At 43.2% G+C, this 136,384-nt stretch overlaps 1 protein-coding gene across 1 annotated transcript; it reads left to right on the plus strand.

The window, feature by feature from the left end:
- Positions 1-9,818: 9,818 nt before the first annotated feature.
- Positions 9,819-118,568, plus strand: LOC106600544 (uncharacterized). The gene is made up of 9 exons (XM_014191972.3): positions 9,819-10,259; positions 74,181-74,348; positions 76,505-76,562; positions 77,198-77,285; positions 77,411-77,802; positions 78,007-78,132; positions 78,226-78,396; positions 106,668-106,799; positions 112,363-118,568. The coding sequence occupies exons 2-9, from the start codon at positions 74,233-74,235 to the stop codon at positions 112,939-112,941; spliced, it is 1,662 nt and encodes a 553-aa protein (XP_014047447.3). The 5' UTR covers positions 9,819-10,259; positions 74,181-74,232; the 3' UTR covers positions 112,942-118,568.
- The last annotated feature ends 17,816 nt before the right edge of the window (positions 118,569-136,384 follow it).

Below are 136,384 nucleotides of genomic sequence, written 5' to 3' on the forward strand. Positions count from 1 at the left end.
AGGCGATAGACAGATGGGTCAGGGGAGAAAGAGAGAAAGTCCACTTGGGAGAGATGAGGATTCCAGTAACACCACCCCGCTGGCCAGATGCTCTCGGGGTATGCGAGAACACGTGGGCAGACGAGGAGAGAGCAGTACGAGTAGCAGTCTTATCTGTGGTAATCCATGTTTCCGTCAGCGCCAAGAAGTCGAGGGACTGGAGGGTAGCATAGGCTGAGATGAACTCTGCCTTGTTGGCCGGAGACCTGGAACTCCACGTGGCTCGTGCGCGCTGGGACCACCAGGTTAGAGTGGCAGCAGCCACGCGGTGTGAAGCGTTTGTATGGCCTGTGCAGAGGGGAGAGAACAGGGATAGACAGACACATAGTTGACAGGCTACAGAAGAGGCTACGCTAATGCAAAGGAGATTGGAATGACAAGTGGACTACACGTCTCGAATGTTCAAAAAGTTAAGCTTCCGTTGCAAAAACCTTAGACTAAAATGACTAAAATGATACAGTACTGCTGGCTGGTGAAGTAGGCTAGCTAGCAGTGGCTGCGTTGTTGACTTTGTTTGAAAGTGTAGCTGGCTAGGTAACCTCGATAGTTTCAGTACTACACCTTTATCATGGTACAAAGGCAACTATGTAGCTAGCTAACATAACACTAATCAAGACGTTCCTTTGTAATGTAGTTAGAAAAACAACAAGTTGGATAAACACATTGAGATTGTAGATACTGCACTTTGCCTTTGCATTACCCATATAGTTCTTTAAGGCCATACAAAGGCAGAGTGCAGTATCTGCATTTTAAGGGTCATATCAGTGGTTATGGTTGATATGCACACAAAAAAAGTTAACACGCACAGCAAACTGCATTGCATAGCAGGGGTAAGAACATGGAAATGGTGTGAAAGAACAGAAAAAGAGAAATAATGAATAAACTATACATTAAATAACAGTGAATGTATAGAAATGGACTGTATAAATATAAAGAAACATGTTACCTGAACATGTAATATAACCCAGTAATAACATACAGAGAGTACTAAGAGAAGCTACTGCTAACAGTAATAGTAAACACACACACACACATCTCAGCCATAACAGGAATAACCACTACTCACTTAGACCCACACACTCCATGAACACACTGCTGTAAATCCACCTCTTATCTGCACTGAAGGCAACGGCCATCGGGAGTGCGTCCATTTATAGGGATGCAAGAGCATGCATCGAACCTTATTAGCCAGTGCAGGACCAGCTAGTTGCTCTTAGCCAATCAGCTCATGTACAGCGTGTGGGGCATGTGGGCACCAGCTGATTGACAGAGACCACAGGCTGTGAGCTGATCAATATCTCCTCATGTGAGTAGAGATAGACTCAGCGGAGACCCTGCATCCTCTTCCTCCTCCTCCTCCTTAACCCTGACCCTCAACCTTCCATTCTCAATCTATACCCCTGCTGTCCACTTCCTCCTCCTCCACCTTAACCCTGACCCTCAACCTTCCATTCTCAATCTATTGTCCAGCTGTCCTCTTCCTCCTCCTCCTCCTCATCCACCTTATCCCTGACCCGTATCCTTCCATTCTCAATCTATACCCCCTACTGTCCCCTTCCTCCAATCTCCACCTATACCCTGACCCTTATCCTTCAATTCTCAATCTGTACCCCTGCTGTCCTCCTCCTCCTCCTCTCTCCTCCTCCTCCTCCTCCTCCTCCTCCACCTTAACCCTTTTCCTTCCATTCTCAATCTACACCCCTGCTGTCCTCTTCCTCCTCCTCCACGTTAACCCTGACCCTTATCCTTCCATTTTCAATCTATACCCCCGATGTCCTCCTCTTCCTCCTCCTCCTCCTCCTCCTCCTCCTCCTCCTCCTCCCGTATCCTTCCATTCTCAATCTATACCCCTGCTGTCCTCTTCCTCCTCCTCCTCCTCCTCCTCCTCCTCCTCCACCTTAACCCTGACCATTATCCTTCCATTCTCAATCTATACCCCTGCTGTCCTCTTCCTCCTCCTCCTCCTCCATCTTAACCCTGACCCTTATCCTTCCATTCTCAATCTATACCCCTGCTGTCCTCTTCCTCCTCCTCCATCTTAACCCTGACCCTTATCCTTCCATTCTCAATCTATACCCCTGCTATCCTCTTCCTCCTCCTCCTCCTCCACCTTAACCCTGACCCTTATCCTTACATTCTCAATCTATACTCCGTGCCTCGTCCTCCTCCTCCCCTCCTCCTCCTCCTCCTCCTCCTCCTCCTCCTCCACCTTAACCCTGACCCTTATCCTTCCATTCTCAATCTATACTCCTGCTGTCCTCTTCCTCCTCCTCCTCCTCCTCCTCCTCCTTAACCCTGACCCTTATCCTTCCATTCTCAATCTATACCCCTGCTGTCCTCTTCCTCCTCCTCCTCCTCCATCTTAACCCTGACCCTTATCCTTCCATTCTCAATCTATACCCCTGCTGTCCTCTTCCTCCTCCTCCATCTTAACCCCGACCCTTATCCTTCCATTCTCAATCTATACACCTATTGTCCTCTTCCTCCTCCTCCTCCATCTTAACCCTGACCCTTCTCCTTCCATTCTCAATCTAAACACCTATTGTCCTCTTCCTCCTCCTCCTCCTTAACCCTGACCCTCAACCTTCCATTCTCAATCTATATCCCTGCTGTCCACTTCCTCCTCCTCCACCTTAACCCTGACCCTCTACCTTCCATTCTCAATCTATTGTCCAGCTGTCCTCTTCCTCCTCCTCCTCCTCATCCACCTATACCCTGACCCTTATCCTTCAATTCTCAATCTGTACCCCTGCTGTCCTCCTCTTCCTCCTCCTCCTCCTCCTCCTCCTCCACCTTAACCCTTTTCCTTCCATTCTCAATCTACACCCCTGCTGTCCTCTTCCTCCTCCTCCACGTTAACCCTGACCCTTATCCTTCCATTTTCAATCTATACCCCCGATGTCCTCCTCTTCCTCCTCCTCCTCCTCCTCCTCCTCCCTTATCCTTCCATTCTCAATCTATACCCCTGCTGTCCTCTTCCTCCTCCTCCTCCTCCCCTCCTCCTCCACCTTAACCCTGACCATTATCCTTCCATTCTCAATCTATACCCCTGCTGTCCTCTTCCTCCTCCTCCTCCTCCATCTTAACCCTGACCCTTATCCTTCCATTCTCAATCTATACTCCTGCTGTCCTCTTCCTCCTCCTCCTCCACCTTAACCCTGACCCTTACCCTTCCTTTCTCAATCTATACCCCTGCTATCCTCTTCCTCCTCCTCCTCCTCCATCTTAACCCTGACCCTTATCCTTCCATTCTCAATCTATACCCCTGCTGTCCTCTTCCTCCTCCTCCACCTTAAGCCTGAACCTTATCCTTCCATTCTCAATCTATACCCCTGCTGTCCTCTTCTTCCTCCACCTTAACCCTGACCCTTATCCTTACATTCTCAATCTATACTCCTGCTGTCCTCTTCCTCCTCCTCCTCCTCCTCCACCTTAACCCTGACCCTTATCCTTCCATTCTCAATCTATACTCATGCTGTCCTCTTCCTCCTCCTCCTCCTCTTCCTCCTCCTCCTCCTCCACCTTAACCCTGACCCTTATCCTTCCATTCTCAATCTATACCCCCTACTGTCCTCTTCCTCCTCCTCCTCCTCCTCCACCTTAACCCTGACCCTTATCCTTCCATTCTCAATCTATACTCCCTACTGTCCCTCTCCTCCTCCTCCTCCTCCTCCTCCTCCTGCTCCTCCTTAACCCTGACCCTTATCCTTCCATTCTCAATCTATACCCCCTACTGTCCTCTTCCTCCTCCTCCTCCTCCACCTTAACCCTGACCCTTATTCTTCCATTCTCAATCTATACTCCTGCTGTCCTCGTCCTCCTCCACCTTAACCCTGACCCTTATCGTTCTATTCTCAATCTATACTCCTGCTGTCCTCTTCCTCCTCCTCCTCCTGCTCCTTAACCCTGTGCCTTCTCCTTCCATTCTCAATCTATACACCTATTGTCCTCTTCCTCCTCCTCCTCCTCCTCCATCTTAACCCTGACCCTTCTCCTTCCATTCTCAATCTATACACCTGCTGTCCTCTTCATCTTCATCTTCCTCCACCTTAACCCTGACCCTCAACCTTCCATTCTCAATCTATTGTCCAACTGTCCTCTTCCTCCTCCTCCTCCTCCACCTTAACCCTGACCCTTATCCTTCCATTCTCAATCTATACCCATGCTGTCCTCTTCCTCCTCCTCCTCCTCCTCCACCTTAACCCTGACCCTTATCATTTCATTCTCAATCAATACCCCTGCTGTCCTCCTCCTCCTCCTCTACCTTGGCGTTCTGTCCTGCTCTGTCTGGTTGTGGTCTGATCCATAATATAAAATCTTTTAAGAGCAGTCTCTTTCAGAGGCCTTGCTGGCTGTTTCTGTATGCCATGGCAGGTTCCCACCTCGCCTCTGCACAAGCGTGATAAATATTTTACACCTCTGCCCACTGAGCGAGGGAACAATTCACTTCTCATTTCATCACACACTCATTCCCTCAAATCCTTAAAAGCTCTCTCTCTCTCTCTCTCTCTGTCAATTCCACAAAAAAAGTTAAATAAAAATACATATTTATACATACATAAAATATATATATATTTATATATAAATAAATGGTGGGACCAACAACAATACAACAGCAATACAACAATTCCAACAACAATGGTAGTAGACCAGTGTAACGCTTGGGCGTAGTGGGTGCAGAGTCAGGAAGCAGAGACTGCAGGGTAGTGTTTTTTAATAACACAAAACGGCAAAACACAAGCCGCCCCAACAGAGAACGAGTGCGCACACAAAACCAAAGTGCCCAAACACATGGGACAGAACAGGTCGGCGCAAAATACTCACTCGCACCTCAAAATACAAATGAGCGTGCAATCACAAGCTACACACAGATCAAATAATCCCGCACACAGAGCAGGCGGGCCTCCTGGCTAAAATAGCCCGGCTAATCAGCCCAAACCAAAAACAGGTGCACACAATAAACGGAAAGGGAATCGGTGCACACAATAAACGGAAAGGGAATCAGTGGCAGCCAGTAGGCCGGCGACGACGAGTGCCGAGCGCCACCCGAACAGGAGGGGGAGCCACCTTCGTTAGTAGTCGTGACAACCAGTGTCGACATGATCTCTCTCTCTCTCTCTCTCACTCTCTCTCTCTCTCTCTCTCTCTCTCTCTCTCTCTCTCTCTCTCTCTCTCTCTCTCTCTCGGCCCAGCAGCCTGCCTCTCTCTACAACAAATATATATGGTTGGTATTTTGGGGGCAGTGGGTGTTTTGTCTGTGTTTTCAGAATACTGAACAATACCAAAGATGGTCTATCTATCAATAAAATGAGTCAATACAATGACTACAAACATACATTACGATCCAGAACTCTGCTCATGTGCTAAACACATGTTTAGTTAAAAGCAAGGATGTGAAGCGTGTGTTTCTTTAGAAACCATGTTTCTTCAATAGCAGGCCTGTTGTGTGTGTGTGTGTGGTACTGGCTGCTGAGCCCAGCCTAGCATGGATAATTTCAGTGGCTGAGCTCTATTATGACATTAAAGGGGCAGTGCAGTTAAAAACGTGATTTCCTGTTGTTTTTTTCATGATATTTCCACACCATGAGGTCAAAATAACACTGAAATTGTGAAAATGAGGATTATGCCTTTTTGAGCAAGAGCTGTCTGAAAGAAATGCCTGGAATTTCAGCCTATTCAGGTGGGATGGAACTTTTGGCTCACCTGAATAGTTTACCTGTTCATATCACAGATGTGCTGTTGAGGTTACGACGCCGAGCGCAGGGTTATAAGCTCTTGTCTGTGTTGGGTGACTTTACCGAAAGGAAAAGTTTTTGCTTCGGGGAAGAATTTGCTTCACGCTTTTCTTGATTAATCTCCTGTTGTAGCTAGCTTCACACGGCTAGCTGCAGAGACTTGCCTATCTTAGCTGTGCGGCTTAGCTAACCTGGCTAGTTCGCCGCAAGGCAAGCTATCCAACTGTCTACTTTTTTCTACCTGGAAGGTTAGAATAACTAGTTCGCGCTCCCGTTTAGTTGAACCCTATACAGGCTTGACTAGACTGACCGGCCCCTGGTCATGCATCCATTGTGTTTTTCTTTGCTGCTAACACCCTCCACCAGAGAGTGCACAGAGTATCCCAAAGTGGTTTGTCTCCCATTCTTAAATCATGGGCTAACATCATGGATGGCTACCCGAGGCACAGCCTACGAAGACCTTGCTGTCCCATTCGGGCTAGCGCTAGCTCCTTGAACGTTCAGCAAGTGTGTTGTGGCAGCTCTCACATCTCTGAGAAACAAGGGGCTGAGAGGCTCCGCCAACATAGACGATTACCTGCTTTGCTCCCCATCCCAGGAGCAGCAAGCGGTAGGAGACACAGCTTCCCTTGTAACCCACCTCTCCGAGTTCAATCTCAATCAGAAAAAGAGCTGTTTGGTGCCAACACAGAAAATAGAATACCTAGGTGTAATGCTGGATTTTCTCTCTCTAATCAAGCAACACTTTTGGGAAGACTGCATCGCGCCGTTCTAACAGTGCCTCTCCCTGTTCCACCTGGCACGCTCGGTCAATTTCAAGACGTGCCTCCGAGTGCGGGGGTTGATGGCGTCCACCATCTCAGTAGTACCTCTCAGCCTACTGAGGATGAGAGACTTCCAGCACTGGATTTTTGCACAACGTCTGTGTACACGGCATCACCTTAATTGCCAGATATAGTTGACTTCCGCTTTCAATTGGGTCTCCGTCACTGGAAGATCCCCTCAATCTTTATTTCTGGCTCTAGGGATAGTGGCATCAAGGAAAAATGGTGACAACAGATGCGCCACTCACAGGCTGGGGCGCAGTTCACGAGGGAGATGCAATAAACGGAGCATGGGCTCCACAACTCTGCATTTCTCACATTAATTGCGTCAAACTGCTGACAGTGCTTCTTCCACTAAAACACTTTCTACCCTCCCTTTGGAATTGTCATAGCTTGATCAGAATGGACAATATGACTGTAGTGGCGTACATCAACCGCCAGGGTGGCACTCGCTTCCTGCTCTTACACCGACTATCTGTCAGGATTATTCTGTGGAGCAGAGAAAACCTACTGTCCCTACATGTACAACTCATGTCCCGGGGACGTTTTGAATGTAGGAGCTGACTTATCGTTCAGAGGGAATCCCCATCAAGGGGAAAGGAGACTCCTTCCCCAGGTGATGGAACAGATCATGGGTGTCACGTCCTGACCATAGTAAGATGTTATTTTCTATGGTAGAGTAGGTCAGGGCGTGACAGGGGGTGTTTTTCTATGTTTGTATTTCTATGTTCATGTTCTAGTTTTGTATTTCTATGTTGGTTTTGTTTGGGATGATCTCCAATTAGAGGCAGCTGGTCCTCGTTGTCTCTAATTGGAGATCATACTTAAGTAGGGGTTTTTTCCACCTGGGTTTGTGGGAAATTATTTTTGAGTCAGTGTATGTTTCACCTCTGCGTCACGATTTGTTGTTTTGTCATTTCAGTTTATTTGTATATTGCATTGTTTCACAGTGTTAATAAAATGTGGAACGACACACACGCTCTGCACTTTGGTCTGCTCATTCCTATGACAACCGTGACACTGGGAGATATACGGTCATTGCAAGAAAACGCGTACTGCCCGTTGTTCTTCATGCTAGCAGTAGAAGCACCACTGAGGGTTGACTCCCTTGCACACCCTTAGCCAAGGGTGTTGCTTTACGCTTTTCCTTCCCTCAGCCTCATACTCTCCACACTGGCCTCATCTTGGTAGCCCCTCCATGGCAAGGTAAGCTCTGGATATTGGAGATCATTCTTGCAAAATGATGTGTAATTCTTATTGGAATCCAGCCAAACAGTTGACATTTTTATTCACCATTCACCTGCAACCTGCATTCATATTGATTGCCAGGGTTAGTGACAGTGTGAGGAGACTACCTAAGCCATTTAAACTGGAACAACCATTTCAGTAATGGGTGCAAAAAATCTAACTAAATGATTGGATTCGTTTAGAAAAATGTTATGTTATTTATCTTTGTGTAGCATCAAATTAATCAATCACTCACTCAATGTACATGCAAAAATACGGATTTTAAAAACAATGAATTTGTTAGCATAACTTAAAACAATAGAGTTGGTGACATCTCATTTAGTTTTGAGTCGGTACCACAAACATTTGACATAATAATGACTTTTCATTGACTTTGAGTTCAACTTACTAGAAGTATTTGAGTTAAAAATGGCTTGGAGTTTACAGTGTACTGTCTTCAGTGTCAGGGCTTCTGAAGGTTGATATTGAGACGGCTTGGCTTCAGAGAGCATGTGCGATAAGGGAGTTGGACATATCCCACTGTGAGATGTCTAAACAAATAAGTGAAAGACAACTTAAGGTTACTTGCATAACCCCAGTTCTCTAACACCACAGAGTGTGAGGAAGTTTGGCATGCTTGGGAATGATCAGAGGGCAGGTGAGTGACTCTCTCATTCGCCACTCGACCCCTCTGTCTACTTCAAGCTACTTTGAGATTCTGGTGAATTCCACTGTGAGATGTCTCACTCATAATATCAGAGAACCGGGGTTACGGCTCTATCCGTTGACACCTTCTTGTAGCCACAGTATGCGTGTGTGTGTGACTGGCTGTTGTGTGTTCAGTATGGCCCTATGAGGGACTGTTGCTCCCACATCCCCACAGACACTAACAAAAAGTGACAGGCCAGTCAGGGCCATGGTGCTCTGAGGAGACCTGCATTGTAGCAGAAACCCAAGAGTCTGGTTCACAGCCAAAAACAACACAAAGAGCTCTGAAAAGCAGAATGGGATGAGGCTTTTCTCTCCTTAAGAGTTTCTCTCTCTCTCTCTCTCACACACACACACACAGGGACGCACACATTTACCTACACACACACACACACATACTCATACATGCATGCACAGATCACTGACAACCAATTCATCATGTGACTGTGAGGCCATTCAAGCTTTAAGAGCAGCATATATTTCCCCCATGTGTTAACAGTCTTCATCCATCAGGGTTTCCCAACCGTCCTCCACATCACTGTTTTGCCAATCAACAGTTATATTGAGCTATATTGTGTGCATATTTGTCCTTGTTGATGCATGCTTAAATTTTTTCATTTTTATTTGTTTTGTTTCACCTTTATTTAACCAGGTAGGCTAGTTGAGAACAAGTTCTCATTTACAACTGCGACCTGGCCAAGATAAAGCATAGCAGTGCGACACAAACAACAACACAGAGTTACACATGGAATGAATTGAGCCTTCAGATGAATTATTTATTTTTCATATAGGACAGCATGCAATACTCTTTCCCTCCCCTCTTACTTTAGATATCTGGTTTAACAGAGATAGGCATATGCTCTCTCTCTTCCTCTCTGTCCCTTCATCTCTATCTCTACCGCTCTCTCTATCTATCTTTCTCTATCTTTCTGTCACTGCACATCCCCCATAAAGGCCAAGTATAAAGGGAAACTACCAGTAACTTTCTGTGGGCTACAAGCAATGTGAATGGTTTCCTTATATAGACCTACGCTCATAAATGTTTCACATCATGCACTTTTATGTATTATGTAGCCCAGGCAGCAGTGCCTCTCTTGTGGCTATTACTCCAATGTTTTACAATTATAATATTCTAGACTGGATGAGGAATAAATACAGAGGCTATTATGATGAGTATATTAAGAATTTATGACATCATCTCGCAAGAAATACGTGTCCCCATATCCTCAATATTATTTATTCAGATCTCTTTTTGTTATTTCTTAGGCTGTCCGTTGGTGGGCGCTAAGTGGAGGAGGCCGTTCGGAGCGAATGGGTAGGACGCCTGCCTCCTGCCTCCATCACATGGTCCAGCTTAACCGAGAAACCTCGAGCACAGATGGAGCAGAACGGGAAACCGAGAGACGAGCCCCTCTGCTAGCGGCGAGAAGCATCCTCTGAAATAGAAACATAACCTACCCCTTCTGCAGCAGAAATGGAAAAACGGACGCAAGATAAAAAGCAACAACAAAACCGACAGTTTTGCACAGTGTCATGCTGCTTTCGCGTTTAATATCACGGAAGAGTCAGGGAAGGTTGTGAGTGAGTGAGTGAGGGGGTGGATCTTTGCAGAGAATGAAATCCAAGGCGCTTGTTGTCCCAAGTGAATCATTTGAAGAGCTTGCAGAGACACAGAGCGACCGGGATGCCGCGCAACATCGCGCCTCCTATTCAGCCGCGAGGTTAAGTGAGTATAATTGTTGGGGGGGAATATACTTTTACCGGTTGACACCTCTTTCATTTGTGGTCTACTTTTGATCAACATTGTCTGCGTTCCGTCAGGGATGTGACATGCCACTGTGAGAGCGGCCAGGTTATTCTAGGCGATTCCACCTGTCTGATCAATGATTCATACTCAGTAAAGTGCTCTAGCCAATCGGTCAGTGATGTGAGAAACTTGTTTCTTTCCTTTGGGAATTGCGCGCGTCCCCGATTATGGTCGAAATTGAATGTGTTAACACTTAATTAATTCCTACACAGTGCACAATAATTCTGATTTAGAGGTCAGGCCAGTGCAGTTTGAAGTTCTGAACATGTGTCGTAGGCTACTTAACAATGAAAACCATTATAATTGATGAATGAACAGATGCCCCCGGTCAGCTCTGAAGCACACCAGTAGTGGTCTGAAAGACAGCAGGGGAGAGAGGTGCAGATGAAGATGTTAATATCTGAGTCATGACCTCATCATCCTGTCCAGGCTTGATGCAGCCTGTCTGTTCTAGATGTAGATGTTGATGCTGAAGAGATGGCGCTATGTTTATTAGACTGCCTTGAAGAGGGAGTGAAGGGACTGGTTCTCCCTTTTAAAACATAATGGACAAATTATGCATATTTATAGTCATCAACTGGAGAGAATTGATTCCCAGCTATTCTCAGAGTAATGTTGTGTGTGTGTGTGTGTGTGTGTGTGTGTGTGTGTGTGTGTGTGTGTGTGTGTGTGTGTGTGTGTGTGTGTGTGTGTGTGTGTGTGTGTGTGTGTGTGTGTGTGTGTGTGTGTGTGTGTGTGTGTGTGTGTGTGTGTGTGTGTGTGTGTGTGTGTGTGTGTGTGTGTGTGTGTGTGTGTGTGTGTGTGTGTGTGTGTGTGTGTGTGGGAGGGAGGGAGCGAGCGAGCGAGGGAGCGAGGGATGCACAGCAGGTTCCACGGTGCATATCGATGAATGGATTCCTCTTACTATGCAGCAGGGGTTCCCAGCTTGTCAAGTGCGTGCGTGCATGCGTGTGTGTGTGCGCACTTCACCTCATTACACTCATTGTGTTGATTTAAGCAGGAGAGTCACCCCAGAGAGCTGTGCTCCTGTTTCTCTCATTATGAAGTGATGCCCAGAATCACATTTACACTGACAATCACACCAGGAGAAAGTTGGATGAGGCGTTGTCACCTATACACTCTGTTTCCAGTCCTTCCTGTAGAGTTTTCACTAAGACTTTATTTGAAGCAGCTACTGTTGAAGGGTTATGATATGAATATGAATAATGCCATATAGATGTAGCATTATTAGGGACATAATAAGGCTTTGATATTGTGAATATCATCTATATTATCTATATTATCTCAGAGAATGGGCCCCTCATCCCCTATTACTCTATTATACTGTTGCATAATGCTCTGTTACTGCATTAGTGATATGAATATCAAATCAAATTGTATTGGTCACATACAGATGTTAGCAGATGTTAATGCGAGTGTAGCGAAATGCTTGTGCTTTTAGTTTCGACCGTGCAGTAATATCTAACAAGTAATCTAACCTAACAATTTCACAACTACCTTATACACACAAGTGTAAAGGAATGAATAAGAATATGTACATAAAAATATATGAATGAGTGATGGTATAGAACGGCATAGGCAAGATGCAGTAGATGGTATAGAGTACAGTATATACATATGAGATGAGTAATGTAGAGTATGAAAACATTATATAAAGTAGCATTGTTTAAAGTGACTGGTGATACATTTATTACATCCAATTTTTCATTATTAAAGTGGCTAGAGATGAGTCAGTATGTTGGCAGCAGCCACTCAATGTTAGTGATGGCTGTTTAACAGTCTGATGGCCTTGAGATAGAAATATGGCAATTGACAAATGCAACAGAACACGACATCAAGTAAAGTATTTTTATGTACAGGCGGGCCACAATTCAGTTGTACTATGAAGCTAACAGAGCTATACTCAGCAAAATTACCAATACCAACCGAAACAAATGCAGTCTTCTTTCCAGACAGGAGGTTGTTTGATACCTTAGTGACATTGGTGCCTTGACTTGGATTACACTATTGGGGAGAGGGGGGGGGGGGGGGGGGGGTCAAATAATTAGTTACCTAGTCTGATGCATGAGGAGTCACAGAGACACTTAGACTTTATTTCAAAGTCCTAATTTGGTCTTAAATCCTGCATACAACACAGGTTTTATCCCCAGGCTATTATCTCCAACCACGTAATGACACGTGCCCCCCCCCCCCCCCCCCACACCACACACACACACACACACACACACACACACACACACACACACACACACACACACTAAAATGTACTGGTCTACTGCATACTTACACTGTAGCATTTCAAAGAACTGACAAAACTCTCTTGGTTCCATAGCATGTCTAGCAGCCCTTCTCCAGGTATGATATTTTAAAGATTAAGCCTTTCTCTCCTGCAGGCAATGGCTGAACTCCTCCAGGCAGAACAAAAGTCCCCTCTACGGGGTGACAGAACAGTCAGCCAGCCCCCACTGGGCCTGGGGACAATTTCTACTTAAACCATCAGAGACCGCAGAACATCTCTCTGTCTCTCTTTTTTTAGATTGGATTGGCACCCTGGCAAATTAAAGTGTGTGTGTGTGACAGGGCTCCAGACTAACATTTTCCCCCTTTTTCAATTGGTGGCACCAGCCCATGATTTGTTCGCACATTTGTAATCATTTTATATAGTCATTCACAGTGCTTTATTAGGAGGTGTAACTGAGATGGTATTCAATAAATCAGTTGTTTCCAGGCAGGAATGGATGATTCAAGATATTTTGATGGACAACCTAATCCAGTGATCGTCATAAACTTTGGCCAGATATTAGGCTATTGTTTTTATATTTTACTGTTCAAATAGGGCTCCAGAATTTTCAGAATTTGCTTTTGTTCAACAGAGATGAGTTTGTCAATTTATTTGGGAAAGATTCACCACCTGAGTAAGTGGAAACTCTAAACACAGCCACATCGCTAACTCAAAACATAATACCCACTGCTGGTAGCCATGTACAATATTCATCTAATAGTACATTCAATGTCCTATAAACATTTTGCAGTTGTGGCCTAGGCTACTACCCATTGAAGCCTGCACTCACAATGGCTGATGCAAATTTTGCATGCTTCATATCTTAAAGCCAAGAGTAGTTTTTTCCAAAGCATCCTTTTTCCCGCAATTGAATTTTGAAATATTATAGCCTAAAATCAAATGTAAAAATAATGATCCCGGAGGGGAAGAGTGAGTGGCTCGCTCATCACAGCAGTAGGGCCCAGCGAAACAGGCACAGGGACAGAGGGCAGAAACTTTAATAATGCGAATCATGAGGATAATGCACGTTACTGTTTCACAAAATCATGGTTTTAGTATGCATATTAGCAAAAATAAAAAACTATTGTTCGGAGTGAGGTGAGCATGTAGAGTGTGTTGCTCACACCGATGTGACCAATTAAAAATGTAACTCACAGATTCAAGGCAAAGGGTCGCAAAATGCGACTAAAAGTGACTCGTTTCAGGAGAGGCATTTGTAAACATGTATTTTTTTTATCAAAATGCGTTTTTTGGCAGAAATGCCTTCTGGAACATGTGAACTTTCATGTGCCTTAATAACAAACTTGTAAATACAAATACAATTGTTAAATTACGAGTCTAGTTGGTTTAGCCATGGAAAAAGTCAGGAATCTTCCCGCCAGCCATGATTGGCTGAGATAATAGATGGGCTGGACATGCCGAGAGATGAGTTTGGATTGGTCTGCCATATAGCACCTTCTGTCTATAACATGAGCTGGTCAGTATGTGTAGGTAGTTCAGATTGGTCTGCCATGTAGCACCTTCTGTCTATAGCATGAGATGGTCAGTATGTGTAGGTAGTTCAGATTGGTCTGCCATGTAGCACCTTCTGTCTATAACATGAGATGTTCAGTATGTGTAGGTAGTTCAGATTGGTCTGCCATGTAGTACCTTCTGTCTATAACATGAGATGGTCAGTATGTGTAGGTAATCCCTTCTAATGCGGCTTTTTTGAAAGATGCTCTCAACTTTCTGGAGGACCGAGTTTTGAAATCAATGGAATGTCCAGTGGAAGCAGAGTATACCTAAGGAGATGGAGAAAATTCTGCCACTTGATTGCAAATATGTGGAGGGAGTCAAAAAAGAGAACACACAGAAGGCTGCTTTATCAAATATCTGTCTCCGGATTACATCTTCAAATTAAGGGCAACTATGGCATCCGTAACAGAGAGGGGAAGGGTTCATCCATGTATTCAGGTAAGAGAGTCTAGCTATCTATATTTTCAGGAATTATAAGTTTATAATTTTGTCAGAAACTGTTTTGATTGTAAGTTAACGTGTACTTTTAGCTAGCTTGCTAACGTTAACTGGCTGTCTCACTAGCTAGCTAACGTTAAGTTAAGTGTATCTGTGTAGTAATATTATTTGTATCTCAGAGCTATTTGCATTGCTAGTTATAGCCTAATGTTAGCTAGCTAGCTAACATTGAACCTAGTTGATAGTTAGCTAGCGAACATTGAACCTGGTTGGTTAGTTCAGCTACCAGCAGATTCATGCAGGGTAGTAATTTAGGAGTTGGGATTATGTTTAGTGCTTGCTAGCTAGCTACTTGTCTAAACAAAAGACTCCACTATGCAAGTAACCATTTCACTGTACCATTTTTATTTAACTCGGCAAAAGGGTGTTTGATTTAGTATTTCCGGGTTTTTTGGTTTATGGTCTATGTTTATGTATTTCTATGTGTAGTCTAGTAAGTGTGTTTCTATGTGGAGTTAATTGGGGTGGACTTCCAATTGAAGGCAGCTGTGTGGTGTTGCCTTTGATTGGAAGTCCTATATTAGTTGGGTGTGTTTGTCTGTGTGTTTGTGGGAAATTGTTCTGTGTTTAGCCTTGTGCCTTGCCAGACTGTCAGTGGATCGTTCGTTCTCTTGTTTGTTGTTTTTGTGTTCGTTTTGATTTAATAAATGTTCAAAATGAACAAACACAGTCCTGCTGCATTTTGGTCCTCCTTCACCGACGATACCCGTGACAGACAGTGTCCAAGTTCTAAAATTCTCCAGTAGAATGCCCTGTTTTAATTCGTCACACTCACAACTGTACGCTATTTTGTGCTTGCCATTAACTTGTAAATAATGATCTTGTTGTGAGTTTATTGTCCTGTAATAATGAATACAAATTTGCTAAAGTTAAGACGTTGTCAGCTATATGATATGGCCATTATTTGTACTGGCTAGCCTGCTAACTTAATGTAAGCTAGCTAGCTAGCTAACAAGCTATAAAAAAACGAACCAAACAGTGTTTATTGGTGTTAAAATACACCAGTTATGTTATTTTGGATCTCCTGATGTCATGCAGCCTGTCGTTTTTTGTGTTTATTGTTTTTCATAACGACAACAACAAGTTTGATGCCAGACGACAATAGAATGTTCATGATGTCATTGCAACAACTGTCTACAGACAGTATAAACCAGCCTTTAGTTTTGACATTTTTTGGTTGTTTAGTACACTACCGTATTCACTCTGTTTAGCACATGGCCTCACATGTGAATCCTTAAAGAGATGGGTGGGGCTAAGGCTTAAGAGGGTGTGAATGATGCTGTATGGGTGTAGACAAAGAAGAGCTCTCCAGTTGGTGTACCAAAACATTCAAGGGCCATTTTCTCAAAAGTGGGGTTTACAAGTTTATCAACTTTCAAAGCAGAATTACATTCTCATTGTTCCTCAACTGCAGTGTATGATAAACCATTTTCTAGCTCTGAGTCTCTACTTTTATCCAATGTAAAAAAACACAATTTCACATTTTGCTACATAAGACCGAATGGAGCCGGTCGGTCACAAATGATTGGAGTCTGGAGCCCTGGACTGTGGTGCGTGTGTATGTGTGTGTGTGTGTCTGTCTATTTCGACATGCTTGTGTGTGTGTGTCTGTATGTGTGTCTGTGTGTCTCTGTGTGTCTCTGTGTGTCTGTGTGTGTCTGTGTGCTTGTGCGTGGATGAAGGGTCGGTGGGCATAGATTGGCCAGTTACCCAGACAAATTAGTCCTGGCCTGGGCAGAGAGACCAGGACCTCAGCCTGCCACCTGTCATTAGTACCACAGATCCATGACTGGGAGGTTCAGGGCACCAAAACCCACTGACTGTATAAATCCTCTTAAATGATTAATTCTGTGCATAGGGCAAGACAAGGTTCACAGGCCGAGAGGAGTAGAAGAGGAGAGGAAGAGAGGAGAGAGGGAAGAGGATGTATTAAGGCAGAAGCGATGATAGGGGAGATGACAGGATGAGATAAGAGGGGAGGAGAAGAAGGATGGAGAGTAGGGGAGATGACAGTTTGACTTATCCCCTGGGGCTATATACCATAGCAAAAGTAAGATTAAGGGATTGAAAATAAACTTCTAACTCCTGGAGACACATCTCGAAAGAAGCCTTGCAACTGATACATCGTTTGACAATGTAACATCTCCCTTCTACTGTATCCCCATCTATGTAACAGCACAGTGGGTGACACAGAGTGCGATTCACATTAATTGTCACCTATAACTTAGTGGAAGGTCACTTGCACACGCTGTCTTTTCATACATTTGTCATCATTATCACATGCTCTGGAGAAGATAGGAGCATGGTGCACTTAGGGGTGTTCCTCTGCTGCTAATCATATGATATGATAGCGTATGCATTAGACTAGAAGAACTAGGAGAACTAATCCATAACACTGTATTGATTCATGTCCAACATGGGAGAATCAGATCCTGATACTGGCATGGTAATGTCAGCCTTTTTATGATAGTGTAGTTGAGTAAAAGAGGAGAGGAACCCACAACTCATTAAGCACGTCTTTTAGATAGACATGGAAATGTGATGGTTTTCTATTCGACACGACAGACCTCCTAGTTGTGTCCATTCTTTCATAACATTTCTATAAGCGACGCTGTGAATATTAGCCAAAAATGCGAAACAGACTAGCATCCATGCTTCTGTACGTCGTGCCTCATTGAACATTATCATAGACTACCATTCATTCTGAGAGTGACTCACATTTCAGCAAGCAAGTAACTTTAATGTTAGAATGTAGAGTATTTAGTTGTTTATTACACTGCTAATTATCATGAAGGGTAAAAGGTTGAATTATTAGGTGTTAGTAAATTGTGTGGAAGGAAATATCCCTTTAATGGCCTATTTTGTGACACCCATAATCTGGATTTAATCAATGTTTTAATCTGTTGAGATTGGGTTAATTTGGTAATAGGTTCAGAGATCCAGAGAGTGACATATTTACAGGTCTGGTGTCAGTCCCATGGCAGTCATAGGATTAGAAAATCTTTAATTTTGTGATTCAATGCTGTATGGAAACAATCTGACTTTGTTTGTGCATGTATATGGGGAGGCAGGTAGCCTAGTGGTTAGAGTGTTGGGCCAGTAACAGAAAGGTTGCTAGATCGAATCCCTGAGCTGACAAGGTACAAATCTTTCGTTCTACCCCTGAACAAGGCAGTTAACCCACTGTTCCTGGGCTATCATTGTAAATACAAATTTGTTCTTAACTGACTTGCCTGGTTAAATAAATATGGTTATGGATGTTTTAAATTGTATCATAATGTGTAAATACGAGGCCACACACTTGTGGGATCAACTTTGTTTCCACGTCATCTCATTGAAATTATGTTGAACTAACGTTGAATTGATGTCTGTGCCCAGTGGGCTATCACTATAACATACCCCCCCCCTCCCCCCCACATACACACACACAGACAGAGCGAGATGACAGGGAGTTATTCAGAGTGTGTGGGTGTTTATTTATTTATGAAAATGTTACTGTTCTCCCATCTTTTCTATTTGCTGGATATCATAAGGTTTGGGACAAAGCAATCATTGAAAGACATTAGTGAGGGGTATGGGTTGTTAGGGAGGGATATTTCCCTGTAGAATGGACCATTCTCCTCAGTAAATTTCATAAAAATAAAAATGGTAAAACATTCAAAAAGTGATACTTTTTAGATAAAACTATACTAAATATAATCATGTCAACAAGTAACTGATTAAAACACACTATTTTGCATAGAAGATCTACAGTAGCCTCAACAGCACCCTCTAGGGTAGCACCATGGTGTAGCCAGAGGACAGCTAGCTTCTGTCCTCCTGCATGCTCTTCAACCGATCGCTGCCCGCACCTGCCCGCCCGCTTAGCATCACTACTCTGGACGGTTCTGACTTAGAATATTTATTTATAAAAAATAAAAAAAAACACCTTTATTTAACCAGGTATGCTAGTTGAGAACAAGTTCTCATTTACAACTGCGACCTGGCCAAGATAAAGCATAGCAGTGCGACAGAAACAACAACACAGAGTTACATGGACTAAACAAGCGTACAGTCAACACAATGGTACGTACAACTTTCATTCATAGGCTAGGTTGTAGCAACCTCATGATGGGTATAGGGATAATTAGAGTATCATGTAGTAGTCTAAACCTATCGCTGTTACATTGAACTGGGTGAATGGAATATGAATGACAGTCATCCAATATGCTGTAATAGAAATAAGGACATGCTCATGAAGGACCTAACCAAAATAGAGAATAAAACCCTTGACTCTGGCGGCTCCGGACTGGGCACCGACTCGGGCGGCTCCGGACTGGAGGGCGACTCTGGTGGCTCCGGACTGGAGGGCGACTCTGGGTGCTCAGGACTGGAGGGCGACTCTGGCGGCTCCGGACTGGAGGCCGTCTCTGTCGGCTCCGGACTGTAGGCCGTCTCTGTCGGCTCCGGACTGTAGGCCGTCTCTGTCGGCTCCGGACTGTAGGCCGTCTCTGTCGGCTCCAGACTGTAAACTGTCGCCGGAAGCTCTGGACGGGGAACTGTCGCTGGAGGCTCTGGACGGGGAATGCGCACTGAAGGCCTGATGCGTGGGGCTGGCTTTGGAGGCGCCAGACTAGTAACACGCACCACAGGGCTAATGCGAGGAGCAGGAACAGGACTCACCAGGCCGGGGAGACCTACTGGAGGCCTGGTCCGTGGAGGAGGCACAGGATAGACCGGGCTGTGGGGGAGCACTGGAGATCTGGTGCGTAGGCTTGACACCACTCTTCCAGGCTCAATGCCCACTTTTCCCCGGAGACACAGTACGCAGAGCCGGCGCAGGATACCCTGGGCTGAAACGTCGCACTGGAGACCAGACGCACTGAGCTGGCACAATCCGCCCTGGCTGGATGCCCACTCTCGCATGGCACTTGCGGGGGGCTGGCATATAGCGCTCCGGGCTATGAGCGCGTACTTGAGACACTGTGCGCTTCACCGCATAACACGGTGCCTGACCAGTACCACGCTGCTTCTGGTAAGCACGGGGAGTTGGCTCAGGTCTATCGCCTGACTCCGCCAATCTCCCCGGGTGCCCCCCCCCCAAAAAAAAAATGTTTTTGGGGGCTGCTTACTCCATGTGTAACTCTGTGTTGTTATATGTGCCTCTCGGGCTTCCTTGCCAGCCGTGTTCTCGCATAACGTTCGCTCCCCTCTCCTGCTGCTTCCGTTCTCCTGGCTGCCTCCACCTGTTCCCATGGGAGGCGATCCCTTCCAGCCAGGATCTCCTCCCATGTGTCTAGAATCGGCTTCCTATTTCGCAACAAAGCATCCTTCACTCATGCTACCAAACATACCCTCGTAAAACTGACCATCCTACCGATCCTCGACTTCGGCGATGTCATCTACAAAATAGCCTCCAAAATAGCCTCCAGACTACATCCAGCAAACTGGATGTAGTCTATCACAGTGTCATCCGTTTTGTCACCAAAGCCCCATATACTACCCACCACTGCGACCTGTATGCTCTCATTGGCTGGCCCTCGCTTCATACTCGTCGCCAAACCAACTGGCTCCAGGTCATCTACAAGTCTTTGCTAGATAAAGCCCCACCTTATCTCAGCTCACTGGTCACCATAGCAGCACCCACCCGTAGCACGCGCTCCAGCAGGTATATCTCACTGGTCATCTCGAAAGCCAATTCCTCCTTTGGCCAACCTTTCCTTCCAGTTCTCTGCTGCCAAAGACTGGAACGAACTGCAAAAATCACTGAAGCTGGAGACTCATATCTCCCTCACTAGCTTTAAGCACCAGCTGTCAGAGCAGCTCACAGATCACTGCACCTGTACATAGCCCATCTGTAAATAGCCCATCCAACTACCTCATCCTGTCAGAAGGTGGGTGTAGCTGGTGCATGAAGTCAGGCGCAGGAGAGCAGAATGAGTGAGCAACGTACTTTACTCAAAATAAAGGCACAAGGTAACAATACACTTGACCAACAATAAACGGCAATCAATTACGCACGGGTGAAAACAGCACCCGTCGAAAACCAGCCATAATGTACCGAATGAACATAGAAACAATCACGCACAAATACATGGGGGAAACAGAGGGGTAAATACATTAACATGTAATTGGGGAATGAAACCAGGTGTGTAGAAAGCAAAGACAAAACAAATGGAAAATGAAAGGTAGATCGGCGATGGCTAGAAGACCGGTGACGTCGACCGCCGAACGCCGCCCGAACAAGGAGAGGGACCGACTTCGGCGGAAGTCGTGACACATCCCAATACTATATTTATTTATTTATTTATTTATCTTGCTCCTTATCAACCCCAGTATCTCTACTTGCACATTCATCTTCTGCACATCTATTCACTCCAGTGTTTAATTGGTATATTGTAATTACAACCATGGCCTATTTATTGCCTTACCTCCCTTATCTTACCTCATTTGCACACACTGTATATAGACTTTTTCTACTGTATTATTGACTCTGTTTGTTTTACTCCATGTGTAACTCTGTGTTGTTATATGTGTTGAACTGCTTTGCTTTATCTTGGCCAGGTCGCAGTTGTAAATGAGAACTTGTTCTCAACTAGTCTACCTGGTTAAATAAAGGTCAAATGAAAATAAAATGAAAAAAATAAAATAAAAATTGCCCCCTGTTACAATTGCCCCCAGTCTCCCCAGTTAAAGAATGGAAACACAGAGAGCGGGACTCAGTCTGAATATAAAGACAAGGAGAGAGGGAAAGAAAGAGAAAGACAGACAGGGAGAGAGTGGTATACTCTGAGGACTAGTGGGAGTCAGATGTAGTGTTGGTTGGTTGTATAAGTGAATCCTTTATAGTTTAGTTATACTTCTTAATAAGGTCTGTTTCACTAGAGGAGACAGGGAGAGAGTGGTATACTCTGAGGACTAGAGGGAGTCAGATGTAGTGTTGGTTGGTTGTATAAGTGAATCCTTTATAGTTTAGTTATACTTCTTAATAAGGTCTGTTTCACTAGAGGAGACAGGGAGAGAGTGGTATACTCTGAGGACTAGAGGGAGTCAGATGTAGTGTTGGTTGGTTGTATAAGTGAATCCTTTATAGTTTAGTTATACTTCTTAATAAGGTCTGTTTCACTAGAGGATTGGTTGTATAAGTGAACCCATTGTTGTTGCGTAAGTATTCTGCTCCCTGAGTCAATACATGTTAGAAACTCATTTGGCAGTGATTACAGCTGTGAGTCTTCTTGGGTAAGTTTCTACGAGCTTTACACACCTGGATTGTTATTATTTTCAGAATTATTCTCTGTCAAGATGTTGGGGATCATGGACAGTAATGAATAGCAATTTTCACGTCTTGCCATAGATTTTCAAGCAGATTTAAGTCAAAAGTTTAACTTGTCCACTCAGGAACATTCACTGTCTTCTTGGTAAGCAACTCCAGTGTAGATTGGGCCTTGTGTTTTAGGTTATTGTCCTGCTGAAAGGTGAATTCCTCTCCCAGTGTCTGGTGTAAAGCAGACTGAAACAGGTTTTCCTCTAGGATTTTGCCTGTGCTTAGCTCCATCCCGTTTCTTTTTATCTGGGAAAAATTCCCCAATATTTGCCGATATCAAGCATGCCCATACCATGATGCAGCCACCACCATGCTTTAAAATAAGGAGGCAGTTACTCAGTGATGTGTTGTGATGGATTTGCCCCAAACATAAGGCTTTGCATTTAGGCCAGAAAAGTGTATTCCTTTGATGTGTTATTTTTGCAGCATTACTTTAGTGCCTTGTTGCATACAAGATGCATGTTTTGGAATATTTGTATTTTGTATATTTGTGTTCTTCTTTTCGCTCTGCCATTTAAGTCATTATTGTGGAATCACTACAATGTTGTTGATCCATCCTCAGTTTTCTCCCATCACAGCCATCTAATGCTGTAACTGTTTTAAAATCACCAATGGCCTCATGGTAACATCCCTGAGCAGTTTCAAAGTAGAGTATACATAATCCACAGTATAATTATTAACTTGAACATGCTTAAAGAGATATTCAATGTCTGATTTGATATTGTTACCCATCTACCAATCAATGCCCTTCTTTATGAGTCTTTCGAAAGGCTCCCTGATCCTTGTTGTTGAATCTGTGGTTGAAATTCAATACTTGATTGAGGGACCTTACATATGTTGTATGTATGGGGAACAGAGGAAGGGTTAGTTATTTAATAATCATGCTAACCCCTAGTATTTCACACAGAGTCAGAATCTAACATATTATGTAATTTGTTAAGGCACATTTTATTCCTGAAGAAATTTAGGCTTCCCTAACCAAAGGGGCTGTAAAGTTATGCAATGACTATATTTTAGTTATCACATTTGTTTTAATAAAAAAATTAATTAATCATCTTCCACTTTGACGTTATAGTATTTTGAGTAAATTGTTAACAAAAAAATTACAATTTAATCAGTTTGAACCCCACTTTGTAACACAATAAAATGTGAAGAAATCCAAGCGGTAGGAATACTTTTGCAATGCACTGTATACTTGTATTGTACTTGATCACTCGCAGAGTTTCATAAAAAGTATAAATGATTCAACTTTAACCTCTTACATCTAGATGTTCTGCTAGCGGAACACCGCTCCAATATCCAATGATTGGGCGTGGCGCAAAATACAAACTCCTTGAAAATCCGAAAACTTCAATTTTTCAAACATATGACTATTTTACACCATTTTAAAGACAAGACTCTCCTTTATCTAACCACACTGTCCGATTTCAAAAAGGCTTTACAACGAAAGCAAAACATTAGATTATGTCAGGAGAGTACCCAGCCAGAAATAATCAGACACCCATTTTTCAAGCTAGCATATAATGTCACAAAAAACAAAACCACAGCTAAATGCAGCACTAACCTTTGATGATCTTCATTAGATGACACTCCTAGGACATTATGTTATACAATGCATGCATGTTTTGTTCAATCAAGTTCATATTTATATCAAAAAACAGCTTTTTACATTAGCATGTGACGTTCAGAACTAGCATTCCCACTGAACACTTCCGGTGAATTTACTAAATTACTCACGATAAACGTTCACAAAAAACATAACAATTATTTTAAGAATTATAGATACGGAACTCCTTTATGCAATCGCGGTGTCCGATTTTAAAATAGCTTTTCGGTGTAAGCACATTTTGCAATATTCTGAGTAGATAGCCCGGCCATCACAGGCTAGCTATTTTGACACCCACCAAGTTTGGTACTCACCAAACTCATATTTACTATTAGAAAAATTGGATTACCTTTGCTGTTCTTCGTCAGAATGCACTCCCAGGACTTCTACTTCAACAACAAATGTTGGTTTGGTTCCAAATAATCCATAGTTATATCCAAATAGCGGCGTTTTGTTCGTGCGTTCAAGACACTATCCGAAGGGTAACGGAGGGTGACGCGCGGATGCGTATCGTGACAAAAAAAATTCTAAATATTCCATTACCGTACTTCGAAGCATATCAAACACTGTTTAAAATCAATTTTTATGCGATTTTTCTCGTAAAATAGCGATAATATTCCGACCGGGAGTCGTTGTTTTCGTTCAAAGACTCAAAGAAGAAAATGGACTCTTCACGTCTCATTGTTCTCATTGTTCTCAGATCGATCACTATCCAAATGCGCTACTGTTTTTCAGCCAGAGACTGCAGAGTCATCTTCAACGTTCTGGCGTCTTCTGAGAGCCTATGGGAGCCTTAGAAAGTGTCACATTACAGCAGAGATCCTCTGTTTTGGATAGAGATGACTAAGAAGGCCAAGAAATGGTCAGACAGGGTACTTCCTGTACAGAATCTTCTCAGGTTTTGGCCTGCCATTTGAGTTCTGTTATACTCACAGACACCATTCAAACAGTTTTAGAAACTTTGGAGTGTTTTCTATCCAAAGCTACTAATTATATGCATATTCTAGTTTCTGAGCAGGAGTTATAACCAGATTAAATCAGGTACGTTTTTTATCCGGCCGTGAAAATACTGCCCCCTATTAATAACAAGTTAAAACAACTCCAAGTGTATTTTCAACAAAAATACAAAATTACAAAACATTTTTTGGGGGAAATTGAAGTACAGTTTTAGTATGTCTTTAAGTTTAATGATAGTGAACATATAATATACTTAAAGACTGCAAATCAAAGAATTTAAAGTACACTTTGTGTATTGAAGGTTGATGAGAGTATATTTATAGTATACTTAAGATATACTAGAAAAGTACATCTCGTATTTGAAGTACTGTATATTATGTATTTGTATATTTAAGTATACTTTAGCATGCTTAGGATTTTTGTGCTGGATGATAACCTTTCAGTTTCTAACATTTAAAGTCAAAGTAACGCCAACACATTCTGAATCCGGGAGATGTGGGAGACCAGGTTGTTTATTTTGCTTCATAGCTTCTTTTCAATTTCCATTTTGCTTTATCTCATTCCACTTTGTGTTTGTGCTTGCGTGCGTGTGTGTGTGTGTGTGTGATGCCATTTTTTATTTATTTTACTGACGTGTGTGCTCCTTGTAGCGAGTACCTGTCTATCTGGCTCTTAATCAATTCAAAAGCAGCAACTCTGAGAAACAGCTATTTCTGGAGCCAGGGTGTGAAATGCAGAGTAAAAAGGTGACATAACCAGAGTTGTGATTTAGCAGCATGGAAACACGACAGGAAATCATATTCAGTTGGACTCTTGTAGAGTTTATCCTCTGGAAATGTGCGTCCAATGCGGACTAGTGTTATTACCAGCAGTCGTCAGGGCTGTAAAAAAACTCTAGAGTTGATGTCTGTGCCCCACAGAAATCTAATTAACATAATAAAAAAATCCCCTTAAAAATCTATCTGTTTAAGCTAGAGATATGTTTTTTGCGTGGACTGCGTCTCAATCCACCGCATCCACCAATGGCGGCATTCCGCATCTGTGGTTAAAGGTGCCGAGCTTCAGCGGTGTTTATCAGACCATGAGACATACCGAAAGTCAGTCTTCTCAAGAAAATGTCTGCAGCATTCAAACGGGCTTGCAAACTAATATGACCACTATGGAAAGAAGAGACTCTCACAAACACGATGGTGTTCTCTGTTTTGCTTTAGGACCCCCACAAGTGTCACAGGACTCGTTTGAAGTCGGTACCGCCAACTTCTGTCTGTAGCGTTCGGACAGTTTGGTCTACACACTAGTATGACCCCTCTGTGGAAAAGTGAGACTCTCATGAACACGTACATGTTATTTTTCTCTATGGCCACAAGAGACCTTCCTAATATTGATTTTCACCCCTCCATTTTGCCCTTAGAACAGCCTTAATTCGTCGGGGCATGGACTCTACAAGGTGTCGAAAGTGTTCCACAGGGATGCTGGCCCATGTTGACTCCAATGCTTCCCACAGTTGTGTCAAGTTGGGTGGATGTCCTTTGGGTGGTGGTGGACCATTCTTGATACAGACGGGAAACTGTTGAGCATGAAAAACGCAGCAGTGTTAGACTTCTTGACACACTTAAACCGGTGTGTCTGGCACCTACTACCATACCCCTATCAAAGGCACTTAAATCTTTTGTCTTGCCCATTCACCCTCTGAATGGCACACATTCACAATCCATGTCTCAATTGTCTTAAGGCTTAAAAATCCTTCTTTAACCTGTCTCCTTCCCTTCATCTACACTAATTGAAGTAGATTTAACAAGTGACATCAATAAGGGATCATAGCTTTCACCTGGATTCACCTGGTCAGTCTACAGTATGTCATGGAAATACATTTGTATTTTTTGACTATGTTTTTCAATGTATGAATCTGTTATTCAATGCTTCTCCATGGGCTAATAGAAGAACGGCCAAATTCAATGTTTCAGCAAATAATTTGTTCTAAATATTGTTTAGAATCCTAAAGGAGTGGTTCAAAATCAAATAGCTAAATGATCCTTGGTACGACTATCTCAAAACAATTCCATATGTTGGCTTAGACTCTTAAGGATTAAGGACTGTGTTGTGATCCTGGATGTAGTCAGATGTACTGTGTATTTCTCACTCTCAGTATGAAAGTGAATCATTCTTGCAGTGGGTTCCATAAGCGCCAGCTGTCAGCCCTTACAGCTGACTACTAACCCTCATTTGGCCGACTACTTTTTTTACTTAAAGAGCGACTGCCTATAAAAAGCTAAGAATCCCTTTGAAAGCGGCCAATGTGGCATCGATATGAGTCAGAAACAGTTATTCTAACGTCAAAATTGACTACAACTTGTAAATAGGATCATTTTGATCATAAAGTCAGTCTCATCTAAAATGGAGTTTGGAACATCTGTGCGTCACAACGGGTAAATAAAGGTTGGGTTTTCATTTGACGATGTACATTTGCCCACTAACATAGGGTGAACAGCTGTGGTAATAGCTTTCTATACAATGGCATAGCCATAGACAGTGAGACAGATCTGGAGGCAGCAGCCCAACTTTGTTTATATAAGACAACAAGTCGCACATTTCTTTACTTGAGAAATACTGCACCAAATACCTTAATTAGAAGTAAAATTGCGCAGCTAAAAAATGATTTCACCAAAAGAATGTTACATTTACTTTAGTTACATATTTCTTGAGTTATCTGAGAATTATTCTGGGGATTTTGAGGAAGTGAAATTGGCTTCCGCGTCTACAGTGTCTCATAGGGGACCAACATCATTAACCAAACATGGAATCGATCAGGAAACACACCTCCAAGACTGAAATCTAGTTTTTCTAATGAGCAACAGAAAAACACATGTGCCAATCGGTGTGTTCAGTGGCTCTGTAAACAAATTGGGGTGCATCAGATTTTTTGTTGGCTACTTTTTATATTATGCTGGCTACTTACATTTCTGAGCTAAAACACGACTCATGTGCATCCACTGTCTGTCTCTGGTGTCTCTGATCACATAATAAGTAATTGAATCCATAAAGAAATTGGATCCTTGGAGAAAAAGGTTTACATAGATTGATAGCATTAACTGTTGTTTCCTCAACACATTTGTTGAAATGGGTAGTATCAACAGAGTTTATTGTCCTTTCCTCCCTGGTGTGGTGATGTTGTGTTGGGTCAAGTAGGTGTATCAGAAACCTGGGTGGAGTGTGTATAGTATGGAGGGATGGATGGAAAAAGTACCCAATTGTCATACTTGGGTAAAAGTAAAGATACATTCATAGAAAATGACTCAAGCAAAAGTTTCAAGCAAAAACATTACCCAGTAAAATATTACTTGAGTAAAAGTCTAAAAGTTTTTGGTTTTAAATATACTTAAGTATCAAAAGTAAATGTAATTGCTAAATATACTTAAGTATCGAAAGTAAAAGTATAAATCATTTCAAATTCCTTATATTAAGCAAACCAAACGACACCATTTTCTTAATTTTTCTTTATTTTCCCTTATAGATAGCCAGGGGCACACTCCAACACTCAGGCATAATTTACAAACAAAGCATGTGTGTGAGTCCACCAGATCAGAGGCAGTAGGGCTGACCAAGGAAGTTCTCTTGATAAGTGTGGGAATTGGTCCATTTTCCTGTCCTGCTAAGCAATCAAGATGTAACGAGTACTTTTGGGTGTCAGGGAAAATGTTTGGAGTAAAAAGTATCGAAAGTAAAAAGTATAAATCATTTCAAATTCCTTATATTAAGCAAACCAAACGACACCATTTTCTTAATTTTTCTTTATTTTTCCTTATAGATAGCCAGGGGCACACTCCCAACACTCAGGCATAATTTACAAACAAAGCATGTGTGTGAGTCCACCAGATCAGAGGCAGTAGGGCTGACCAAGGAAGTTCTCTTGATAAGTGTGGGAATTGGTCCATTTTCCTGTCCTGCTAAGCAATCAAGATGTAACGAGTACTTTTGGGTGTCAGGGAAAATGTTTGGAGTAAAAAGTACATTATTTTATTTAGGAACATAGTGAAGTAAATGTAAAAGTTTTCAAAAATATAAAAACTACTTAAGTAGTACATTAAAGGATTTTTACTTAAGTACTTTACACCACTGATAGTATGTAGGGATGGGCTGGGACTATTTTGGTCTCTTTTGGAGCAATTCATGCAGTTATTTATTTATGCATTCACCTCCAAATGAAAGAAAAACTGGGTCCCAGGCGGTGTTCTCATAGCAAAGAGAGACGGAAAACACAAGCACAACTCTTCATCTTTCTCCCTCCCTTCCTCTCGCCACTCTCTCTCTCTCATTTACTGCCATCTTTGATGCCTTGCTTGTCTACTTTCTGTCTCTCTCGTCCTTTCACTTATCTCCTGTCGTTTTCTCTTTTCCCCATCACTCTTAATTATTCCCTATTACTCTACTGTCGCTCCCCCCACTCTCTCTCCCTGTCTCTTTCTTTTACTGCCATCTTCAATGCCTTGCTCGTCTACTTTCTCTCTCCTCCTTTCACTTATCGTTTTCTCTTTCCATCACTCTTAATTATTCCCTATTGCGCCACTCTCTCTCGCCCGCTGTCCTTTCCCCCTCTCTTTCCCTCTCTGATGTGCTAGTTCCTGTGTAATCCGAGGCTGTGTATGTGTGTGTGTGTATTTAATGAAAGTACATGCTGTGTGCTCTCCATACATCCGTCTGATCGATAGAGCCAGAGGGTAGGAATCTCTGATAACCCAATTAACACTGTCCAACACAATGTCACGCCAAATCACACGACCCTGCAATGATCAATCTGGCCTACAGTGAAAACAAATAGTTTAGTTTGCCCTAACCTTCACCAACATAGACAACAGTTCATTTGCATGCATTTGTGGTTTACATCATGTATGGGATTTGCCATCCTTGTGGCATGATCTCGTCAAGCTCCTCAATGTCAGGGGCTATGTCAATAGTCTATGACCAGGCATAACAAGGCCTAACAGCTTATTACCCTTGTCTAATAAATGTGTAGGTGTAAAGCACATTGCCCTGAGCGCTTGTGTGTGTTTGTGTGTGTGTGTGTGTTTGTGCATGAGTCAGTATATATACTCCTATGAGAAACACCCACAAGGCATTCTCAACTCCATCTGTATTGCTGTTTCTACTTACTGTGGAGGAGAGAAAGAGAGAGAGAGAGAGAGAGAGCAGCTCTGTGTGCAGAATAGAATAAGGTTGGATAATAATGGCATCCTCCCCTGAACGTTAAGACTGTTGATGAGTTGATCTAGCTTTGCCCTTCCTGCACCAGGGCAGAGCGTATGCGCTCTCTGGTGTACGTGCAAGACGTAGGCCTGAAACCACAGTGACACCTGCTCCAGAGACTCTCACACACATCTGAGATGTTGGGTTGCTTATCAGGGCATCAGAGATTGCCTGCACCCTGCAGCTGCAGTGGGAGTGACTCACCCAAAACACAGGGTTGGAGGTCTGCTACAGAACCACTCCAGTCCCATCACACACAACCACTTAGAGGGAGCAGGGCTTACATAAACACATACACATGAACACTCACTAATATGAACACAAATATCTTTAATTTATACTGTAAATTACTGACCCATAGAGTGGATGCCATGGTCTGATTGAGTAGCAGCCCAATCCAGTGGAGCCCCAGAGGAGTGGTCTAAATCACACTAACACACACTGCCTGTCCTGCAGATTAAAATGGAAGCAACCCAAGGAGCACATAGCGTTCTGAGAATGTCTCTTAGAGCTTGGTTAGAGTATGGTTGTTCTATGGTTATTTTGCATACAACCTTCCATCAATGTTCTGGGAATGGTGCAGGATACCCAGCTAACACATGTTCTCAGAACATTAAGAAAACTTTCCATAAAAACCACAAGAAAACTTTAGTAACATTCAAAGAATGTTGTAAGAATGTTATTTAAAACCAAATACGTTCCTTTCTCAGCATCAATAAAACTCTCTCTATCCTCTATCTTGTTAAGTGTGTTCAGGTGTGTTGGCCACACCTGATCTTAATGAGTGCTTGTTTGCTTTGCATTACATTACATTTACATTTAAGTCATTTAGCAGACGCTCTTATCCAGAGCGACTTACAAAATGGAGCATTCACCTTATGATATCCAGTGGAACAACCACTTTACAATAGTGCATCTAAATCTTTTAAGGGGGGGGGGGGGGTTAGAAGGATTACTTTATCCTATCCTAGGTATTCCTTAAAGAGGTGGGGTTTCAGGTGTCTCCGGAAGGTGGTGATTGACTCCGCTGTCCTGGCGTCGTGAGGGAGCTTGTTCCACCATTGGGGTGCCAGAGCAGTGAACAGTTTTGACTGGGCTGAGCGGGAACTGTGCTTCCTCAGAGGTAGGGGGGCCAGCAGGCCAGTGGTGGATGAACGCAGTGCCCTTGTTTGGGTGTAGGGCCTGATCAGAGCCTGAAGGTATGGAGGTGCCGTTCCCTTCACAGCTCCGTAGGCAATCACCATGGTCTTGTAGCGGATGCGAGCTTCAATTGGAAGCCATTGGAGAGAGCGGAGGAGCGGGGTGACGTGAGAGAACTTGGGAAGGTTGAACACCAGACGGGCTGCGGCGTTCTGGATGAGTTGTAGGGGTTTAATGGCACAGGCAGGGAGCCCAGCCAACAGCGAGTTGCAGTAATCCAGACGGGAGATGACAAGTGCCTGGATTAGGACCTGCGCCGCTTCCTGTGTGAGGCAGGGTCGTACTCTGCGAATGTTGTAGAGCATGAACCTACAGGATCGGGTCACCGCCTTGATGTTAGTGGAGAACGACAGGGTGTTGTCCAGGATCACGCCAAGGTTCTTAGCACTCTGGGAGGAGGACACAAGGGAGTTGTCAACCGTGATGGCGAGATCATGGAACGGGCAGTCCTTCCCCGGGAGGAAGAGCAGCTCCGTCTTGCCGAGGTTCAGCTTGAGCTGGTGATCCGTCATCCACACTGATATGTCTGACAGACATGCAGAGATGCGATTCGCCGCCTGGTTATCAGAAGGGGGAAAGGAGAAGATTAATTGTGTGTCGTCTGCATAGCAATGATAGGAGAGACCATGTGAGGATATGACAGAGCCAAGTGACTTGGTGTATAGCGAGAATAGGAGAGGGCCTAGAACAGAGCCCTGGGGGACACCAGTGGTGAGAGCGCATGGTGCGGAGACAGATTCTCGCCACGCCACCTGGTAGGAGCGACCTGTCAGGTAGGACGCAATCCAAGCGTGGGCCGCGCCGGAGATGCCCAACTCGGAGAGGCTTTGCAATGGGGTCTGTTTGAATAGACTAAAATGAACAACTTTGTATTAAAAACTTTGAGTTAAAAAAACATAGCATGCTAACTTCATCCTGGTGGTGCAGTGGACTAATTCCATGGCTAGAAAGCAGTGCATCATAGGTTCAAATCTCACTGATGCCATAATAAAATAAGAAATGTGTTTGTATGATAAATGCCTAACCAAATTAATTTCCATGTGTCCTGTCTGTGCGTAGCGTTTGAAACAGTACATTTAACCTAGCAGTGTTATTGAAACATGTTCTCAGAACAGTAATAATCTTCAAATAACCTATAATTTCTGTTCTCAGAACATTTATGAAACCTCCCAGGAAAACATTCATGGACCCATAGTAAAACATTCTCAGAACATCCCTGCAACCTACACATTTACAGTTGAAGTCAGAAGTTTACATACACTTAGGTTGGAGTCATTAAAACTCGTTTTCAACCACTACACAAATTTCTTCTTAACAAACTATAGTTTTGGCAAGTCGGTTAGGACATCTACTTTGTGCATGACACAAGTAATTTTTCCAACAATTGTTTACAGATTATTTCACATATAATTCACTGTATCACAATTCCAGTGGGTCAAAAGTTTACATACACTAAGTTGACAGTGCCTCTAAACAGCTTGGAAAATTCCAGAAAATGATGTCATGGCTTTAGAAGCTTCTGATAGGCTAATTGACATCATTTGAGTCAATTGGAGGTCTACCTATGGATGTATTTCAAGGCCTACCTTCAAACTCAGTGCCTCTTTGCTTGACATCATGGGAAAATCAAAAGAAGTCAGCCAAGACCTCAGAAAAAATTTTATTGTAGACCTCCACAAGTCTGGTTCATCCTTGGGAGCAATTTCCAAATGCCTGAAGGTACCACATTCATCTGTACAAACAATAGTACGCAAGTATAAACACCATGGGACCACGTAGCTGTCATACCGCTCAGGAAGGAGACGCGATCTGTCTCCTAGAGATTAACGTACTTTGGTGCGAAAAGTGCCAATCAATCCCAGAACAACAGCAAAGGACCTTGTGAAGATGCTGGAGGAAACAGGTACAAAAGTGTCTATATCCACAGTAAAATGAGTCCTATATCGACATAACCTGAAAAGCCGCTCAGCAAGGAAGAAGCCACTGCTCCAAAACCGCCTTAAAAAAGCCAGACTACGGTTTGCAACTGCACATGGGGACAAAGATCGTACTTTTTCGAGAATTGTCCTCTGGTCTGATGAAACAAAAATAGAACTGTAAGGCCATAATGACCATCGTTATGTTTGGAGGAAAAAGGGGGATGCTTGCAAGCTGAAGAACACCATCCCAACCGTGAAGCACGGGGGTGGCAGCATCATGTTGTGGGGGTGCTTTGCTGCAGGAGGGGCTGGTGCACTTCACAAAATAGATGGCATCATGAGGTAGGAAAATTAGGTGGATATATTGAAGCAACATCTCAAGACATGAGTCAGGAAGTTAAGGTTTGGTCGCAAATGGGTCTTCCAAATGGACAATGACCCGAAGCATACTTCCAAAGTTGTGCAAAATGGCTTAAGGACAACAAAGTCAAGGTATTGGAGTGGCCATCACAAATCCCTGACCTCAATCCTATAGAACATTTGTGGGTAGAACTGAAATAGCGTGTGCGAGCAAGGAGGCCTACAAACATGACTCAGTTACTCCAGCTTTGTCAGGAGGAATGGGCCAAAATTCACCCAACTTATTGTGGGAAGCTTGTGGAAGGATTCCCAAAATGTTTGACCCAAGTTAAACAATTTAAAGGCAATGCTACCAAATACTAATTGAGTGTATGTAAACTTTTGACCCACTGTGAATGTGATGAAAGAAATAAAAGCTGAAATTAATCATTCTCTCTGCTATTATTCTGACATAAACACATTCTTAAAATAAAGTGGTGATCCTCGCTGACCTAAGACAGGGAATTTTTACTAGGATTAAATTAAAAGTTTAAATGTATTTGGTTAAGGTGTATGTAAACTTTTGACTTCAACTGTATGTTCCCAGAAAAGGCAAAATTGTCAGAACATTTAAAAAACGTTCCGTTTTACTGGCAGGACAAGTATGGCATTAGCATTAGCATCAGCATTACCGGAACCAATGGGAAACCAAAAACATACGTTCCTGCAACTTCCACGGAACCAAATGTGCTAGCCGGGAAGTGTTGGACCTGTAAGTGTGTGGTGTGTGTGTGTGTGTGTGTGTGTGTGTGTGTGTGTGTGTGTGTGTGTGTGTGTGTGTGTGTGTGTGTGTGTGTGTGTGTGTGTGTGTGTGTGTGTGTGTGTGTGTGTGTGTGAGGGAAAGGCTGATATGAAAAGAGCTGTTCTTGTGCTTGAGCAGTAAATGGAAGTGGAGGTGTTTCTGTTCCAGTCTCCTACGATAGCAGGAGCTCTCCTTAGGGAAATATGGTCACCGATACAATCATATCTCTTCTAGACATGTGTGTTCTGTATGTGTTGTATGTGTGTTGTGTGTGTGTGTGTGTTAACTTAGTCTATATGTCAGTGGGTGTGTCAAGGGTGATGGTGATAGATAGACTCTAAAGGCACCAATCTTTAGTGCAGGACACGTTGCTTTGGGGCGGCAGGTATCCTAGTGGTTAGAGTGTTGGTTAGAGTGAATCCCTGAGCTGACAAGGTAATAATCTGTCGTTCTGCCCCTGAACAAGGCAGTTAACCCACAGTTCCTAGGCCGTCATTGAAAATAAGAATTTGTTCTTAACTGACTTGCCTAGTTAAATAAAGGTTAAAAAAAATCACACAGGAAGTGTCTCAGAGGTGCAGTACAGTAGCCCTGTGGATGACAGGACTGTGTGTGACTCACCTGTGGTCCGAGGGGAGGGGGGCAGGCAGGTCAACACTAGGTCAGGGTCAGAGCCCATTAGACCCACACCTTGGTAGACCATGACAGCAGATATGTGGTCTCAATACAACCACCATGAGACAGAGCCTTGTTGCTGCTTGGAGGTGAGGGCAGACTTGAAGGCAGTACATAATGGCATTATGATATAAATGTTTCTGATGCTCTCTCACATACAGTGATTACTTACTACAAGTACATTTGTATATGACCCATAAGTCCAACTGTGTCAGATATTCAAATAAATATACCATTAAAGGATCAGCAGAACCAAAGTAGATCTTTGCTCCCAATGACAGAAGGCGATAGACAAGATGGAGGAAGCTATACGTGCCTCCTCTCCTTTCTGGTTCCTCTCTCCTGTTCTCCTTTATGCCTCCTCTCCTCTCCGGTGCCTCTCTCCTGTTCTCCTTTATGCCTCCTCTCCTTTCCGGTTCCTCTCGCCTGTTCTCCTTTATGCCTCCTCTCCTCTCCGGTGCCTCTCTCCTGTTCTCCTTTATGCCTCCTCTCCTTTCTGGTTCCTCTCTCCTGTTCTCCTTTATGCCTCCTCTCCTCTCCGGTGCCTCTCTCCTGTTCTCCTTTATGCCTCCTCTCCTTTCCGGTTCCTCTCTCCTGTTCTCCTTTATGCCTCCTCTCCTCTCTGGTGCCTCTCTCCTGTTCTCCTTTATGCCTCCTCTCCTCTCCGGTGCCTATCTCCTGTTCTCCTGTATGCCTCCTCTCCTATCCGGTTCCTCTCTCCTGTTCTCCTTTATGCCTCCTCTCCTCTCCGGTGCCTCTCTCCTGTTCTCCTTTATGCCTCCTCTCCTCTCCGGTGCCTCTCTCCTGTTCTCCTTTATGCCTCCACTCCTCTCCGGTGCCTTTCTCCTGTTCTCCTTTATGCCTCCTCTCCTCTCCGGTTCCTCTCTCCTGTTCTCCTTTATGCCTCCTCTCCTCTCTGGTTCCTCTCTCCTGTTCTCCTTTATGCCTCCTCTCCTCTCCGGTTCCTCTCTCCTGTTCTCCTGTATGCCTCCTCTCCTCTCCGGTTCCTCTCTCCTGTTCTCCTTTATGCCTCCTCTCCTCTCCGGTTCCTCTCTCCTGTTCTCCTTTATGCCTCCTCTCCTCTCCGGTGCCTCTCTCCTGTTCTCCTTTATCCCTCCTCTCCTTTCCGGTGCCTATCTCCTGTTCTCCTTTATGCCTCCACTCCTCTCCGGTGCCTTTCTCCTGTTCTCCTTTATGCCTCCTCTCCTCTCTGGTTCCTCTCTCCTGTTCTCCTGTATGCCTCCTCTCCTCTCCGGTTCCTCTCTCCTGTTCTCCTTTATGCCTCCTCTCCTCTCTGGTTCCTCTCTCCTGTTCTCCTTTATCCCTCCTCTCCTCTCCGGTTCCTCTCTCCTGTTCTCCTGTATGCCTCCTCTCCTCTCCGGTTCCTCACTCCTATTCTCCTTTATGCCTCCTCTCCTCTCCGGTGCCTCTCTCCTGTTCTCCTTTATTCCTCCTCTCCTCCTCTCCTTCCCTCCACGTAAAGCCACGTGCCAGCAGCTCTTTCCTGATCTTAGAGGTCCATGCCCATACTCACTCACTCACTCACTCACTCACACACTCACTCACACACTCACACACACACTCACACACACACTCACACACTCACACACTCACACACACACACACACACACACACACACACACACACACACACACACACACACACACACACACACACACACACACACACACACACACACAGCTCTTAGAGATCCTGTGAGTGCAGCAGGCACAGGCAGCCATTATGAATTATTGAGTCATCTGGCTTCAAGCAGAAATAGACATCTCCCTGCATAAGTGTGAAAACATCACTCACCACCTGAGACCTGGGATATGGCACTGCCATGCATGCATGTGTGTGTGTGTGTGTGTGTGTGTGTGTTTGTGTGTGTGTGTGTGTGTGTGTGTGTGTGTGTGTGTGTGTGTGTGTGTGTGTGTGTGTGTGTGTGTGTGTGTGTGTGTGTGTGTGTGTGTAAGTGTGTGTGTGCATACATGCATACTTGCATGTGTATACCACATGACTGTGTTTGTCATTGTGTCCTATAATTTATCCCAAAATCCTTTCAGAACACTTGACTCGGTCAACTTGCCCATAGTGAAAGCTAACAGGCAGGATCATGGGGACCTGTAGGATTTATCATCCAGTTCATATTAGTGATAAATGAGGTTCTCCCAACAAGGAAAACCACCCCATTGACTTTGCACGAGAAAGCTGGAAATAACAGAAATACAGAAAACTGACCAACAAGGTCAAACCTGACAGCTGATTGCTTGGAGCAGCTTCACAGTTTGAAATAGAGAGGAATTAATGCCCGTTCCTTTCACAACATGCTCATTCAGGGGACATTGTTTACATTTTACAGTGCAACTTTTTTATAATAAATGTCATTCATTCTGGTGCCGTGTGTGCCATTCATCATTATCATACAGTTTGTGTCATTCGTGGTTGTCACGTCCTGACCATTAAAGGGGTCATCTGTAATTGTAGTATGGTCAGGGTGTGGCAGGGGGTGTTTGTTTTGTGTGTTTTGGGGGTTTTTGGTTCTAGGGGATTTTGGTTCTAGTTTTCTATTTCTATGTGTGGCCAAGTATGGCTTCCAATCAGAGGCAGGTGTCTTTCGTTGTCTCTGATTGGAAACCATACTTAGGCAGCCTGTTTTTCCTTTGTTTTTGTGGGTGGTTATTTTATGTATAGCCTGTGTGCCTTACAGAACTGTTGATTGTTGTTTGTTACTTTGTTTAAGTGTTCACTCTCTTATTAATAATAAAAAGTATACCCGCTGCGCCTTGGTCTGTCCCTTTCGACGCCTGTGATTGTACAGTGTGTGTGATAGCGTCATTATTAAATTGTGTGTGATTGGGATTGTTAGTAAAATAGAGTACAGTGCTCTGCGTTATTGGGATTAGGTCAATGTTAGCACAGTACAGTGCGTTACTCTGTGTGTTACTGGGTCAGTATTATAATGTACAGTAGAGCGCTGTGTGTGTGTGTGATTGGCATTAGCTCATCCAGCCGATGAATGAGTCTGGAGCAGGACAGCGCAGGGCAGAGTAGGGCAGAAGGCACGCTCTCAGCTGTACGGGACACACACAGATTAACCAGAAATCCCACTGATCACAGCCTACGCCCTGCCCCCTCACACACACATACACACATCCTGTCCAACAGGGCAAGAGGCACTGACCACTAGTCTATCACAGACTGTGGTTAAAATGCCTTGGTCGAACCAAGCTGTCAGAAGAGATGAGAAGGAATGAGGAGGCTAGTGTGTGTGTACGTGTGTGAATGACAAGCTTTAAATAAGAGTTTAAATCTGGGTCAGGTTATAGCGACATGTTAAGTAGTGTGTGTTGGACTGGTATATTGTGTGTGATGATGAAATCATGGATTTTGGCATTGCAGTGTGTGTTTAGCTGTGTGTGAGACCTAGTTGAAGGTTGGTAGTTGGCTAGTTGAAGTAGACAGAGTCATCAGATGAGACACTGTTTATTTTATTTTATTTCACCTTTATTTAACCAGGTAGGCTAGTTGAGAACAAGTTCTCATTTGCAACTGCGACCTGGCCAAGATAAAGCAAAGCAGTTCGACACATATAATAACACAGAGTTACACAGGGAGTTAAACAAACATACAATCAATAATACAGTAGAAAAATCTATATACAGCATTTGCAAATGAGGTAGGATAAGAGACGTAAGGCAATTAATAGGCTATGGGGGCAAAGTAATTACAATATAGCAATTAAACACTGGAATGGTAGGATGTGCAGAAGATGAATGTGCAAGTTGAGATACTGGGGTGCAAAGGAGCAAAATAAATAAATAAATGAATACAGTATGGGGATGAGGTAGATTGGATGGGCTATTTACAGATGAGCTATGTACAGGTGCAGTGATCTGTGAGCTGCTCTGACAGGTGGTGCTTAAAGCTAGTGAGGGAGATATGAGTCTCCAGCTTCAGAGATTTTTGCAGTTCGTTCCAGTCATTGGCAGCAGAGAACTGGAAGGAGAGGCGGCCGAAGGAAGAATTGGCTTTGGGGGTGACCAGTGAGATATACCTGTTGGAGCGTGTGCTACGGGTGGGTGCTGCTATGGTGACCAGTCTGAGATAAGGCGGGGCTTTACCTAGCAGAGACTTGTAGATGACCTGGAGCCAGTGGGTTTGGCGACGAGTATGAAGCGAGAGGGCCAGCCAACGAGAGCATACAGGTTGCAGTGGTGGGTAGTATATGGGGCTTTGGTGACAAAATGGATGGCACTGTGATAGACTGCATCCAATTTGTTGAGTAGAGTGTTGGAGGCTATTTTGTAAACGACATTGCCAAAGTCGAGGATCGGTAGGATGGTCAGTTTTACGAGGGTATGTTTGGCAGCATGAGTGAAGGATGCTTTGTTGCGAAATAGGAAGCCGATTCTAGATTTAATTTTGGATTGGAGATGTTTAATGTGATTCTGGAAGGAGAGTTTATAGTCTAACCAGACACCTGGGTATTTGTAGTTGTTCACATATTCTAAGTCAGAACCATCCAGAGTAGTGATCTGGACGGGCGGGCAGGTTTTACATTTACATTTTAGTCATTTAGCAGACGCTCTTATCCAGAGCGACTTACAGTAGTGAATGCATACATTTCATACAATTTCATACATTTTTTTTCTTCTGTGCTGGGCAGATGTGGGCAGCGATCGGTTGAAGAGCATGCATTTAGTTTTACTTGCATTTAAGAGTAGTTGGAGGCCACAGAAGGAGAGTTGTATGGTATTGAAGCTCATCTGGAGGTTAGTTAACACAGTGTCCAACAAAGGGCCAGAGGTATACAGAATGGTGTCTTCTGCGTAGAGGTGGATCAAAGAATCACCAACAGCGAGAGCGACATCATTGATGTATACAGAGAAGAGAGTCGGCCTGAAAATTGAACCCTGTGGCACTCCCATAGAGACTGCCAGAAATCCGGACAACAGGCCCTCCGATTTGACATACTGAATTCTATCGGAGAAGTAGTGGTGAACCAAGCGAAGCAATCATTTGAGAAACCAAGGCTGTTGAGTCTGCCAATAAGAATGTTGTGATTGACAGAGTCGAAAGCCTTAGCCAGGTCGATGAATACGGCTGCACAGTAATGTCTCTTATTGATGGCGGTTATGATATCATTTAGGACCTTGAGCGTGGCTGAGGTGCACCCATGACCAGCTCTGAAACCAGATTGCATAGCGGAGAAGGTACGGTGAGATTCGAAATGGTCTGTAATATGTTTGTTAACTTGGCTTTCAAAGACATTTGAAAGGCAGGGTAGAATAGATATAGGTCTGTAGCAGTTTGGGTCTAGAGTGTCTCCCCCTTTGAAGATGGGGATGACCACGGCAGCTTTCCAATCTATGGGAATCTCAGATGATACGAAAGAGAGGTTGAACAGGCTAGTAATAGGGGTTGCAATAATTTCAGCAGATCATTTTAGAAAGAGAGGGTCCAGATTGTCTAGCCCGGCTGATTTGTATGGATGCAGATTTTGCAGCTCTTTCAGAACATCAGCTATCTGGATTTGGGTGAAGGAGAAGGAGAAGTGGGGGAGGTTTGGGCGAGTTGCTGTTGGGAGCGCAGGGCTGTTGACCGGGGTAGGGGTAGCCAGGTGGAAAGCATTGCCAGCCGTAGAAAAATGCTTACTGAACTTCTCAATTATTGTGGATTTATCGGTGGTGACAGTGTTTCCTAGCCTCAGTGCAGTGGGCAGCTGGGAGGAGGTGCTCTTATTCTCCATGGACTTTACAGTGTCCCAGAGCTTTTTGGAGTTTGTACTACAGGATGCACATTTCTGTTTGAAAAAGCTAGCCTTAGCTTTCCTAACTGCCTGTGTATATTGGTTCCTAACTTCCCTGAAAAGTTGCGTATCACGGGGGCTATTCGATGCTAATGCAGAACGCCACAGGATGTTTTTGTGCTGGTCAAGGGCAGGCAGGTCTGGAGTGAACCAAGGGCAATAAAATGACTTCATTTTGGATCCCTCTAATAACCATATCTTTGACCGGATTATATGCTGGTGACGCTATATTGATGATGTTTCCCTGTTTTGGTCCGGCTCAGAAGATGAACTTATTTCCTTCCACCATTTCCTTAATAGCATTAACCCTAACATCAAACTAACTATGGAGTACAGCAAGGATAATATTCATTTCTTGGACCTCGACATCAGTAAAAATGACAAAGGTTGTTTGCACACATCAATCTTTAGGAAGCCTACAGATGGGAATACCATTCTGAGGGCAGACAGCTTTCACCCCAGAAGGCTAAAAGAGAATATTTCATATGGCCAATTCCAAAGAGTCCGCAGAATTTGCGATCAGGAAACAGACTACAGTGTCAATTTTGCTGAATTGGAGAATCGCTTATTTAATCGGGGCTACAGCGTTCAGGTCCTGAAAGATGCTGGATTACTTGACAGAGAGAACTTGTTGTGAAGGGGAGTGCCTCGTGATACATCAGGGAGAGTGTATTCTGTTACAAAATACAACACTGAAGCAGAGAACATTAAAAGAATCATTAAAAATAATTGGGGAATCATCCAAAGTGATACGCTACTCCGCCAAGTCTTCCCTGAGCCACCAGTCATAAGCTTTAAGAGATGTCCTACCCTAAATGAAAAAAGTCCACAGTTAACTTCCGGGTGACTCTCAAAAAACTTGGCTTGACCACAAATCCAAGGGCTCTTTTAAATGTAACCAGTGCAACCATTGCAGAAATATTGCACAGAAAAAGTATTTTGTTGACACAGCTTCCAAAATGGAGTATTACGTCAAGCATTTCATTAACTGCAAAACCACTCATGTCATCTATAGATTGTAATGTCCACAGTGCAAGGTGTTCTACATTGGACGGACTAAGAGACACCTTCAAAACCGCCTAGCGGAACACAAGTACACCATATGGGTAGGCAATGATGACTACCCCATGGCAAGGCACTACAAGTCCTTACACAATGGCAACCCCGCCTCCCTACAAGCTATGGGTATTGATCATGTTCCGGTCTCTATTAGAAAAGGGGACCGTCTTAAACAGTTAAACCAAAGGGAAAGTGTTTGGATTTACAAACTACAGGCCACTAAATACCCGGGTTTAAATGAAGATATGGATTTCTCACCCTTCCTGTAGGGTCGTGAAGGGTCCATTTGCTGTCATCTAGTGGACATTTTGCTCTATTGCCCTCAGCTATGTTTAGACTGTTGTTGTTCATGTTTTGCTGTGTTCTAGTGTACTATGGAATATATTGCTTTCTTATTGTTGACACTTCTCCCAGTCATATTTAAGGTTAGAACTACCTTTCTAAGTGTTCTGATACTTCTAGCTTGGATTTGTATTTTTATGATAACATAGCTACAGTATTTCACTTTTTAATATGTATAGTATTGCTTACTAGGTGTGTCCAATCAATTTTGTAACCACTCCCTCTTCAAATTAGGGCTAATTGGAAAAGCTGTTCAAAAGAGGACATTGTATTATTTCTTTGTACTCCCTGACGAAGGCCATGTAGCCGAAACGCGTCGGATTTTTTAAACTTTGTTTCTATTGAACATGCCATACAAATAAAGGCATTTTAATTAATTATATGAAGAGTGCCTTGGTCGTCCTTTCTTTTTGATGACCAATTCACCCCTTTTACCAAAGAGCACCTTCTGTCTACCAAAATGTACTATTGTGTACCTTAGTAGTGCTTCCCTTCCTCCTCTTTCTACTAAGGGCTATATCTATTCCTAGTTCTACATTTTTTGAATGGAGCATGCTTATTTAAGATGGTGAGGAACTCATTTTTAAAGAATAACCAGGCATCCTCTACTGACGGGATGAGGTCAATGTCATTCCAGGATACCCCGGCCAGGTCGATTAGAAAGGCCTGTTCGCTGAAGTGTTTTAGGGAGCGTTTGACAGTGATGAGGGGTGGTCGTTTGGTCGCAGACCCATTATGGATGCAGGCAATGAGGCAGTGATCGCTGAGATATTGGTTGAAAACATCAGAGGTGTATTTGGAGGGCGAGTTAGTTAGGATGATATCTATGAGGGTGCCCGTTTTTACGGATTTGGGGTTGTACCTGGTAGGTTCATTGATAATTTGTGTGAGATTGAGGGCATCAAGCTTAGATTGTAGGATGGCCAGGGTGTTAAGCATGTCCCAGTTTAGGTCACCTAGCAGCACGAGCTTAGAAGATAGATGGGGGGCAATCAATTCGCATATGGTGTCCAGGGCACAGCAGGGGGCAGAGGGTGGTCTATAGCAAGCGGCAACGGTGAGAGACTTGTTTCTGGAGAGGTGAATTTTTAGAAGCAGAAGCTCGAATTGTTTTGGTACAGACCTGGATAGTAAGACAGAACTCTGCAGGCTATCTCTGCAGTAGATTGCAACACTGCCTCCTTTGGCGGTTCTATCTTGGCGGAAAATGTTATAGTTAGGGGATGGATATTTCAGGGTTTTTTGGTGGTTTTCCTAAGCCAGGATTCAGACACGGCTAGGACATCTGGGTTGGCAGAATGTGCTAAAGCAGTGAATAAAGCAAACTTGGGGAGTAGGCTTCTAATGTTAACATGCATGAAACCAAGGCTTTTACGGTTACAGAAGTCAACAAATGAGAGCACCTGGGGAGTAGGAGTGGAGCTAGGCACTGCAGGTCCTGGATTAACCTCTACATCACCAGAGGAACAGGGGAGAAGTAGTATAAGTAGTATAAGCTAAAGGCTATACGAACTGGCTGTCTAGCACATTCGGAACAGAGAGTAAAGGGAGCAGGTTTCTGGGCACGATGGCATAGATTCAAGGCATAATGTATAGACAAAGGTATGGTAGGAAGAGAGTACATTGGAGGTAAACCTAGGCATTGACTAATGATGAGAGAGATATAGTCTCTAGAGACGTTTAAACCAGGTGATGTCATCGCATATGTGGGAGGTGGAACAACATGGTTGGTTAAGGTATATTGAGCAGGGCTAGAGGCTCTACAGTGAAATAATACAGTAATCACTAACCAGGACAGTAATGGACACAACATATTGATATTAGGGAGAGGCATGCATAGCCAAGTGATCGTATGGGTCCAGTGAGTGGTTGGGCTGGCTGGGGACACAGCGATTCAGACAGTTAGCAGGCCGGGGCTAGCAGTTAGCAGGCCGGGGCTAGCATAAGGGTCTTAGAGGCACTGTGAGGTGTGATTCTATAATGTATGTGACAGAGGAAGCCAAGGGGTTGAATGGGGTCTGGGTCAGCTCTGCCTGCTCCTCATTGTCCCTTTCCTGTGTCCTCTCCGTGAGTTAAGGCTCTTTATCAGACGATAAGCAGTCAAATCATAATTAATCTGCTCACAGCCCACCCAGCTAGCTATGGAGGGGAAGAGTGAATTCTCCCTGGATCGCTCTGAAATCCTGTTTGGATGTTTCAGTACATTGCAGCCGGAGTATTGCAGATAGCTGGGCTGAGCCTCTCTTTGTCTCCCCAATTGGCAGGCCTTTTCAAATCTGCACAGGAATGAATTATGCATTTAAAGCGGGGCTGAACTTCCTGATTTGGCTTTGTTTTTTAGCTTGTTTATTAAGAAATGCTAGCGGCCATGACTGATGCCAAAACGAGAGTTGTCTTGGGGGTGTGGTTTGATGTTGGTGTTTCTTGGGTGTGTCTTTGCCATTCAGTCACAACAAACAAGGTTAGTAGTGAGAATACAGCGAGGTAAACTCAAGCTAAGCTAGCTTTGCTATTGAGAGAACTATGTTTTGAAGTTGAGGACTTCTCCTTTCATGACTGACTCGCCTCGAGATGGTCAGCTAATTCAGATCTATGTGTAGGCTAAAGCCTGCACTGACCTTGTGGCCAAGCTGAGCAGCTAGCTAGCATAACTTGGTGATAGCTGCATCTGGCTAATGGCTTGCCTATCTAGCTGATATTTCTCTGTGAAATCACAGTTAGGCCAAGACAGCAATAACCAGTGTCTGGAATGTGTTTCATGAAACACTCATTTTTCAACACCTTGCTACAAAAGTAGCTTGCACCCTACATGCTGACCACCCCGCTCATGTCGTATGCGCGAGCATTGCAAAATAAATGTACACATATATGTTATTCAATCATTGCACCCACACTGCTCACGCACGTCAAGAGCATCTGCGTAGCCAGTCGCTAAAATAGAATTTGGTTTTTGTGACGCTTGACGTGTCCCGCCTCTCCCATGTCCTCATTGGTTTTTAGAAGCATATACCCACGTGGGTGATTGAAAGATGAACTGAGGTCCACACTCCAGACCAGTTGGTGCTGGTAATGCACCTTAAAGTTGGTTGCCAACTGCCATATAAAGTCCAAAGAAGATGAAGAAGACTGAAGGAGGAGAGGTTATTAGAAACAAACTTGGTTTAGTGTTTTATCTGTGGATTATTGTTGGAGTTGAGGACCTTGTACATTTCAGGTAAAATAACAACACAATGTTTATATTCCAGGACAAATTAGCTAGCAACAGCAAGCTAGCTAGATAAATTGGCATAAATGTTTAATGCTTTTCGACCTGTCCCCAAATTATTACAGTTGGTTCAGAGTTCATTTTGATATTTTAACCTGTGTGTCCTGATCGCGTCTGGTGTGGGTGGACAAAATCAACATGCGCGCAATAGCTTATGCGGACCCACGCGCATGAGTGATCTGATCAGCATGTTAGTTTCAAAGTTTCATAATATCATGTAAAGACATGTTACCGTGGAAAGTGTATTAACCTGCGAGTTGAATGCCTGGCCTTCAGTCAGCTGTCCGACAACACAATATGCTATAGCTAACAGTAGCAGTGTGGGGGTAAAATCACTGGGCAAGCCAAGCCAGGAAAAAAGCCATATTACAACCTATGTGTTGTGATAATTGCATTGTTTGTTCTATAACTCATTAATTCATACCCACCGTGATAGGCAGAGACAAAAGGAAGTGTCAGAATAAATTTTCAGACCGCCAATGACGTGTCCAGAACATTTTGAATGGTGTGACCAAAGTGGGGCACAGATCCAGTTTAGAGGAACATAACATTTTGTACCTTATCGACGCAAGCTGGATTTTTCAATATACAGTATATATCCCGCATCAACATTGCCTGGCTGAGGAGCTGTGCGCATCGTGATTGAAGTGAAGATCAATTTTTTAGAAGTGCTGCGAACATGCATAAAAGTTGGTCTAATTTACTCAAAAGTCTACTAATGTGAGCATTTGTCCTTGTGTTTCTTGGCTATTTACATTGTTTTGTTCACAAGCTAGGTTGTTTTTCAATGTTTGAGTATGCTTCAGCAAAGACACATCGGCTATTAGTCAGATTCTCTTCTCTCACAGGCAGGCACACTGTAACTGACGACTCCAGCGGCTTCGAGTGCCATCATCATTCATCTTTTTGACCAGACAGCATTTTTTATTTAACCTTTATTTAACTAGGCAAGTCAGTTAAGAACAAATTCTTATTTACAATGACAGCCTACCACAAGGCCTTCTGCGGGGAAGGGGACTGGGACTGTGATTAAAAATATAGGACTAAACACACATCACAACAAGAGAGACACCACAACACTACATAAAGAGAGACCTAAGACAACAACATAGCAAGGCAGCAACACATGACAACACAGCATGGTAGCAACACAACATGGTAGCAGCACAAAACATGGTACAAACATTATCGGGCACAGACAACAGCACAAAGGCAAGAAGGTAGAGACAACAATACATCACGCGAAGCAGCTACTGTCAGTAAGGGTGTCCATAATTGAGTCTTTGAATGAAGAGATGGAGATATACTGTCCAGTTTGAGTGTTTTTTTTGCAGCTCGTTCCAGTCACTAGCAGCAGCGAACTGAAAAGAGGAGTGACCCAGGGATGTGTGTGCTTTGGGGACCTTTAACAGAATGTGACTAGCAGAACGGGTGTTGTATGTGGAGGATGAGGGCTGCAGTAGTTATCTCAGATGGGGGGAGTGAGGCCTAAGAGGGTTGTATAAATAAGCATCAACCAGTGGGTCTTGCAACAGGTTTACAGAGATGACCCGTTTACAGAGGTGTATAGAGTGCAGTGATGTGTCTTATAAGGAGTATTTGTGGCCAATCTGATGGCAGAATGGTAAAGAACATCTAGACGGTTGAGAGCACCCTTACCTGCCGATCTATAAATTACGTCTCCGTAATCTAGCATGGGTAGGATGGTCATCTGAATCAGGGTTAGTTTGGCAGCTGGGGTGAAAGAGGAGCGATTACGATAGAGGAAACCAAGTCTAGATTTAACCTTAGCCTGTAGCTTTGATATGTGCTGAGAGAAGGACAGTGTACCGTCTAGCCATACTCCCAAGTACTTGTATGAGGTGACTACCTCAAGCTCTAAACCCTCAGAGGTAGTAATCACAGCGGTGGGGAGAGGGGCATTATTCTTACCACATGACCTTTGTTTTGGAGGTTAAGGTTAAGGGCAGATAAATCTTGTTGGACGCTAAGAAAGCTTTGTTGTAGAGTATTTAACACAAATTCCGGGGAGGGGCCAGTTGAGTATAAGACTGTATCATGTGCATAGACATGTATGAGAGAGCTTACTACTGCATGAGCTATGTTGTTGATGTAAATTGAGAAGATCATAGGGCCTAGGATCGAGTCTTGGGGTACTCCCTTGGTGACAGGCAGTGGCTGAGACAGCAGATGTTCTGACTTTATACACTCCACTCCTTGAGGTTGTTAGCAAACCAGGCCAAAGACCCCTCAGAGACACCAGTACTCCTTAGCCGGCCCACAAGAATGGAATGGTCTATCATATCAAAAGCTTTGGCCAAGTCAATAAAAATTGCAGCACAAATTTGCTTAGAATCAAGGGCAATGGTGACATCATTTAGGACCTTTAAGGTTGCAGTGACACATCCATAACCTGAGCGGAAGCCAGATTGCATACCAGAGAGAATACTATAGACATCAAGAAAGCCAGTTAGTTGATTATTGACAAGTTTTTCCAACACTTTTGATAAACAGGGCAAAATAGAGATAGGCCTATAACAGTTAGGCTCAGTTTATTCCCACCCTTTAAATAAAGGATTCACGTTGCTGCCTTCCAAGCAATGGGAACCTCCCCAGAGTGGAGAGACAGGTTAAAAAAAGGTCAGAGATAGGCTTGGCGATGATAGGGGCTGCAATCTTAAAGAAGAATGAATCTAAACCATCTGACCCAGATGTTCTTTGGGGGTCAAGTTTAAATAACACCTTTAGCTCCTTGGACTCAGTGACTGCCTGCAGTGAGAAGCTTTGTAGTGGGACAGGGGAAAAGAGGGAAGGCTAGTCGCATTAGAAAGGGTGGGAGATGAGGAAATGTTGGACGGGCAATGAGGCATGGCTTAGTCAAATAGGAATCCTGACTTTAATGAAGTGGTGATTAAAGAGCTCAGCCATGTGCTTCTTGTCAGTAACAACCACATCATCAACATTAAGGGACATGGGCAGCTGTGAGGAGGAGGGTTTATTCTCCAGGTCTAACATTTTCCAGAACTTCTTGGGGTTAGACCCACAAAGAGAGAACTGCTCCTTAAAGTAACTAACTTTGGCCTTCCGGATAGCCTGAGTGAACATATTTCTCATTTGCCTGAACGAGAGCCAGTCAGCCTGAGTATGCATCTGATGAGCCTTACGCCAAATGGAATTACTGAGATGGAGTAACTCTGCTAGTTCAGTCTAACCAGGGGCTGAACCTGTTTTTAATTCGAATTTTCTTTATGGGGGAGTGTTTGTTAACCTTTTCACACGTACCAACAAACGGGTGTGATCATTCTACAGTGGTCTCTGCAGCGTACGCTCAAACCGGTTTGATTAGAACGCTTATTTAGAACGTCCAGTTTCGATTGACGCAACAGTCAGCATTTGAGCTGGCCACACTGTTTTTCCACAGAAACATTTTGCACAAACACAGTCCTTACAAATTATGTCCTGAATGTTGTCAGGAATCCCGCTTCCTGAGTCTGTTTCTGCCTGAGCTGACTGTTTTTTGTTTGGAGTGTTGTATAAGGTTCCTGAACGCACCCTGTCTGGTTGTTAGGCAACGAAGTTAGGCGGGAGATCTAGTGATTACCCGCACCTGCATCTCATCAACCTTCTGCACACCTGGTCCTGATCATCACCTCTTCTTAAGCCCTGAGCTGACATCCATTCCCTGCCGGATCGTTAGCAACAAACAGTATGTTGTGCCAGCGTATCAGCCTCATGTTTCCTGAGCTTGTTTTGTACTTGTTGCTGGTTACTCACTCCCGTTTACTCTGTCTACAGTCATTCTCCCGGAACATTCAACTCCCATGCCTGGCCGTCGGTGGATACAGTGACGTCATTGGATCAACCCATTTACTCTCATCAACTCACCTCCGCTGCCGCTCTGTCTCCAGGATTACTCAATATACACATCAAGACTACCAATAAATACTCACTTTCATTTTACTCACCTTGTCCTGGTCTGCTTCTGGGTTCTGTCTTAGAGAATCGTGACAAGTTTATTTTTGGATGCAATGTTCAGACATTCACAGAAGTAGCTACAGCATACACAATCATCCAAACCGTAAAATGTCATCTACATTAGTCCTAGTGCTAACTGAGGAAATATTGACATAACACAAGTGGTCATATTTATAACTCTCAGATGACAGAAACCACAATATGAATTAGCTAATAACAATTACTATTTTTAATTCATCACATCACGGGTGAGCTCAACATTGATCGAAATAATTGAGTAAAACACTTTCTAGAGATCGAAAGTAATCCGACAATGAGTAGTTTGTGCCCGCCGCCACGTTTGTTTTTCGCATCAACCAAAGATAATAAGAGGAGACAAGATGAGTTGCTTCTACACCTGCATTGCTTGCTGTTTAGGGTTTTAGGCTGGGTTTCTGTACAGCACTTTGAAATCAACTGATGTAAGAAGGGCTTTATAAATACATATGATTGGTTGATTGAGTTTTGTCTGTTTGCAGTATAAATGTTGAAGGGGGTGTGTTGTCTATGATCATTCACTTCCCTTCATTCACTTTCCGGAAGTTTACCCGAAAGATGAGTGAACCATTCCTTCACCTCAGATCTTTGGTCTGACAGACGTTTAAGTGACACCCAGAATTAATTGTATAATGTCAACAAACATGGTGCCACACAACTGGCAAATAGCTTAGCATTAGCTCATTATAATCAGTACAGCCTTCAAAAATATATTTTACACACATCATAGGTATCCATTACAATCTATGCAATAATCAGAATGCATTATTTGTCACCAGAACTTGAAAACACGTGAATAAAACTGTAAATGCATTATGCTCCATACTTACATGCTTCATGCTACAGTAGAAACAACAACATGATATACAGAAAATAAGGCACTTACTTTGATAGGAACGCACACATTTCCAAAGTTATTATTTGTAGGGAAAACAACAATGGAGGCAATGCGAGCGCCAGCCAGAAAATGTGCCAGTTTGTGCGAGACTGCAAATGTCAGCACAATAATTGTTCGTCGGTAAAAAAAATATATAATATTCACATTTTGGAACAGAGTGCATTTTGACATCACGTGCATAAAACAACTCACGCTGAGGTGACCGTTAGAAATATTTGGAACTCACGTATGAAAAGGTTAACATTACCATTGAAATATCAAAAAATAAAGTTCAAGCGTCTTCGACAGAGGGGGATCAAGTTGATTCTATACCAATTTACAGAGGCCAGGTCATGAAGGAAGGCTCGCAAGCATATATGACAAATCAGGACAGGTCGTTTCACTGAGCAGCCATTACGAACACAGGCTGTAAAACAGTGATCACTAAGGTCATTATAGAAAACACAAGACTGATACCTATCAGGATTATTTGAGAGGATAACATCGAGGAGAGTAGCCTTTTCTGGGTGTTTGGAGTCATACCTTGTGGGATTGGTAATAATCTGAGAAAGATTTAGGGAGCCCCATTGCTTTAGGACTTGATTAGGTGGTTTAAACATGTCCCAGTGTAGGTCACCTAGCAGGACAAATTCAGAAGGGCCAATTGTAAGGGGCCAGGAGGGAGCTTAGGGCAGGTAGGGTACAGGCCGGTGCTGATGGTGGACTATAACAGCCAGCAACAGTCAACAACAAGCTATTTGAAAGTTTAATGCTTAAAACCAGCAAATCAAATTGTTTGGGGACAGACTTGGTGGAGACAACCGAGCACTGAAGGTGATCCTTGGTAAAGATTGCCACTCTCCCACCATTGGAAGATCTGTCTTGCTGAAAAAGTTTATAACCAGAAAGGTTAACATCTATATTCAAAACACTCTTTCTTAACCACGTCTCAGTAATGACCAACACATCTGGATTGGATCTGTGAACCCACACTTTCAATTTATCCATTTTAGGTAATAAGCTTTGAGTATTAACGTACATAAACCAATGCTTTTTACGAGAGCAGGAATCAGTGAAACAGATAATCAGATTACAAGTCAGAATTGGGGCAAGCAACAGTAGATGTGCCAGAGTGTACATGCACATTTCTAGATATCATCAGCAGTAAAACAATTAGGGCACAGCAGAGAGCGCTGCAGTGTTGATTTTTCTATGACATTTGAATGTGCAATATCATATTGTACAGCAATTTCATCAGGTAACATGAATACAAAGCCGGCGCGAGGTGGTTAGAATAGCATAGGAGGCCAAGAGTCCATGTAACCAATAGAGAGTCAGAGTCCCGTGTGTGGGAACAAACATAATCTGTCCCACTGTTGGGTAAACAAGCAAGTTCATAGTCAACAAAGTATACAGGAGTCATTAGGAAAATAGCAAAAAGCACAAGAAAAAAATATAACAACTTGGGGCTAGCCATTGTAAGTTCAAAGAGTCACTTGCCCCAACAAGATAACGTGAGAGTATCCCTCTATGCGTCCAGTAGGCTATAAAAGTCTGAGATAAAATAAATAAATAGTAGGCCTAAACTAGTTTATTAAAGCGTTTCTGAGTAAGCTCACATAATAAGCTTCACAAGTTAATTAGCCTACTTAAAATTCCGATCAGTCCAAAGTCTGCGGTGTGTGTATAAGTGCGTGTGTGCTGGAGGCGAGCAAAAGCTTGGGAGAGAGGGGGGAGTGTGGCGGGGATACCTGTACCAGACAGGTGGAGACAGGCCAGGGCAGATGGTGAACAGATCGCCAGGTGGAATCCAAGCAGCAGTGCAGCAGGCAACGGGAGCAGGTGTCACTCCCGCTTGGGAGAAGCATTTTTCGGGAGGCAGATTCCTTGTAGAAAATCCCAGCTAGCTAGCTAGCTAACATAGCTAGCAAGTCTCTGTCCACCGTTTTTTCCCCACGTGCAAAAGGAGGTCATTAGCTAGCTATATCTCTTAAGTTTTGGAAATAGCTACAATAGTTGGGAGCAAATTGTAACCAACGGTCCTAAACAAAAAAAGCATCAGGGCTACACATACTGTTAATTTCAACTTCAACATTTGAACATAATTAAATCAGAAATGCTTAGTCTAATACTGTGACAACGTAAGCTAAGTATCATGTGGCAGTTCATGGCACTGTTTTCTGTGTGTGTGTGTGTGTGTGTGTGTGTGTGTGTGTGTGTGTGTGTGTGTGTGTGTGTGTGTGTGTGTGTGTGTGTGTGTGTGTGTGTGTGTGTGTGTGTGTGTGTGTGTGTGTGTGTGTGTGTGTGTGTGTGTGTGTGTGTGTGTGTGTGTGTGTTGATTCACCCTACTAGTATCCTGTTTTCTTTCATGTTTCCAAAACAGTTTATGACTCTGTCATGCAGTACACGGTTTAAGTTTTTGTAGGCCTATACTAGGCTACCTGGCTAAAATGCATGCTAGCTAGCCTTACATGCGTTCATGGGCAACGATGAGCCAGCTATATAAAGGGAAATTTCACCGCAGCTCTATTTCATTATACACCGAGTGTACAAAACATTAGGAACACCTTCCTAATATTGAGTTGCCCTTTGGCCCTCAGAACAACCTCAATTCGTTAAGGCATGGACTCTATAAGGTGTTAAAAGCGTTCCACAGGAATGCTGGCCCATGCTGACTCCAATGCTTCCCACAGTTGTGTCAAGTTGACTGGATGTCCTTTGGGTGGTGGACAATTTTTGATACACAAGAGAAATTGTTCAGTGTGATAAAACCAGCAGCGTTGCAGTTCTTGACACACTCAAACTGGTGCTCTTGTCACCTACTAACCACAATATCCAGAATTCATAGCGTTTTCAGGATGTAGTACCGTCCCATGGAAGTGCATCATGTTCATGTGAGAAATATCAAAATGTCTGTTTTTAGCCAGCACTGTCAGCCAGAGGATATCAAAACAGATCTGAAGTCTCAGTTGATGGGGTTGCCATGTCGTCGAACGTTGTAAGGTGATGGTATTTATTCCATCAATTTTCCCCTTCATTTCAAAGAGGAAGGCGTCTGATCAGCCAACATCAGAGCAGCAGAAAAGAACTCAAGCTGAGGTAATGTAGCTAACGTTACCTAGGTAACTAGCTAGCGAACTACATTTGTTTATCTAAACCAATACTGTAGCTAAGTAGCTTTCAAAATACGCTGGCTAGACATTCCAAAGCACATCAATTAGCCAACTGCTATCTGGCGATGTGATGTGTAACCTTGCAAGCTAACGTTAGGTTCTGTTAGCTAACCATTAGCTAGTTAGTTAATTAACTACTGCAGATGCTAACGTGACTATGTGTTCTATTTAGAGTTCGTAGACCCATTTGGATGAACGCTTTCAGCCTGGAATAAGCTCAAACTCAACATCAGCTGACTTTGAAACAATCCAGGACAGCTAAAGGTATTTATGAAAGCACAATACCCTCTTGAAAATACAAAATCACCAATACACTAAACTGCCTACAAGACAAGTCTACAAGACAAGTCTACAAGACAAGTCTACAAGACAAGCTCACAGAACGGGACCACCGAGAGCTGAAGCGCACAGAGCGAAAAAATCGTCTGTCCTCGGTTACAATACTCATTACTGAGTTCCAAACTGTCTCTGGAAGCAGCGTAAGCACAATAATTGTTCGTCGGGAGCTTGGATTTCCATGGCCGAGCAGCCGCACACAAGCCTAAGATCACCATGCGTAATGCCAAGCGCCAGCTGGAGTGGTGTAAAGCTTGCCGCCATTGGACTCTGGAGCAGTGGAAACGCGTTCTCTGGAGTGATGTTTCACGCTTCACCATCTGGCAGTCCGACGGATAAATCTAGGTTTGGCGGATGCCAGGAGACCGCTACCGGCCCCAATGCCTAGTGCCAACTGTAAAGTTTGGTGAAGGAGGAATTATTGGTTTGGGGCTGTTTTTCATGTTTTGGGCTAGGCCCCTTCGTTAAAAGGAAATCTTAACGCAATATAATCTTAAGCATACAATGATATTCTTGACGATTCTGTCCTCCCAAATTCGTGGAAACAGTTTGGGGAAGGCCCTTTCCTGTTTCAGCATGACAATTCCCCCGTGCACAAAGCGAGGTACATACAGAAATGTTACGGCCTGCACAGGGCCCTGAACTCAACCCCAACACCTTTGGGATGAATCGGAACGCCGACTGCGAGCCAGGCCTAATCGCCCAACATACAGTGCCAGTCAAAAGTTTGGACACACCCTTCATTCCATGGTTTTTCTTTATTATTTTTTACAATTTTATACATTGTAGAATAATAGTGAATACATCAAAACTATGAAATAACACATATGGAATCATGTAGTAACCCAAAAAGTGTTAAACAAATCAAAATATATTTTATATTTGAGATTCTTCAAAGTAGCCACCCTTTGCCTTGATGACAGCTTTGCACACTCTAGGCATTCTCTCAACCATCTTCATGAGACAGTCACCTGGAATGTATTTCAATTAAAAGGTGTGCCTTCTTAAAAGTTAATTTGTGGAATTTCTTTCCTACTTAATGCGTTTGAGCCAATCAGTTGTGTAGTGAGAAGGTAGGGGTGGTATACAGAAGATAGCCCTATTTAGACATTAGACCAGTGGAAATCTGTTATTTGGTCTGATGAGTCCAAATTTTAGAATTATGGTTCCATCCGCCGTATCTTTGTGAGACTCAGGGTAGATGAACGAATGCTCTCCGCATGTGTGGTTCCCACCATGAAGCATGGAAGAGGAGGTGTGATGGTGTGGGGGTGCTTTTCTGGTGACACTGTCTGTTATTTATTTAGAATTCAAGGCACACTTAACCAGCATGGCTGCGATACGCCATCCCATCTGGTTTCCGCTTATTTGTACTATTATTCGTTTTTCAACAGAACAATGACCCAACACACCTCCAGGCTGTGTAAGGGCTATTTGACCAAGAAGGAGAGTGATGGAGTGCTGCATCAGGTGACCTGGCCTCTCCAATCACCTGACCTCAACCCAATTGAGATGGTTTGGGATGAGTTGACAGTGAGTGAAATAAAAGCAGCCAACAAGTGCTCAGCATATGTGGGAACTCTTTCAAGACTGTTGGAAAAACATTCCAGGTGAAGCTGGTTGAGAGAATTCCAATCAAGACAAAGGGTGGCTACCTTGAAGAATCTCAAATATAAAATATATTTTGGATTGTTTAACAATTTTTTACTACATGATTCCATATGTGTTATTTCATAGTTTTGATGTCTTCACTATTATTCTACAATGTAGAAAATAGTACAAATAAAGAAAAACCCTTGAATGAGTAGGTGTGTCCAAACTATGGACTGGCACTGTAAGTGCCTGTCATGTCGTTTGTGTAGGTGGTAGGGAAATCAGGCGAAGGAGAATCAAACTTGGTATAAATGGAGTAGTTTAATAACTTAAAACAAAACCTCCAAAACCAAAGTACATAATAAAATAAACGTGGTTACAAGAACCCATCGCGCACCAATCAATAATCACGAGCATAACAACAAACAATCTCTGACAAGGACATGAAGGGAAACAGGGTGAAATACACAACATTTAATGAATGGGATTGGAACCAGGTGTGTAGGAAGACAAGACAAAACCAATGGAAAATGAAAAATGGTTCAATGATGGCTAGAAGACCGGTGACGTCGACCGCCGAGCACCGCCCAAACAAGGAGAGGCATCGACTTCGGCAGAAGTCGTGACAGTGCCCGACCTCACTAATGCTCTTGTGGCTGAATGGAAGCAAGTCCCCGCAGCAATGTTCCAACATCTAATGGAAAGCCTTCCCAGAAGAGTGGAGGCTGTTATAGCAGCTAGGGGCGGACCAACTCCATACTAATGCCCACGATTTTGTAATGAGATATTTGACGAGCAGGTGTCCACATACTTCTGGTCATGTAGTGTATCAGTCTAATGTACCCTTTTTTATTTACAGATGAACATGGTTTATTGTATGATTACACATCTTCATGATCAGTCTTCATGTTTTACACATCATCATGATCAGTCTTCATGTCTTTCCAGGAGACTTGCAGTACAACCAAATATTCTGCAAAAGGTTGAAACAGTGGGTGGTGAAGAAAGTGTACGTGAGGTTTGTCCGCCTGGCTGTGGAGTGCAGAAAGGAGCCTGAGTCACAGCTCCCCCAACACAACATCCCTGCCAACAGCGCCAAAGCCAGATAGAATGCCTAGCATGCTCAAACTGCATTGTGATATATTGTAGATATGACCAAATTGTACTGTGCTGAACAACACTGCTTCGTGTAAAAAGAGAGCTTACTCGTTTGTCATTTGCCCTCCTGCGTCCTGTTCCATCTGGTCTAGGCGCCGCTACTTGCTGGTTTCCCAATTCTTTTTCTCGCTGTCTCAACTCCTCTTCAGTGTATTCTGGCTAAAATAAGCAGGTCTGTATGTTCCTATGTAAAAGAACATCAAAACATGTTTTGTCATCTTGGAAAGAGGAATTATCCGAAGCATGTGTAAGAATGTGAAATGTTAGAATAATTGTTGAGAAAATGATTTATTTCATCTTTTATTTCTTTCATCACATTCCCAGTGGGTCAGAAGTTTACATACACTCAATTAGTATTTGGTAGCATTTCCTTTAAATTGGTTAACTTGGGTCAAACGTTTCGGGTAGCCTTCCACAAGCTTCCCACAAGAATTTGCTTGAATTTTGGCCCATTCCTCCTGACAGAGCTGGTGTCAGGTTTGTCAGCCTCCTTGCTCGCACATGCTTTTTCAGTTCTACCCACAACTTTTCTATAGGATTGAGATCAGGGCTTTGTGATGGCCACTCCAATACCTTGACTTTGTTGTTCTTAAGCCATTTTGCCACAACTTTGGAAGTATGCTTGGGGTCATTGTCCATTTGGAAGACCCATTTGCGACCAAGCTTTAACTTCCTGACTGATGTCTTGAGATGTTGCTTCAATATATCCACCTAATTTTACACCCTCATGATGCCATCTATTTTGTGAAGTGCACCAGCCCCTCCTGCAGCAAAGCACGCCCACAACATGATGCTGCCACACCCGTGCTTCACGGTTGGGATGGTGTTCTTCGGCTTGCAAGCCTCCCCCTTTTTCCTCCAAACATAATGATGGTCATTATGGCCAACAGTTCTATTTTTGTTTCATCAGACCAGAGGACAATTCTCCAAAAAGTACGATCTTTGTCCCCATGTGCAGTTGCAAACCGTAGTCTGGCTTTTTTATGAAGGTTTTGGAGCAGTGGCTTCTTCCTTGCTGAGCGGCGTTTCAGGTTATGTCGATATAGGACTCGTTTTACTATGGATATAGATACTTTTGTACCTGTTTCCTCCAGCATTTTCACATGGTCCTTTGCTGTTGTTTTGGGATTGATTGGCACTTTTCGCACTAAAGTACGTTCATCTCTAGGAGACTGAAGGTGTCTACTTCCTGAGCGGTATGATGGCTGCGTGTTCCCATGGTGTTTATACTTGCGTACTATTGTTTGTATAGATTAATGTGGTACCTTCAGGCATTTGGAAATTGCTCCCAAGGATGAACCAGACTTGTGGAGGTCTGCAATTTTTTTTCTGAGGTCTTGGCTGACTTCTTTTGATTTTCCCATGATGTCAAGCAAAGAGGCACTGAGTTTGAAGGTAAGCCTTGAAATACATCCACAGGTACACCTCTAATTGCCAAAACTATAGTTTGTTAACAAGAAATTTGCGGAGTGGTTGAAAAACAAGTTTTAATGACTCCAACCTAAGTGTATGTAAACTTCCGACTTCAACTGTACCCCAAATAGTGTGAAGTTTCCCTTTAACGACATCTAGCTGCATATTGAACTTCTGTCCTCTCAGGTCAGGTCTCATGTATCAATTCATGGTTGGATCAGAATCGTCGTTATAATCGTTGGCCAGCACTGGGAATTAAAGATGCACTTTGCAGAACTTTCTCCGCCATTTCCTGGTTGATAAAATTCTAATAGTTCGCCTAAATTAATTTTCTGTGACAAAACAATAAAGTATAGTGTAGAGAAACATTGTACCATCTAAATCGCTGTGCAATATATTTTCCATAACCCAAAATATTATATTTTCAGCAGTATGAAGCTGGTGTACAAAACCGAAAGTAAAAGACAAAAAAATGAAACTTAAGAACACATGTAGAACAGATCTACCACTTCTTAGACTTGCTTTCAATGAGAATGACAGATCTATAACTCTCATTTCTATGGGAATTTGGTCGGGTCACCCAAAAAATTACATATTGCAGCTTTAACCTCTAGAGGACCCCTTCCCGCTCTGATCCCGCCAACGGGATTTATTGACAAGATACCATGGCGGGAAATTCAAAACTGAAAGAATAATCATTTCAATTTCTCAAACAATCAACTATTTTTCACCATTTGAAAGATAAACATCTCCTAAATCCAACCACATTGTCCGATTTCAAAGAGGCTTTACGGCGAAAGCATAAAGTTAGGTTATGTTAGGAGAGTACATTGAAAATAGCTGTGTGTAATGTTTTGTCAATTCAAAGACAGGCGTCACCAAAAGCAGAAAACCAGCTAAAATTATGCACTAACCTTTGACAATCTTCATCAGATGACACTCCTAGGACATTATGTTATACAATACATGCATTTTTTGTTCCATCAAGTTCATATTTATATCCAAAAACAGCATTTTACAGTGGCGGTGAAATTCTGATTTTTTTTCCCATCAAATGCTTCCGGTGGATCAGCATTACAATTTACAAAATTACTATTCGAAAAGATTGGTAAATTATAATATTGTCATTCAAAGAATTATAGATTAACATCTCGTAAATGCTACCGCATTGCCAGATTTCAAAATAACTTTACTGGGAAATCACACTTTGCAATAAACGGGGTGCTATGCTAAGAACAATAGGCTAGGATATACAGGTTAGCACCATCTTGGAACCATCTAATATCAATAATACTATTGTAAATAATCCCTTAACTTTGATTATCTTCATCAGAAGGCACTTCCAGGATTCCCAGGTCCACAACAAATGTGGTTTCTTGCGACAAAGTTCATAATTTATGTCCAAATAACTCCAAGTTGTTCCATGTTGTTAGCGCATTCAGTAGGCTCCTCAAAATGTTGGGCGGGGGAGGGAAAAGTCACCACGAAAAGTAAAAAAAAAATCTATTTACATTCGTTCAAACATGTCAAACGTTGTTTAGCATCAATCTTTAGGGCCATTTTTAACGTGAAACATCAGTAATATTTCAACCCGACCTCTCCTGTGTCTTGAAAAACGTTTTGAAAAATGTCTCGCCTCACATGAACGCGCATGTGCGCGCAATAATGAAGTGACGACATCCCAGGGACGTCAACTTCCCTTCCTTGTCATCCGGTCTCTGTTCATCATAGACGCTTCAAACAACTTTATAAAGATCGTTGACATCTAGTGGAAGCCGTAGGAAGTGCAAAATGAATCCTTTGTCACTGTGTGATCTATTAGCAATGACTCGAAAATAGTACAGCCACAAAATTCTCATTTCCTGCTTGTATTTTTCTCAGGTTTTTGCCTGCCATATGAGTTTTGTTATACTTACAGACACCATTCCAACAGTTTTAGAAAATTCAGAGTGTTTTCTATCCAAATGTGTTAATAATATGCATATCCTAGCTTCTGAGTTGGTGTAGGAGGCAGTTAAAAATGGGCACATATTTTTTTCAAAATTCTCAGTACTGCCCCCTAGCCCCAACAGGTAGAAGCACAATCCAAATCCCTATCTCCATCCATGGCCAATTTAGGAAAGAGACAGTTTCAGCTAGCCACCGGAGGACAATGGCACAACGAGTTGCAACAATTCACCTTTATTTCTGTCAATTAGGTTTTCTTTTGATGTGATTGGTGTGAAGCCAAATCCAAACTGAATTCCCTTGACACTTTTTTGTTGTAGCGCCAGGACCATTCACAGTTGAGCTCACTCAGTTTAGTTTAACGCTGATTGGCTATTATTTTTATAAAATATCAAGGGAGGCCAAAAGTTTAGCTGGCTTCCCTTGCTATGATTTCAATGCTACGGGTGGCAACATTGTCATACTCTTTTTGGCCAGACAGCATCAGATACATGGGCTACATTATCGATCATAGTCTGCGGCTGGAAAAACGTATGTGTTATGGCTTTACACCCCCTGCTATAATGTGGATAAAAACGTACTTGTCTAACAGAACACAGAGGGTGTTCTTTAATGGAAGCCTCTCAAACATAATCCAGGTAGAATCAGGAATTCCCCAGGGTACATGTTTAGGCCCCTTGCTCTTTTCAATCTTTACTAATGAAATGCCACTGACTTTGAGTAAAGCCAGAGTGTCTATGTATCCGGATGATTCAAAACTATACACGTCAGCTACTACAGCGAATGAAATGACTGCAACACTTAACAAATAGTTGCAGTTAGTTTCAGAGTGGATAGCAAGGAATAAGTTAGCCCAAAATATTTTTAAAACTAAAAGCATTGTGTTTGGGACAAATTATTCACTGAACCCTAAACCTCAACTAAATCTTGTAATAAATTATGTGGAAATTTAGAAAGTTGAGATGACTAAAAGGTTTGGAGTAACCCTGGATTGTAAACTGTCATGGTCAAAACAGATTGATACAAAAATAGCTAAGATGGGAAGTCTTTCCATAATAAAGCGCTGCTCTGCCTTCTTAACAACACTATCAACAAGGCAGGTCCTACAGGCCCTAGTTTTGTCGCACCTTGACTACTGTTCAGTCGTGTGGTCAGGTGCCACAAAAAAGGACTAAGGAAAATTGCGGTTGATTCAGAAGAGGGCAGCACGGCTGGCCCTTGGATGTACACGAGAGGGCATGTTTTTTCTTTGTATTATCTTTTACCAGATCTAATGTGTTATAAACTCAGCAAAAAAAGAAACGTCCTCTCACTGTCACCTGCGTTTATTTTCAGCAAACTTAACATGTGTAAATATTTGTATGAACATAACAAGATTCAACAACTGAGACATAAACTGAACAAGTTCCATAGACATGTGACTAAAAGAAATGAAATAATGTGTCCCTGAACAAAGGGGGGGGTCAAAATCAAAAAGTAACAGTTAGTATCTGGTGTAGCCACCAGCTGCATTAAGTACTGCAGTGCCCTCTCCTCCTCATGGACTGCACCAGATTTGCCAGTTCTTGCTGTGAGATGTTACCCCACTCTTTCATCAAGGCACCTGCAAGTTCATTTCTGGGGGGAATGGCCCTAGCCCTCACCCTCCGATCCAACAGGTCCCAGACGTGCTCAATGGGATTGGGCTCTTCGCTGGCCATGGCAGAACACTGACATTTCTGTCTTCAAGGAAATCATGCACAGAACGAGCAGTATAGCTGGTGGCATTGTCATGCTGGAGGGTCATGTCAGAATGAGCCTGCAGGATGGGTACCACATGAGGGAGGAGGATGTCTTCCCTGTAACGCACAGCGTTGAGATTGCCTGCAATGACAACAATCTCAGTCCGATGATGCTGTGACACACCGCCCCAGACCATGACAGACCCTCCACCTCCAAATCGATCCCGCTCCAGAGTACAGGCCTCGGTGTAACGCTCATTCCTTTGACGATAAACGTGAATCCGACCATCACCCCTGGTGAGACAAAACCGCGACTCGTCAGTGAAGAGCACTTTTTGCCAGTCCTGTCTGGTCCAGCGACGGTGGGTTTGCGCCCATAGGCGACGTTGTTGCCGGTGATGTCTGGTGAGGACATGCCTTGCAACAGGCCTACAAGCCCTCAGTCCAGCCTCTCTCAGCCTATTGCAGTCTGAGCACTGATGGAGGGATTGTGCGTTCCTGGTGTAACTCAGGCAGTTGTTGTTACCATCCTGTCCCTGTCCCGCAGGTGTGATGTTCGGATGTACCGATCCTGTGCAGGTGTTGTTACACGTGGTCTGCCACTGCGAGGACGATTAGCTGCCTGGCCTGTCTCCCTGTAGCGCTGTCTTAGGCGTCTCACAGTACGGACATTGCAATTTATTGCCCTGGCCACATCTGCAGTCCTCATGCCTCCTTGCAGCATGCCTAAAGCATGTTCACGCAGATGAGCAGGGACCCTGGGCATCTTTCTTTTGGTGTTTTTCAGAGTCAGTAGAAAGGCCTCTTTTAGTGTCCTAAGTTTTCATAAATGTGACCTTAATTGCCTACCGTCTGTAAGCTGTTAGTGTCTTAACGACCGTTCCACAGGTGCATGTTCATTAATTGTTTATGGTTCATTGAACAAGCATGGGAAACAGAGTTTAAACCCTTTACAATTAAAATCTGTGAAGTTGTTTGGATTTTTACGAATTATCTTTGAAAGACAGGGTCCTGAAAAAGGGACGCTTCTTTTTTTGCTGAGTTTATTCTCCTACATTAATTGCACATTTCCACAAACATCAAAGTGTTTCCTTTCAAATGGTATCAAGAATATGCATATCTTTGCTTCAGGTCCTGAGCTACAGGCAGTTAGATTTGGGTATGTCATTTTAGGGTCCGATCCTTAAGAGGTTTTAATGATATGTATGTCAATCTCTCCTGGCTCAAAGTGGAGGAAAGATTGACTTCATCACTACTTGTATTTATGAGAGGTATTGACATATTGAATACACTGAGCTGTCTGTTTGAACTACTGGCACACAGCTCGGACTATGGGAGGCGCACAGTACTACATAGAGCCATGAAGTGGCACAGTACTACCAGCAGAAGTGGTGTCTTATGTAATCCATTCCTGGCCATCTGGCAATATTGTTGAAATGCATTGGAGGTTTTACCAACTTTATGGAAGCCCATTTTCCCTCCTATTTGAGGAGCGAAATGTGTGTTTATTGCCCCCTTATGCAGACTTGACAACATGTCCACATGGCAGCTGGGGGCGGACCACACCATGTTGTCTCTGGATTCACATGCAGACTTGACAACATGTCCACATGGCAGCTGGGGGTGGACCGCGCCATGTTGTCTCTGGACTGTTGGGCATCATTGACAGAAGTGGGTGTGTAAGTTCCCAACCCTCAGAAAAACTGTGGCATACCCTTAAATCTGGTCTTTTTTATCATCTCGCAAATCTCTGTTTTGTACGAGACTGACTTTATAACCAAAATGATCCTATTTACACTTTGTAGTAAGTTTTGACACAAGAAGAAATCAATCTGACTAATAGTAATGCCACAGAGGCCATTTTCTACCAGAGAAGTTGTTTATTGCCTTCAGTTGCTCTTTAAACCATATGCAGAGAGAGAAAGCCAGAGATGGAGAGAGAGAGAGCTGGGGAGGAATATCTGTGTCTGTTAGGCTCTGTCAAAGGCAGGTGGGGGGCTGGTACTTGAAATGAGAGAACAGAGAGATGTTTCCTGTTCAGCAGAGTAGCAGACAAGCGAGTTTGAAGTCTGTCTGCCAGGCTGGGGATAAGGAGGTTTCAGGAGGTTCAGCGGTTATACGGAGTGTTCTGAAAGAGATACACATGCATGTGGACACATGAATACACGTACCCATTTGAGTTGACCAGCAGTGTTGCACATTATGCTAATTACTTTTACTGTAGTATTTGTACTAAGCTGCGATACACAAAAAATATGTTATCTAGAACCAAAAAGGGTTCTTCGGCTGACCCCATAGGAGAACCCTTTGAAGAACCGTGTTTGGTTCCAGGTAAATCTGCCCTTTTGGTTCTAGGTAAAATCCTTTTTTTCCAGGTAGAACCCTTTTGTGTTCCATGTTGAACCCTTTCCACCAAATTTTTTGTTACCTGGAACCCAATAGGGTTCTCCTATGGAGACAGCTGAAGAACCCTTTGGGAACCTTTTTTTTTGAAGAGTGTATGAAAAGACTAAACTTTCTTAAAAAGTGCAAAACATTTTCTCAGAGACGGTTTGTCATGGGACCAATTATTGAACATAATGAGACTGACACATTCACAAAAGGTTGACAACTGTTACGAAGTGTGACGATCGTTGTAAAGAGGAGACCAAGGTGCAGCGTGGTAAGTGCTCATGTTCAGTATTTATTATAACTCAGAACACTAAAACAAAATCACAAACAACGGAAAACGAACGTCACGTTCTGCAGGCTTACTGAGCTGTACAAAAACAAGATCCCACACTGAAGGAGGGAAAAAGGGCTGCCTAAGTATGATTCCCAGTCAGAGACAACGATAGACAGCTGCCTCTGATTGGAAACCATACTCAGCCAAAACAAAGAAATACAACACATAGAATGCCCACCCCACACCCTGACCTAACAAAATAGAGAAATAAAACATCTCTCTCAGGTCAGGGCGTGACACGAAGGCTCTCTCCCCGACATGGGTTGGAAATGTAGTGTTGCTTGTTGTTTTGATACCACGTGAATTTGTTACTGCATAATACATCAGTGTGATTTTGAGCTTGTTGATGATCCAGTAGCTATACTTTGGGTTTTTCGTTCAATTCCCAAACTGCTCTGTCTGTTGTTGAAAGTAAACTGCACGGGTGAGCAGAAAACTTCCTTTACCAGCATCATTAAAATAATGAGGAACTATTGGACTGAAATGAGCTGAAGGAGAGAGAGTGAGAGAGTGAGAGAGAGCAGATACGAGAGAAAGAGCAGGAAGAGAGCGAAAGATTCCCAATCCCGTGAGACTATCTAAATCTAAAAATTGAAATGTTTGCATCTGACGCAGACTGGTTAGTTAAGCTAAAGCTAAGAGAGGGGCTTGCCTCGCCTCGCCTCGGGTGAGTCTCTGGGATCAGCATAGTTTAATATTTCAGCCATACTCAGCCCCCCTATTGGCATTGGACCATCCACTCTACTTAAGCAGTGGAAAATGGAGATAAACTGTCAAGTGAATCATATTGTGAAAGGCGATATCTTAGCAGTGGTATATTTGGGATCAGGCCATGATAAGGATTTTAATCTTACACCGCTTCTCTGTGCTAGCCTGGTCATAGATCTGTCTGGTATTTTAGCCAATTCTAGTCTAGTCACTTCCATCGACCATGGCAGAGGAGATGGATAAAACACAAACAGATCTGATACCAGGCTATGGTACAACAAGAAACAAACAAACAAGGTCATTCAGCAGATGCTTTTATCCAAAGTAGTAGTAGTTACTTATTATCTAAATATCCCCTGGTACTGCATTACATTTACATAGTAGATAACTGGGATAAACACATTCATTCACAAGTTGGCTGTAAACTACGTTCGTCATGATGGTACAGTATATTTATAGCCCTTGTTATTTCCTTCTTTAGTAAATACACAGCACCCATTTACTGTATATCCCCTCCCTCCCCCTTAACTGAACCAAAGATAACAACAGCTAGGTGATATCATAGCCGGTGCATGTCAGTGATAGTAGCTACAGTATATATACTATGTACATATACAAGTGCAGATATACAGTTGCTTAATGGTTGTAAATAATGAGTTAGACAGGGTCAGAGTGCAACCATGTACAGAATATTGCAGTGTTAATTAGATAACATTAGGAGGAGTGTGTGTCTGTTTACACTGTGGATTAGAGACGGACATGGCAGCCCCCCCTTCTCTTCTCGCTCTGTGTTGTTATGGTGCTGTCTCACGGGGGCAGAGATTGCTGAGGACATAATGTGATTTCTCCTCTGCTGTAATGTGTAATGTGATGCTCTGGGGGCAAGGCCTCTGTTGAACCTAGCCCAGTATGCTGTGATGTTTCCTGGCTTCCCCTCTTTCTCCCTCTCTCTCTCTGTCTCTCTCCCTCCTCTCTTTCTCTCTCTATATCCCCCCACTCTCTCTCTCTTCACTGCTCTCTCACTCTTTAATCCTCCTCTCCCATCTCTCTCTGTCTCTCTCCATCTTGCTCTCTCCCACAATCTATCTTTCCCTCTCTCTCTTTCTCTACACCCATACTCCCTCTCCCCCTTCTCTCTCATTCCCCCCCCCCCCCCCCCTCAGCTGTTTCTATGATTTGTCATAGATTATGTTAGAGTCATTGACCAATCTCCAAACACCCATACCCCTCCCTCTGCTGTTTCTATGATCTGTCATAGATTATGTTAGAGTCACTGACCAATCTCCAAACACCCATACCCCTCCCTCTGCTGTTTCTATGATTTGTCATAGATTATGTTAGAGTCACTGACCAATCTCCAAACACCCATACCCCTCCCTCTGCTGTTTCTGTGATCTGTCATAGATTATGTCAGAGTTACTGACCAATCTCCAAACACCCATACCCCTCCCTCTGCTGTTTCTATGATCTGTCATAGATTATGTTAGAGTCACTGACCAATCTCCAAACACCTTGAATACGGATTGATTTAGAGGCTGAGCGTTTAAGAATGAACTACGATGCGGTTCTCATTTCAGACTGAAGGGGGTGCTACACAAACACACACACACACACACACACACACACACACACACACACACACACACACACACACACACACACACACACACACACACACACACACACACACACACACACACACACACACACTGATGCTCTATGCTGATGTTCTGCTAGAATAATCACTTAGTGTGATGTGTGCTGATGTGTTGACAGAGTGAGAGCAGTCGAAGAGGACAGGGTATCCTACACATCTCTACCCCCTGTGAAGCTCTGGCAACAATTAGGCAAATTGCGTCGGCGGGCATTTGACCCCTTAATCCAACAGGGAGAGGAAAGGGAAAATAGGCTTTTGGGGAGTTTGCAGAGACCATTAAAGCATAACAAGAGGCTGTGCAGCTGGGCTGGGCTATGGTAGACAGTGGGGTGGGATGGTGGAGATGGGGCTGAAACCCTCCCTTCCGTTTCCAGAAACATTGATAATCCTGCTCTATGACAAGAATGCGGATGATGTAAAAGGGTTTTTACAGGTACTCACAGGAATCACAAGTTAAGATTCAGACCTTTGTTAAAGTTAATTCCCATTGACCTAAAATAATACAGCTTCACTTTCAAGATCTGGGGAAAATTGACTGACAAAATCATTTTGTATGGAGAAGTGACTACTACAACATTGAAATTTACACCTCGACTGTCACTCTCCTTAAACTCTCCCTTGCCCCCTGCTGTTTTAAAGTGGTAATTGACCTGGCAACATTACAGGTACATTTAGAACAGGGGTGTCAAACTCATTCAATGGAGGGCTGAGTGTCTGCTGATTTGGGGGTTTTCCTTTCAATTAAGACCTAGACAAACAGGTGAGGGGAGTTCCTTACTAATTAGTGACCTTAATTCATCAAGTACAAGGGTGGAGAGAAAACCGTAGACACTCAGCTCTCCGTGGAATGAGTTTGACACGTGATTCAGATCATCAGACACGGCTGTGGACATTACAGAAAAACACCAGAAAATATGTTTTCTGATCAACACTCATCAGTCACTGTCCTGTCCTATAAGAACTACATAGAGAAATCACAATACATTCCTACAGAACTAAGAGGCAATTCATACAGGTATCATCAGCTCTGTGTGTCATCTTGAGTGGTGTTGTGTTCTAGCTCTGCTCTTGTTTGTCTGAGGAAGCTCAGAGAAGAAGCCCTGACTTCTAACTGTGGTTGTTCTACTGCTGCTCTCTCTCTCTCTCTCTCTCTCTCTCTCTCTCTCTCTCTCTCTCTCTCTCTCTCTCTCTCTCTCTCTCTCTCTCTCTCTCTCAATTAAAATCAATTCAAAGGGCTCTATTGGCATGGGAAACATATGTTAACATTGCCAAAGCAAGTGAAATAGATAATAAACAAAATAAAAATGAACAGTAAACATTACACTCACAGAAGTTCCAAAAGAGTAAAGACATTTCAAATGTCATATTATGTCTATATACAGTGTTGTAACGATCTGCAAATAGTTAAAGAACAAAAGGGAAAATAAATAAACACAAATATGGGTTTATGGTGTTTGTTCTTCACTGGTTGCCCTTTACTTGTGGCAACAGGCCACAAATCCTGCTGCTGTGATGGCACACTGTGATATTTCACCCAGTAGATATGGGAGTTTATCGAAATCGTGTTTGTTTTCTAATTCTTCGTGAATCTGTGTAATCTGAGGGAAATATGTGTCTCTAATATGGTCATACATTGGGCAGGAGGTTAGGAAGTGCAGCTCAGTTTCCACCTCATTTTGTGGGCAGTGTGTCCATTGCCTGTCTTCTCCTGAGAGCCAGGTCTGCCTACAGCGGCCTTTCTCAATAGCAAGGCTATGCTCACTGAGTCTATACATAGTCAAAGCTTTCCTTAAGTTTGGGCCAGTCACAGTGGTCAGGTATTCTGCCACTGTGTACTCTATGTTCAGGGTCAAATAGCATTCTAGTTTGCTCAGTTTTTTTGTTAATTCTTTCCATTGTGTCGAGTAATTATCTTTTTGTTTTCTCGTGATTTGGTTTGATCTAATTATGTTCTCTTTCTCACACATCTCAGTTCTTATCTCTCTGGTTTCACATCTCTCTATCACATCTCTGCTCTCTGCTTTTGCATTTCTGCTGTTCTGAGTTTCCAGAGAAACGCTTCCTCTCAAGGTGTTATCAGCACTAGGTCTGAGTCATAATCTTCATCATTATCATCACCACCATCATCTGCAGTGACAGAAGCATCGTTTTTATCATCTTCACAATCATCCTCTTCCTCCCCTCCTCTTCCACCTAATCATAATCATTGTTAAAGCTAAATATTAATTACATCTTTAAATATAGTGTGTGCTTAGCATGTGGAAACATTCTGAGGTGCTTTATGTTGTCCGGATGAACGCTCTCGTGGGGAAGCTGAAATTATATCTGTGTTTCTCCATTGAATTTTTGGAGGAGGAGGAAGAGAAGACGGGGGGGAAACAGTCTGCCAATGACCTCTCTCTCCCCTCATCTCTCCTCCCTCTCTGCCCCCCTGTCTGGCAATTTCCCTGGCTGTCGTGGTCAAATCTCACTCCCTGTCTTCTTCTTCTACATCTCCCTCTTTATCTCCCCCCATATCTCCCTATCTCTCTCGATAGCTGTTGTCAGCAGCTTCTCCAGCATTGGGTCTGTCTGTCTGTCTGTCTGTCTGTCTGTCTGTCTGTCTGTCTGTCTGTCTGTCTGTCTGTCTGTCTGTCTGTCTGTCTGTCTGTCTGTCTGTCTGTCTGTCTGTCTGTCTGTCTGTCTGTCTGTCTGTCTGTCTGTCTGTCTGTCTGTCTGTCTCTTCCATAGGGGGCTGTCTGTTCCATACACAGCAAATATGGGTGCTAATTAATTTGCTGTGGATCACCCCACATCTCTGCATGGTCATGCAGAAAGAGAGGGAGAGAGAGAGATGAAGACAGTGAGGGATGAGGAGAGAAGAAGGAAGGAAAATAGATACATATTCCCTATTGTGTATTCTGGAATTTCTCTCTCTCAATTCAATTTCAATTGCTTTATTGCTTTATTGGCACGATGTAATACTGTGCATATTGCCAAAGCATACTTTGGAAATGTACATCTCTCTCTTTCTGTCTCTGTCTCTCTCTCTCTTTCTCCCTGACCTCATTTTGCTGACTGCTCTTTTGTCATTCATGTCCCTTGTGTTCAGCTTTCCTACTAATCCAGTGGATTGGTCACATCACTTTCACTGACTGTGTGTGAGCTTGTGTGTGTGTGTGCATACATGTGCATGTGCTGAAAACAGCATAAGTTATGGACATGAAAAAGTCAAGCTTTGCATGGGGTTTAATTTCATCTGGGAATAGGGCAATACTGCCACAACGCCCTCCCTGGCCAAGGTGTATCAGGATTACATCTAGTTTTCATTTACATTTGGTTGACTTGTCAATTCTACGTGAAATAAACAAAGAAAATCCTACTATTTCATTGGATTTGTTGTAGGTTCAAAGTTGATTTAACGTCATCACATTTATTTTCCAGTGGGAAAACTTTACTGATTACAGAAGATGTCTCTGTGTGTGTGTGTGTGTGTGTGTGTGTGTGTGTGTGTGTGTGTGTGTGTGTGTGTGTGTGTGTGTGTGTGTGTGTGTGTGTGTGTGTGTGTGTGTGTGTGTGTGTGTGTGTGTGTGTTAAATCAAATGTTATTGGTCGCATACACGTTTAGCAGATGTTATTGCGGGTGTAGGGAAATGCTTGTGTTCCTAGCTCCAACAGTGCAGTAATATCTAATAATACACAACAATACACACAAATCTAAAAGTAATAGAATGGAATTAAGAAATATAGAAATATTAGGATGATCAATGTCGGAGTCCGGAGTATAAATATATATATATATATACACTGCTCAAAAAATATAAAGGGAACACTAAAATAACACATCCTAGATCTGAATGAATGAAATAATCTTATTAAATACTATTTTCTTTACATAGTTGAATGTGCTGACAACAAAATCACACAAAAATAATCAATGGAAATCCAATTTATCAACCCATGGAGGTCTGGATTTGGAGTTACACTCAAAATTAAAGTGGAAAACCACACTACAGGCTGATCCAACTTTGATGTAATGTCCTTAAAACAAGTCAAAATGAGGCTCAGTAGTGTGTGTGGCCTCCACGTGCCTGTATGACCTCCCTACAATGCCTGGGCATGCTCCTGATGAGGTGGCGGATGGTCTCCTGAGGGATCTCCTCCCAGACCTGGACTAAAGCATCCGCCAACTCCTGGACAGTCTGTGGTGCAACGTGCGAGACATGATGTCCCAGATGTGCTCAATTGGATTCAGGTCTGGGGAATGGGCGGGCCAGTCCATAGCATCAATGCCTTCCTCTTGCAGGAACTGCTGACACACTCCAGCCACATGAGGTCTAGCATTGTCTTGCATTAGGAGGAACCCAGGGCCAACTGCACCAGCATATGGTCTCACAAGGGGTCTGAGGATCTCATCTCGGTACCTAATGGCAGTCAGGCTACCTCTGGTGAGCACATAGAGGGCTGTGTGGCCCCCCAAAGAAATGCCACCCCACACCATGACTGACCCACCGCCAAACCGGTCATGCTGGAGGAAGTTGCAGGCAGCAGAACGTTCTCCACGGCGTCTCCAGACTCTGTCACGTCTGTCACATGTGCTCAGTGTGAACCTGCTTTCATCTGTGAAGAGCACAGGGCGCCAGTGGCGAATTTGCCAATCTTGGTGTTCTCTGGCAAATGCCAAACGTCCTGCACAGTGTTGGGCTGTAAGCACAACCCCCACCTGTGGACGTCGGGCCCTCATACCACCCTCATGGAGTCTGTTTCTGACCGTTTGAGCAGACACATGCACATTTGTGGCCTGCTGGAGGTCATTTTGCAGGGCTCTGGCAGTGCTCCTCCTGCTCCTCCTTGCACAAAGGCGGAGGTAGCGGCCCTGCTGCTGGGTTGTTACCCTCCTACGGCCTCCTCCACGTCTCCTGATGTACTGGCCTGTCTCCTGGTAGTGCCTCCATGCTCTGGACACTACGCTGACAGACACAGCAAACCTTCTTGCCACAGCTTGCATTGATGTGCCATCCTGGATGAGCTGCACTACCTGAGCCACTTGTGTGGGTTGTAGACTCTGTCTCATGCTACCAGTAGAGTGAAAGCACCGCCAGCATTCAAAAGTGACCAAAACATCAGCCAGGAAGCATAGGAACTGAGAAGTGGTCTGTGGTCACCAACTGCAGAACCACTCCTTTATTGGAGGTGTCTTGCTAATTGCCTATAATTTCCACCTGTTGTCTATTCCATTTGACCAACAGCATGTGAAATTTATTGTCAATCAGTGTTGCTTCCTAAGTGGACAGTTTGATTTCACAGAAGTGTGATTGACTTGGATTTACATTGTGTTGTTTAAGTGTTCCCTTTATTTTTTTGAGCAGTGTATATATATGTGATGGGATGTATAGACAGAGAGTATGTGGATAGAATATGTACTGTATATCTGAAGAATACATTGGATAGAATAGTATATGTACAGCAATAGTTGAATAGGATGGCCTCAACTATAATACAGTATACACATATGAAATGGGTTAAACATTATGTAAACATGATTCAAGTTCCATTACTAAAGTGACCAGTGTTCCATGTCTATGTACATAGGGCAGCAGCCTCTAAGGTGCAGGGATGAGTAACCGGGTGGTAGCCGGCTAGTGACTGAGGGCAGGGTACTGTGTGGAGTTTGCCTAGTGATGGCTGTTTAACAGTCTGATGGTCTTGAGATAGAAGCTGTTTTTCAGTCTCTCGGCTTTGATGCACCTGTACTGACCTCGCCTTCTGGATGACACCGGGGTGAACAGGCCGTGGCTCGAGTAGCTGAGGTCCTTGATGATCTTCTGGGCCATCCTGTGACATCGGGTGCTGTAGGTGTCCTGAAGGGCAGGCAGTGTCCTCCCAGTGATGCGTTGGGCTGACCGCACCACCCTCTGGAGAGCCCTGAGGTTGCGTACGGTGCAGTTGCCGTTCCAGGCAGGGATACAGCCCGACAGGATGCTCTCAATTGTGCATCTGTAAAAGTTTGTGAGTGTTTTGGTGACAAGCCAAATTTCTTCAGCCTCCTGAGGTTGAAGAGGCGCTGCTGCGCCTTCTTCACCACGCTGTCTGTGTGGGTGGACCATTTCAGTTTGTCCGTGATGTGCACACCGAGGAACTTAATACTTTCCACCTTCTCCACTGCAGCCCCGTCGATGTGGATGGGGGGGGGGGGGGGGGGGGGGGGTGCTCCCTCTGCTGTTACCTGAAGTCCACGATCATCTCCTTTGTTTTGTTGATGTTGAGTGAGAGGGGATTTTCCTGGCACCACACTCCCAGAGCCCTGACCTCCTTCCTGTAGGCCGTCTCATCGTTGTTGTGTCGTCTGCAAACTTCATGATTGAGTTGGAGGTGTGCATGGCCACGCAGTCATGGGTGAACAGGGAGTACAGGAGAGGGCTGAGCGCCCAGTGTTGAGGATCAGCGTAGTGGAGGTGTTGTTTCCTACCTTCACCACCTGGGAGCGGCCGGTCAGGAAGTCCAGGACCCAGTCGCACAAGGTGGGGTTCAGACTCAGGGCCTCCAGCTTGATGATGAGCTTGGAGGGTACTATGGTGATGAAGGCTGAACTGTAGTCAATGAACAGTATTCTTAAATAGGTATTCCTCTTGTCCAGATGGGATAGGGCAGTATGCAATGCGATGGCGATTGCATCATCCGTGGATCTATTGATGCGGAATGCAAATTGTAGTGGGTCTAGTGTGTGGGTGTCGGTGGAGAGATATGATCCTTAACTAGCCTCTCAAAGCACTTCATGATGACAGAAGTGAGTGCTACGGGGTGTGTGTGCATGAGTGTGTGTGTACTGTGTGTGCGTGTACGTGTATTGCAGTCTAGTGCAGTGTTGCGTGTGTACGTGTACTTGTATGTGTGTGTTTGTTTTTACGTGTGTTTATATTGTGTGCATCATAAATAAGTATTTGATTAAATGTGCTAGGCTTGTCAAGATATAGGCCACTTAATCAGAACATTGCAAAGCAATCACTTTCCTTCTTATTGAGAAGTAAAACAAACATATTGTGGCAGGAAATTAAATGAAGCATACTGATGGCCAGAAAGATTTGTTTTGAGGCTGGACAGTGAGACTCTTTGTGTTATTCTGTTAAACTTACATTTGAGAAGCACTCACTACGTGAGAATACAATTACTAGTATGAGCTAACACCAAGTAACATGGATGAAATCCTATACATATCAGTGGGATGTTAGCTGGCTTGATGTAGCACTTTGGATTATCGAGGGAGGGAGTGTAGTGTAGATGAGAAGATGTAATTTCAGAAAATATGTTATCTTCTCAACGACCTCATGTCCAGAAATTATTTTTACCATTCTAGTTACATGTAGCGTACAACCCAGCATGTGTCTCCGTTTTCTTTTTGTGCTATGTGCACCATGTGGTAACAAGCCCAAAATAGAAACTTAGATGCTTAAGCACAAGTACACACACCCCTCTGCTCACCTAATGTAGCTCTTTGCAATACCCCCTCCCCTCTTTGTAACACCTTCCTCTGTGTTTCCGTGCACCACTGTAGATCCAGTATTATTCTTACTCTTCAACTCTCTTTTATATGTTTCCGTGGTGTACACTCAGTTGTCTTATCACACTTTAAACAACCCCATATCAAACCCTGTCAAAAATAAAATGATGAAAACAAAGTTGACCCTAACCATCTTATTTTCTTCATTTTTTTGACCCCTCTGCAGGTTTTCTTGAGCACCCTCCTTCTGTGTGAGTGTGTGTCTGAGTGTGTGTGTTATGGCGTCTGTGATGGACGATTCCTACCGTAAGGTGCTGTTGCTAGGGGCCATCGCTGCAGCGTCAGCCTTTGTGGTCACCATCGTCATCGTGGTGGTTTGTGTGGGCTGCCAAAGGTGAGGTCACAGCCAAAACATTTGACACTTTATCTTTCTCTCTCTCTCTCTCACTCTCAATTCAATTTCAATTTTAATAATAGATAATAATATAAATAGATAATAAACAAAAGTGAAATGAATAATAAAAAAATGAAGAGTAAACATTACACTCACAAAAGTTCCAAAGAATAAAGACATTTCAAATGTCATATCATGTGCAAATAGTTAAAGTACAAAAGGGAAAATAAAGAAACATAAATATGGGTTATATTTTCAATGGTGTTTTTTCTTCACTGGTTGCCCTTTTCTTGTTGCTGTGATGTGATGTCACTTGTGATGTCACACACATCACAGCAACAAATCTTGCTGCTGTGATGTCACACTGTGGTATTTCACCCAGTAGATATGGGAGTTTATCAAAATTGGGTTTGTTTTCAAATTCTTTGTGGGTTTAGCCAAGCTCTCTCTCTCTCTCTCTCTCTCTCTCTCTCTCTCTCTCTCTCTCTCTCTCTCTCTCTCTCTCTCTCCTCGCCCCCCCCCCCCCCTCTCTCTCTCTCTCTCTCTCTCTCTCTCTCTCTCTCTCTCTCTCTCTCTCTCTCTCCTGTTCTCTCTCTACTGTCTAAACTTTGGGATATCTGAAACCCCCGCCCGACCAAGCCACGCCTTCAGTATTCAAAGAAAACAATCCAACTAAGTGACCCAACTGGCTGGGTACAAAAAAATAAACAAAAAATAAACAATTATTTAACCAGGTAAGTTGACTGACAACACATTCTCATTTACAGCAACAACCTGGGGAATAATTACAGGGGAAAGGAGTGGGGGGGGGGGGGGTTATGATCCAATTGTAAACTGGGAATGATTAGGTGACCGTACAGTATGAGGGCTAGAGTGGGATTTAACAAGGACACCGGGGTAAACACTCAAATACACACTTTAGTGACCACAGAGTCGGGACACCTGTTTAATGTCTCATCCAAAAGATGGCACCCTACACAGGGCAATGTCCCCAATCACTGCCCTGGGACATTGGGATATTTTTTTTAGACCAGAGGAAAGGGTGCCTCCTACTGGCCCTCCAACACTCCTGGTCCCCCATCCAGAACCAACCCTGCTTAGCTTCAGAAGCAAGCCAGCAGTTGGATGCAAGGGGGTATGCTGCTGGCCTAAACAACCCAATGTGTTTTCTGTCATTTATTTACCCTGCACTGGGTTGTTTTTAACCTAGTATTTTTTTAGAGTGACTAGCTTATAGATCAGGATTCTCAGTAGACAAAAGCAATAGAACACAGTATGCTCTGATTCTTACGGAACCCTCAGGGACCAATCAGACTCAACCCTCAGTGGCTTCGTTGCATTTGATATCCTCTTTAACCAGACATAGAGATGTACTGTAGCTTAAAGTAAAGCTTCATGTAATCATCTTTAACCAGACATAGAGATGTACTGTAGCTTAAAGTAAAGCTTAATGTAAAGGTAAATGGAACCAATAAAGAACAAATACATTGATGTTGCCACAAACTGTATGAAAAAAAGGCTACTCATTACTCTTTAGTTTGGTAAGCCATGAATTGTTCTGGTGCTGAATTCCTGCCTCCAGTGTGTTGTTATGGTGTGACAGCCCTGTGGGATGTGGATGCTTAGACACCTGCTCATGGCTCCCCAGGGGCAGACAGAGCTGAGAGGTGCCTAGAGAGATGTGTCCTGGGCTGGAGAGAGAGACAGTGTCCCTGGGGCATCTCAATGGTACTAAGTGGCTTCTGTGCGTGTGTAGGTGCACAGATGCATCTCTTCTCCTTTATCGTCTCTGAACTGAAAAACACAGGCTAGGTGAAAGCAACATGTATGGATGGCCTCCGGGAATCTACTTTCATATGTCTATTTAGATCAGATCGGTGCAGGTGAAGAGCAGTAGATGAGGAGAGGAAGCCAAATATGAGTATTGAGATCTGTTACACCTATAGTCAGCTATACCTTCACACCTCCTCTCCCACCTTTCTCTCTACTGCTGTCTTCAGCACACCTGCATCACACGGCTCGCCCTATCAACGTTCCCAAAGGGCCCTTAGTGACGTGTGGAAATGTTAGCAACCATGGAGGAATATTTACTTCTCTGTTGAGTGAAAGTCAACAGTGACATGGTTAATAATAACTGTTTCTTCATGTGTCCTCAGGAAAAACAAGACCAAGCATCCTCCAGCCAATGGTGAGAAGGGCTCCTCAGTAGACATGGTGAGATATTTATATCAACCCCTTCTTTATCCTCATACATTTTTTATTCTTTATGTTGTATATTTCAGACCTATTATCCATTGCACCCCATCCACGATCCCTTTACCGTCATTTGTTATCGGCCCACCCAATAAATTGCATTCCTAGTACTACCTTACACAAGACTTTGAGAGCTCATTCCACCACCTAGCATAACATCTACTATGTTATCCCCCTCATTTATAGCAGCAGAAATGTCAAACATATCTACACTCAGAAAAAAAGGTGCTGTCTAGACCCTTAAAGGGTTCTTTGGCTGTCCCCATAGGAGAACCCTTGAAGAACCCTTTTTGGTGCAAGAAGAACCCATTTGGTTCCAAGTAGAACCCATTTGGGTTCCATGTAGAACCCTTTCTATAGAGGCCCTTACAAGCATTTCGCTACACCCGCAATAACATCTGCTAAACATGTGTATGAGACCAATACAATTTGATTTGAAGGGTTCTATCTGGAACCAAAAAGGGTTCTACCGGGAACCAAACAGGGTTCTCCTATGGGGTCAGCTGAAGAACCCTATTGGAAGTCTTTTTTCTAAGAGTTCAGCACCACCCAGTTACTGTACATCAGACTGAGCAGTATATATGCTCTCTGTATAGGGTGCTCTCCGTCAGCCCAAGAACAGCTCCATGAGTAAATCTGACACTAGGCTGCATGAGATCAACCGCTTGCCCCGCAACGGCAACAGTGAGTAACAATACCAACAACCAATAGACTGCCAACAACTAGAAAACCACCGGTACATTGGTGAAATGGAGACCATGTAACATTGACCTGATAATAAAAGTCTCCCTCCTTCTCTCTCTCTCAAGGTGGGGGTAAGAACCGTCCTGCCAGTATGGACCTTCTCCTCCTCCACAGCCATCGCTCCACCTCTGACCTCCGTCCCCCCCTTGTCCGCCAGCTCCCCCAGATCCCCACCAGCCCCGAGGGGGAGGGAAACCCAGTGGGGGGAGACATCCAGAGGGGAGGAGAAGAGGGGGTCAGAGACCACACCTACACTGAGGTGGGGATCCGGAACTCACCCGTCCGTTGCTTTGACGATGGGCTGTACGAGAGTGTAGGGGTCAGAGAGGTGGACACGGTGGCCCCCGCTCCCCCACCCACATCAGCCAACACCCCAGCAACACTGAGGACCTCACAGAGCCCCAACGGGACCCACACCGACAATGTCCGCAATGGGAACAGAAACAGGAATGGGAATGTGCGTATTTATGCTATGAAAGCAATGCAATAGAAGTGTTGACATCGCGTCATCATTGGAGACACTTTATATTGTGACCGCCTACCCGTAAAAATGTTAGATGTTCATTTTGTTATTCTGTTGGACCAATGGAAGGACAAGTACCTTCCAACTTTGCGTGTTTGTGTGTTGTTTGTGTGTTGTTTGTGTGTCTGTATACCTCAGGGAAATGCCAGAGGAGCTGTTAATGGGAGTAGCAGAGGAGGAGGGAAAGGGCCCAACGCTGCTAACGGATCAGCCCCCCAGGACCCCGTAACGGCAGAGTATGCCTCCGTACGGAAGGTCAAGAAGGTAAACACTGTTTTTACAACTGCTTTCCAATGGAGTCATGGAACAGCATTATACTGTTTGAATTCGTACTCTAATGAAATACAATTGATTAAGGTGGACAAGGCAACCAAGAAGGAGAATGGGAACGCAGAGTCAGATGACCAATCAAGTGTCCAATCAAGTGTGGGAGAGTCACCCTCTGCCCCGCCCCCTCCACTGCCCCGCAGCAGCCAGGAGTTTCTACAGAAACAGCTGGATCCATTCCACCTGCACGTCTTCCCTAAGGTACGCCCCCTGTAGGACACTCATGGACAGAGACTCAGTATATTTGTTGTAATTCTTCACCAGCTTGTGTACACTGCTAACACCACACTGTAAACGCTAATGCATTTTTTTACTCAAATACTTCTAGTTAGTTGAACTCAAAGTCAATGAAAAGTCATTACTACTTAAAAGGTTTATGTGGTACTGACTCAAAACTAAACAGGGCAAACGTAAACATGTCGCCCCCCCATGAATGATGCAGCGCCAATTGAGATATTACGTGTGTCTAACGAATTTCAGTTAAATACTACAAGCTCCCGCCTTGGACCAATCAATATAATTTTGTTAAATGCTGGATCTCTGTGGCATTCACCCAAGTTTTCGTCAAAATTGGTCTAGTGCTGTCTGAGATATTGCATGTGACGAACATACGAACGAAGACAGATCCACAGTCCCTTCCCCGATTTCATTGTGGGGCACAATGAAATCCACAAGAGAGCTATATACAGAGATATATACCAGTATCAAATCAATGTGAAGGAGTATGAGGTATTTGAGGTACAGTTGAAGTCGGAAGTTTACATACACCTTAGCCAAGTACATTTAAACTCAGTTTTTCACAATTCCTAACATTTAATCAGAGTAAAAATTCCCTGTCTTAGGTCAGTTAGGATCACCACTTTATTTTAAGAATGTGAAATGTCAGAATAATAGTAGAGAGAATAATTTATTTCAGCTTTTATTTCTTTCATCACATTCCCAGTGGGTCAGAAGTTTACATACACTCAATTAGTATTCGGTACCATTGCCTTTAAATTGTTTAACTTGAGTCAAACATTTCGGGTGGCCTTCCACAAGCTTCCCACAATAAGTTCAGTGAATTTTGGCCCATTCCTCCTGACAGAGCTGGTGTAACTGAGTCAGTTCTGCCCACAAATTTTACATTTTACATTTTAGTCATTTTAGCAGACGCTCTTATCCAGAGCGACTTCAGTAGTGAATGCATACATTTCATTTCATACATTTCATACATTTTTTTTCTGTGCTGGCCCCCCATGGGAATCAAACCCACAACCCTGGCATTACAAACACCATGTCAGGGCTTTGTGATGGCAACTCCAATACCTTGACTTTGTTGTCCTTAAGCAATTTTGTCAGCCTTAAGTCACTGTCCATTTGGAAGACTAATTTGCAACTAAGCTTTAACTTCCTGACTAATGTCTTGAGATGTTGCTTCAATATATCCACCTAATTTTCCTCCCTCATGATGCCATCTATTTTGTGAAGTGCACCTGTCCTTCCTGCAGCAAAGCACCCCCACAACATGATGCTGCGACACCCGTGCTTCACGTTTGGGATGGTGATCTTCGGCTTGCAAGCCTCCCCCTTTTTCCTCCAAACATAACGATGGTCATTATGGCCAAGCAGTTCTATTTTTGGTTCATCAGACCAGAGGACATTTCTCCAAAAAGTACAATCTTTGTCCCCATGTGCAGTCTGTAGTCTGGCTTTTTTATGGCGGTTTTGGAGCAGTGGCTTCTTCCTTGCTGAGCGGCCTTTCAGGTTATGTCGATATACGACTTGTTTTATTGTGGATATAGATACTTTTGTGCCTGTTTCCTCCAGCATCTTGACAAGGTCCTTTGCTATTGTTTTGGGATTGATTTGCACTTTTCGCACCAAAGTACGTTCATCTCTAGGAGACAGAACACGTCTCTTTCCTGAGCGGTATGACGTCTGCGGGGTCCCATGGTGTTTATACTTGCGTACTATTGTTTGTACAGATGAACGTGGTACCTTCAGGCATTTGGAAATTGCTCCCAAGGATGACCCAGACTTGTGGAGGTCTACAGTTTTCTTCCTGAGGTCTTGGCTGATTTCTTTTGATTTTCACATGATGTCAAGCAAAGAGGCACTGAGTTTGAAGGTAGGCCTTGAAATACAGCCACAGGTATACCTCCAATTGACTCAAATGATGTCAATTATCCTATCAGAAGCTTCTAAAGCCACCATGAAATCATTTTACATTTACATTTTACATTTACGTCATTTAGCAGACGCTCTTATCCAGAGCGACTTACAAATTTGTGCATTCACCTTATGATATCCAGTGGAAAAACCACTTTACAATAGTACATCTATATCTTTTTGGGCGGGGGAGGGTGGGGGGGTGGGGGGGGGGGGGGAGGTTAGAAGGATTACTTAATCCTATCCCAGGTATTCCTTAAAGAGGTGGGGTGTCAGGTGTCTCCGGAAGGTGGTGATTGACTCCACTGTCCTGGCGTCGTGAGGGAGCTTGTTCCACCATTGGGGTGCCAGAGCAGCGAACAGTTTTGACTGGGCTGAGCGGGAACTGTGCTTCCGCAGAGGTACGGAGGCGAGCAGGCCAGAGGTGGATGAATGCAGTGCCCTTCTTTGGGTGTAGGGACTGATCAGAGCCTGAAGGTACGGAGGTGCCGTTCCCCTCACAGCTCCGTAGGCAAGCACCATGGTCTTGTAGCAGATGCGAGCTTCAACTGGAAGCCAGTGGAGTGTGCGGAGGAGCGGGGTGACGTGAGAGAACTTGGGAAGGTTGAACACCAGACGGGCTGCGGCGTTCTGGATGAGTTGTAGGGGTTTGATGGCACAGGCAGGGAGCCCCACCAATAGCGAGTTGCAGTAATCCAGACGGGAGATGACAAGTGCCTGGATTAGGACCTGCGCCGCTTCCTGTGTAAGGCAGGGTCGTACTCTGCGAATGTTGTAGAGCATGAACCTACAGGATCGGGTCACCGCCTTGATGTTAGCGGAGAACGACAGGGTGTTGTCCAGGGTCACGCCAAGGCTCTTAGCACTCTGGGAGGAGGACACAATGGAGTTGTCAACCGTGATGGCGAGATCATGGAACAGGCAGCCCTTCCCCGGGAGGAAGAGCAGCTCCGTCTTGCCAAGGTTCAGCTTGAGGTGGTGATCCGTCATCCACACTGATATGTCTGCCAGACATGCAGAGATGCGATTCGCCACCTGGTTATCAGAAGGGGGAAAGGAGAAGATTAATTGTGTGTCGTCTGCGTAGCAATGATAGGAGAGACCATGTGAGGATATGACAGAGCCAAGTGACTTGGTGTATAGCGGGAATAGGAGAGGGCCTAGAACAGAGCCCTGGGGGACACCAGTGGTGAGAGCACGTGGTGCGGAGACGGATTCTCGCCAAGCCACCTGGTAGGATCGACCTGTCAGGTAGGACGCAATCCAAGAGTGAGCCGCGCCGGAGATGCCCAACTCGGAGAGGGTGGAGAGGAGGATGTGATGGTTCACAGTATCAAAGGCAGCAGATAGGTCTAGAAGGCTGAGAGCAGAGGAGAGAGAGTTAGCTTTAGCAGTGCGGAGAGCCTCCGTGACACAGAGAAGAGCAGTCTCAGTTGAATGACCAGTTTTGAAACCTGACTGATTTGGATCAAGAAGGTCATTCTGAGAGAAATAGCAAGAGAGCTGGCCAAGGACGGCACGCTCACGAGTTTTGGAGAGGAAAGAAAGAAGGGATACTGGTCTGTAGTTGTTGACATCGGAGGGATCGAGTGTAGGTTTTTTGAGAAGGGGTGCAACTCTCGCTCTCTTGAAGACGGAAGGGACGTAGCCAGCGGTCAAGGATGAGTTGATGAGCGAGGTGAGGTAAGGGAGAAGGTCTCTGGAAATGGTCTGGAGAAGAGAGGAGTGGATAAGATCAAGCGGGCAGGTTGTTGGGCGGCCGGCCGTCACAAGTCGCAAGATTTCATATGGAGAGAGAGGGGAGAAAGAGGTCAAAGCATAGGGTAGGGCAATGTGAGCAGGACCAGCGGTGTCGTTTGACTTAACAAACGAGGATCGGATGTCGTCAACATTCTTTTCAAAATGGTTGACGAAGTCATCCGCAAAGAGGGAGGAGGGGGGGAGGGGGAGGAGGATTCAGGACGGAGGAGAAGGTGGCAAAGAGCTTCCTAGGGTTAGAGGCAGATGCTTGGAATTTAGAGTGGTAGAAAGTGGGTTTAGCAGCAGAAACAGAGGAAGAAAATGTGGAGAGGAGGGAGTGAAAAGATGCCAGGTCTGCAGGGAGGCTAGTTTTCCTCCATTTCCGCTCGGCTGCCCGGAGCCCTGTTCTGTGAGCTCGCAATGAGTCGTCAAGCCACGGAGCAGGAGGGGAGGACCGAGCCGGCCGGGAGGATAGGGGACATAGAGAGTCAAAGGATGCAGAAAGGGAGGAGAGGAGGGTTGAGGAGGCAGAATCAGGAGATTGGTTGGAGAAGGTTTGAGCAGAGGGAAGAGATGATAGGATGGAAGAGGAGAGAGTAGCAGGAGAGAGAGAGCGAAGGTTGCGACGGCGCAATACCATCTGAGTAGGGGCAGAGTGAGTAGTGTTGGAGGAGAGCGAGAGGGAAAAGGATACAAGGTAGTGGTCAGAGACTTGGAGGGGAGTTGCAGTGAGATTGGTAGAAGAACAGCATCTAGTAAAGATGAGGTCAAGCGTATTGCCTGCCTTGTGAGTAGCGGGGGACGGTGAGAGGGTGAGGCCAAAAGAGGAGAGGAGTGGAAAGGAGGCATAGAGAAATGAGTCAAAGGTAGACGTAGGGAGGTTAAAGTCACCCAGAATTGAGGGGTGAGCCATCCTCAGGAAAGGAACTTATCAAGGCGTCAAGCTCATTGATGAACTCTCCAAGGGAACCTGGAGGGTGATAAATGATAAGGATGTTGAGCTTGAATGGGCTAGTGATTGTGACAGCATGGAATTCAAAGGAGGATATAGACAGATGGGTCAGGGGAGAAAGAGAGAATGTCCACTTGGGAGAGATGAGGATTCCAGTCCCGCCACCCCGCTGACCAGATGCTCTCGGGGTATGCGAGAACACGTGGTCAGACGAGGAGAGAGCAGTAGGAGTAGCAGTGTTTTCTGTGGTAATCCATGTTTCCGTCAGCGCCAAGAAGTCGAGGGAACTGGAGGGTAGCATAGGCTGAGATGAACTCTGCCTTGTTGGCCGCAGACCGGCAGTTCCAGAGGCTGCCGGAGACCTGGATCTCCACGTGGGTCGTGCGCGCTGGGACCACCAGGTTAGAGTGGCAGCGGCCATGCAGTGTGAAGCTTTTGTGTGGCCTGTGTAGAGAGGAGAGAACAGGGATAGACAGACACATAGTTGACAGGCTACAGGAGAGGCTACGCTAATGCAAAGGAGATTGTAAAGAAGATTAACTAAACAACTGGGGAAGCGAGAGAGCAGGGCCTCCCTCACTAACCATTCGCTGAAACACTCAAATATAACTATTCCAACTTCCACTTAGAAATTATAATTGAAGTAAACTACAGTGGTTCAATGTTTCCAGGAATAGTGTCAAACTTAGTTTATTCAGCTAGATAACTTGGTACAGTATTCTTCCGTGAAACCCACCCAGTGCACCGTGTCTTATGACGCCGTAGCTAACTAGCATGCTAGCATCCAATAACACACGGTTAGCACCAATACTTGGTTACAACAAACTACCAATGGATCATTCGTGTCCGTGTCTAGTTCCTTTCATAACGCAGAAGTAATTAAACGCTGGCTAGCTAACACAAAGTCAGTCCTGCTAGCTACACAAGTGGACTACACAAATCGAAAGCTTACGTTGCAAAAATCTTATTGACTAAAAATGATACAGTACTGCTAGCTGGTAGCTGGTAGAGTTGGCTAGCTAGCAGTGGCTGCGTTTACCTTTATCTTTGACACAAAGACAACTATGTAGCTAGCTAACGTTACACTAATCAAATCGTTCCGTTATAATGTATTTAGTTTCTACAGTACCGCTAGTTGGTAAAGTTGGCTAGCTAGCAGTGGCTGTGGTGTTGTGATGTTGACGCCGTTTGGAAAACGGCGCGAACAAACGAGTACAGCTGGCTAGCTGACTAGCTAATCTTGTTAGTTTCTCAAAGTTAGTTTCTCAAAGCTTACACCTTTAGCTACACCTTTATCCTTGATGCAAAGACAACTATGTAGCTATTTTCTGGAATTTTCCAAGCTGTTCAAAGGCACAGTCAACTTAGTGTATGTAAACTTCTGACCCACTGGCATTGTGATACAGTGAATTATAAGTGAAACAATCTGTCTGTAAACAATTGTTGGAAAAATTACTTGTGTCATGCACAAAGTAGATGTCCTAACTGACTTGCTAAAACTATAGTTTGTTAAGAAGAAATGTGTGGAGTGGTTGAAAAACGAGTTTTAATGAATCCAACCTAAGTGTATGTAAACTTCTGTCACGTCCTGGCCAGTATAAGGGTTAATTGTTATTGTAGTTTGGTCAGGACGTGGCAGAGGGTATTTGTTTTATGTGGTTCGGGGTGGTGTTTTGGTAAAAGGGCGTTTGATTTAGTATTTCCGGGTTTTTGGTTCATGATCTATGTTTATGTAATTCTATGTTTAGTCTAGGTAGTCTATTTCTATGTAGAGTTAATTGGGGTGGACTTCCAATTGAAGGCAGCTGTGTGGTGTTGCCTTTGATTGGAAGTCCTATATTAGTTGGGTGTGTTTGTCTGTTTAATTGTGGGAGATTGTTCTGTGTTTAGCCTTGTGCCTTGCCAGACTGTCTGTTAATAGTTCGTTCTCTTGTTTTGTTATTTTGGTGTTCATTTTGGAAGTTAATAAACGTCAAGATGAGCTTACACATACCTGCTGCGTTTTGGTCCTCCATTACCGACGAAAACCATGACAACTTCAACTTCTGATATGTACATGAAGTTAGGGTAAAGTGATTAGGCATTACGATAGATAATAATAAGAGTTAAAAAAAGGCAACAGTAAACATTTACATTTTAGTCATTTAGCAGACGCTCTTATCCAGAGCAACTTACAGTAGTGAATGCATACATTTCCTATTTTTTTTGTTATCCGTACTGGTCCCCAACATGTAGTTGAATGAATGATGCAGCGCCACCCTTGGGCCAATCAATGTAATTTTGTAAATGACGGATCTCTGTAGCATGACACATCATTCACCCAAGTTTCGTCAAAATCGGGCCAGTGGTGTCTGAGATATCGCTTGTGACTAAAGTGCATACAGTTAATTACTATACTGCCCCCCGGGGCCAATGAGTGTACTTCTGTAAATGCCAGATTTCTATGGCAAGACGCATCATTCACCCAAGTTTTGTCTAAATCAGGCCAGTGGTGTCTGAGATATCGCGTGGGTTAGCTAGACTCATATATCTGAGCATGTGTGCCAAATTTCACAGATTAAAAGAGAAAAAAACATGTGCCCATTATAGCACCACCGTGTGGCCCGAATGAATTGTCTTGCATATGTTGAGTCTTAACAGTGTTTGCAACATGTGTACCAACATGTGTTACAATACGAATATCCTTGACTGATTTATATGCATTTATATGCCAGATCACGCCCAAGTGAATGTTTATTGGTCAATAACGGCCATGTAGATTTAGGTACAAGTCTGGACTGTATTGGTTAGTGATAGGGACATGGCTGTTGAATTTGTTCATTTTCAGTCCCTGTGGCCTTCAACAAGTGAGTTCCTAGGCAAATGTTAACATTATTAAACTCTTTATGACAATTCATTACATATCTCATAAATTCTTATTTTGAGGCATAGCTTCATCCTAATACAGTGACCAGAACTCATGGTTTACAGGCCACATTAGGTCTACAAGTAGGCCTGTATGTTATTTATCTTTGTGTAGCATAACATTTATAAATCAGTCACTCATGGAAAATTAGCGATATTATAAACAATTACAAAGAATTAACCTGCAGTAGTGCATACTGGGAAAAAAGTTCATTTGTTGTCATAACTTAAAAAATACAGTTGATTTGACTTCTCATTTAGTTCTGAGTCAGTATCACATACACATTTTAAGTAATAATGACTTTTCATTGATTTTGTGTTTATTTCACTAGAAGTTTTAGAGTTAAAAATGCCTTGGGGTTTACGGTGTACATGCTGTATGGCAGAAATATTAACCTGTCAGTTACTTAATTTACCCACCAGAGGGAACTATTCCTTCTGCTCAGTACTCAGTGTTTAATGTCAGAGGAAGTGTGTATCTGTAACGCTCCGGGTTGAAGTCCCCCTTAACCACAGGTCTACGATCAGATCACCCTAACCTCAATACTAATCTTAACCATTGAAACTAATCTTAGATCAGTGTGTAGGGAGCAATTTGAGCCTTATCACTATTTCCAGCCCCATGTGCTCCACTGACCTTACATGTCCACATGAATAGAAAGTCAGATCAACAAAGACTATGTCTAGGAGAGAAGCAGAATTTATCAGACAAATATCTTCCTTTTGCAACTTTTCTCTGCTATCATCCTTTAGTTGTTAGAATATGTCCCACAGACATTATTAAATCTCATTGTTGAAAGTATACCATAACTCCTGATGTGCCCTGGGTCTGATATCATTTTGTAACCAGATGGAAATAGTGTGTATAGTGTGGTCAGCACTGAAAGAGGGTAATGGAGGGACAATGATAAAGATCAAACTTTCCAGTGTGTTTGGCGGTCCTACCTGTTTTCTCTTACTGTGTGTGTGTATTTTGTTCCTGTCTGTGTCTGTGTGTGTGTGCACGCTCACGCGTATTTGCACAGCACAAACAGGGTGATTGTAATCTGCTTGGTCAGAGGTTTGGTAGATTGACAGAGCTGTGTAAAGTATTTTATTTATTTTGATTTAACCTTTATTTAACTAGGCAAGTCAGTTAAGAACTCCCGGAGTGGACCAGCCACCACCGGCCAGTTATTTACAATGACGGCCTACCAAAGGCAAAAGGCCTCCTGCGGGGACGAGGGCTGGGATTAAAAATAAAATAAAAATATAGGAAAAACACATTACAACAAGAGAGACACCACAACACTACATTGAGACCTAAGACAACAACATAGCATGGCAGCAACACATGACAACAACATCGTAGCAACACAACATGGCAGTAGCACAAAACATGGTACAAACATTATCGGGCACAGACAACAGCACAAAGGCAAGAAGGTAGAGACAACAATACATCACACGAAGCAGCCACAACTGTCAGTAAGTGTCCATGATTGAGTCTTTGAATAAAGAGATGGAGATAAAACTGTCCAGTTTGAGTGTTTTTTGCGGATCGTTCCAGTTGCTAGCTGCAGCGAACTGAAAAGAGGAGCGACCCAGGGATGTGTGTGCTTTGGGGACCTAACAGAATATGACTGGCAGAACAGGTGCTGTATGTGGAGGATGAGGGCTGCAGTAGGTATCTCAAATAGGGGGGAGTGAGGCCTAAGAGGGTTTTATAAATAAGTATCAACCAGTGGGTTTTGCGACGGGTATACAGAGATGACCAGTTTACAGAGGAGTATAAAGTGCAGTGATGTGCCCTATAAGGAGAATTGGTGGCAAATCTGATGGCCGAATGGTAAAGACCATCTAGCCGCTCAAGAGCACCCTTACCTGCCAATCTATCAATTACGTCTCCGTAATCTAGCATGGGTAGGATGGTCATCTGAATCAGGGTTAGTTTGGCAGCTGGGGTGAAAGAGGAGCGATTACGATAGAGGAAACCAAGTCTAGATTTAACCTTAGCCTGCAGCTTTGATATGTGCTGAGAGAAACAGAAACAGAAGGAAGATGGCACTGACAGAGATGGTCGCCTCGCTTCGCATTCTTAGGAAACTATGCAGTAATAATTTTTTTAAATGTATTATTTCTAACATTGTTAGCCCAGAAAATCTTAAGTGTTATTACATCCAGCCGGGAAGAACTGTTGGATATAAGATCGACGTCAACTTACCAACATTACGACAAGGAATACGACTTTCCTCAAGCGGATCCTTTGTTCGAACCTCCACCCTGGACATCCCAGAGGCCGACCCAAAACAACGTCGTCGCTGCAGGAGAGGCAGACGGAGAGGCCTCCTGGTCAGACTTAGAAGGCAAGCACACCATCCACCGCTTCCGAGCATATTACTCGCCGATGTCCAGTCTCTAGACAACAAGGTAGACAAAATTAGGGCACGAGTTGCCTTCCAGAGAGACATCAGAGATTGTAACATTCTCTGTTTCAGGGAAACAAGACTCTCTCGGGATATGTTGTCAGAGTCGGTACAGCCACCGGGTTTCTTCATGCGTCGCGCCGACAGAAACAACCATCTCTCTGGTAAGAAGAAGGGCGGGGGTGTATGCTTCATGATTAACGACTCATGGTGTAATCATAACAACATACAGGACCACAAGTCCTTTTTTCACCTGACCTAGAATTCCTTACAATAAAATGCCGACCGCATTATCTCCCAAGAGAATTTTCTTTGATTATAGTCACAGCCGTGTATATCCCCTCCTCCCCCCCTCTCCCAAGCTGATACCTCGACGACCCTGAAAGAACTTCACTGGACTCTATGTAAACTGGAAACCATATGTCCTGAAGCTGCATTTATTGTAGCTGGGGATTTTAACAAAGCTAATTTGAGAACAAGGCTTCCTAAATTCTACCAGCACATTGATTGTTGTACCCGCTCGAGCAAAACACTTGACCACTGCTACCCTAACTTCCGCGATACATACAAGGCCCTCCCCCGCCCTCCCTTCAGCAAGTCTGACCATGACTCCATCTTGTTGCTCCCCTCCTATAGGCAGAAACTAAAACAGGAAGGGCCGTGTTTAGGTCGAACCAACGCTGGTCTGACCAGCTAGATTCCACGCTTCAAGATTGCTTAGATCACGTGGACTGGGATATTTTCTGGCTAGCCTCAGACAATAACATCGACGTATACGCTGACTCGGTACGTGAGTTTATTTGGTAGTGCATTGGAGATGTTGTACCCACTGTGACTATTAAAACCTTCCCTAACCAGAAACCGTGGACTGATGGCAGCATTCGCGCAAAACTAAAAGCGCGAACCACCTCATTTAATCATGGCAAGGCGACTGGAAACATGACCGAATACAAACAGTGTAGTTATTCCCTCCGCAAGGTAATCAAACAAGAAAAGTGTCAGTATAGAGACAAAGTAGAGTCGTAATTTAACGGTTCAAACACCAGACGTATGTGGCCGTATCTACAGACAATCATGGATTACAAAAAGAAAACCAGAACAGTCACGGACATCGACGTCTTGCTCCCAGACAAGACAAATTTAACAACTTCTTTGTGCGCGTTGACGACTATACAAAGACTGTGGGCTCTCCTTCTCCGTGGCCAACGTGAGTAAAACATTTGAACGCGTTACCCCTCGCAAGGCTGCCGGCCCAGACATGCTTCAAGATGGCCAGCATTGTTCCTGTTCCAAAGAAAGCTAAGGTAACTGAACTAAATGACTATCGCCCCGTAGCACTCACTTCTGTCATCATGAAGGGCTTTGAGAGACTAGTCAAGGATCATATCACCTCCACCCTACCTGATACCCTAGACCCACTACAATTTACTTACCACCCCAATAGGTCCACAGACGATGCAATCGCCATCACACTGCACACTGCCCTATCCCATCTGGACAAGAGGAATACCTATGTAAGAATGCTGTTCATTGACTACAGCTAAGCATTCAACACCATAGTACCTTCAAAACGCATCATTAAGCTTGAGACCCTGGGTCTCCACCCCGCCATGTGCAACTGGGTTCTGGACTTTCTGACGGGCCGCCCCCAGGTGGTGAAGGTAGGAAACAACATCTCCGCCCCGCTGATCCTCAACACTCGGGCCCCACAAGGGTGCGTTTTTAGCCCTCTCCTGTACGCCATGTTCACCCATGACTGAATGGCCATGCACGCCTCCAACTCAATCATCAAGTTTGCAGACGACACTACAGTGGCAGGCTTGATTACCAACAATGATGAGACAGCCTGCAAGGAGGAGGTGAGGGCCCTCAGAATATGGTGTCAGGAAAATAACCTCTCACTCAACATCAACAAAACAAAGGAGATGATTGTGGACTTCAGGAAACAGCAGAGGGAGCACCCGCTATCCACATCGATGGGACAGTGGTGGAGAAGGTGGAAAGTTTTAAGTTCCTCGGCGTACACATCACGGACCAACTGAAATGGTCCACCCACACAGACAGTGTTGTGAAGAAGGTGCAAAAGTAACTATTCAACCTCAGGAGAATGAAGAAATGTGGCTTGTCACCTAAAACCCTCACAAACTTTTACAGATGCATAATCGAGAGCATCCTGTCGGGCTGTATCACCACCTGGTACGGAAACTGCACCGCCCTAAACCGTAAGGCTCTCCAGAGGGTAGTGTGGTCTGCACAACGCATCACCGGAGGCAAACTACCTGCCCGCCAGGACACCTAGAGCACCCAATGTCACAGGAAGGCCAAGAAGATAATCAAGGACAACAACCACCCGAGCCACTGCCTGTTCACCCCGCTATCATCCAGAAGGCGAGGTCAGTACAGGTGCATCAAAGCTGGGACCGAGAGACTGAAAAAAAGCTTCTATCTCAAGGCCATCAGACTGTTAAACAGCCATCACTAACATAGAGAGGCTGCTGCCAACATACGGACTCAAATCCCTGGCCACTTTAATAAATGGATTTAATAAAGTTATCACTAGTCACTTTAAATACTGCGACTCTAATAATGTTTACATATCCTACTGTTATGTGGTCTGTGTGTAACTTATGTAGAGGAGTCAGGCACAGGACAGCAGATATGAGTAAATAAACGTAATTTACTCAAAATAGGCAAATACAATACAATAAAGCAAGCCCACATAACGGACCATATAACATACAAACAATCACTCACAAAAAACATGGGGGAACAGAGGGTTAAATAATGAACAAGTAATTGGGGAAGTGAAACCAGGTGTGTAAAACAAAGACAAAACAAATGGAAAATGACAAGTGGATCGGCGATGGCTAGAAGGCCGGTGACGTCGACCGCCGAACGCCGCCCGAACAAGGAGAGGGACCGACTTCGGTGGAAGTCGTGACACCTTCATTACTCATCTCATATGTATATACTGTATTTTATACCATCTATTGCATCTTGCTTATGGCCATCGCGCATCCATATAGTTATATGTACATATTGTTATTCCATCCCTTTACTTAGATTTGTGTGTCTAAGGTAGTCGTTGTGAATTTGTTAGATTACTTGTTAGATATTACTGCACTGTCATAACTAGAAGCACAAGCATTTCGCTAGACTTGCATTAATATCTGCTATCCATGTGTATGTGACCAATGAAATTTGATTTGATTTGATTGATTTGAGAAGACCAGTGTACCATCTAGCCCTACTCCCAAGTACTTGTATGAGGTGACTACCTCAAGCTCTAAACCCTCAGAGGTAGTGATCACACCGATGGGGAGAGGGGCATTCTTCTTACCAAACCACATGACCTTGTTTTGGAGGTGTTAAGAACAAGGTTAAGGGCAGAGAAAGCTTGTTGGACACTAAGAAAGCTTTGTTGTAGAGCGTTTTAACACAAAATCCAGGAGGCGCCAGCTGAGTAAAAGACTATCATCTACATATAAATGGAGAGAGAGAGCTTCCTACTGCCTGAGCTATGTTGTTGATGTAAATTGAGAAGCGTGTGGGGCCTAGTTTCGAGCCTTGGGGTACTCCCTTGGTGACAGGCAGTGGCTGAGACAGCAGATGTTCTGACTTTATACACTGCACTCTTTGAGAGAGGTATTTAGCAAACCAGGCCAAAGACCCCTCAGAGACACCAATACTCCTTAGCCGGCCCACAAGAATGGAATGGTCTACCGTATCAAAAGCTTTGGCCAAGTCAATAACAATAGCATCACAACATTGCTTAGAATCAAGGGCAATGGTGACATAATTGAAGACATTTAAGGTTGGAGTGACACATCATAACCTGAGCGGAAACCAGATTGTATACCAGAGAGAATACTATAGACATCAAGGAAGCCAGTCAGTTGATTATTGACAAGTTTTTCCATCACTTTTTAATAAACAGGGCAAAATAGAGATAGGCCTATAACAGTTAGGATCAGCTTGATCTCCCCTTTAAATAAAGGATGAACCGTGGCTGCCTTCCAAGCAATGGGAACCTCTCCAGAAAGGAGAGACAGGTTAAAAAGGTCGACGATAGGCTTGGCGATGATAGGGGCAGCAACCTTAAAGAAGAAAGGGTCTAAACCATCTGACCCAGATGTTTTTTTGAGGTCAAGTTTAAGGAACTCCTTTAGCACCTCGGACTCAGTAAACAATGTTTTCTTTGCAGTGGGTGTGTGTCTGTGTTGTTGTATATGCTCTACTTATTTTCTACTGTATGTATGTGTTTGAGTACACTGTATATTAACAGAATGTGCAGTATTTGTGTGAATTAAATACAACTGTGTGCGCGTATGTGTCATTTCATCCTGAAGCGTATCCCTAGAAAAAGGTTTAAGGAGCTAGCGAAGCAACTTTGGTCAACTCTGAATTTAACCGATCATATAAAAGTGGCTCGCCTTTTAGCCAGGTAAATTTCCTTCAGAACTAACCTGCTCCAGGGCAGGCTAACTCACGGCTAACTCCACTATCCTGCATTCAGAACGAACCTGCTCCAGGGCAGGCTAACTCAGGGCTAACTCCGCTATCCTGCATTCAGAACTAACCTGCTCCAGGGCAGGCTAACTCACGGCTAACTCCGCTATCATGCATTCAGAACTAACCTGCTCCAGGGCAGGCTAACTCGGGGCTAACTCCACTATCCTGCATTCAGAACTAACCTGGTCCAGGGCAGGCTAACTCAGGGCTAACTCCACTATCCTGCATTCAGAACTAACCTGGTCCAGGGCAGGCTAACTCAGGGCTAACTCCACTATCCTGCATTCAGAACTAACCTGTTCCAGGGCAGGCTAACTCCACTATCCTGCATTCAGAACTAACCTGCTCCAGGGCAGGCTAACTCAGGGCTAACTCCACTATCCTGCATTCAGAACTAACCTGTTCCAGGGCAGGCTAACTCCACTATCCTGCATTCAGAACTAACCTGGTCCAGGGAAGACTAACTCAGGGCTAACTCCACTATCCTGCATTCAGAACTAACCTGCTCCAGGGCAGGCTAACTCAGGGCTAACTCCACTATCCTGCATTCAGAACTAACCTGCTCCAGGGCAGGCTAACTCAGGGCTAACTCCGCTCTCCTGCTTCAGAACTAACCTGCTCCAGGGCAGGCTAACTCACGGCTAACTCCACTATCCTGCATTCAGAACTAACCTGCTCCAGGGCAGGCTAACTCAGGGCTAACTCCACTATCCTGCATTCAGAACTAATCTGCTCCAGGGCAGGCTAACTCAGGGCTAACTCCACTATCCTGCATTCAGAACTAACCTGCTCCAGGGCAGGCTAACTCACGGCTAACTCCGCTATCCTGCATTCAGAACTAACCTGGTCCAGGGCAGGCTAACTCAGGGCTAACTCCACTATCCTGCATTCAGAACTAACCTGCTCCAGGGCAGGCTAACTCAGGGCTAACTCCAAATGAAAAGTCTGAGGCACGAGTTGAAGACCAATGAAATCAGATTCCCTCCCTCTAGGAAACATCCCCTTCATCTGAGGAAGACAACTGATTAAATATTTTATTAATGAAATGTTGTTTCTCTTAAAAAAATTGTAATGTTAAAATACTGTATATCACATTACACATTTAGTAATGACAGAATACATTTTAAACATCACACAATGTAACACTTTTGTATTACTTAATGTAATAAGATATAGATATGAGTGAGGAAAATGTGTGCATTGATAAGCACACCAAAGACGGCATTAACGATAAGAAATAAAGACGGCACTTCTAAAATCCTATTTCACACTATAGACTGCTGAATTTGTAAGATAACCTTTCTGTCATTTTGATTTCGGCACAAATGAAAGTGTGGCATGGATTGGTGGATTGATGTTTCAGCATTGTCTCAATAAGGAGTTCTGCATTCGACTAGCCACATGTGACATGCACACGCCGTTACAAGCCTGTTAGAGTTAGCAGAAGGAGGACAGGCAATATCCACCATCGTAGTACGGATGAAGAGTTTGGATTGTGAAGCTTACTGAATCTGGTTAGCTTTAGAAAACCCTGAGTAGATCTAGCTTGCTTCGTGGATACCCCGCAGGGCTACAGGCCCCCAACCCCCAAAAAACATTTCATTTTATTTTCATAATTTTTTTAGGAACTCAGTCGGGGTCACAACTTACTGCTGAGAGTTAGAATAGTAGAATCAACTAGGTGCAACTTCTACATTTGGTAGAGTGTCAGTAGTTTTTCTCTTGTAATGTCAGTCACTGACAGTCACTCAATTAGACCATGTTACCTAAAGATGTTTAAATTGGTAAGTTAGTCTAGCCAGCTATCTACACCTTGTAGTAATCATTACCGGATTACTGACCAGGCATGCAGGGCATCTGCCCAGGCGCCCTGACCTTCAGGGGGCCCCCATTGATTTTGTTGGTCACTCGGACTGAGATATCATATGAGCATGGCATAAGTCATGGGACATTTTAGAATTAGCTTTCAAATTGCAAAATATTCTCTCGGCCCCATGGAAAAATGAATAGAATTGCATGAAATTAGTTTTAAAAACTGCAAAATGTTCTCTCGGCCCCATGGAAAAATGAATAGAATTGCAGGAAATTTGCTTTAAAACTGCAAAATGTTCTGTCCGCCCCAAGGCACAATGAGTAGAACTGCATGAAATAACTCTCCGCTGTCAAGAGGGGGACCACTAAAAAATGACCGTGAGGTGGGGGGCCACCAAACTAGGAATGGGCATTTTAAATTATTTCACTATTTGAATAATATCAAATATCAATAATAAAGAATTGGGAAATTTCAATGGGCACTTTCTCGAGCGAGACAGAGAGCCGGTGCACTGCACTCTGCTTGATTCAGCAGAAGGGTGGGGGAGTGTTGAGAGAGGAGCAGTGGCCGGTGTGTGTGACAGTCTATGTGTGGCATGGAGGGAGAGAGAGAGAGGGAAAATAGCCATACCGGCTCACACTAGTTAGACAAACTTGTTGCTACCATAGGTTATCTATCGTACCATCTGGTATTGCCTGTATTGACTGCATGGAATCGTTGTAAAAAAGCTAGCTAGCTACAGTAGCAAGGCTAATTGAGGCTATTTTGCTGCACTTCCCGTCCTTGTCTACAACAACTGTAATGAAACAACCGCCTACCTGTTGGTTGATCATTGTAGCCTACTCCTCATTTAGCCAACTGAACTCCGGAATGTTTATTACATTTTGCATGGATTGGAAATCTCCCACTTCAGTTGCTACACATGGAGCCTCTAACTGTTGCGCTGCTTTGATTGACTGACAATAACAACAAGCTACACGTGTGGAAAGTGTATAGGCTACCAGTGTCTTTTGTATAGGGTGCACTCATAAAAACTGTCATTAAAATGTTGAATGTATCTATGTAGGCTTTGTAGCAATGTCACATACATCATTTTATTACATTTTGTAAAAAATGAATACTCTCCCAAGTAATCTAATACTAACGTCCGTTAGGATATTTGAATATTCGAATAACCGTGCCCATACTCCAGACCAAATCTCTCTTAGGGTCCCCAGAAAACTAGGACCGCCCCTGGTGTCATGATCTTAGGTTCTCTAGTGTGTCCTTGAGAGAGAGCTTGTTTTTGTCTGTTTAGTGTGTTTTAGAGAAAGCGTTGTCTTTTGTTTAAAGTTCAATGACAGGGCAAAATGTTGGTTTCCGCCTAAATAGATATACCCAACCGTAATTATTTTTCATGAGATGGCTATAAACAATAACTGTTAATGTTGCATAGTTTTAGAAAGAAAGTAAGTCACCTAACTGGTAAAACACATTTTCATTTGCTGAGGTGAACTCATTTTGAGGACACAAGCTCAAGTTCATAGTACAACGTTGTACACGTTACAACTTCAGCTTTAAGCACAAAGTGATTTTGTCCGTCTGTGACCAAGAAAAAGTGGTCTTGGTTAAATTCTAGGAAAGTATTTTGCAGTTTCTCATGTTGAGAGCTCTAAATCCGGCTGAGAATATCACAGCGAGATGAAACTAGAATGAAACCACTCAAATACCCCAAAAGGGCTCTTACCATCTAAAAGGATATTATGTTTATGCGTGTGTACTGTAGCCTATATGTGTGTATGTGCTTCATAGCTCGTGTGTGTGTGTTTGTGAGCCTGCGTCCCCGCCCTTCTCCTGCTCTGTGGAGCACATGTTCTGTGCTTGGCCAGCGGAGAGGAGGGGACGATTATGCAAGAGCCTGTATGGCTGCCAAGCCGTGTGTGAGTGAGTGTGTGTGTGTGTGTGTGAGTGTGTGCGCTTGCGTGTGTGTTGAGGGAAGAAACAGCAAAACAGGTAACCGTCCAGCCAGAGGAATAAATAGAACACACAGCCCCAATCCCTGAGATATAAAGATGTCATCACTGGCTCTGGAGAGAGCATCTTAATTTACAGAACGTTAACTACTGGGCTTTGTAATTATTGTGTTTGGTCTTTGTTAGAAAGTCAGTTGTAAGTCGCTCTGGATAAGAGCGTCTGCTAAATGACTTAAATGTAATGTAAATGTAAACCTGTAACTATGAGATTGTATATACAGCACAATCAACAAACTACTCCTGAACATGAATTAACTTTAATTGCGTTTACTAATGTCGCTCATAAAACATTCATAATCACTGACACCATAGATGATGGATATGTATGAGACTCAGTAAAGAAATCTCCTGGGAGTCATCTCCTGCAGTGGTTCTGTAGTGTCGATATGACGGTGGGGACAATGGAGGGTCTCTGTGTGTGATAGAGAGCAATAAACATCTGGATGTTGGTAGCACTCCTCTCTCACTGGAGACTGAGAAACCTCTTGATCGACCAAGAGTTAAAAAGATCCACCGATGAAGAAGAACATCTCATTTGATGGCAGCATCTGATTCTGTTTAAGATTGAGGGGAGACGTTCATTGAACCTGACAGCATAGTGAAGCTGCATACAGATGATTTGCTGTAAATGGGGAGATATTTAATAGTACTACAAAATGTACACTTACAAATGTGTGAACAGAGATGATCTGATGCCAGAAGATAATTTAATCCATATGCACAACCATGCAAAACCATTTAAACCATGTCATTCTTCAATGCAAACACAGTCCCTCACTGTTCTCTTACTTGACTAGTGGTAGGATGGTTGGGTAGACAGTCACATGAGATCCACTCACACCCACCCACACACCCACCCACCCACCCACCCACACCCACACACCCACCCACACACACCCACACACACCCACCCACACCCACACACCCACACACCCACCCACACACACACACACACCCACACTGCATGTCCATGTACTGTACATGCAGGCCTGACATAACGCTGAGGTGACATACCAGAGATAATCTACTGTCTCGTATGTCCATGTACTGTACATGCAGGCCTGACATAACGCTGAGGTGACATACCAGAGATAATCTACTGTCTCGTATGTCCTGTACATGCAGGCCTGACATAACGCTGAGGTGACATACCAGAGATAATCTACTGTCTCGTATGTACTGTACATGCAGGCCTGACATAACGCTGAGGTGACATACCAGAGATAATCTACTGTCTCTTATGTCCTGTACATGCAGGCCTGACATAAGGCTGAGGTGACATACCAGAGATAATCTACTGTCTCGTATGTACTGTACATGCAGGCCTGACATAACGCTGAGGTGACATACCAGAGATAATCTACTGTCTCATATCTCCATGTACTGTACATGCAGGCCTGACATAATGCTGAGGTGTCATACCAGAGATAATCTACTGTCTCGTATGTCCATGTACTGTACATGCAGGCCTGACATAACGCTGAGGTGACATACCAGAGATAATCTACTGTCTCGTATGTCCATGTACTGTACATGCAGGCCTGACATAACGCTGAGGTGACATACCAGAGATAATCTACTGTCTCATATCTCCATGTACTGTACATGCAGGCCTGACATAACGCTGAGGTGACATACCAGAGATAATCTACTGTCTCGTATGTACTGTACATGCAGGCCTGACATAACGCTGAGGTGACATACCAGAGATAATCTACTGTCTCGTATGTCCTGTACATGCAGGCCTGACATAACGCTGAGGTGACATACCAGAGATAATCTACTGTCTCGTATGTACTGTACATGCAGGCCTGACATAATGCTGAGGTGACATACCAGAGATAATCTACTGTCTCGTATGTCCATGTACTGTACATGCAGGCCTGACATAACGCTGAGGTGACATACCAGAGATAATCTACTGTCTCATATCTCCATGTACTGTACATGCAGGCCTGACATAACGCTGAGGTGACATACCAGAGATTATCTACTGTCTCGTATGTCCATGTACTGTACATGCAGGCCTGACATAACGCTGAGGTGACATACCAGAGATAATCTACTGTCTCGTATGTCCATGTACTGTACATGCAGGCCTGACATAACGCTGAGGTGACATACCAGAGATAATCTACTGTCTCGTATGTCCTGTACATGCAGGCCTGACATAACGCTGAGGTGACATACCAGAGATAATCTACTGTCTCGTATGTACTGTACATGCAGGCCTGACATAACGCTGAGGTGACATACCAGAGATAATCTACTGTCTCGTATGTACTGTACATGCAGGCCTGACATAACGCTGAGGTGACATACCAGAGATATTCTACTGTCTCGTATGTACTGTACATGCAGGCCTGACATAACGCTGAGGTGACATACCAGAGATAATCTACTGTCTCGTATGTACTGTACATGCAGGCCTGACATAACGCTGAGGTGACATACCAGAGATAATCTACTCTCTCGTATGTCCATGTACTGTACATGCAGGCCTGACATAACGCTGAGGTGACATACCAGAGATAATCTACTGTCTCGTATGTCCATGTACTGTACATGCAGGCCTGACATAACGCTGAGGTGACATACCAGAGATAATCTACTGTCTCATATCTCCATGTACTGTACATGCAGGCCTGACATAACGCTGAGGTGACATACCAGAGATAATCTACTGTCTCGTATGTACTGTACATGCAGGCCTGACATAACGCTGAGGTGACATACCAGAGATAATCTACTGTCTCGTATGTCCTGTACATGCAGGCCTGACATAACGCTGAGGTGACATACCAGAGATAATCTACTGTCTCGTATGTACTGTACATGCAGGCCTGACATAATGCTGAGGTGACATACCAGAGATAATCTACTGTCTCGTAATGTCCATGTACTGTACATGCAGGCCTGACATAACGCTGAGGTGACATACCAGAGATAATCTACTGTCCTCCGAGTGTACTGTACATGCAGGCCTGACATAACGCTGAGGTGACATACCAGAGATAATCTACTGTCTCGTATGTACTGTACATCTACTGTCTCGTATGTCCATGTACTGTACATGCAGGCCTGACATAACGCTGAGGTGACATACCAGAGATAATCTACTGTCTCGTATGTCCATGTACTGTACATGCAGGCCTGACATAACGCTGAGGTGACATACCAGAGATAATCTACTGTCTCGTATGTCCTGTACATGCAGGCCTGACATAACGCTGAGGTGACATACCAGAGATAATCTACTGTCTCGTATGTACTGTACATGCAGGCCTGACATAACGCTGAGGTGACATACCAGAGATAATCTACTGTCTCGTATGTACTGTACATGCAGGCCTGACATAACGCTGAGGTGACATACCAGAGATATTCTACTGTCTCGTATGTACTGTACATGCAGGCCTGACATAACGCTGAGGTGACATACCAGAGATAATCTACTGTCTCGTATGTACTGTACATGCAGGCCTGACATAACGCTGAGGTGACATACCAGAGATAATCTACTGTCTCGTATGTCCTGTACATGCAGGCCTGACATAACGCTGAGGTGACATACCAGAGATAATCTACTGTCTCGTATGTACTGTACATGCAGGCCTGACATAATGCTGAGGTGACATACCAGAGATAATCTACTGTCTCGTATGTCCATGTACTGTACATGCAGGCCTGACATAACGCTGAGGTGACATACCAGAGATAATCTACTGTCTCGTATGTCCATGTACTGTACATGCAGGCCTGACATAACGCTGAGGTGACATACCAGAGATAATCTACTGTCTCGTATGTACTGTACATGCAGGCCTGACATAACGCTGAGGTGACATACCAGAGATAATCTACTGTCTCATATCTCCATGTACTGTACATGCAGGCCTGACATAACGCTGAGGTGACATACCAGAGATTATCTACTGTCTCGTATGTCCATGTACTGTACATGCAGGCCTGACATAACGCTGAGGTGACATACCAGAGATAATCTACTGTCTCGTATGTCCATGTACTGTACATGCAGGCCTGACATAACGCTGAGGTGACATACCAGAGATAATCTACTGTCTCGTATGTCCTGTACATGCAGGCCTGACATAACGCTGAGGTGACATACCAGAGATAATCTACTGTCTCGTATGTACTGTACATGCAGGCCTGACATAACGCTGAGGTGACATACCAGAGATAATCTACTGTCTCGTATGTACTGTACATGCAGGCCTGACATAACGCTGAGGTGACATACCAGAGATATTCTACTGTCTCGTATGTACTGTACATGCAGGCCTGACATAACGCTGAGGTGACATACCAGAGATAATCTACTGTCTCGTATGTACTGTACATGCAGGCCTGACATAACGCTGAGGTGACATACCAGAGATAATCTACTCTCTCGTATGTCCATGTACTGTACATGCAGGCCTGACATAACGCTGAGGTGACATACCAGAGATAATCTACTGTCTCGTATGTCCATGTACTGTACATGCAGGCCTGACATAACGCTGAGGTGACATACCAGAGATAATCTACTGTCTCATATCTCCATGTACTGTACATGCAGGCCTGACATAACGCTGAGGTGACATACCAGAGATAATCTACTGTCTCGTATGTACTGTACATGCAGGCCTGACATAACGCTGAGGTGACATACCAGAGATAATCTACTGTCTCGTATGTCCTGTACATGCAGGCCTGACATAACGCTGAGGTGACATACCAGAGATAATCTACTGTCTCGTATGTACTGTACATGCAGGCCTGACATAATGCTGAGGTGACATACCAGAGATAATCTACTGTCTCGTATGTCCATGTACTGTACATGCAGGCCTGACATAACGCTGAGGTGACATACCAGAGATAATCTACTGTCTCGTATGTCCATGTACTGTACATGCAGGCCTGACATAACGCTGAGGTGACATACCAGAGATAATCTACTGTCTCGTATGTACTGTACATGCAGGCCTGACATAACGCTGAGGTGACATACCAGAGATAATCTACTGTCTCATATCTCCATGTACTGTACATGCAGGCCTGACATAACGCTGAGGTGACATACCAGAGATTATCTACTGTCTCGTATGTCCATGTACTGTACATGCAGGCCTGACATAACGCTGAGGTGACATACCAGAGATAATCTACTGTCTCGTATGTCCATGTACTGTACATGCAGGCCTGACATAACGCTGAGGTGACATACCAGAGATAATCTACTGTCTCGTATGTCCTGTACATGCAGGCCTGACATAACGCTGAGGTGACATACCAGAGATAATCTACTGTCTCGTATGTACTGTACATGCAGGCCTGACATAACGCTGAGGTGACATACCAGAGATAATCTACTGTCTCGTATGTACTGTACATGCAGGCCTGACATAACGCTGAGGTGACATACCAGAGATATTCTACTGTCTCGTATGTACTGTACATGCAGGCCTGACATAACGCTGAGGTGACATACCAGAGATAATCTACTGTCTCGTATGTACTGTACATGCAGGCCTGACATAACGCTGAGGTGACATACCAGAGATAATCTACTGTCTCGTATGTCCTGTACATGCAGGCCTGACATAACGCTGAGGTGACATACCAGAGATAATCTACTGTCTCGTATGTACTGTACATGCAGGCCTGACATAATGCTGAGGTGACATACCAGAGATAATCTACTGTCTCGTATGTCCATGTACTGTACATGCAGGCCTGACATAACGCTGAGGTGACATACCAGAGATAATCTACTGTCTCGTATGTCCATGTACTGTACATGCAGGCCTGACATAACGCTGAGGTGACATACCAGAGATAATCTACTGTCTCGTATGTACTGTACATGCAGGCCTGACATAACGCTGAGGTGACATACCAGAGATAATCTACTGTCTCATATCTCCATGTACTGTACATGCAGGCCTGACATAACGCTGAGGTGACATACCAGAGATTATCTACTGTCTCGTATGTCCATGTACTGTACATGCAGGCCTGACATAACGCTGAGGTGACATACCAGAGATAATCTACTGTCTCGTATGTCCATGTACTGTACATGCAGGCCTGACATAACGCTGAGGTGACATACCAGAGATAATCTACTGTCTCGTATGTCCTGTACATGCAGGCCTGACATAACGCTGAGGTGACATACCAGAGATAATCTACTGTCTCGTATGTACTGTACATGCAGGCCTGACATAACGCTGAGGTGACATACCAGAGATAATCTACTGTCTCGTATGTACTGTACATGCAGGCCTGACATAACGCTGAGGTGACATACCAGAGATATTCTACTGTCTCGTATGTACTGTACATGCAGGCCTGACATAACGCTGAGGTGACATACCAGAGATAATCTACTGTCTCGTATGTACTGTACATGCAGGCCTGACATAACGCTGAGGTGACATACCAGAGATAATCTACTCTCTCGTATGTCCATGTACTGTACATGCAGGCCTGACATAACGCTGAGGTGACATACCAGAGATAATCTACTGTCTCGTATGTCCATGTACTGTACATGCAGGCCTGACATAACGCTGAGGTGACATACCAGAGATAATCTACTGTCTCATATCTCCATGTACTGTACATGCAGGCCTGACATAACGCTGAGGTGACATACCAGAGATAATCTACTGTCTCGTATGTACTGTACATGCAGGCCTGACATAACGCTGAGGTGACATACCAGAGATAATCTACTGTCTCGTATGTCCTGTACATGCAGGCCTGACATAACGCTGAGGTGACATACCAGAGATAATCTACTGTCTCGTATGTACTGTACATGCAGGCCTGACATAATGCTGAGGTGACATACCAGAGATAATCTACTGTCTCGTATGTCCATGTACTGTACATGCAGGCCTGACATAACGCTGAGGTGACATACCAGAGATAATCTACTGTCTCGTATGTCCATGTACTGTACATGCAGGCCTGACATAACGCTGAGGTGACATACCAGAGATAATCTACTGTCTCGTATGTACTGTACATGCAGGCCTGACATAACGCTGAGGTGACATACCAGAGATAATCTACTGTCTCATATCTCCATGTACTGTACATGCAGGCCTGACATAACGCTGAGGTGACATACCAGAGATTATCTACTGTCTCGTATGTCCATGTACTGTACATGCAGGCCTGACATAACGCTGAGGTGACATACCAGAGATAATCTACTGTCTCGTATGTCCATGTACTGTACATGCAGGCCTGACATAACGCTGAGGTGACATACCAGAGATAATCTACTGTCTCGTATGTCCTGTACATGCAGGCCTGACATAACGCTGAGGTGACATACCAGAGATAATCTACTGTCTCGTATGTACTGTACATGCAGGCCTGACATAACGCTGAGGTGACATACCAGAGATAATCTACTGTCTCGTATGTACTGTACATGCAGGCCTGACATAACGCTGAGGTGACATACCAGAGATATTCTACTGTCTCGTATGTACTGTACATGCAGGCCTGACATAACGCTGAGGTGACATACCAGAGATAATCTACTGTCTCGTATGTACTGTACATGCAGGCCTGACATAACGCTGAGGTGACATACCAGAGATAATCTACTCTCTCGTATGTCCATGTACTGTACATGCAGGCCTGACATAACGCTGAGGTGACATACCAGAGATAATCTACTGTCTCGTATGTCCATGTACTGTACATGCAGGCCTGACATAACGCTGAGGTGACATACCAGAGATAATCTACTGTCTCATATCTCCATGTACTGTACATGCAGGCCTGACATAACGCTGAGGTGACATACCAGAGATAATCTACTGTCTCGTATGTACTGTACATGCAGGCCTGACATAACGCTGAGGTGACATACCAGAGATAATCTACTGTCTCGTATGTCCTGTACATGCAGGCCTGACATAACGCTGAGGTGACATACCAGAGATAATCTACTGTCTCGTATGTACTGTACATGCAGGCCTGACATAATGCTGAGGTGACATACCAGAGATAATCTACTGTCTCGTATGTCCATGTACTGTACATGCAGGCCTGACATAACGCTGAGGTGACATACCAGAGATAATCTACTGTCTCGTATGTCCATGTACTGTACATGCAGGCCTGACATAACGCTGAGGTGACATACCAGAGATAATCTACTGTCTCGTATGTACTGTACATGCAGGCCTGACATAACGCTGAGGTGACATACCAGAGATAATCTACTGTCTCATATCTCCATGTACTGTACATGCAGGCCTGACATAACGCTGAGGTGACATACCAGAGATTATCTACTGTCTCGTATGTCCATGTACTGTACATGCAGGCCTGACATAACGCTGAGGTGACATACCAGAGATAATCTACTGTCTCGTATGTCCATGTACTGTACATGCAGGCCTGACATAACGCTGAGGTGACATACCAGAGATAATCTACTGTCTCGTATGTCCTGTACATGCAGGCCTGACATAACGCTGAGGTGACATACCAGAGATAATCTACTGTCTCGTATGTACTGTACATGCAGGCCTGACATAACGCTGAGGTGACATACCAGAGATAATCTACTGTCTCGTATGTACTGTACATGCAGGCCTGACATAACGCTGAGGTGACATACCAGAGATATTCTACTGTCTCGTATGTACTGTACATGCAGGCCTGACATAACGCTGAGGTGACATACCAGAGATAATCTACTGTCTCGTATGTACTGTACATGCAGGCCTGACATAACGCTGAGGTGACATACCAGAGATAATCTACTCTCTCGTATGTCCATGTACTGTACATGCAGGCCTGACATAACGCTGAGGTGACATACCAGAGATAATCTACTGTCTCGTATGTCCATGTACTGTACATGCAGGCCTGACATAACGCTGAGGTGACATACCAGAGATAATCTACTGTCTCGTATGTCCTGTACATGCAGGCCTGACATAACGCTGAGGTGACATACCAGAGATAATCTACTGTCTCGTATGTACTGTACATGCAGGCCTGACATAACGCTGAGGTGACATACCAGAGATAATCTACTGTCTCTTATGTACTGTACATGCAGGCCTGACATAACGCTGAGGTGACATACCAGAGATAATCTACTCTTTGTGAGTATGCATGCAGAATGCCTGTCTCATTGAGTTGTTTTGCTTGGATTTATAAAGTATATTGGGGAGATTTGTGTATTGCTTTCATAACATATGGTTTGTGTGTACAGTATTTTTGAGGCTTTATTATTGAGGCTTACGTGTTTTTTTGTTGAGCAAAACTTTTTGTGGACGGTACTACGCCCCTTGCGCAGTCAATGTCGCTGAGATAAGTCGAGTTTCCTTGTAGGCCTATTCGGCCGGGAAACTGTGGAGCCAGCTGTACAGACTATTGCATGTTTCTGTTTATGAGTCTTTTATTAAAGAATGTGAAACGATGTTGTCTTTTTGCAGATTTTCATTCGATTATGCAGAGCTGTTATTTTTGGGGGCTTTTTGTAGGCCAAAAAAAATGTATTCTGGTAAAAGACTGACATTTGGACATTTCAATTAAAAAATACTCTTGAAATGGAAACATAGTTATTTTAGAGACACAAAGTAACAATAGCCTATGATTCTTTAGGCTATACTGGGCTCTCACCATTATTACCATTATTCACATCATTCACTTTCAATCAGCTTTGGTATTGACATCAGTGAGCTTTCTGAATGAGGAGAGACACATTGGTAGGCCTACCAACGGAAACGTCTGAAAATTATAGACTACAGCTCGCGTCACAGCTTCCCCGGGAAACTCAACGTATTGTAGCCTCACGTGGATGAAAGAGTAGCGGAGGAAGGAGTTTGCCTTAATATATTACATGTTGCGGTGGTGCTTCGAGTAGTGATTATGGGCCCTGGCTACCAGGCTGACAGCAGAGCCCTCACCTCTGTTCTCTGTGTGTCCACCAGGAGGCAGTGTTCATGGGAAACGGGGAGCAGTACATCTGGAAGCCCCCAGAGGACAATGACATCATCACCTTGCACCCAGCGCCTATACCCCCGGGGGAGAACGGACAGGGATACACACCCACAGCCATGGAGGTGAGGGATATGTCTGTGTGTGGGTGGGTGGGTGGTGGAGTGGGCGGGATGAGGTAAGTGTGTCATGGGGAGATTTGTGTATTGCTTACGTAACATATGGTTTGTATGTACAGTAAATTTGTGTTAACTTAATGGTCAAATTGTGAAAGAGAGGTCCTGTTTACCTAGAGAGCTCCTCTTTGATTGGCTTTGCCGCCGTAACACAGACCTCCATGCCTTCCTGAGTCAAACTTGGTCCGGGGCCTGGTATATGGTTACAGTGCAGGGTGGGATTACAGCCATGTGGAACCACAACATGTGGGTGGAACCTAACCCTTAACTCTGACACTTCAGTCACACTATGTGACAAAGTGACATCCCATTTCTCATGTAGTGCACTACTTCTGGACACTGTTGGCTCGGTTGCAGACCACCAGGGGACTCTGTATCGAGCGTTTTTCTACTTATTTCCAGATCATTTCTGTTTCCTTTTTTTAGTTTTTTTTTAGGACTTTGTTGACATTGTACATTCCCTTGCCTCCGTTACACAGAATGTAACAATAAGACACTGATGCATCCTCTGTACATACATACAGTATATGATGTTGTGATTAAATAGTTTATACTATTATAGTTTATACTAAAGTGCACTTTCCTCATGAGAAAACTATAGAAGTATGAACAAGCTGTAGTTTAGCTCCCGACTCAGCAAGATGCAGCTCAGTCTATGGGTATAAAACAGGTTTGAGCCCCTGGCTCCTTTTGCTGTGTGGCTGTGAGCAGAGCTTAAGGGGTTAAGTCTCTGCTGTTTGGCTCCTCATTTAGAATGTAGAGAGATCAGACTACTACACAGATTTCTCTCCCTCTATCTTTTTCTGTCTTTCTCTCCCGCTCTCTCAATAACTAATTCTTTCACTCTCTTTGTCTTACTATTTGTCTCAGAGAGGCAAAAACAATCTCCTCTTTCTCTTCTCTTTCCCCTTAATCCCTCTTTCTCTTTAGGATTTTATCTTTCTCTCTTTCTGAGCTCCTAGTATACTCTGGAGTGTGTCAGTTGCACCCGTCAAAAGGTGTTCCACTCCTCCCCTCCTCTGTCCCGCTCTTCTCGTCCACTCCTTACTTGCCTTTTGTAGGCGCTGGCCTGCTCTCAACCAATCAGATCTCCCAAACCGGGTCTTACCCACTAACGTTCATAATGCACACAAACCAATCTAAATTCACTACTTATTTTTTGATCTACAAAATAACAGAAATACGATTTTGTTGCTAGGTTTATAATCCTGTCACACAGAGAGCATAAATACAAACGGTACTATATCTTAGAGTAGACGAGGAGAAGGAGAAGAGGAGAATGAAAAAAATAAAAGATACAGTACAGGCTTCTTCAACAGCTGCAGTTTTGAAACCCCCATCGTCTTGTGACTTCCTTCCTCTGCTGCAAACACACTCACACACAAATACACACACACACACACACACACACAAATACACACACACACAAATACACACACACACACATAATGGCTGCACAGATCACACACACAGCTCAGGGCATGGTCTTTGTTTATCAAAAAAGATCATCACAGATTTGTGGGGGCAGGGTTTAAGTGTTGCTAGAGATCTGTTAGGAAGAGAGAGACACAGAGAGAGAGAGGGGGGAGGGAGATTGTTGAATCTAATGAAAAGAGGAACTCTTATTGTTTATGTTCTCCTGTATGACTATGTGTTATAAAATATATACTTTGTTGATAAATAATCAGTGTCAGGTCCACCCCAACAGTTACCCCCTAAAGACCATTGTGCATTTTTTGAAACTATGAAAATCCCTTGGGGTCTGAGAGAGATAGTGACAGATGGAGTGACAGAAAGATAGAGACAGAGAGCGACATGGAGAATGATAGATAAAGAGAGCTATTTGCTCATGAAGCGTTTCTCAAGAGCAGTAGATCAGAGGTGCAGTCCGGGTGTGAACACGGAAGACAAACATGACCGTATCCCATAATCCTTTTGGTGCACCTCTCTATGAACTATGAAACAGAAATGCCATAGAGGTCACAATGTTGCTTAGATGGTAAATGCCTCTGCCAGATTTTACACATGCCATTTGGTTGTAAGTAGTAAATGTCAAAGACACACGTTATTATTTGTTATTGTTGTTGCGTTGTCCAGAAGGACCCTGTAAGTAAGTATTTGGTTGAACGTGTATACCAAGTGTATCCTGTACATAGGACTAATGAAACATGAAACTTGATATGTTCTATTAATAATTGCCATATTTACACACATTTTCCTTCTTGAATAGTGGATGTGTCATAAATTCATGGAAAACATGGTTTAGTGGGTTGGCTGTTATCCAAGTCTCTGACACACACCATTGTATTTTCTCCACTACTTGTTTGGGCTGACTGTGGCGAAATGTAACTGGTTTATCCAGTGGTTAGGTAACTCTGCCACACAGCCCAGCCACAGCACACAGAAGGCTGATAACACAGTTTACTCTGCCTGAGCAAAATGGGTCAGGCTACTGCACTGTATCAACACACACACGCACACACACGCACATGCACATGCGAGCGCACGTGCGCATGCACACACACACACACACACACACACACACACACACACACACACACACACACACACAGATTCATGTTTGCGCATAAATGAAAATACTGTACACAGACATTCTTGCATACATGCAGGCTTTGCATACTGTATGTGCAGGCTGACACAGAGACAGTCTGTACACAATTATACAGTCATGAGGGCAATAAAAACCACTCACTATATCATCAAAGGCCTCACAGGTCTACTGTACTTGACATATGCTACACTGTAAAGGGGTTAGCGTGATTTTGACAGGCAGCTTGTGGCAAGTATAATTCTGTATTTCATATTACAGTACACTGTAATATAAATAGAAATAAAGTACTGTGTCATGACACAGTACAATACCATAACATTGACTTATACTGTAAAAAAGTAAATGTAAACGGAATGAATTTATAAATGAATGAATGAATAAAATTTGTTTTCACAGTTTTTCTACTTCAATTACAAGGGATTGCCTGCTATGTAAAGTGTTTACAAACATTACAGCATATTAATGACTATTTATACACAAAAGTATGTTTGACACCCTTCAAATTAGTGGATTCGACTATTTCAGGCACACCCATTGCTGACAGGTGTATAAAATTGAGAACACAGTATTGTGAAGTTGAAACGTCTAATAGCGACAATGGCTCAGCTGCGAAGTGGTAGGACACACAAGTTCACAGATTGTTACCGCCGAGTACTGAAGCGCGTAAAAATGGTCTGTCCTCGGTTGCAACACTCACTACCAAGTTCCAAACTGCCTCTGGAAGCAACGTCAGCACAATAACTGTAAGTCGGGAGCTTCATGAAATGGGTTTCCATGGCCGAGCAGCCGCACACAAGCCTAAGATCACCATGCATAATGCCAAGCGTCGGCTGGAGTGGTGTAAAGCTCGCTGCCATTGGACTCTGGAGCAGTGGAATTGTGTTCTCTGGAGTGATGAATCACGCTTCACCATCTGGCAGTCCGACAGACAAATCTGGGTTTGGCAGATGCCAGGAAAACGCTATCTGCCCAAATGCATAGTGCCAACTGTAAAGTTTGGTGGAGGAATAATGGTCTTGGGCTGTTTTTCGTTGTTCAGGCCCCTTAATTCCAGTGAACGGAAATCTTAATGCATACAATGACATTCTAGACGATTCTGTGCTTCCAAATTCGTGGCAACCATTTGGCAAAGGCCTTTTCCTGTTACAGCATGACAATGCTCCCGTGCACAAAGCGAGGTCCATACAGAAATGGTTTGTCAGGATCGATGTGGAAGAACTTGACTGGCCTGCACAAAGTGCTGACCTCAACCCAATCAAACACTTTTGTGATGAATTGGAACGGCGACTGCGAGCCAGGCCTAATCACCCAACATCAGTGCCTGACCTCACTAATGCTCTTGTGGCTGAATGGAAGCAAGTCCCCGCAGCAATGTTCCAACATCTAGTGGAAAGCCTTCCCAGAAGAGTGGAGGCTGTTATAGCCGCAAAGGGGAGACCAACTCCATATTAATGCCAATGATTTTGGAATTAGACGTTCGACTATCAGGTGTCCACATACTTTTGGTCATGTAGTGTTTAACTTTCACTTCTAGAGGCCTTAGCAAAGGCTTCGAAACGGGCAGTGACTCAACGGCAAAACATACCATAAGGATATGCCAAAATTCTCAAACATTTATGTAATGAACACAAGGGAGACAGAGAGCTGGTTTCAAGCGCAGGGTGCAGCAGGTGTTTAATGTAGAGGACCACAGGAGGAGGCAGGTAGCTGGGTCCAGGGGAAGGCAGCAGATCATACACAGGGGGTCCAAAAAGGCAACAGTACAGTCAGAGAAAAGGCTAGTAACGTCGTCTGGGAGATCAGGCAATAACAGGAAATCCGATTAGCTTAGGTACAGGCAGAGAATAGGCAAAAGGCGTCGTTAGTGAGGCTGGCAAAAACTATCATACACAGGAGGAGTACATTACAGGAAAACCAGAGCTCTGAATAGAAGTGTATCAAAAACAAACAATACCTCACAATGATGGGGTGCAAAGAACTGAACTAAATAGTGTATAGGTGATCAGAATTCAGGTGATTCAGATCTGGAGAGTGAGCTGCATTCAGGGGATCTATCTGTTTGAGAGTGTGAGCTGGAAAGTGAGCTGCATTCAGGGGATCTACGTGTATGAGAGTGTGAGTTGGAAACAGATGTTACAATTTAAGGTTTAAGGTCAATCTATTTGGTTTTTCCAAAATTCATTACAGTTTAAAATGTTCAACAAGTTCAAATTCAGTCCATTATTAATTTAAAATTCCAAATAATAAACAATTCAAATTTGGCAAAACAAATGGTCATTTTAAAAACAAAAACAAAACAATCAATCAATCAAAAATAATCATAAAAAATCTGTCAGTCCATTTAGTCATTCAATCTGTCCACAATGTGTCTGTGTCTTTGTGTTGGGGGAGGGGAGGGGAAGGGAAGGGTGGGGTCTGGGTTGGCAGTTGCTGAAGGGAATTGGCAGTTGGGGTCGGTCGGTGCTGTGGTGGTAGTTCCATGTGGTCCGCTCGCACCAGGTGAAGGTTTGGTGTTTGGTCCCTCCTCCAACCCTCTTCTGGTGTTCTGGTGCTGTGACTGGGTGTGACCCAGCCACAACAATTTCCCACAATGCCAGACCATAATGTACTGTATGCTGCAGTAAAAGGTTTCCAAGTACTGTTGATAAAACAAGGAATTACCGTATAACTTACAGTTTTCCGTTACAGTGTACCCTGTAGAATACAGGTGTTGAATTGAGCATTATGTATAATAAAAATACAATTTAGTACAATACATTTTTAGTAGACCAAAATCATTGTGGTTAAATATTGTAATATTTTGTAATCCTTTATTTCCATGTTCAGTAAGTGATACTCTCATGTGTTATAGCCTTCTCGTAACCACAGTTGTACTGTATGTGGTTCTGAATGCACAGTGTTTCAGTGTGTCTTCTCCTTCTCTCTCTGTCTTGACTTCAGATTTCTGACACCTACTCCACTGTGTGTAAAACCCAGAAGAAGAAACCTCCCCCAGACAACAATGGAGCCAAGACCCTCCCCCGCAACGAGTGCTCTGTGGAGGAGAATGGAGGAGGTGGGGGCGGGGGAGCAGGAGGGAATGGGACGTGGGTCGGTCCCGGGGGAGGGGTGAGGGGTCGTGGCCGGGGGGTCCAGGGTGGTCAGGCCCGATCCCACGAGGAGCCCTGCTATGCGCCAGTTGGCGACAGGTCCTGGCCCGCCTGTGTGGTAGCCAAGTCTGACCCGGCGTACGCCACTATAGACTCCCACCGGAAACGTGAGCAGACAGGTACCAATATCGGTGTACTGGGGTCAAACGCTACACTGAAGCCCAAGAAGAAGCTTCCTCAGCAGGAAGTGCCGTCTCCAGGGGCCCCGGGCCCCCAGGGACCTCCAGCAGGCCCTTTAACCAAGGCCCTGCTTGGGGGGGAGAACTTCTATGAGACCATCAGTGATGTGAAACAGGGGGCTAACACCGCCAGCACCACCACCATCTTCACCTTCAACGACGGGATGGAGATGTACGTCACTGGCCTGTAGCTGAGAGACACTGGCTCACACACTGTGGGGTTCAGACCTGTTTGGGTTCTTCTGACCTTGTCTACACCCGGTATGAGCTATGAAAGGGACTGGTAGCAATGTATATAGCAATGAGACCCACTGGTGAAACCAAGAATCGGAAGTCACTTTCATAGCATAATACAATGTCTCCAGTGATAGGATTATGGCCACATCCAGTGACAAAAGAAGAAGACGATGTTTGAAGGTGGATGTGGAGGCATTCACCAGGTTTAGACAAGGTCTCTGACCCACGGTCAGACACCAGACCCAACCAGTGGTGGAAATTGACTTTTTGGTTCACTGACTGGGGGATTCCAGATAGGGGGTTCCAGTGCTAGTCGTAGTTTTGAAAGGAACCCAGTTCCAGGGGTTCCTCCTCATTTACACCACTGGACCAACAGAACCAGAACTACTCTACGTCTTTGAGATTTATCACAGAGCCAGTCTGGCTAACCCAGTCTGGCTAGCCCGAGCCTGAATAATTCCAGCCAGACTCCAACAAAAAGGTCCAACAAGACCAGATTGAGCATCACGTTTTGCACTGGATAACAGTGTCACTATTCACTTTACCTTACCTTACACACCCATTTGTGTGACATTTTACATATATATTTATTTTTGTATAAAGATGGTACCCTTAATAAAGCATGCCCTGTACAGAACACACAACATGATAACACACAATCACATATACACGTGCAAACACACACACACACTGTAGGCAAACATTGTTGTGCATGAAAACACACATTCTCACAAAGATGACAGAGGAAAGAAGTGTGGAGACACCAGGATGGCTTCACTTAGAAGTCCCAACCCCCTCATGACATTATCGGTGGTGTCACTGGTGGCGTCACTCAAAAGAGTACTGACTAACTACATTAGGAGTATTTTTCTACAGCAATACAGGGGTAATACAGGCCTAGTTCACACATTTTTTATATTTTTTGTTAATAATTATTATTAAATACATTTCGATTGATCAGGTAGCACCCCTACTTCCTGCGGCTATGTTTATATCGCTCCTTTCCGTTCCTTTTTAAACCTCTGAAATCATAATTTTTTTTAACGTTTAGCTCAATATTAAATGACTTCACCAATCAGTGCAGATCGAGCAGATTGCTATGGAGCGGGCAAGCTATTTACATGCATTGGACAGACGAGTGTAGTGCGCAATATGCGACTGAAATTTGGCCGGTGGGGAGAGAGCGAGAGAGGGGGGAGAAGGCTTGGCTTGATGTTCTGGGCATCTTGTTGTTATGATATGCATTATTGGAATTAGGGCCACAGATTTATACCTACGGAGGAGTGGCTTCTATGAAGGAACTTAGAATGTCTTTGAACTTCAGAGAGTTGGCTTAACATTGGACCAGAACTAGCTAGCTAGCTAACTAACAAGCTTATGTGTGCAGAGCGGTACCAGAATGAAAATAAAAACATGTCTTACCTTTTTGTCGTTATTAAATGTGAAAAGTGAAAATTATAGTATCCTTAACTAGCATTGAAAAGGTTAATCTATTCTTCTCTAATAAAAAATCTCTCTCTAATTTCTGAATCACGCTTGTAACATCAGTAGACTACTAGAGTATACTTCAGAGGGGGAAGGACAGGTTGCCTACACATGCACACACACTGGCAACAAAGATTTTCAGCTGGCAGGAATAAGTGTCTGAGTGACAGAGTGAGGGCTTTGCATAGGCGCTTTGTTGCGTTTTTTTGTGGGACTGGAAAAAATGTAAGATAACATTATTAACCGGTTCCCATGATTTTAAAATAACAGTTCTGTTCCAGAATAGTATATATCAGTTTCATTTGCAGTTCTGATTCTGTTCCTCTAAATGTTTTGTTATTTTACAGGTTTTTTGGTTCTGTTCTCTGAACCGGTTCCAACCCCTGACTGTAACATGCTGTAACCTGGAGGAGGCGCTCTTGTCTCGAACCCAACACTCTCCTGTACAACCTTTACTTTTTGGTGTTCAAGGTAGAAATTGCCCCTAACCACAGATCTACAGCCCATACATACAGTACACTGAAGATGTCTTGTAACTGTAAGTGGCTTTGGATGAAAACGTTATGGTAGTAAGGGAGTATACTGTATAAGTCTACATAGAGCAATCATTCACTATAAATCTGAAATACATCTATCAGACTTACATGCAGGGATTTTGAACAACTTTATTTTAATCCTGTAGATATTAATCTTGTAGAGTTGTATTGAGCTCATCCGGGTTGATAGGTCAGGGTAAAATGGCCACCGTTGTTCTTGTTGTCAGTGGTGACACAGTTCAAGCGAAGCAGTGATCCACCTCAAGTTAGCTCACACTGTTAATTCCATCCAGAACTCCTGAGCTTTGACCACAGTGACTGACCACAGAGCAACAACTGACAAACGTATAGGGATAGTTCAACCCCACACCTAAGTCTTCCCTTTTCACATCTCAAAAGTGGTCGAATGTTGAGTTGAATTCATATACCACAAGGTCTGTGGTGTAGCCTTCAAGAGAAATTCGCAGGACTTATGGTACAGACACACAGAGAAATCGGACTGCTGATAGGTACTCAGCACAGTAGAAGGCTGCAGTGGCGTGTCCAGAAAATGTTGAACGGGTGGACAAGGTGGGGCACAGACCCAGTTTAGAGGGGCCTAACATTTACAACCTTAATCGATGTGCTTGCTCGTGCTCAAACATTTTTGATGGGCTTCATAGTAAAGACACTGTGCACCCGTATTTTGAATGGAAAGGGACATTTACAAACACCATAAGTGTAATGACATTTGGCCTACAAGTGGTGTGTATCCATGGATGCCAAGGGAAGCCAGGCTTCCCTCTGAAATATTACAATTAATACAATTTCTCATTAGTGTCTATTCATGTTTAATACATTTCCTTAAATTCTCAAGAGGCTGAATCTATTTCACCGGAGAGAGGGAAACAGCGCCTCTCTGGGCCATCCCCTGGACACGCCACTAGGAGGCCATTTCTTCTCTTTCTAGAACAAAAGATGTCCCTGCTGTGTGCCGACCTGGTGCCGACAAACTTGCGGTTTCTACTTGTAGAATCTCAATGCTCGTCAGTGGCCTTGAACTTAATTTTGAACCAATCAGAGAGCACAAACCTCCACATGGGTGAGCCGACAGAAGTGACAAGAAATAGGAAAAAATAGGGACATTTCCCAGTGTTATCCTCCACTTTTTCATCAGAATTGTTCTAACTAAAAGAATAAAGCTGCAAAATGCATATTTTTTTCTTGAGCAAGTCTTGACATCTTTTATGTCTAGGAGTTTTGGCTTGAAGGATTTTTAGTTAGGTTCAGTTTGATAATGTGCTCCATAGTTAGCTAGCTAGCTAACATGAGGAGTTTTGGCTTGAAGAAGGATTTTTTGTTAGGTTCAGTTTGATAATGTGCACCTGCTCAATAGTTAGCTAACATTAGGAGTTTTGGCTTGAAGAAGGATTTTTGATTAGATTCAGTTTAATAATGTGCACCTGCTCAATAGTTAGCTAGCTAGCTAACATTCGGAGTTTTGGCTTGAAGAAGGATTTTTAGTTAGGTTCAGTTTGATAATGTGCACCTGCTGAATAGTTAGCTAGCTAGCTAACATTAGGAGTTTTGGCTTGAAGAATGATTTTTTTGTTAGATTCAGTTTGATAATATGCACCTTCTCAATAGTTAGCTAGCTAACATTCAGAGTTTTGGCTTGAAGAAGGATTTTTAGTTAGGTTCAGTTTGATAATGTGCACCTGCTCAATAGTTAGCTAGCTAGCTAACATTAGGAGTTTTGTACTTGAAGAAGGATTTTTAGTTAGGTTCAGTTTGATAATGTGCACCTGCTCAATAGTTAGCTAACTAGCTAATATTAGGAGTTTTGGCTTGAAGAAGGATTTTTAGTCAGGTTCAGTTTGATAATGTGCACCTGCTCAATAGTTAGCTAGCTAGCTAAGGAGTTTTGGCTTGAAGGATTTTTTGTTAGGTTCAGTTTGATAATGTGCACCTGCTCAATAGTTAGCTAGCTAGCTAACATTAGGAGTTTTGGCTTGAAGAATGATTTTTGGTTAGATTCAGTTTAATAATGTGCACCTGCTCAATAGTTAGCTAGCTAGCTAACATTCAGAGTTTTGGCTTGAAGAAGGATTTTTAGTTAGGTTCAGTTTGATAATGTGCTCCTGCTCAATAGTTAGCTAGCTAGCTAACATTAGGAGTTTTGTGCTTGAAGAAGGATTTTTAGTTAGGTTCAGTTTGATAATGTGCACCTGCTCAATAGTTAGCTAGCTAGCTAACATTAGGAGTTTTGGCTTGAAGAAGGATTTTTAGTTAGGTTCAGTTTGATAAAGTGCACCAGCTCAATAGTTAGCTAGCTAGTTAAGGAGTTTTGGCTTGAAGAAGATTTTTTGTTATGTTCAGTTTGATCATGTTCACCTGCTCAATAGTTAGCTAGCTAGCTAACATTACGAGTGTTTGCTTGAAGAAGGATTTTTTGTTAGGTTCAGTTTGTTAATGTGCACTTGCTCCATAGTTAGCTAGCTAGCTAACATTAGCTTGCTAACTGAGCCAGGCAGTCACACACAATTCATATGAAACTAATAGGGTTGGTAAGTACATATGGTGACAACATTTAATATACCCAAATGAGGGACAACAGGATGATTTTTGCAGGACATTTGCGGGACAGTGTATAGCCTACATGGAACTTTTTTGGGGCAGGGCAGCACATAAAACCCCCCACAAAATACCCTCAAACACCAAGTTAGGCATACCACATTTAAAAATAGACCATCATCACTGTCAGTCGTGAATGATAATTCTTCACGATTTACCAGTGAAATGTCCAAACTGCATCTGTATACCAATCATTTGATCTCAATCAGTTTCATGGGAATATGCATTAAGATCTTCTTGGATTACTGTTTCGTGACTAAATTAGAGCTGATGGTGTTAACAAACCTTCCTGTATTTTGAGTTTTGGACACATTATCTTTTTTTTTACTATTCAGCTGACCATCCTAAAATCTCATAAGAAATGAGATGGTGTTTTTGGTGTAACAATAACATTATGATATTATATTAGGGGTCTGTTATGTAGAATACAAATTATCATTATGTAATCTTCCAAGACATTGATTGAGCTTTGATCTAACTTTACTACAGAAGCCAGCGCCAGAACGAATCAGTTGGACGGGCATTTGATTTCCATAGGGGGGCATGTTTTTTCACAGGAACTATGTGCTTTTTTAATGGGTTTCATAGTAAAGACATGTAATTTAACCTTTTAACCTCTCTAGGGTCGGCGGGACGAAATCGTCCCACCTACGTAACAGCCAGTGGAATCCTGTGGCGCGTTATTCAAATACCTTAGAAATGCTATTACTTCAATTTCTCAAACATATGACTATTTTACACCATTTTAAAGACAAGACTCTCGTTAATCTAACCACACTGTCCGATTTCAAAAAGGCTTTACAACGAAAGCAAAACATTAGATTATGTCAGCAGAGTACCCAACCAGAAATAATCAGACACCCATTTTTCAAGCTAGCATATAATGTCACATAAACCCAAACCACAGCTAAATGCAGCACTAACCTTTGATGATCTTCATCAGATGACACACCCTAGGACATTATGTTATACAATACATGCATGTTTTGTTCAATCAAGTTCATATTTATATCAAAAACCAGCTTTTTACATTAGCATGTGACGTTCAGAGACTAGCAAACTTCCGGTGAATTTACTAAACATTTACTAAATTACTCACGATAAACGTTCACAAAAAGCATAACAATTATTTTAAGAATTATAGATACAGAACTCCTCTATGCACTCGATATGTCCGATTTTAAAATAGCTTTTCGGTGAAAGCACATTTTGCAATATTCTGAGTAGATAGCCCGGCATCACAGGGCTAGCTATTTAGACACCCAGCAAGTTTAGCACTCACCAAAGTCAGATTTACTATAAGAAAAATGTTATTACCTTTGATGTTCTTCGTCAGAATGCACTCCCAGGACTTCTACTTCAATAACAAATGTTGGTTTGGTCCCAAATAATCCATAGTTATATCCAAATAGCGGCGTTTTGTTCGTGCGTTCAAGACACTATCCGAAAGGGTAAATAAGGGTTACGCGCACGACGCATTTCGTGACAAAAAAATTCTAAATATTCCATTACCGTACTTCGAAGCATGTCAACCGCTGTTTAAAATCAATTTTTATGCCATTTTTCTCGTAAAAAAGCGATAATATTCCGACCGGGAATCTGTGTTTAGGCGTTCAGGGAGCACCGAAGCGCCGGGAGCGCGCAAAGACTAAAGAAGACATGCGCGGTGCGGGACCCCTCGTGCACGCGCCTCAGCCCATTGTCCTCTGATAGAGCACTTGCCAAAAGCGCTAATGTGTTTCAGCCTGGGGCTGGAATTACATCATTCAGCTTTTTCCCGCCTTCTGAGAGCCTATGGGAGCCGTAGGAAGTGTCACGTTACAGCAAAGATCCTCAGTCTTCAATAAACAGAGTCAAGAAGCTCAAGGAATGGTCAGACAGGCCACCTCCTGTAAGGAATCTTCTCAGGTTTTTGCCTGCCATATGAGTTCTGTTATACTCACAGACACCATTCAAACAGTTTTAGAAACTTTAGGGTGTTTTCTATCCAAAGCCAACAATTATATGCATATTCTAGTTACTGGGCAGGAGTAGTAACCAGATTAAATCGGGTACGTTTTTTATCCGGCCGTGCAAATACTGCCCCCTATCCCCAACAGGTTTTAATGTGGCATGAACACAACTTGTCTTCATCTGATTGTCAAACAAATCACTTCAAAAAGTAGGATACCTTCACACGTTCGTCCAAAACCAGTGGTGTAAAGTACTTAAGTAAAAATACTTTAAAGTACTACTTAAGTTGTTTTTTGGGGTATCTGTACTTTACTTTACTATTTATATTTTTTACAACTTTTACTTGACTTTATTCCTAAAGAAAATAATGTACTTTTTACTCCATACATTTTCCTTCACACTCAAAAGTACTCATTACATTTTTAATGCTTAGCAGGATAGGAAAGTGGTCCAATTCACTCACTTATCAAGAGAACATCCCTGGTCATCCCTACTGCCTCTGATCTGGAGGACTCACTAAACACAAATACTTTGTTTGTAAATTATGTCTGCATGTTATAGTGTGCCCCTAGCTATCCGTAAATAAAAAAACAATACAATTGTGTCATCTGATTTTCTTATTATAAGCAATTTTAAATTATTTAACTTTTGATACTAAAGTATATTTTGCAAATCGATTTTCTTCTGATATTTAAGTATATTCAAAACCAAATACTTTTAGACTTTTACTCAAATGGTATTTTTCTGGGTGACTTTCACTTTTACTTGAGTCATTTTCTATGAAGGTATCTTTACTTTACTCAAGTATGAAAGTTGGGTACTTTTTCCACCACTGTCCAAAATAATTCCAGCATCTGAGAGTGGCGGAAACTTTCTCACCGGAAAAATCATCCAAGCCAGCGAAACAGCACCCCTCTGCCTTACTATATGTAGCCCATGTATCTGATCTGTCTGGATGAAAAGAGTATGACATGCCATACTGTTTTTGGCCAGACAGTTTCAGATACATGGGCTATATACTGTATATACTAAGACAGTAGGGCACTGTTTCGCTCAATCGGATGCTTTATCTGAGATTGATGTGTCTTTCTGATGGCGCGGGTCTCGGTAAAATAAATGATCAATATTTAAATATTTTATTTGGGAGGGCAAGGAGGTACGGTAGGGCGGGCCAGGTCCCTGCTTTACTAAGCTTGCACCACCCCTGCACAGAACAAGCTAATTGCAACGCACCTAGCCTACTGTTTTGCCTACTGTTTAATTGACTTACGCAACTTTTGTAGCACTTCATCAGAAGCACATTTTATGTAAGTAGTTAGTCCTAAGGCTAGCTTTTTCAAACAGAAATTTGCTTCCTGAAGCACTAATTCCCAGCTGCCCACTGCACTGAGGATAGGAAACACTGTCACCACCAATAAATCTACCATAATCGATCATTTTTCCACGGCTGGCCATGCTTTCCTCCTGGCTACCCCTACCCTGGCCAACATCTCAGCACCCCTTGCAGCAACTTGCCCCCCCCCCCCCCCCCCCCCCCCACCCAAATCCAGACAGCTGATGTTCAATCTGCAAAATCTGGATCCCTACAAATCAGCTGGGCTAGACAATCTGGACCCTCTCTTTCTAAAATTATCCATCGAAACGGTTGCAACCCCTATAACTAGCCTATTCAACATCTTTCGTATTGTGAGATCCCCAAAGATTGGAAAGCTGCCGTGGTCATCCCCCTCTTCAAAGGGGGAGACACTCTAGACCCAAACTGTTATAGACCTATATCCACCCTGCCCTGCGTTTCTAAAATCTTCGAAAGCCAAGTTAATAAACAGATCACCGACCATTTCGAATCCCACCGTACCTTCTCCACTATGCAATCTGGTTTCCGAGCTGGCCATGGGTGCACCTCAGCCATGCTCAAGGTCCTAAACGATATCATAACCGCCATCGATAAGAGACAGTACTGTGCAGCCGTCTTCATCGACCTGGCCAAGGCTTTCGACTCTGTCAATCAGCACATTTTTATCGGCAGACTCAATAGCCTTGGCTTCTCTAATGACTGCCTGGCCGCCTGGTTCACCAACTACTTCTCAGATAGAGTTCAGTGTGTCAAATCGGAGGGCCTGTTGTCCGGACCTCTGGCAGTCTATGGGGGTGCCACAGGGTTCAATTCTCGAGCCGACTCTTTTCTCTGTATATATCAATGATGTCGCTCTTGCTGTTGCCACAGGGTTCAATTCTCGAGCCGACTCTTTTCTCTGTATATATCAATGATGTCGCTCTTGCTGTTGGTGATTCTCTGATCCACCTCTACGCAGACGACACCATTGTGAATACATCTAGCCCTTCTTTGGACACTGTGCTAACAAACCTCCAAACGAGCTTCAACGCCATACAACACTAGTTCCGTGGCCTCCAACTGCTTTTAAATGCTAGTAAAACTAAGTGCATGCTCTTCAACATATTGCTGCGCGCACCCTCCCGCCCGACTAGAATCACTACTCTGGACGGTTCTGACCTAGAATATGTGGACAACTACAAATACCTAGGTGTCTGGTTAGACTGTAAACTCTCCTTCCAGACTCACATTAAGCATCTCCAATCCAAAATTACATCTAGAATCGGCTTCCTATTTTGCAACAAAGCCTACTTCACTCATGCCGCCAAACTTACCCTCGTAAAACTGACTATCCTACCGATCCTTGACTTCGGCATTGTCATTTACAAAATAGCCCCCAACACTCTACTCAGCAAACTGGATGTAGTCTATCACAGTGCCATCCATTTTATCACCAAAGCCCCATATACTACCCACCACTGCGACCTGTATGTTCTCGTTGGATGGCCCTCACTACATATCCGTCGCCAAACCCACTGGCTCCAGGTCATCTATAAGTCTTTGCTAGGTAAAGCACCGCCTTATCTCAGCTCACTGGTCACCATAGCAACACCCACCCGTAGCACGCGCTCCAGCAGGTATATTGCACTGGTCACCCCCAAAGCCAACACTTCCTTTGGCCTTCTTTCCTTCCAGTTCTCTGCTGCCAATGACTGGAATGAATTGCAAAAATCTCTGAAGCTGGAGTCTCATATCTCCCTCTCTAATTTTAAGCATCAGCTGTCAGAGCAGCTTACTCACTGTACCTGTACACAGCCAATCTGTAAATAGCACACCCGACTACATCATCCACATATTATTACTTACCCTCTCTTGCTTTTTTACACCCCAGTATCTCTACTTGCACATTCATCATCTGCACATCTACCACTCCAGTATTAATGCTAAATTGTAATTATTCTCACCCCCAGGGCCTATTTATTGTCTACCTCCCTACTCTTCTACATTTGCACACACTGTACATAGATTTTTCTATTTTTATTTTCTTTTGTGTTATTGACTGTACGTTTGTTTATGTGTAACCTTGTGTTGTTGTTTTTGTCGCACTGCTTTGCTTTATCTTGTTAATAAGCTCAATGTGACTGCAAGAGACAGGTTGGAATGTCTGACTTAAATACGGAAGAAATCAACCTTTTTTCTAAATTAGGGGTGTTTGAATTTGTTGAACAATTGCGGGACATGATTGTTTGGTTGCAGCATGCGGAACAAAGCCAAAGGGCAAATGCGGGACTGTCCCACACAATCCGGGACATGTGGTCACCCAGCACAATGCACACAACACTAAATGCTTCACCAAGCTAGCTATCTAGAAGATAACTGAATTCCCTTTCCATTATCCCATACTGCCAGTGCCAGTTCGCTTTCTTGCTAACGTTAGCTAAACAGTTAGCATCGCCATTTAGCACAACATAACTAGCCAGCTACTTCTAGACAGCTAACATGTAGCTGCTTCATTCAAAAACAAATCAATTGAAATATAATGTTGCTAGCTATGCTAGTTACCTAGTTGTGGCCATCTGGTTAGTATCAACAAGGGCTCACAAAAAAATTCTAACAAGCTAGCAACAACATTTGCACAACTTGCTAATTAGCTTACATTAGCTACACTACAGCATGCACAAGCCAAACAAGCAACTGCACATTGTGGCCTGGAGAATTTAAATGGAGCAAACTGTTCTAAGGGAAAAGCAAAACGTTAACTGCAGATACTCTGCTAAGTACCTATCAGCAGTCAGATTTCTCGGTGTTTCTGACCCTTTAGGCTCAAATTAATGGGGATGATTGGCACCGTCTAAATAGATTTTGTGGTAATCTGTCTGTCCGTTTTGGCTATACGTTAGACAGGTTTTATTTATTGTAGATTTTTATTCAAGTTCTTTGTTTGCAAAACTCCTGGAGCTAGACACAATTGTCTTTGCATGGCAAAACACACACACTCTCGGCAAAGCCATCAGGTCGGGGACACGACGTGGGCTGGGTAGATTTTTCCCAGAACAAGAAGGGCAACAGATTTCACAATCTCTACGCTGGACCTTTAGTTAGCTTATCCCTGAGAGATAGAAAGAAAGAAAGATATGAGATGCATCAGTATTGGCAGTTAATGTGTAATTTCTATTGGCCGTTGTTAACATTACATTTTATGGCCAGGATAATGGAGTATTGGAGGATTATTGGAGGGGTACTGCAGGGCTATTGGCTGTATTGTGCAGTAAGTGTAGTGAAGGGCGTTTGTGTAGCAGGGTCCTGATTCGCTCCCCAGGCAGAAGTCAATGCCAGGACTCTACTGCTGCTTTCTGGGCTGCAGTCTGTCAGTTGGAACAGCATAAAATTACCAGTGAGCGTCTTTTGGAAACCCCCCCCAGCCTGTGCTGAAAGTTCTGTTCGATAGTAAACCAACTCTTTCCCATGTAGCTCTTTGGGAAATGTGATGTTGGAACTTAGAAAGAAAAACTGTGACACTATGGGTTTAATGGGGGGGTGTAATCAAGTCAAGAGGTAAAGAGGGACACAAACTGCTCAGGGACCGAGAGACGTAGATATATGAGGGATGAATAATAACAGTATGTGTTATAACAAGCCCTCTAAAGTTAGGAGAGTGTGTGGAAAATGGAGTTATGCAATGGGAAAACGTTAAGTTAACGTGTATAGGTTTACTATAAAATACATCTTATGAAATGCACTCTGTATTTTCTTAATGCATTGTTTATGTTCTGTTTTTACCTATTGACCATGATACGTGTTTAAATAGCGTATGCCACTGCCATGAAGACGGCAGTTGTTTCTTTAATGCTGTTGGTGCATTTTTTTTCTGCTTGAAACAAAATGCATGTTTTTGACCAGATGAAAATGAAAAAGTAACAAAATGTTGTGCTACCTAATTTATTTATTGATGTTTGTTTTTTTTGTTTTCCTGTTTTGTAATGGGAGAAAAAATGGATAAGCTATGGTTAACATGAAAGAGAGAGAGAGAGAGAGAGAGAAAGGCACACAAACACGCACACACACACACACACACACACACACACACACACACACACACACACACACACACACACACACACACACACACACACCCTTCTCTCTCCATACACCAAATAATGAAACTGTCTCTAACGCTGCCGGGAGGTTGCCAGTAGGAGGGAGGAAGCACAGGCCTCTCTATCACTCCTCTCCTGTCTCTTTTCCTTCTCTACTCTCCTCTCTCTGTGCTGAGGATATAGAACCTTTGATGTTGCTTCTTCTGAGGGACCCATGGAGAGATATGGGGTTGGAGCAGGACAGGGGCTGGGGGTCATGCCGACCCTGCATGCTTTCAACATCAATAGTGCAGCATATGTGTGATATGACCAATGACTAACAGCTGAGATGATTTAAGCAGCGTTTGGGCACAGATCTAGCATCATCTAGCACTGCCACTGCTAGTCGCCTGAGGAAATTCATTGACCTTTCATTCAACCCGTTTAGCACAGACTGAATCTACAAAGACATGGCAGGACCAAGACCAAATAAAGGCTAAACAGTACTTACTGAGACATCTTTCGCAACTGCATATTTTGGCAAATAATGTACTGTGCATCAATTTATATTTCCTGTTACCTTTCAGTTTAGCACAAACACAACTGCCGAAGACATGTTGAGGCAAATGGTGTAATGTGAAATATTATTGTTTTGATGTTATACAGAACTATTTCACTTGTTATTGGTTGTATGCTGAAAGACTTGGTGTTGGTGGAAATATGAATGGTTATAACAGATGTGGTTTTACATTGGAGCAAAGATAGGGTAGCCTACTTATCTCCTAAATTTGAAGGCCCAATGGCTTGTGATTGCTAGCTTCTGTGGTCTATGTTGTTTTAATATGACACAGGGTTTTAACGTGGAAAAAAATATTTCAAAAACATAATAGTAAAAATGTCCAAAAGATTGTAAATGTTTTATAATAATTAATAAAATATCAGTCTCAAGTTTTTACTTTTATAATAAAGTAGCACCTTTAAAACGTGTGTTGTCTATGTGTGCATGACAATGTTCTATTTTATGGTGTTTCATGTTTGTTATTTTTTTACCACAAGTCTTTTTCTGGGTTGGTTGATGGTTGTGGATTTTTACATGATCACATAACCTTTCACATGTGAAACCACGTGGTTTTGGAAGACTTCACATGTGGTTATAATTCACATGAAGTTTCATGTTGATTTTCACATGTGATCACATAACCTTTCACATGTTTAACATTTTCACGTGATGCCCTGCAAACAAAAATGTGTCCTTAGGATGTCCCCGGAACGTCACGAAATAGCTGCAGCTTTTTTTATGACATACATGATTACATTCATGTCGTCACTTGTGATTTTAACTCACAACCTCTTGGTTCACAGCATTCTGATCTTCCTGCCACCATGTCTTTGACAATGACTGATTTCACCTGTATTCGTAAACTTTGTACTTCAAAGTAAATCTCAGCTTTGTATAATACACTCAATAAAAACAATTATATTTATCAGAGTGATTCAGGAGTAACATTAAAACAGAACAATATGCCCCACCAACATTAGACAACTATACAGAAAACCCTCAAAATGCTAAAGGAGGGAACATTTGATCAATGATGAGAAAAGATTAACTGATAACTAAAATAGAAGTGCAAATTACACTATTTTGCTAAGTGCAGTGATGTATTATAGGTAATGAATGTGTAGGAGACTTCTGAGAATGCTGCAGACTTCATGGTGCAGCAGAAAGATAAGCATACCCCAAATCCCAGGTGGGGTCATATTGAAAAGTCAGTACTGACGTAATCATGCCAAATGTAATCATATTGTCAATGATTAAAGATATTAACAACAATTTTGTTGAACAGCATAACACTTACCTTAAAACCCCCATACCATTTAATTACTTCCCTTACAATTTTATTTAAAAACTTTCACGTGAAAACAAAAGAGACACGAGGTCAGTTGTTCACATGTGAAAGCATATGTATTCAGCAAATGTAATGCCACCTTTTCATGTGGGGGAATTTGCAGTTTCACATGTGAAAACCTAACTCTCCCATGTCGAATTTGTGTTGTTTTATGGTAGGCCTATCAGATGTTGAAATTTTGCATCCCACAATGCTACATTTATTTCACATGAGATCATGTTTTCACATGTGCTCAAATGTTTTCACGTGTAGCTTCATATTATTATTTTGCAGAGTGAGAAACTAGTTTGGAAGGAGCGTGTTGCTTTTACGTGTTGTCACATGTTCTCACATTAACTTCACATAAGGAGATCTTAAGCCTGTGTCACACAAAGCAATTTGGATACAATTTCTGTTGCAGATGACAGTTGCAAATGATATCTTCTCAAGCAACTTTGTTGATACTCAAAGCAGTTCAAACGCAATTGAAATGGCATGCAACGTCCAATCCTGTCATATATCACATCATGGTTTCATAAACTATTTGTTTATCAAACCAATTGGTAATTGTAACAGTATCGATTCAGACAAAATGCTGGATGTACAATTTACCTAGCTAGCCAAAATGTTGCATATTTGCCAACCATGTTTTACCAAGCTAGCTAGCTAACCAAGCAAGCGACAAGCTAAGCTAGCTAGCTAGCTAGTGCAGTTCATGTTGGACAATGCTGCAGCAGCATACCACCCTGCATCCCACTACTGGCTTGCCTCTGAAGCTAAGCGGGGTTGGTCCTGGTTGTTCAAAATTATAGAATTAATATTTTTTCAACCTGAGACTCATTGACATTGGCTCATTTTCTGTGAAGAACATGTAAAATAGCACATTTTCATTGAGTGCACACTGTGTACCCCCCTACACATTTATATTACATATGTGGTGTTCTGGTCCACTGGACCCGAGGGTAATAAAAGTTTCAAAAAGTGTGTGTCAAATCAAATACCATTTTATTTGTCACATACACGTGTTTAGCAGATGTTATTGCAGGTGTAGCGAAATGCTTGTGTTTCTTGCTCCAACAGTGAAAACAAGTAAAAATGAATCAAAAAGTTTTGCTGTGAGTCTTCACTCTGTCTTCCTCCTCCCTGGGCCTGCTGTTTCAACATAGTACCAAGAACCTGTCTGTCTCCCTGCCTGTCTGCCTGCAGTGTGTGAAACTACACCATGTCTTGCGGGAACCTGCACAATGTAATTACAATACATTATTTCGATACATTATTTAGACACATTGTAAAACATTCAGTTTTTTCCCACACTCTAGCCCAGCCAGGTGCAAATTGGGGGAGGGACACAACAAATAAATAGCTGTGGGATGCAGAAACTGTCAGAGAACTTTTCTGTGCAACACTGTCTCTGGAAAACTTCCACATTATTTCCAGGATTATCCGCTTCAATAACCGAGACACCAGGGCCAGCTCGGCGGCAGAGAAACAAGCTAGCTGAAAATCAGGTCAGTGTGGGACAAGTTTTAGAACCCTGGGCCAAACGTTACTGTTGATGAGCAGCTTATGCCATTTAGGGGCCGCTGCCCCTTCAGGCAGTACATACCGCCTAAATCACGATCTGGGCGACCTGTGATGCTGATTCCTCATATGCGTGGAACTTGCAAGTATATACAGGGAAGCCAGATGGAGGAGCCCCTGAGATGAACCAAGGGATGCGGGTTGTCCTGGATGTGACACAGGGACTCCATGGCCACAACATCACATGCGCTAACTTTTCTACTTCGCACAAGCTGGGACAGGAGCTCCTCAAGAGGAAGCTGATGATGGTAGGAACAGTACAAAAAACAAGCCAGAGCTCCCACTTCAGCTGTTGAATGCACAGAACAGGCCTATCAATTCCTCTAAGTTTGTGTTCACAGCCGACACATCCCTAGTGTCCTACGTGCCAAAGAAAGACAAAAATGTGGTACTCATAAGTACGCTGCATAGGGATGGGAGAATCTGTGGCCAGGAACATAAAAAACGGAAATCATAATGGATTTATTACAATGCCACAAAAGGAGGGGTGGACAATTTAGACAAGCTGGTGAATGGCTACAGCTGCAAAAGAAGGACCCTACTGTCGTGACATGACTATCATTAATATGATGATTGCTATTTATCAAATAATCACCTACTGTGTTTAATTAATACTCGATTAAATTAATCATGTAACAATTAACTCATTAGGAATTTGGGGCACCATGGGAAAAGTTATTTAACAAGTTACTATCTCCCTATTTAAACTAAAAAAATATGTAAATATCTCTTACGTCAAAAACAATCAATTAATAATTGTTATCTCATCAGTCTCATTCTGAACGTTGCATAATTCTCGGATATCTGCACGAACCCTAACCTGAACCTAAAGTGATGAATCAGCGATACACAAATTGGCTTCATTATTTATTTACTATCTGACTAAATCATCACACAGAATACGTAAACACAGCATAGGTTATTGATTACATACATAATACAATGAAAACAGGTCCCTAGTGGGCTAATAAAAGCATGACCGTTCGGTTACACAATGGAAAGTGAGGAGTATGTAAGGAGAGGGAGAGACAAAGAGTGTCAACTTATCATATATACATTTGGAAGCTACGCTCACGGGAATATGAATACTTTGCATATGAATGACCGCTCATTAGGAAAGTAAATGCGATGTATATGTATATTTACGCATATTATATGTATATTTACAGATTGGACCACTTTACACGCCGGCAGCAACCCAGCATGTTTTGGTCCAATGTACATTTTGTTGGCGAGTCCTTTTAAGCACTCTGGCCTTGGAGGGCGTTCCGTCATGTTGACACAAACTCTGAGCTCACTTGGGCGTGGCTACTGACTGGGCACAAGTTTGCATGAAACACAATTCTCATTTAGAAGGCTAAAATCACATTTCAATCTTTTCAAATATAGTTTCATATTTAATCATATAATATTTACAACATTTAGATGTAAATCTGATATATATATAGTGTGATAGCTCTTAAAGTTACAATGTTTCTTTTATAACGTCTTTCAGATTATTTATTGTGGACCCAAGAAGGACAGGAAGACACAGTACACATGCATCAAGTGCAAGAAATACATTTGCAACACACACAGAGTAAAACTCTGTCACTCATGTGGTGTGTAGACCAGCCTTAATTTGTGTTCAATGTGGCTCATTTATCATTTCCATAAAATACTGTATGTAACATTTGTCCTTCCAATTTGTTCAGTTCAAAGCAATAAACATCAATAGTGATAAAAACGTTGTTGAATTTATATTTGTACAAGATAAACATGATTTATTCCACCCATGTCTTGAATATAATAGATTTTTGTTTACACAAATCACATAACATTTTTTTAAGAATAGTGCTTTTATTGATAAATGTGATCTAGCAGAGGTAAATGGCAAATAGTAACCATGTATGCTGTCTATATTGCTTGTAACTGATATAAGTCAACATCTAAATATTAAGTATTTTTACGTAAATGGTTATGGCTGTATTGTTTTAAAAACCCAATAATGTTGTGGGTACATCAGATCTGCGAACATTGGGTGAATAACAAAAACATGGAGACCACACAAGGGTTAAGATTTATAAAGCCTGAATGTTTATCCAAAAACTTTACTAAACACCCATTATTTTCGTCATAGGCTTGGGCCAATGAGCCATTGCGGAATTAGACACCATTACTATTGCTCTCTATAGAACTCACCAGCTTGTAATCTTAAAAAACTGATATGAGTTACCTCTGGTTCGTTCAGCCAGATCTTTTTAGATAAAGGCCGAAAATAAATTCTGAGACTAACACAGGCTTAGGAAATCTTACACGTTTTGTTCTGTGACATAATATCAGTCAGTCAACATGACCTTTATAAATTATGAAGCCTTTATGTGCTTGTTTTGATTAAATAAATGCTTCAAAATTCACAAAAACGTATATTAGTTGATGTAGGTTATCTCATAGAACAAAACATTAAACCTGTGTTTACCACAGACCTTATTTTTGGTGTTAATCCAATTTCCCCTTAGGCTTTGGCCAACGAGCCATAACAGAGTTATGGTGCTTTTCCACTGCAGGACCGTGCCGTGCCGTAACGTGAATATCTGGTATATTCAGCCTCATTTGATATCTGGTACTGACCCCGCACCAAGTAGGTGGGTGGGATTACAAATGGCCGTACTCAATGTTTGGTCTAATCTCTCACAATGATGTCACAGTGTTGCGTACATTGTGAATACTCGTGCGCAACTCGCTGTTGCCATTTTTATAAGAGAAGGAAAATCTGACTACGAATGGTACAGCTACAGTAACGAATAATGCTAAAGCTGAAAACAAATCATGGAAGCAGAAAATTGCTTATTTGGAGATGTCCAAACACTTTTGAGCATCTGGGCAGACTCCAGCATCCAGAGAAAATTGGGTTCTTCCACCAGAATGAAAAGGTCTTCCAAAACATATTGGATACGTTATCAGAAATGGAAGACATTGGTCAGTAAAACACTGCAGCAAAAAAAGTTAAGAAACTTAAACAAAAATATAAAAAGATAGAAGGCCACAACAACAAAAGTGGATCGGACAGCGATATTTGAAGCCATGATGACGACGAGCAGCAAGGATCAGCACGGTAATACATTGTTTTCAGTCAAATTACTATCTAGCTAGCTATCAAAGATCTTCAGCGTAACTAGCTGTAGAGTGTGAGAGTGAGAACTGTGAAGAGACCCTGCTGGAATGTCTTGTGGGGTATGCACACAACAACTTTTTCAATATGACTTGACCATGATAATTGACCATCCATTATACCTAGGAGTTTAGCATCCTCAACATGCTTAATGGTCACACCCTTTATGTACAACTCCAGTTGAGGTTTAGGTCTTAGAGAATGTTTTGAACCCAATACAATGCTTTTAATTTTAGATGTGTTTAAGACCGGTTTATTATTAATCACCCATTCAAAGCTAACTGCAGATCCTTTAGAATTTCAGTGAGATCACTGGCTTTGGGTGCATGCTGGCATGCAGAGTGTGGAATCGTCTGCATACATAGTCATTCTAACTTTGTGTAAGGTACCAGTGGCAAATCATTTGTAAAAATAGAGAAGAGTAACGGCCCAAGGCAACTGCCCTGAGGGACACCGCACTGTACATATCTGATGTTAGAGAAGCTTCAATTGAAGAACACTGTCTGGGTTCTATTGGATAAACTCTCCAACCATGTGATTGATAGCAGGTGATGTAAAGCCATAGCAAGTGTGTTTTTTCAATGACAATAATTTGATCAATAACAAAGGCTGCAATGAAATCTAACAATACAGCTCCAACTATCATATTATTATCCATTTATTTTAACCAATCATCAGTCATCTGAGTCAGTGCAGTACAAGTTGAGTGCCCTTCTCTAACTGCATGCTGAAAGTCAGTAGGTAACTTGTTCTCTGAAAAATAGCATCGTATTTGGTCAAACACAATCCTCTCCATCAGTTTACAAAGAACATGCAGCAAACTGATTGGGCGTCTGTTAGAGCCAGCAAAGGGTGCTTTACTATTTTTAGGCAGTGGAATTACATTACTTTTCTTCCATGCCTGTGGACACACACACTTAAGCTTTGATTAAAGATATTAGGGGTGGCAGTACAGTCTACTACCATTGTCAATAGTTTTCCATCAAGTTTGTCTATACCTGGTAGCTTGTCATTATTGATGGATAACAAAAGAAAATGCAACCTCTCCCACACTAACTTGACCAAATTCAAAACAGCAATCCTTGTCTTTCATTATTAGATATTTTATAGAAAAACATGATGGTTCACTGTTCAATGTTGTAATTTCACTTCTGAGTTTTTCCACTTTATTAGTGAAATAGTCATTGAAATGACTGCCAATACTGAAAGGTTTTGTTATAAATGACCCATCAACTTTAATGAACAATGGAGATGAATTGGGTTTTATGCCAATGATATCATCTTAAGGTACCCCAAAGTATTTTTCCATTGTGTTTTATGTAATTTATCTTTGTTTGGTAATATCATTTATTTTTGTTAAGTTTAGTCAAAACATTTATCAATTTACAGGCTGAAGTTTGCCAACTCTTTCGCATAATTTATTTTAACCATACAATTTTTCAATTTATCATCAATCCAGGGGGATTTAACAGTTCTCACAGTTAGTGTCTTAACAGTACATGTACATAAGTATATGTAATTTTTTCTGCCTATATATTTTCCCAAGGAAGGGAAAACACACTGCGAGCATAACCAGTGAATACCTGCATTTCATGAGGGAGAGCGAGGCCTCATACCTGGAGACACTTGAGGCCCAGCATAAGCAGTAGGATCAGCACTTTAATCGGCTGTGTGAAGATGAGGCAGCAGCCAGTGCAGCAGACATGGCATCCAGGGCGGCTGAGATGGCCCAGATCGCCTTGTTTAACAACAGCTTTATAGCTGTCTGTATTTCGACAGTTTGTCCAAGCCATAAAAGGACGTCAGACACCAGCAGCAGACATATCACTAGACTAAACTGGCTTATGTAAAATACATGTTTTTATTCACTTACATTTGCAGTACACCAAAAGCAGTGTGAATGTGGCTTTCAATTATTGTTAATTGAATTTAGTCTACTGTTAAACAATAAAATAGAATGTACATTTAACAGATTTTGGAACAATACACTTCTTAAACATGCTTAGGTAAACTTATAAGAACATACACTACGTGTCACACCCTGATCTGTTTCACCTGTCTTTGTGATTGTCTCCACCCACCTCCAGGTGTCACCTGTTTTTCCCATTAGTCCCCGATGTATTTATCCCTGTGTTTCCTGTCTCTCTGTGCCAAATCATCTTGTTTTTCCAAGTCAACCAATGTTTTTCCTAGCTCCTATTTTTCCCTGTCTTTGTTTTTTTCTAGCCCTCCTGGTTTTTGACCCTTGCCTGTCCTGATGCCGAATCCACCTGCCTGACCTCGAGCCTGCCTATCCCCTTGTACTGTTTGGACTCAGACCTATTCACTGAACTCCTGCCTGACCACTCTGCCTGTTCTGACCTCGAGCCTGCCTATCCCCTTGTACTGTTTGGACTCAGACCTGTTCACTGAACATCCAATTGATCAGAAATACAATGTGGACATTGTTAATGCTGTAAATTACTATTGTAGCTGGAAACGGATGATTTTTTAATGGAATATCTACATAGGTGTACAGAGGCCCATTATCAGCAACTATCACTCCTGTGTTCCAATGGCACATTGTGTTAGCTAATCCAAGTTTATCATTTTAAAAGGCTAATTGATCATTAGAAAACCCTTTTGCAATTATGTTAGCACAGCTGAAAACTGTTGTTCTGATAAAGAAGCAATAAAATTGGCCTTCTTTAGACTAGTTGAGTATCTGGAGCATCAGCATTTGTGGGTTTGATTACAGGCTCAAAATGGCCAGAAACAAATAACTTTCTTCTTAAACTCATCAGTCTATTCTTGTTCTGAGAAATGAAGGCTGCCATTCCATGTGAGAAATTGCCAAGAAACTGAAGATCTCGTACAACGCTGTGTACTACTCCCTTCACCGAACAGCGCAAACTGGCTCTAACTAAAAGGAGTGGGAGGCCCCGGTGCACAACTGAGCAAGAGGACAAGTACATTAGAGTGTCTAGTTTGAGAAACAGACGTCTCACAAATCCTCAACTGGCAGCTTCATTAATAAATAGTACCAGCGAAACACCAGTCTCAACATCAACAGTGAAGAGATGACTCCGGGATGCTGGCCTTAAGTGTTCAGTGTCTGTGTTATTTTGCCCATCTTATTATTTTCTGATCAATTTGATGTTATTTTAATGGACAAATTTTTTTGCTTTTCTTTCAAAAACAAGGACATTTCTAAGTGACCCCAAACTTTTGAACGGTAGTGTATGTCTAATGGTAAGTATAGGGAGTATAGTAGTACTTTAACCCCCAAGGGTAAAATCATATGAGGGAGAGAAATACTGAGCTAAGGAACTAGCCTTGGCCTGTCATGCTACACGACTGCTTGTCGAACATCTCGTTCCAAAATCATCAGCATTAATATGGCGTTTGTCCCCCCTTTGCTTCTATACCAGCCTTCACTCTTCTGGGAAGGCTGCGTTTCGATGGGGTTGAGGTCAGGGCTTTGTGCAGGCCAGTCAAGTTCTTCCACACCGATCTCGACAAACCATTTCTGTATGGACCTCACTTTGTGCACAGTGGCATTGTCATGCTGAAACAGGAAAGGGCCTTTCCCAAACTGTTGCCATGGAGTTGGAAGGACAGAATCCTCTAGAATGTCATTGTATGCTGTAGTATTAAGATTTCCCTTCACTGGAACTAAGGGGCCTAGCCCAAACCATGAAAACAGCCCCAGACTGTTATTCCTCCTCCATCAAACTTTACAGTTGGCACTATGCATTGGGGCAGGTAGCGTTCTCCTAGCCCGAACCATGAAAACAGCCCCAGACCATTAAACTAAGTAAAATACTACATGAGTAAAAGTATATAAGTATTTGCTTTTAAATATACTTAAGTGTAAAAAGTAAATGCAATTGCAAAAATATACTTAAGTTTTAAAAGTAAAACTATAAATTATTTCAAATTGCAAATTATTAACCAAACTGCACAAATCTTTTTAGTTTCTGTTTATTTACGGACAGCCATGGGCACACTCCAACACTCAGAAATAATCAGCAAAGAAGCATGTGTGTTTAGTGAGTCCACCAGATCAGAGGCAGTAAGGATGACCAGGGATATTCTCTTGATAAGTGTGTGAATTGGACCATTTTCCTATCCTGCTAAGCATTCAAAATGTAACGAGTGCTTTGGGGTGTCAGGGAAAATGTATGGAGTAAAATGTACATTATTTTCTTTAGGAATGTTGTGGAGTAAAAGTAAAAGTTTAAAAATATATAAATAGTAATGTAAAGTACAGATACCCCAAAAACGACTTAAGTAGTACTTTAAAGTATTTTTACTTAAGTTCTTTACACCACTTTCTGTGACCAGAACGAGTACAACTACGACCGGAAGTGACTTTTTGCAGCAGGTTAAGAGAGCACCACCATTTTCAGATTTACTGACAATTTACTATTTTGGGTGAAAGCAGTGTGCAACATAGTAAACTGGTGGTGGAAAATTGTGATTTATTAAGACAGTACACATATTTTTCCTTTTTTTTGGGGGGGGCGGGGGGGGGGGACTCACCGTTAAAGCTGGTTAAGGAGGAAAAGGATGCTTTTGCAGCCTCCATGGAGGATGCTTTATGTATGAGCTGTCCATGTATTACCGGGAATGCACATCAATCCTAGATAGTGCAGATTTAGCACCAACTATCGGCTGCCAAGGCTAAGACGGAACCACTTAGAAGTTTAATGATGTTGAAAATGCTTATTTTACCCACTGAGCGAAAAATATACTTGAGTTACCTAGTTTTTTTTCTGGGGTGGATTATCCCTTTAATGTA

This window comes from Salmo salar, chromosome 03 (assembly GCF_965601325.2).
Source record: "Salmo salar chromosome 03, fSalSal1, whole genome shotgun sequence".
Classification (NCBI taxonomy): domain Eukaryota; kingdom Metazoa; phylum Chordata; class Actinopteri; order Salmoniformes; family Salmonidae; genus Salmo; species Salmo salar.

What these genes read in the sequence shown, in the direction of transcription:
- LOC106600544 (XM_014191972.3), top strand. Translation starts at nt 74,233, where the DNA reads ATGGCGTCTGTGATGGACGATTCCTACCGTAAGGTGCTGTTGCTAGGG. An exon ending in GTTTGTGTGGGCTGCCAAAG is followed by an intron (nt 74,349 to 76,504) that starts GTGAGGTCACAG and finishes ATGTGTCCTCAG; the next exon opens with GAAAAACAAGACCAAGCATC. An exon ending in AGGGCTCCTCAGTAGACATG is followed by an intron (nt 76,563 to 77,197) that starts GTGAGATATTTA and finishes CTCTCTGTATAG; the next exon opens with GGTGCTCTCCGTCAGCCCAA.